Source organism: Scomber japonicus, chromosome 9 (assembly GCF_027409825.1).
Source record: "Scomber japonicus isolate fScoJap1 chromosome 9, fScoJap1.pri, whole genome shotgun sequence".
Lineage (NCBI taxonomy): Eukaryota > Metazoa > Chordata > Actinopteri > Scombriformes > Scombridae > Scomber > Scomber japonicus.
The window spans coordinates 29,042,922-29,168,174 of record NC_070586.1 but is presented as its reverse complement, the minus strand read 5'-3'; the positions used below and the strand labels follow the sequence as shown (position 1 = coordinate 29,168,174).

At 41.2% G+C, this 125,253-nt stretch overlaps 6 protein-coding genes across 8 annotated transcripts in view; 5 read left to right on the top strand and 1 right to left on the bottom strand.

Moving 5' to 3' along the window:
* Positions 1-6,668: 6,668 nt before the first annotated feature.
* On the top strand, positions 6,669-7,657 carry LOC128365267 (immediate early response gene 5-like protein). Its single transcript, XM_053325942.1, has one exon. The coding sequence runs from the start codon at positions 6,710-6,712 to the stop codon at positions 7,586-7,588; it is 879 nt and encodes a 292-aa protein (XP_053181917.1). The 5' UTR covers positions 6,669-6,709; the 3' UTR covers positions 7,589-7,657.
* Positions 7,658-8,474: 817 nt separating this feature from the next.
* Positions 8,475-14,592, top strand: zgc:154046 (Carnitine O-acetyltransferase-like). 2 transcript variants are annotated; one of them, XM_053325935.1, is made up of 14 exons: positions 8,475-8,598; positions 10,653-10,919; positions 11,140-11,258; positions 11,796-11,849; positions 11,946-12,111; positions 12,274-12,448; positions 12,604-12,782; positions 12,869-12,969; positions 13,059-13,178; positions 13,291-13,413; positions 13,503-13,638; positions 13,725-13,787; positions 13,882-14,019; positions 14,129-14,592. In XM_053325935.1, exons 1-14 carry the CDS (start codon positions 8,572-8,574, stop codon positions 14,342-14,344), a joined length of 1,884 nt encoding a protein of 627 aa, XP_053181910.1. In that variant the 5' UTR covers positions 8,475-8,571; the 3' UTR covers positions 14,345-14,592. The 2 variants fall into 2 exon arrangements, with proteins under 2 accessions (XP_053181910.1, XP_053181911.1); XM_053325936.1 differs by lacking the exon at positions 8,475-8,598 and adding an exon at positions 9,986-10,547.
* A 115-nt stretch (positions 14,593-14,707) lies between these two features.
* On the bottom strand, positions 14,708-24,754 carry adamts13 (ADAM metallopeptidase with thrombospondin type 1 motif, 13). Of its 2 annotated transcripts, none has more exons than XM_053325932.1 (29): positions 24,543-24,754; positions 24,142-24,208; positions 23,907-24,040; positions 23,496-23,579; positions 23,201-23,325; positions 22,956-23,102; positions 22,346-22,480; positions 21,649-21,799; positions 21,443-21,547; positions 21,186-21,334; positions 21,036-21,099; positions 20,575-20,701; positions 20,337-20,485; positions 20,117-20,237; positions 19,834-19,914; positions 19,563-19,744; positions 19,301-19,454; positions 19,064-19,193; positions 18,808-18,987; positions 18,448-18,646; positions 18,272-18,374; positions 18,058-18,187; positions 17,704-17,880; positions 17,415-17,619; positions 16,424-16,748; positions 16,180-16,323; positions 15,906-16,085; positions 15,182-15,357; positions 14,708-15,083 (listed from the first exon to the last, which is right to left on the bottom strand). In XM_053325932.1, exons 1-29 carry the CDS (start codon positions 24,657-24,659, stop codon positions 14,928-14,930), a joined length of 4,197 nt encoding a protein of 1,398 aa, XP_053181907.1. In that variant the 5' UTR covers positions 24,660-24,754; the 3' UTR covers positions 14,708-14,927. The 2 variants fall into 2 exon arrangements, with proteins under 2 accessions (XP_053181907.1, XP_053181908.1); XM_053325933.1 differs by having other exon boundaries at positions 24,579-24,754.
* A 10,081-nt stretch (positions 24,755-34,835) lies between these two features.
* Positions 34,836-48,653, top strand: LOC128365269 (neuronal calcium sensor 1). Its single transcript, XM_053325943.1, has 9 exons — positions 34,836-34,867; positions 35,907-36,049; positions 39,272-39,296; positions 43,269-43,407; positions 45,400-45,478; positions 45,956-46,044; positions 46,121-46,198; positions 46,790-46,897; positions 47,387-48,653. The coding sequence occupies exons 2-8, from the start codon at positions 35,986-35,988 to the stop codon at positions 46,886-46,888; spliced, it is 573 nt and encodes a 190-aa protein (XP_053181918.1). The 5' UTR covers positions 34,836-34,867; positions 35,907-35,985; the 3' UTR covers positions 46,889-46,897; positions 47,387-48,653.
* A 1,549-nt stretch (positions 48,654-50,202) lies between these two features.
* hmcn2 (hemicentin 2) lies at positions 50,203-93,357 on the top strand. Its single transcript, XM_053325931.1, has 81 exons — positions 50,203-50,461; positions 52,196-52,266; positions 52,638-52,796; positions 53,362-53,484; positions 59,027-59,198; positions 59,316-59,422; positions 59,507-59,627; positions 59,721-59,984; positions 60,082-60,226; positions 60,667-60,788; positions 61,035-61,307; positions 61,724-61,865; positions 62,143-62,270; positions 63,008-63,121; positions 63,209-63,367; positions 63,472-63,666; positions 64,655-64,750; positions 64,891-65,018; positions 65,116-65,260; positions 65,617-65,729; positions 67,232-67,391; positions 67,543-67,702; positions 70,276-70,403; positions 70,533-70,784; positions 71,386-71,469; positions 73,335-73,526; positions 73,616-73,746; positions 73,897-74,041; positions 74,304-74,430; positions 74,535-74,692; positions 75,144-75,422; positions 75,508-75,650; positions 76,347-76,497; positions 76,716-76,931; positions 77,037-77,150; positions 77,249-77,436; positions 77,522-77,618; positions 77,713-77,874; positions 78,023-78,136; positions 78,317-78,513; positions 78,915-78,996; positions 79,092-79,223; positions 79,318-79,461; positions 79,580-79,739; positions 80,299-80,423; positions 80,752-80,935; positions 81,035-81,132; positions 81,400-81,678; positions 81,779-81,969; positions 82,401-82,482; positions 82,843-82,979; positions 83,069-83,210; positions 83,307-83,451; positions 83,617-83,744; positions 83,896-84,052; positions 84,164-84,285; positions 84,378-84,542; positions 84,691-84,798; positions 84,897-85,031; positions 85,112-85,246; positions 85,521-85,790; positions 85,872-86,062; positions 86,151-86,364; positions 86,547-86,681; positions 86,777-86,967; positions 87,678-87,759; positions 88,075-88,245; positions 88,404-88,556; positions 88,778-88,915; positions 89,375-89,496; positions 89,626-89,866; positions 89,960-90,019; positions 90,116-90,235; positions 90,414-90,548; positions 90,739-90,858; positions 91,045-91,170; positions 91,825-91,953; positions 92,059-92,352; positions 92,458-92,577; positions 92,663-92,789; positions 92,907-93,357. Exons 1-81 carry the CDS (start codon positions 50,203-50,205, stop codon positions 93,283-93,285), a joined length of 12,603 nt encoding a protein of 4,200 aa, XP_053181906.1. The 3' UTR covers positions 93,286-93,357.
* Positions 93,358-123,875: 30,518 nt separating this feature from the next.
* angptl2b (angiopoietin-like 2b) overlaps positions 123,876-125,253 on the top strand; it is a 5,316-nt gene continuing 3,938 nt past the window's right edge. The window contains exon 1 of the mRNA XM_053325254.1: positions 123,876-124,791. Coding sequence (XP_053181229.1) covers positions 123,876-124,791 — 916 coding nt within the window. The remainder of the gene's footprint in view (positions 124,792-125,253) is intronic.

Here is a 125,253-nt window from a genome sequence, read left to right as displayed (position 1 = left end):
AACACAGTGTTGATTTATTTGGCTTGAGAAAGAATCTGTTGCATGTGGTTTGGAGGAGAGAATGTTTTCCTTCTTTGCTCTCAGTGTGCTCAGACACAACACATGGAAACATTTTCTGAGAGGCCATGGGTCTGTGAAGAAAGAAAAAAAAACTCCAGACTTTTTATTTCTTCTCCCTCTTTCCATAGCTTTTCGGGCTCTTTTTTCCCTTTTGTAACTGATTGAATTACATACATCTGCTTGCCATATGTAGAAATAGCTCTTTAATGAATATCTGTGATGCACTCATGGTTGTGAGGAACAATTAGTAGATACAGTATGTTAATAATTTGTTTTAACAAGTATCAACTATTGGAGCGGTGTACCAAGTGGTGGGCTCATCCCCAATTCCATGCAAGTGTAGCAGGGATATATCAATGAACATCCTATTTACAGCCTCGATTTCAGTCTGTAATAAATACACTTCCACTCACATGAGACAGCTGCGTGTCTGCTCTATTGTCTGCCATAAATATGCTGGAAGGGTTGGTTAAATATTGATAACACCAATTTTCTGCACCCCCACCCCCCCACCCCCCGCTCCTCTTCCACGTACCCCACGCACCCTCTCTCCACACACACAAACACACACACACACACACACATACCCAAACCCCTCCTTCTTTCTCTCCTTCTATCTCGCGGTTATTTCACCCTCACAGTAACCTTGCTTATGCATATTGCATATGTAAATAAAGCACCCCGCCTCTGAAGTAATTGTGTGCATCTTCTACGGAGCTGCATATCTCAGCTCTGTATTTAAGCGGACACTCTATGGAAAGACTGAATTCTCTTTGTTTAACTGAGATTCTTTTCTTTAAGGACTTGTCCACCAACTCAAAAACAAGATATTTGTTAATAAGTAAAGCAGCACAAGTGCAATTTTTACAACTCTCTTTCTAAGAGTTAGGAAGGAGCGGGTTATGGGCGGGGCTGAATCCCTTGTACAGGGTTTCTTCTAGTTAATGTTGCACTTAAAGTAATTTATTAACACAAAGGGTCTTGAATTGACTGACATAAAATACTGAGTTGAGGATGTTTAGAAACATAGTTTATGTATGAAAAAAGGTCAGATTAGAATGAGTTGGATTATCAAATTAGCATATTCTATTACAGATTGTTTTTGTTCATTTCAGCTCATATTACGTAGTTAATTAATCATTTAACAGTGAAATGTCAAACTGTTTTATTGTTTTTGTGTAAATTGATAAGATATATTTCTGATCTTAAATGAACAAATGAAAAGTATTTCTACCACTGGAGTTTTATGACTACTGCTTTATTTCAGCTTGTTCACTTTGTTGCCCTAAAATTGAAAAATACTGAAAAACTTTTGCCCACAGGAGTTTCAGTTTGTGCAGGAAATTAGGTCTGTGGTTCAGGTAAGTATAAGAACATTTCAAATTTTGTTTTGCAAAATGACACCTGCTAATATTTCAAACTATGAAATTTTAAGTTCTAATCTGTTCTAATTGTATATATTATACAGTACCAGTCGAAAGTTTGGACATACTTTCTTCTTCTTCAAGCGAATGGGAACGTGTGTCCAGACTTTTGACTGGTACTGTATGTGCTAGTGTTCTCTTCTTAAACAATATGTGTAATATCTAAAGTCTCACACTAGAGAGCTTAGTTTCTTAGTTCTCTTTCCTTTCCCCTAAAAAGAATAATGCAAAAATTCCATTGTAACTTTCAGTAGGGTTGGCTAAAAACAATGTGTTGTTCAGCCAAATTCAGATAGAGATGACTTCCATACCATGTTTGCTCATAATTAAAATCACAGCTCAAATATACCACCTAAATATACACTGAACCTACACCTACATTGAAGTTTCAGTTGTTTGTGTGTTAATTCAGTTCTGTTGAGATTGCAAGGCGGGTGGTTAGAAGATCTTTCTACATTTTGTTTCACCTTATTTAGATATATGGAACAGTGAACATATCAGAGACACCTTACAATATAACACAATCCAATATAGCAGCCTCATAAATCACTGTACATACACGAACGAACACCTCTTTCATAAAGTGTCATCAACAATGCAGAATTGTAACTTTCACAAGTTATTAAAGTACAACACTTTACAGTACAACACTGAAAGAACTATACTATACTATACTGTACTGTACTATACTGTACTGTACTGTACTGTACTGTACTAAATACCTAAGAAATTGACAAAAATGAAAATCCAAGTTGCAGTCGCAATCATAGTGTTTTAAGTCTGTAGTAATGGGATTGGAATGTAGCAACAATAATAATATTAATAATAATGATAACAGTGGTTATTTCATCTCAGTTTTAATGTGCAAACTTCAAGTTTTATACACAGCATTCTACTTGATACTTACCTTATATTAAATTATTAATTAAATGAAAATTCATAGCATCTATTTTCATCACAGATTAACCATCAGGCTACATGTATGTTGTTAAGATGAATATTAAAAATTTGATTTAACAAAGTTTCATGAATATTTAATATTCAATGAGTTAAAAGATAAAGGATAACAGTTATCTGAAAATGTAATTGTCATTTTATTGTCATTTTTGCAGTTAATAGGTTTGCACACTTTAAGGCTCGGGGAATAGTCATAGAATAGAATAGAATAGAATAGAATAGAATAAAATAGAATAGAATAGCATAGAATACAATAGAATAGAATAGAATAGAATAGAATAGCATTGAATAGCATAGAATAAAATAGAATAGAATAAAATAGAATAGCATATTAGAATAGCATAGAATAGAATAGAATAGAATAGCATTGAATAAAATAGAATAGAATAGCATAGAATAGAATAGAAAGAAGAACACTGTCCTTGGTCTCACCCATTAAAATATAAACAGGAACATGTCAGCATGATGAAAACATCACATTAACAGAACAAAGATCTCTCAATTGTACAAAATCAGTGCATTCATACCCATGGTGCACAGCCTGCACTCCCGTGTTGAGTTAACTGTAGTTGGATAACCACATTAATTGCATTAGGGATGAAAGAACCCTTGTAGATCTTTTTCTTTGCCAGGGGTATTCTAGCGTCACCCTGAGGGGAGCAACTCAAACTCCGGGTGGAGGGGATGTGTGTTGTCATTGATGATTGACAGGGTCTTCCTGTGTACAGCTGTGCTCTAAAAGTCATCTACTGGTTGTTGTTGGTGACGCAGTATGTATACATACTATGACTATACTATCTTCCCTACTGGTTTAACAATCCTAGTCAGCTTGTCTCTGTTTACTGAATAATGATGCTTATTATGTGTTGACTGTATTTATCGTCTTAACATAGAGCAATTTGCAATACAATTTAACCTTAAAATAACAATCTGGTTTCTCTTCAACTGATATTTAGTTTCAAACGGAGTGCTGTTCTTTTTCAATAGCAATAAAAGCCTGCTCAAATGAATATCCATAATATCTCCATTAATATCATATGTCTTCTTACATTTCACCAGTAAAGCTTTCACTGTCATATTCCTCAAGTTAACATGTGTGAGTGCAAGTATAGCAACATCTTCAAAACTGATGGTTCATTTGACTGTCTGTCTGACCTTTGGTTCTTTCATTCTTCTCAGACTGAAGGTTGTAGGTTGTAGTTTCTCTCCAGGGATGCTCAATAAAATCTACTCTACGGTTGTCGATGTGGTTGTTTTTGCTTTTGCTTTTTTTTTTTCAGTGTGACCTTTTTGCACATTCCCCTTACTTTTTCCCCTAGTGTTGCTCTTTAGTCTGATAGCCCTAATGTACCACTTAATTCAAAACATAATATGCAAAACTGAACAATTAGTTCAAGTTTTTTGTATAGCACCTTTCATAAACAATGTTATTAAGCATATTACAATAAAAAAACAAGGTTAGAAAGTGCAATACAATAAATACAAGTGACAAATAGCAAATAATATAAACAGTTATCCCATGTAAAAGATTTAACTTGTAACAAATACCAGCTGTTAAGAGAAAGCCATTTGATGAGTCTTAGAGATGGACTTACATCCTTTTTGCTCTAAAGTTGCTATGTAACCCCCTGAACCCCCCCCTGAATTTTTTCAAAATGTATTGTTACAAGAATTACAATTACATTTATCATTATTAGAAAAAACACTGAAAGATGTTTCAAAATATGTAGTTTTGTTCTAAATGTCACTTTCACTCTACAATACTACAGTATGTAATATACTGTAATATACACTAAACCAGGGGAATTCAATTAAAATTCACAGAGGTCCTATTTGTTAAAAATTAAAAAGTGAAGGTCTGGAAAATCATAATGTCTGTTATTTTTCAGTAACTCACTACTGATTTGAGTGGGCATGATTGTTAAAAATTGTTTTTTTCAGAATATAAAACAGGATTGCTGCTTTTAATAATGGCCACTTTCTCAGAACATATGAGAAATACGGGTCTTGAGCTGGCATCTGGAAGGATTAACATGTAGCTTTCTGTCCATTCTGGATTAAAATCCCTATTTTCATTGTCCACTTCCGATCACGCCATGTGAAAGCTCTTATCTGCCACCTGTCTGTCTCTCCTCTTTTCTCTGTGTGTATCTCACTACAAGTCTATGCACAATAATCTGTGAGTTTCCACTTTTACCGTAATATCTGGATAAGCTGTGCCTGTTAAAATGGAAATGCTTGGACAAAATGTAACAATCCTCAATATTTCATCAGTTACAGGCCCGGGTCCGGATAGGATGGAGTCTTGGTCCGGATCTGGACTGTGGCCCGCCTATTAGTGACCTCTGCACTAAACTACACTAACCATCATCAGACGTTACAACACTATAACCTCTACCCAACCTCTACACTTGGGGCTGTTTGCATTAAGGCAGTGCTAGCAATCAAGAATCTGTATTTCATTATTACTCAGATCAAGTAATTGCAATATGGGAATACTATAACAGCATGGAGCCAAGTTACCATTACATTTACTTGCCATAAACTTTTCTGTACATGTTTCTTGTCACACTTTGGATACATTTTACACCAGAAGTTCAGCATATTCCTTAATTAATATCATTGAACATACTTATACTACTACTACTTATAAAACTCAGCTAAGTAACTCAGCTCATTAGTGCTAGGCTGTACAATACTATACTACAAAGTAGTGAACCATGCCATATGTTACAATGCTATGCCATATCATTCTGTACCATAAAACATATCAATCTGCTCTTTGCCATTAAAACTAAATTCCTGAGTGTGCACACATGTCAGGCTCCAATTTACACCATTATCAGAGCATGATAACCATAATACTGGCTGTCCTCCTGATTCACCTATTTGGCAGGAAATCAAAGTCATATCCAGGTGTTCAGTATGATGTCAGCCATCTGTGTGTATACACACAAACAGATGTGCGGCACGGATGACAGATAATCTCTCTACAAAGAGCTTTTACCTCGTGACAATATTTCTATTATCAGAGGCAGTTCTAATGACATCATTGTCAGGTTCAGACAGTACATTCATAATTTACTGTCTGTGTGCGGTATGTGCATGTGAGCGTACTAAATTGGCTTTTGAGGAAATATATGTTAGTTAGTACAGTATATATTGTAGTTGTACTTAAAGTAAAGAGTAGCACATTAGAACACTCTGTAGCACAGATTGCCTTTCTTTCTCTTCCCTTCTGTGTAACGTGGGGGTTAGGGTTAGGGTTTATGCCTCTTGGAGAGAAGCACCGGCGCTGAGAAGCCTCAGACGCTGTGTGCTTCATGGAACAGCCATCCAAAGTATCTGACGAAAGTGGAAAATGTTGACATTTTCAAATGCACGAGCCAAAGTTGTCTGGTTTTCACCCCATTTACTTGTTTATTCTCCATTACTTATATTCTACTTTTCTTTTCTTTATATTCTACTTTTTTCTGTCTAGATTTACAATGTGGTGCTGACTTATTTTACTTTGGCTTTCTATCATTTACAACATGTCTTTCATTCATCACTCTGGAAAGCTGTTTGAAGTTAAATTTGAATTTACTTGTAGCTCCATTAGTAAGTTTGATATTCTTCTTCCTCTCTACTATATGCTGTTCAGTTCTGTTTCATTCTATTATATACCAGCCTACACTACATTCAGTTCTAATCTATTATAACTATTATACTCTGTTCTATTCTATTCATAACACACTGTTTTATTCTAAACCTTATTCTTCTGTTCTATTCTATTGCTTTCCATTAGATTATATTCTATTTTTCATTTCCTCCTCTCCACTACATAAATGTTCTGTTCTGATCCATTCTATTCTTCTTGACCAGTCTTCATTCTATATTCTATTGCCTTCCACTATATTCTATTCTGTTCTATTCTACATGGGCAGTAAAGTCTGGTGATTTTTGTCCGCACTGAGATTTAAAAAGCCCAGAACACATTTGGTGAAATGCAGCATGCCCGCTCCTACGTGCATTCTGAATGAGGCTAGTAGTGATATTTGCGTATAACAGAAGCACCGCCTCCCTCCCATTGGACAATGTCTATGTGAGGGCGTGGCAAGGAAAGATGAGAGTTGCAAATCCATGCCCTTACTGGGAAGACATGGAGCGCTATGGACACAGTCTACACGAATCAAGTAGGAATCTCAACTAAAGACATACATATTTCTTCAGTTAAGAAACAAACGATTTGAGAGACTGAAAGGCAAGAAAGGGTGGCCCGGTTGAGGATGGAGTGTGCATTTGACGCACAGAATCTGATCTCCATTTCTTTGAGGAAAATCCAAAGCTCCAGGACGCAGAGAGGAGGCATCAAGCTCCACAAGAACTTACTGGTAACGTACGTTCTGAGAAACGCCAGGCAGTTTTATATGAGCAAAAACTTGTCGCAAACGCAGAGGACGCATCAGTATGAGGATGTAGCTGCCGTCCGTGAAAAGCAAGAATACCTTGAATTGACTGGAAGCTTTACGGAGTTGGCCGATGACTTCTACTGCAACTTTACTGGGGTTGAGTCGGACACTTGGCACTGCGGAGCGCACCAGCCCAACGGCCAGCCTGCAGAGCTGGCGCACCAAGACGCATCTGCCTGCGCAATGGTTTCTCCAAGTGACTCTGAGCTCATGGTTTCGGCAGCCTGTTGGAATTGTGCAGACAAATCCTCCTGGGAGTTACCTATCCCAAACACACAAGCCAACCAAAAGACTGTCCTGGACTTGGACACGCATGTTGTGACTACTGTCACGAATGGATACTTCCACTCAGACTGTTGCGCGCAGCCAAAACAGCCGCAGGGCGCGCAGTGCTACACTAAAAAGCGAAAGATGGACACAAGTTATCATATTGTTGATCCAGAGTTTTATTTACCAGACTTTGGGCCAGTGCCATGTAAAAGGATGAGGACTGATGATGATTCACACTCAGACTCGGACCAATTGGACACCACAAACATCTCCAACCTGATCTCGGTGCTGGGTTCAGGTGGACTGTCTGAGTTTGTGGGTTGGCAGCAGACGGACCTTGAGCAAATATTCGCCGTTCAAACAATTTGTTTAAAACATACACTGTTAACAGGCAGCGGTTGGACCAGAGCAATCGAAGCATTTTGACTTGTATGACTGTTTTTTCTTTGTATCGTTTTATTTTATTGCTTTCAAATAAACCTCGACACGACTGCAGTTCTCTCTATGCTCTGTTATTGAAACATGTTGATGAAATGTGATTATATAGAGAAATTATGTCCACTTCACATTTGCACATTCACGTGTAGTGCCAATTGATATCATTTCTTCACACAGTATGAATTAAGTGTTATTTAGACCTTATTTTCTGGTGATTCGTTTGGGCTTCTGGAGTCTGTCTTTGGTTTGTATTTCCTTCAGAAATAAGTTGACGCTGTTTCTCTGGAAAGATGTTGGACGAGCTCCATCATGTGGCTCGTTCAGATCTGTACAGCCTCATGCACCAGATCAACACAGAATGTTATTTTGTAAAATGTATTATTTATATCAGGGCCTGCTTTCATTTATCAATAAAACTGACATAATTAAACATCACTGATGTATTGATTTTAAACTGAATCTCTCCTGGTGACTTGGGCTATATCACTATAGCCTATACTGTGAAGTGTGCAACAGTGAGTATGTAGCCTACATTTACATATAAGGTCTATAATGACCTTGTCGTATTTTTCCCCCATAGGTAAACTATAATTTTAAGATAAGAATACAATATTGTCTGGGCCTAATTTATGACTCTGCTTTAACTAAATCTAAAATACAACCTAGTTATTAATAGTTGTTATGAATCATTGGAATCCATTTGCACCTACCTAATTAAATAAATAGGATAATTATAGGAGGCAGCCTTCATATCTGCAAGGTTGTTGTGAAATAGTGGTGAAATGGTATGCATGCATGTACAGAACCAAACTCCGCTTGTTCCAACAGGAGTTCAGAGAGCTCGCAGTTGTCTTGTCTCGGTGGGTCCGAGGGGGGGCGGGCAGCTGAGAATAGACAGAGTGCTTGTCCTTGAGACATGACTGCCCGAAGCTTTCTCATTTGTAAAGACTTATGCGCGTCTATCTGACAACATGTTGAGGGTTTTTGTCAGAACCGTGGTGAGTGTGATTCTTTTTAAATTTGATTTTATAAAAAATCTCATTGTGTTTGTAAGTGCGTAATAACAGTCGCAGCAACGCCACATTTGGTTTTACGGCGTCGGGTCAGGCTGTGTCTGAAGGGGGTGGGGCGCTGCAGGACAACAACAATGTGACAATATTAAGTTAAAAAGTAACTCATGCTTTAACGCTGTTGACTGGCATCATGTTTGGCAAGTTATTTACCAGGGCGGACGGTGCATTTACGGCGTTTAGGCAGCTTCTCGTTGTGCTAGTTTGCATCGCGTTAGCTAGGTTTAGCCGATAGCATTATGTTGACGTTAGCTTAACGTCAGTCCTGCTGGCTGGGGCACCTACTTTCACTCATATGTCACAGGTGCTTTATTCTGTCATGCTAACTTTAATGGCTTTATCAGTCAAATTCCAAATGACAACATAGCATTGATTTCTGTTTTAATTAAAGCTTCTTTTCTTTTTAAAATACCAATGTATTTGGGTCGTGGAGGACCCAATTCAAAAGGACCCAGCCTACCTATGCAGTTTTAATAGATGGAAATAATTAATAATTAATAATACATGGAATGTAATTAAAGTCATGTTTGCCATGGCACCTAATTTAAAGTAGCTATCACACACTATCCAGGTGTGGTGGGGGACGGTGAGGGGGGCTCAATCTGACAATCTGTCAGTCATTTTAAATGCTCTGTTAAAAGATTAGCTATATTTTGGTTGCAATTTGTATTAAACAAATATGATTTAATTAAATAATATTTTGTTTTTTTCAAATGACATTAGTAAGATAACTAATCATTTTTGAGAGGAAATGAGTTAACATTACGATATCATGGTTATTCTTACAGTAGTTAATTACTGGCATCTCCAGGGGGGCTAGTTGGTAGTCCTTGTATATTAAATAAATGTGTTGGTAAATGGTAAATGGACTGCATTTATAGCACCTCCCCACTCTTCCAACCACTCAAATACTTTTACATTACAAGCCACATTCACCCATTCACACATATATTGATACATTGATGGCAGATGCTACCACACAAGGCACCAACCGGGAGGAGAGTAATCATTAACACACACATACACATTCAAACAATTTGGGATTCAGTATCTTGCCCACTTGACATGACGTGTGGACTGGAGGAGCCAGAGATTGAACTGCCAATCGACCAATTAGTGGATGACAAGGTCTATCTCCTGAGCCTGTAGGATGAGGGTTAATATGTTTGTAGGATGAGGCTTTCATACTATGAAACGGACCTGGAAACAGCATAGCGCTAGTAGTTTATTTCACTTTAAAGCCCCCTTTGGTTGATCACTCTGTAACAATTATATTTCTAAAGCATCCATGCAAAGTTCTCTATTGCATCCAAGCTTTCTTAACATTAATTAAACTTCAATGACCAATAGTGTGAAAGACTTACATCACGGCTTCAGAATATATGCATTTTCCTGCTGCTGTGGACTTCATAAATAATCATCTAAAATTTGATTAGACTTTCTCCAAATTTGTTTTGAAATCCATCATATCAGATTGAGTCTTTAAAATGGACAACCACACTGCAGATAGACTTCTTGTTTTCATGTCTGTTAGTTTTAGCTACCATTCCAAAGGTTCAACTGTGTCAACCTTTCTATTTATAAGCTGGCACAGGTTGCACCAGTGGACAAAAACAAATAGTACGACTGCTTCGTTTAGTTGTTTTGGTGTCAATTTCACTGACCAAGTTAATTTACTGCCTTTTGAAGTAATTCAATACTAAATCCACTCCTTACTCGATCCCATTTTTCACCATTTGCATCATTTACTCCCCAAGGCTTCTTTTGCACGCACTTAATATTTAACAACATGTTGACACCTGGATTTGTGTGTCAGCATCATTCAGCTCTGTGGTCCAGTTAATCTTCTGGTTCTACTAGTCAGATATCATTGAACTGTAAGAGTTAAGCTTCCTTTTGTTAATAATTTACGTATGTGATATTCAGTGGTAGTGCTGAATATCACATAGCCTATGTTCTTATCTGACTGACATGTTTTCCAGCTACGGCCGGGCATGGTGAAGCCATGTCGCCTGCTCAGACCAGTAACACAGATCCCAGAGAGGTCCCTTCACCAGGAGGGTTTACCTAAGCTGCCTGTGCCACCTTTGAAGCAGACATTTGAGCGCTACCTGGCCACGCTGGAGCCTATCGTCAGCGAAGAGGAGCTGGAACACACCCGGCAGCTGGTGGAGGAGTTCCTCAAGGGAGGTGTGGGGGAAAGGCTGCAGAAAAGTCTGGATCGACGGGCCCGAAAGACAGAAAACTGGGTAGATATTTGGTTTAATTTAGCTTTTATGTGGCAGGGTGGACACACTCAGTATAATGAATCAAGATCCTTCATAGTTAAATGCACCAGGGAAGTTTCATTTAAATGCCAGTGGAGGAAGTTATTAGAGTACTTCTACTGGATCTTTCAGTGTATTTGGTCGTGTATTTGTTTGCAGTGCAGATCTCTCATTACTACTGTGTGCTGCTGTGTTTATGTAGCTATCAGAATGGTGGATGCAAACAGCCTATCTAGACTGCCGAATGCCGGTGGCAGTCTACACCAGCCCCGGGGTTGTCCTGCCCCGCATGCACTTCCAAGATCGCCAAGGACAAATGAGGTGAGAAAACCAGGACCCACATCTAGAAACAGCCACTATTTACCACTAAGCTGTTCCTATGAAGGATTTGTACAGTAATAAAAAAGAATAGTCAGTACTTCTAATGTATGCTTTAAAATACCTGTATTGTTATGTTCTTCTCTCAGTGTCTACTAAACATTTATTGTTATTTAATAGGCACATTAATTAAGGTTGTCTGCAAAAGTGATTTACTTTCCGTTGAAGTACAGTATAAACAAGCTCATATGAAGCTGGAGTTTCAAGCCGACCTTTACACAGGCTTCCCTGTGCATGCTGGCTATTTAAAGCACCCTGGCTGCTCATAGCATTGCTCAGCTGTTTTTGACTACTGTGACCCATGGGATACGCAGTCAACATGGTGGCCCAATGGAGAAAGAGTGTCAGCCTGTAGACTTAGATATTGTGGGATGACATTTACTTCTTTAATGTCTGTGTACTCTCCATATGCACTCAGTAACATCAGTAAAGCAGAGAATCATCATGTTTGTCAATAACACAGCAATGTGTCTTCTGCAGGTTTGCTGCCAAACTAATTGCAGGAGTTTTGGAGTTTAAAAAAATGATTGACACGTGAGTCTGACTAAGAATAAACCAAATATCATACTCTTATAACATGAAGCTTGTGATCATCATGTTTCACAATTCATTTATAAAACTTTGTCACAGTCAGACCGTGCCCGTAGAGTATTTGAGTAAGAAGCCGCTGTGTATGGACCAGTATTACCAGATCCTGTCCTCCTGTCGTATCCCTGGACCAAAGAGAGATACTGTTGTTAATCACTCCATAGGAAAAACACCACCCAACCACATCACTGTGGTTCACAACTTCCAGGTACTCTAGATGGCACTGCTGTTCTTCTCCTTATAGTACTTCTCAATATTTCAGCTAAATATTTTAACAGAAACTCATTTTAAAATGTAATTATTGGTTCAATGGTGAGAAAAAAAACACTGGACTCATGCTAATTGATCCTGTCTGGCTCCTCCCTCCCAGTTCTTTGTCTTGGATGTGTATAACAGCGATGGCAGCCCGCTGACAGTGGATCAGATTTACATGCAGCTGGAGAAGATCTGGAACTCTTCATTGCAGACCAACAAGGAACCTATTGGCATCCTAACATCACAGCACCGTAACACGTGGGGAAAAGCCTATAACAATTTGATCAAGGGTGAGGAGAGGAGACACAAAAATGGAGCTGAGAGGTCATCTAGAAACCCTTAGTAACGAATAGATTTATTCTCACATTCAAAATAACATATCAGTATCAAAAATCATCATAAAAGCATTGATAAATAATTCATATTGCATTTTTTGTGTACTCAGATAAGACGAATAAGGAGTCTGTCCGTGCCATCCAGAAAAGCATCTTCACTGTGTGTTTGGATGCTCCAATGCCAAGAGTGTCAGATAATCTGTACCAGAGCCGTGTGGCTGCTCAGATGCTGCATGGAGGAGGGGCTCGATGGAACAGCGGCAACCGCTGGTTTGACAAGACAATACAAGCAAGTTTGAGTGAAACAACTTTACACTTAAAATAAGACTGTGGTAATGGTTGAGAATTTGCCTATAATTTATAAATCCTCCTCAGTTCATTGTCGGTGAAGACGGTACTTGTGGACTGGTGTATGAACATGCACCTGCTGAGGGACCACCCATTGTGTTTCTCATCGATTATGTTGTTAAATGCATGTAAGTTTCATTTCCACTTTAAGATGAGTGTTTTCTCCATTTTTTAAATGATCTTGAGTTGACTATGTTTTTAACATTTTTCTCAACAGGCAAAGGATTGAAATAGTCCGCTCCCCCATGATTCCCCTGGCCATGCCTCAGAAACTTCGTTTTAACATTACACCTGAGGTCAAAAGAGACATTGAGAAAGCCAAACAAAATATGAACATGTATGTCGGGTGTATTTTGTGTGTTTTTATTGTCATTATTATTATTGTTGTTGTTTTCTCTGTGTTGATTTCAGACATTTTAAGTAACTCACTCCTTTCTTTGTTTCATTAGCATGGTACATGACTTGGACGTGCATGTGCTGATGTTTTCTCATTTTGGAAAAAATGTGCCAAAGCAACACAAGCTGAGTCCAGATGCCTTTGTGCAAATGGCTTTTCAACTCGCCTACTTCAAGTAAGAAATCCCTTTTTGTAGTCCAAAATAATGATGCACATAGCCATTGAGTGCAATTTCATTCACTGTACACTGTTTTCACATCGTAGGATGTATAATGTTTGCTGCCCTACCTCTGAGAGTGCATCATTACGAATGTTCAAATATGGGCGTACAGATGCAATCCGTGCAACCACTGCAGACTCTTTAAATTTCGTCCAGGCAATGCAAGACCCAGCTAAAAAGGTACTGTTAAACCACTACAAGTTGAAAGTGAATGTAAAGAATATGACATTTAAGCTGTCTTACTGATCAGGTAATGTTACCAACAGAACACAGAGAGGCTGGAACTACTGCAGAAAGCTGTTGAGACACATAAGGAAAACACGTACAATGTGAGGACTGGTGTTCATCAACATATCAGTCAGTTTTCTTTCTTACATCATCTGATTGATTTCAGTTTTATACATGCAACTTCCCTTTTTTTAGGCCATTCATGGACAAGCCATAGACAGACACCTTCTCGGGCTGAGGATGCAGGGTATTGAAGACCTGACCTCTTTGCCTGAGATATTCATGGACACCTCTTTTGCTGTGGCTCACCATTATAATCTCTTAACCAGCCAGGTATATTTATATAGAAAAATCAACAGTCTATTATTACAAAGCAAATTATTATTTTTCATCATATTTCTATGTTTGTGTATTTGCCGTCATCTCCCGTCTCTGTGTCCAGGTTGGCTCAAAGACAGACTGTGTGATGTGCTTTGGTCCAATGGTGCCAGATGGCTATGGGGTGTGTTACAATCCCATGGATGAGCACATCAACATCGCCATCACGGCCTTTAACAGCTGTGAGGAGACTCATGCAGCCAAGTTTGCCCAAGCTGTAGAGGATGCTCTGTTGGACATGAGAGCTCTCCTGGAAGACACAGCTACAGCCAAGCAGTGATCCCACACAGCAGCTTGGTATGGTGTTTGTGTCCCTCTGGCCTGTATGGGAGCTGGAACCCGACTAGTGCCGGCGTTGTGGCAGAGTGCCATGTTGGCATAGTTGCACATGTACTGACTGTGTTAGAGATGAGGAAAAACCTGTTATGGAAAGGTTCTAAGGAATGAAATGTTTGACTGTGAATGCACTGCCTTTGAGATGAAAAACAATTCTCTTATGGAATTTCTATATTTTAATATATTGTGCTATATACATATATATATTTAAAAACACTACATGAACATGATTTGCTAATTGTATGTTTTGTTTGTTTGTTTATACCCTTGTTCATTGTGCAGTTTTCAGAATTATGTCATTCTTGACTTAAAGATTTTGAGTTCTTTAGTGTGTTTATTATTGATTTCAGGTCAACATAATAAGTACATACAGGTATGAAAACAAAGTCTCTTTTTCTACTTTTCTACTCAATAGACGGTAATGGCTTCATGATATTTATTTTATGTTACAAAACCTCAAGTATGTTTCAACTGATGAAACTTCCAAAGTTTGCATTCAAACCACCTCCAATAGTTCATATTTAATATTAAAGACGTATAAAGGTATATTCAGCTCTGAAGCTCCCTTTGGAATGCAGGTAATCTCCATGAAATTCAATCTCGGCCATATTTCCTGAGGAGTGCCATTGAAACAGCTGATGGCCTTTAAACACGTTGGTCTTCAGAACATCCATGTCCCGGATCTGAACAAGACACACAAAACAGAGATGTTGCATTAATTATAACACCCTTTTTCATTCCACAAGATTCAATATTTTGGAACAACAGCACATGTTAGCACCATAATGTATGTAGACTGGGAGTTGGTGGCATCGAACACTAATCCTATGTGTTGAGCCTGGATTCTGATCTTCACTGAAGGAGGGGCATTGATGAGGACTCGACAGGTGTGGTTTCTGTTGGACGTTGTCGGATTCTCGAAGACGCCACTGGCGGAAAACAGCTGCATGTCACAATCTGTACGGCAGAGGCATAAAGAACAGTAAATATAGAGGTAGACAGTGTTGTGGATGCCTGTACAGTCAAATGCAATCCAATGTGATAGTCAAGACATGGATACTAAGAGATATTAAGAATGTTGAATATATGCTGAGGTGTGTTTAGGCTTTAGTTTGTTGCATTTTAGAAAGTAGTAAAACACAGCACAATATGACAGACAACAAAACAGCATTTTAAGCTTCACATTATGTTTGCCATTAGTGCATTAGTACGGAACTAGTGCCACAAGAAAAAAAAATTCAGTTCAGAAGTCTAAATCAGGTCTCGAATTTTTCACGTGGCCCTGATCCCCTTCATTTTAGAGGATGCAAGAAGGCTACACAATATTACCCCCCCCCCCCACCCACTCCCTGGTTTCAAACTTAAGTCTTTATGTTGCAATATCCTCCGACATTGGGCTCAATTATCTTAATAATTGCACTCAATTTAAATAGCTCTCATTAATCACCATCCTATCTTGAGATATTAGGTGATAGATTTTGGATGTACACCATCAGATGTCTTACCCTGATGGTGACTCTTCTTCATGTTTTTTTGAGAGTTGTAGGTGAGCACAACCCCGTTCCCAGGCGTGTGCAGATGCTGACGTATGAGCAGGACATTAGTTCTGGTGGTCAACTCACTACCTGCTACCTGCTCGCACCTCCTCACAAACGCCAGACGGTCAAAAAACGCCACATACTCCTCTGTAGGGAACACATTCAGAGTTGCAGCCATTCATTTTGCCTTAGTAATCATGGCATATGAAATGTAATCCATCACATAATGGATAATGCTCACTCTTTCTGCAGTCCAAAGAGGTGGACTCTACTTTGATGTGAATGACCTCATCCAGGGGTCGACCTATGGATACTGTGCAGCGGCCAGTTACGTCTCTCAAGTCTACTGTGCCTGATTGTTCCAGGAGTAGCTTCCCACAAGCACCTGGTAAAGAACACACACACACACACTGTAAAACGACAATACTGTAGCTACTTTCAGCTCTCCATGAGATTGCAGAGTCAGACTGTTTGTAACTACTAACTGGGTTTAGGTGTTGGGGTGGCTGTTGTTGTGATCTGTGGGAATGTGATTGCCTCTGTTGGATTTAGAGGGAGATGGCCCATGTCGCTTGTGGTGGGAGACAGGAGAGGTCCCTCTTCTGTGAGTTTAGCCCTTTCTTCAGTACGTTCAGTAGGGGTAACATCTGAGATAGCAGGCAAATGTCCACAGCTGCCCATGTTACAACCCTGGATGGTGATGGCCTTGGGCAAGTGCATACAAAACAGAGGGCTGAGGGGTTCAGTAGTTGAGGGGCCCATGCAGGACACAGCTCTGGACTGGATCCCATATCCGCAGGGCACTGAGCACTGGAGAGAAGAAGTGACAGTGACAGGTGTGTGATATGTGTAAACAGACATCAGTGTAGCATGTTTTACAGTATAACAGCTAAATGTTCAATTAAGACATTATTTAAAGTCTCTGTCCACTCAAAAATGTTTTTGAGTTGTTTTAGCTTCACAGTGCAGAATATGTGAGTTTTACACTATAAGGCTGTTTTCACATTCATCTGTCAAAGGAGGAACGTTCCTCTGTACTAATCACAACTATCTGAGCCAATGATGAGCCAGTATTCATGTTACACAAATTTGATGAAGAAATTTGAAGTATCCAAGAGTCACATACACTGAAAAATGTATGTCAGGGACCATGTACAGAATACATTAATCTCAAAAAGAGAAAAGATGCTTTGTACCAGATTTAGCTACTAGCTGATTTCCATTGGCAGTCCCTTGGCAGGTAAAGGAAACAATAAAACCTAACATCCCCACTAAAAATATAAGCCAACTTCCTTTTCATACCTACGCAGACACACAAACACACACACTTTTGGTTCTCTGGTCCAGCACCTGGTCTGAAGTTTTTGTTCCAGATATGCACGTGTACCACACAACTTGCTTATATTTTCATTCCACATTTTCTACCCATTTGTCTTTTTGTGTTCTGTTGTTTTGAACTAATCTAATCAATTGTACCTGGCTCCACGGCTTCACCTCCCATCTGTAGGTGCAGACCTCTACCAGGCAAGGCACTGTGGTGGCCGGTTTGACAGCTGCATGGCAGGTTTCCTCCGGCACCACACTCTCCCTGCTGTGGCCGAACTGGACACAAGCCACAGTCCTCTGAGCTATACCCAAGTCACAAGAGACAGAGCACGATGATGTGCTCAGGACCTTCCACCTGGACAAAGGACAGCGGTGGTGACTGGTGAGATGATTTTTACCTTTGCAAAAAAACTGAAATGTGTCTTTCTGTTTATGTTACCTGGCTGGGCAGCTGTGGGTGTTACAGGACACCACTGCTGTGGGTTTGGGAAAGTCAATGCACTGTATATCCTCCACCACCTCCTCCTCCCCTTCTGTCTCTCTAGCACAGTACAGCACCCTTTTGGCAACCCCTCCTCCGCACGTTACACTGCAGACTCCTAGCTTAGAGCGCCACCTGGTTGTCAAAAATATAATTCTACCATCACTTTTCAGATGCTTATTATATTCAATAACATAACCTCTTTGTCAAAATTAATATATTGTAGACTACAGACAAATATTATATCTCCTGCATTACATTATACACACATTAAACACTGTATATGTCATATTTTGTTATGGTGTGTCTTACATGGGAGGGCAGGGGGATGTGCTGCAGGTCTCAGAATGAGGAGCAGGTTTGCTAGAAGCATCACAGTGGAAGTCAGGCACCCCAAGTCTGGACTGGTGGTCCACACAGGAAAACCACACCTGCAGGGTTCCTACACAGGCATCAGGCTTTGGGTGACCTTATCTGATGAGGACTAGCTGTTTCTGAGTGAAGGTGAGTGTATGTCTTCACTTACCATTACCACAGGTCTTTGAGCACTGGCTGATAACGGGACTCCAGACATACACAGGAGCTTGTCTAGAACGTGGCAACAAACCAGACTTCGGACCAGGCTGGTTCTGTTGAAGAAAAATAACATTTAGACATCACATTTCGAAATGAGAGTGAGATTTTAGTCTTTTTTCACTTTACCTCTCCCTTTGACTCCCATCCAATGGGACAAACGTCTACCACACAGGGCACAGAATCAGATGGTCTTATTTGATTTGAACAGAAGCTTTGATCCACTTCAACATCCTGATCGTCCTCTTGCCGAACACATGACACGATGCGTTTTGCCTCTCCTGGCCCACACACTGCTGAACACTCCCCTGGCTCTGACACACGCCATCTGTGAACAAACACAAGTGGGTTAAACATAAAAACCCAACTTTTCCCAGGTGCAAACAATGTTAGTGATGAAACTGAGGCAGCAGGACAGGAGGTTATTTGATTCTAACCCATACAGTCTTGGTGATTGAAGAACACTAATTAGTAAACTAGATTTTATACCTGGCTGGACAGAGTTGAAGATTACATTTTTCAACAGCATTTGGCGCCGAATCAGGCAGACATTCAGAATCTGGAACCTTCACAACATCAGCTCCGTGTTTTTGAACACATTTTACAGGACGCACTCTCTCTCCTCCACCACAGGAGGCACTGCAGGGTCCAAACTCGCCTGTGACCCATCTGTAAAACAGTAAACAATTGTTGTATATCCATTTGTGCAGAGGTATATGTGTATGTCAGTGCTATAGAACCTGACCTAGGGGGACAGAGTGTGAGTTGACAGCTTGTTTGAAGTGGTACGGTTGGGGGAAATCCATCACAATTATGCTCCTCCAAATGGTCATTGGTGTCTCTGTCTACACACACTTGTATATGCTTCTGTACACCTGTAAGAAAAGGTAATATAAGCAGAAACAACAGCTCTGTTAAGGAAAACAGCTTCTCTCTTTCTTGTGCTTTTCTACATGACTTGCTGTGAATAACAATTACATACCCGATCCACATGAGACAGAGCAGGGTGTTGTGAAGACAACCCATTTGCCTTTAGGTGTGATGTCTTTCATGTCGTTTGTGGTAGGCACATAGAACTGGTAGCTAATGTTTGGATTTGTTTTCTCTCCATATTCTTTTCCATATTTACGATAAACCTGGGAAGAGATGCTAGTAGATTAAACAATGTATATTAAAATTATACATGAAGTATTTTCATTATATTTTTATTGTATTATGTTTGTACAATTTCAGTCTATCCTGACCTGTATATTTATCTCCTGCTGCATCGGTCCAGGCAGCAGCAGCTCTTCCATTTCAGGCAAAAGGTCAAGGGTCAAGTGGAGGCGGTACTCTAGCCGATTATCATCCAGTGGGGATGGGTGGGTCATATTTAGTGCCATGCTTTCCATTCCAGACACAATGTACCGTTCCCCAGCCATTACAGCTGTGAAGGCGAATGGCAAAAAAATAATTCAGGGTTCTGGCCCTGTTACCTCTGTTGTCTAAACCTAAACCTGAAGTGATGCTACTCACCCATATGAGTAAACAGAGGTGCTCTGTTCACAATATGAACCTGTGTGGCATTCACTGGCAGAGTTAGAAAGGTGGTGTACTCTGAAACAGAAAGAATGGATTTATCACAGAACCAAAAGATAATGCATGTATTAGAGCTGCATTATTGCTGTCATTATTGTGATTAATCTAGTAATTGTTTAGCTTATATAATAGTTTAAAGTGTCCATATTTTTGCTTGATAAAATTGAATGAATTTTCTGCCCCTCAATGTGTACAGTAAAAAAATGCTGTTATTTGTTACCTTTGGCCTGACCACCAGTGTAGGAGTCTGAAGTCAAACTGCAGGATGATCCATCTCCACCACATACCCCACACATATCCCTCACTTTCCCGGAATGCAGCACACCATCACAGCCAAACAACTGATCAGAGACAACCGGATGTTTTAAAACGTTAAATATACAACAGTAACATTGCATCATTTCTCTGGTGTGTGTTTCATCTAGTTTAGTCATCTCTACCTGGCATTTCCCTCTGAGACAAGCAGCTGTGGAGCCAAAGGGAGGCGGGCTGTCTGACTCACAGCGAGTCCCATCCACAAACTGAGAGCCGCGACTCACTATGAAGTTTTCTCTGTCTGACTGGCACGTGTATCTGCACTGCTCATCCCCTGGTTACAACAAGACCCGATCACAGTAAAGAATGTTTTCAGGAATATAGGTATTCAGATGGAAAATGTTTTGTTTTCTGTAGGCCCACCTTGTGCAAAGCCTAAAGCAGGGATCCAGGTGTAGAAGGAGGCAGTGTTTGGTAAAAGGTAGAGAGGTTGGAGGTCTGTTTGGGAACATTGCTCTGACATGAAATCCAGCTGGGTGTTCTCACATGGCTACAAAAACACAGGTGGTAAAAACACAGATTTTTAGAAACTTTTATGGGTTGATGATAGTGTCAGAAGTCACAGGCTTGTATCCACAGCTGCAAAACACTGTTATGGCTTTCAGGGTTTTGTATTTTTCTTCACCTAAAATTGATAATGGTTCCACTTCTAAATTACTTCTTTTTCTGTCTATTGCTGGTCATCCAATTTTGAGGTTTTTTATGGTTGCGGTAGGTTGGAAAATACTAACTAAAGAAGGATTCTTGCTTCAATGAGCCACTGAGTAAATAGTATTGACCTACTGTATGGAGGCCCACTGTAAACATAACAAGGGAGAACTTACTTGCTGGTGACAAAGTTCAGCTCCAATATCTGGACCCTGACAATCATTCCCTCCAAAAGCAGGTCTGAAAAATCAGACATGACAAATATTTTAAGGTAAAACTTTAAGTACATTGTGCTGTGTTTGACTATAACAGATCACATTTTTTACCTTGGGTTGGTGCACTGGCGTGTGCGGTAAGTAACTCCCCCACCACAAGTCCGTGAGCAGGGGGAGAAATCAGACCAGCTAGACCACGAGCCATGCACCACCTCAGAGGTGAGCTTGTCTGGGGACACACAGCGCCCCTTTAAACACCACTACAAAAGAGGGGATTGCAACTTTTTGAGAAACATGCTTGAGCCTAGTAAATAATGACAATGTCAATGATTGCACCAAAATTACTCATAGATTAGAGAGGTCAATACTTGATTTGGTGCACACTCTGTCCCATCCAATAATGGAACCAGGAGGCGTTTACAGGAGCTGTCATCATCAGGGTTAATGTGACAGGACAGAACACGACACGCTGGCTGCAGACAAATGTTGACATGACTACAATTGTAATAACATGCTGTATTTTTTATGTGAAATGCCACCTGGTGGTATCAAGCTGCAATGGAAGGTGACTTACCAAGTCTGGATTGGTGAAAGAACAGGCTCTTGCAGTGCTTCCAAAAGCTATTCGACACTGGTCATCTACTCCATAGTACAAACCAGGCTTCCAGTCCTGCAGGGAGCCTTCCAGGGCTGGCAGGTCATTTACACATTCAGCTTTCCCTTCACTGGGAACACAAGAGCACATGATATCTCATTCCCAATTTCACAGATATTAAACACACAACAATGTACCTATAATATAACATACTTTAAACCTTTGAAAATGATTAATTACAGACTGCACCAATAGAAAGACAATTCTTTGATGCAAAAATACTTCATTTAACTGGTGCACCACATGTATTTCTTTGTTTCTCAAAAGCTTTGAAAAGTGTAGACAGTGTTAGAGTTTGAGAGTGACTATATTTGCCAGAGAAATGTCATCTTGAAGACACTGAGCCTTTGTGTCAACAGCAGCTCAGTGGGAAAAAAAGGAAAATATTTCAATCCAATGTGTATTTGAACATGTAATATCATTGTAAAGAATTTCAAATCAAAACCAAACATGTCATTGGACATTCTGAAAACGTAAAACAAGAATCAGTTCCATCACCCCAAACTGAAAACATTAAGATATGACTTATAGATGAAATGCCCTTTCAACAGTGCCCGATCTGCATGATGAATGAGAGACATTTTCAGGCCCAGCTGCTCGGAACAGGTTGGCCCACCTGAAGAATGTGAGCAGCTGCTGTCTGCTGCATGGCGACCACGTCAGATCCACACTGTTGTAGCCTCCATCAGAGGCCATCATGAACCCACCCCTGCTGCAGGTGTTTCCTACTCCATCATGGTTGATTCCAAAACTGGGTGAAATTATGTAAAAATAAGTGGAACATCACTTGTTATAAACATTTAAAGTTATTCAGACACCTATAAAACACTCGTAATCAAGATATTATGTGGTGTTTAGGATTATGAATGTTTCCTATTTCTTTTTTCCCTATCTTTATCTTTTTTTTAGAGTAATACTGTACTTGCTCTAATTAATGAATAAATTACGAAATAATCACTACATTTGCAGTTTAGAGAATCTGTACTCACTTGGCCATTTTAGTTAGAAGACCTGCTGTTGTCTGGTAGTTAGGGACTAGTATTGCAACTCTAAAGACTTAATATACCACTACAGTAATTATGCATGCATTACTTATTAATCTCCCCAGCAGAAGGCAAAAACTAATAAATAATGCAAATAGATAAATAAATAATGGTTATATTTTCCCATCAGATAAAGTGTGAAACAGGTGTTCCTATAAACATACTTGTTTGATTCTACCTTACCTGTGGCCAATTTCATGGGCAATAGTGATCCCCAGGTCAAACCCCGTGTCCTCCGTGATCACACAGCTCCATTCGCTGGAGCAAGCCCCACCCAACTGTGCTACTCCCCTGACCTGCTTGTTCCCGTCAGGCAAAACCAGGTCATATCTGTGTATGAAGGAAGACACATTTATTATAAAACAGTTTTTGCTCACCCATAAAATTTAAAACATCCACTTATAGTACAGCAGCTACAGGCAACAAACCTTGTAATGTACAAGAGAAGATCAGCATGTAGTGGGTCTGTATCATTTGAGGGGTTTATCCTTCTTCCCCAGTCACATACACTTCTAAGACAAGAGGTGATGTTGGTAGACATTTGGATCTCTGGCTAGAAGAGGGAACACAGGAACAGCAAATAAAACCAAATGATCATTCAATCGTCTCCTCTCTAATATAATATACACTGATATTTATCTCATCCATCTGAAGTGAAAGCTTAAATCCCATACAATAAGGTTCATATACACTGAACTTTCACTGTAACAAGGAGCTGCTGACCTCAGGCTCTGACAGGATGATCATGCGGACCAGGTGCACCCTCATGTTGGCGCCCAGTGTCATGTCTCTCAACAGCTCTGAGGCCTGGGTGGAAATTGGAATATGAGTCAGATTCATACATTTCAGGATGTTCAGGGTTTAATGAGGCTATAGTATGGTATTGCACTCTCCCGGGCTGGTTGTGTAAACATTTCAACATACATCGGATTTTCTGTCTCATTTGTGTTGATTTTTGCTTGCCTTCACTGTTTATTGATTACTCCTCACTGCAGCCTTACACTCCTGTTAATACTAAGTACCTATACTTACATTTACTATGCCAGGATGTTTTAACTTTTCATACACACTCATTGCAATCAATCCAGAAAACCATCATTGACTATTTATTGTAATGTCTGTGCTCACACTTACAATGTTGAGGTTGGTGAGGATGTATCGCTCTGTGTCCTGCTTGTGGGCCTGCTGGACATCAGGCCCCACCACCACCAGCAGTTCCAGGTGGGTGATATCAGGCAACAGAGCTGACCGACGCAGACGACCGCTATCTGTGAACAAAGGGAAGACATGTTCCAGACATGTACCTGTTTTGTAGTTAAAAATGTACAGCTGTCAACTCATTTTACAGCTCAGATACAGACAGTCATACCTAAGGCATCAGGAGAAGAACCCTGATAAGAAACTATGTCTGCTTGATGGTAGGAGTGATGGAAATGCTGTGGAACAACACAAACAATTAGGCAAGGAAAGGCAAGGCAGCTTTATTTATATAGCACATTTCATACACAATGGCAACTCAATGTGCTTTACATAAAACGAAGAAACAACTGCTTTCATTCTGTAACTAAATCTACATGGTCCAAATACTGCATGAAAATACAAACATTTTTTTAAGGCTTTTATGTTTTTTTTAGTAGTCCCATCATGTAAATCCAGTAAAACATGGTTATGAGTCTCTGCAGGTGAGTGTGTTTTCACAGGATGATAAACAGTTTAGAGCTGAAGAGTTCAATGTACTTTGCAGAAGTCCTGAGCAGTTGAATCACTAACCACAGTGCTCCTGTTCACCCGCAGCTTTCCACCTACTTCGTCCAATGGAGATCTCATTAGAGCAGCGAAGCCAGGCCTCAGCAGCAGCAGCAGACGGAGCAGAGTCATAAAAAACATGTTTCCCCTCTTCCTGTGCGTCTACCTGATCTGCTTTAGCACTAGGACAGTATGTGATCCTCCTGGCCAGCAGGACGAGGACCCAGCCGAGAGGGTATGAGTAACGTGTTTAGGTAAACAGTAGGGACAAAGTTGATGACACACAGCATTTGCTGTTTTTTCACCACTGTGGCACCAAAAGGCCAGCTCTCATTGGTCAGCTTTTTTGTGTGTACTATGACTAGTTTGTGTCATTTCTTGCCTTTCATGACTGAGCAAAGAAAACTATAAAAAAAAACCTTTTGTATTTGTAATACTTTGATGATGAGACAGAATCAGTGATTGCAGCTGCGTGCTTGAATATATAACCAAAATCTACCTTTTGGATCTCATATTTATATTTAGTCCTTTCACAGCTGCAATTAATGATGAATTAATTCTAATTTCCATAAATAATAGTGTGTGTTGTTGCCTTTTGTAGCCATTAGAGGGCAGACACGATCCTGTGGATGGTCTTACATAAAGGCACTGGAGAAACACAGTACACACATTCCACAAGAGTGTCATAAAATCACATCCCTTATGTGCACAAAGTCATTAAAACTCTTATTGTAGTGTATGTAAAGCAGGGGTTACACAGTGAAAATGATGCAGACAATAAAACAACAAATGATAAGTTCTTTTTTTTCCTGGGGGCCAATGATCCAACTCCTAGTACTGACGTTAAACATTTTCATATGATTTACTCAAGCTTTTCTAGTTTTCTGCACATTTGATGATATAAATAGACTAAAATTGGGCTCTTAAGATTGAGTCATACTTCTACAACAATGCTGGCTTGCTCTGTTAATCTAGTTTTATCGCTTAATAGGAAACATTTCCCTCCTGTTCCCAATCAACACTCAGTATGATAATAATATATCCAGCAACAGGCAGTTTTCTTTCTCTTTCTTTTAACCTTAAAATGTTGTTTCACTATACTGGGAAAAAGTGATTTCCTCTGCTCCTGTTCATTCCCTTCCTTCCTGAGGGGGTATAGTTTATCTCCATAAAGCGAGGATTCAAGCCCCATCTGCCATTAGTCTGCCAGATATCTGTCCGTTGTCAGTCTGTATTAACAGCTGGGTGTCACAGGCATTCCACCAGCATCACTGCTCCACTAAAACCTCAATGCCCTGCTGGATTTACTGAGCATAACAGACTGTGATAAGTGTTGTTGGATCCTCATAGCCATGTCTGTTCAGAGGAAGTTAGGGATTGTATATTTATAATGTCCTAAATTATATATATCGAGCCATATGGGATACTCAAGTGGGCACAACAGATGATGCCTCAGGAAAATGTTGTTTGGTTGCAAGAAGGAGGAAGTTCATTATAGAATTAAGTTCATCACAGAAAATGGATTATCCCTGTTGCTTCTCATATGCATGTGAAAATCTATCATGAATATTGTTTAAGGCATGCCAAATGGTATGTTACTTGTTACTACTTTGGATAGACATTAGTCCAACTCGATTTTTATATTGTAAAGCCCAACCTCTCAGTGTTTCATGTGTTCTCAGTTTTTTCAGATGCATTTATGTGGAGCGGCTCTGGCTTGTACATAAAATGATTCTCGTTCATCTGCTGCTCTTTGTCACTCCCTCCATCTGTCACACTGTTGTAAAAGATTCATGTGTGCAAAAATTATAAATGTTCAACTTCTTCTTTATGACATCTCATCATCTCAAGTCGTCTATCTTTGCATATTAGATAGATGATACGCATTCATGCTTGGATAATGTTTATGAAAATATTTATTTAGATTCTAAGAGGATGCTCATTTCAATAGCTGGCATGGAAATATTGCTTAGTGAGCACAGATGTGTCTTACTGAGAAACAACCAGTAAAATAATGGAATCCCTTATTGGCTTGACCCTGCTGTTTTTTAATCTTGGCAGTAATCACTTATTGTAACCAGGGGAAATCGCTTAAATCCCACACACTTTCCATGTCTGACTCACTAAAGCTTCTTGTTCAAAGTTTGGCATGTGACTATTTATAAAACTGTCACAGTGATGGATCAGATGTTGAATCAAAGTTACAGCTACGCATAAAAATATCACCACTAAATGGCCTCATAACATCAGTTTTTCAAATATATGGATGTTTCTCTAAATCGTTATGTGCTTTGTTTATGTATGAGCGACTCTCTCCTCAAGTAAGTTGTAACATAAGAAATTCTATAAACTCAAGTATATTTCCTCCTGGTGATGGAGGTTTTACTTCTTTTTTTTCCTGCTAATTAAGACAAATATTGTGTTGATGGCATACTGTCAGCCCTGAGATGATGACTTTCCAGCCTGTAATGCAATACTGATGGTGCTGAAACTCAGTGGCACAACAAAACATTACTGACATTTTCCAGGCAGTGGTTTACTTCCTGTAGTCCCCCAGCTGTTTTAGCATACGTTAGCATATCACAGTGATGCAAAGACGCTGCAGGGGCATTTAATGATGCCCCTGCACTGATGGTGATTTAATGATCACAGTGTGTGGTTTCTGATAAATGTACAAATATCTGCATGAGTAATTACACATGATCATTTTCAGGGCAAGTGTTATTATCATGTGCATTTTAAATAGGAAAGAGGTAGAAAGAGAGGTGACTGTGTCAAATGATGACGCTCCACATACTAATTCAACACTTTTTAATGTAAAAGACTTTCAGATGCAAAAAACAAATGGGAGTTAGTGGCAGCCATGAAATGTTATATTCTGGATGTCTCTGTCTCTAGAAACACTGTTTTGTGATCTATAAGAATGGGTTGACCTAAAATGTGTTGCATTTTCTCCAGTGACTTCTGTCAGTGATACAGCTGTAACCAAAAGAAAGGACTATAAACAGTGTTCTGAGGTGATTATCATTCTAAACCAACTAATATAAAAGTCAATCAATCTCAGAGAATAGCCTTAATTGATGCCTTTTTTTTCAAAACATACACAATTGTGTGTAGCGTACAGTTTATGTAGGTTACATCAGAATTTATGTAAGCTCTATTTTGGACTAAGTGGTTGGTGGTAAATTATGTCATGCAAATAACATGAGTAATCAATCCACACTGCCAGAGTTGAAGTTAACTTCTGTTTCTAAATAGAATCAAGGTTTTACTCAAGTCCCACCTGCTCTCAGATCTACAGCATTAAAAAAAAAAGATCAGAATCTCTTCCATTAATTTACCCCATTTCACCATGGCTTCTTTCTCCTCCACTCAGCCTGCACCCCCTATTATTATGAGACTGCTGGAACTGCAGTTGACTTCAATAAGGGACTGCAGGGAAGGGCACTGAATACTAAGCTGGCCAACTCACAGCCTACATTTATATCCAACCCTCTCATGGCTGGGCAGAAATCTCCTGTTGGGCTATAGATTGATGATGTGGCAGTTGTTAATGGACAAATCCTACAACTGAACATCTGTTGGCATGCTACTGAAGGGACCAGTATTTTAATAAGATGTGCATGAAGAGGTCTTACTACAAAGTCTGAACACGACCACCAGAAACAAGCATGAGTAACAAATGTGATAAATTGAGACTCGTGGGAAAATGACTCGTCCTCGCCTCCTTCGTGTAGCCTAATAAGCAATCAATACATCTGAAGATTGAAGAACATTAATCATTTGTTTCAAACCATTCAACTCCTTATACCTCCCTTCTGCTCAAGCAAGTTGTATATCTGAAATCACTTTACCACATTCCCACATTGCACTGTTTCTCAATTGACCCTGTGCTCTCCAAATCAGTAATTATAGTGGGCTATGTTTGGATGGACTGAACCTGAATTTTGCTGGTACACTCTCTCCATCCTACTCTCAAGCTTTTAGACTTATTTCCTGCGACTTACAAGAGATTCAAAAAATTCTGCACTGTTCCAAACACATAGTAAATGGATAGAGCATATACATATAACTATTATAGCACAATTCAAAGCAAAATGTTGTAATAACAGAGTAACACTCCTCAATTTTCCTCAGATTATCAGGCTACTTATCATGAAGACTCACCCTGTAGTTACCCTTCTGTGGCTCTTTTGGGAGCTTTTTTAAATTCTGTGTGCTAAATGTGTTTGAAAGGCAGGATGTAACAGAACATGCTACTGTTGCATCAAGGGTACTGTACGGTTTTTGCAGCTTGACCCTTACCAATGGCTAAAAGTCAGGATACACTATATCGGCCTCTGCTGCATCAGTTTTGACCTTTTTTTTTCCTTAATTGGTCTCACTTATAGAAAGTGCTTTGCCAAATTGTTTTGAATTGTAATATCATGCCATAAAAATAGCTGTGAACTACCCCAATCATTGAAGATAAAACATGTTAAATGGACATACCCGATGCCCTACAACAGTATAACAATTAATTACTGTAGTTTCAATATGAGGCCATTAAAAATCCATAAAAATGTTGCCATATAATGGGGATGTTTGTAAAACAACACTTCAAATGCACCATCCAATTAATTATACACAGTGGTGCAGTAATTGCCTTACTGCAAAAAAATTGAAGTATGCCCACTCATAATACAACAAACAAAGAGAAGCTGTTTATGAGCCCCTCAAGAGCGTAGGTTTGGTTTTAACTTTGGTAGGGACATTTTTTGTCAGCCAAAATAATTGTGTCTGTGCACTTTATCATAGTTTTTCTTTCACAGGCAGTCACGCACACTCACACACACACACACAGACACACACACGCACAAAGAGCCTGACTCTGCAAAATGTGTATTTTACTGAATAAGCATTTGCTGACTTGCCTGAAACCAGACTTGTATAATGTTTTTTCTCTGATTTTTACATTTTTTACTGATAGACTACTTAAGTTTAAATCTGAGACCAAAAATGATACTCACGACTCCCCGGGCTGAGCGCAGCAGTATTGGCGTTCTCCCCACGGAATGAGAGGGTCACCTCCTTGAGACTTTACTCTGACTGTTGTCTGTGCATATGCACTGCACAACAGCTGAGAGTACCTGGCCTTCTTGGACTCTCTGGGTGGGGCCTTGGAGAGGGCAAAGCCTGATGAGTCCATACTTGCTGCTGGGGGACTTCAATGCCCACGTGAACATTGATGGGGAGACCTGGAGGGGATGACTGGGAGGAATGACCTGCCCGATCTGAACCCAAGTGGTGTATTGTTATTGGACTTCTGTGCTAGCCATGGATTGTCCATAACAAACACCATGTTTGAGCATAAGGATGTCCATAAGTATACCTGGCACCAGAACACCTTAGGCCAAAGGTTGATGATCAACTTTGTAGTCGTGTCATCAGACCTGCGGCTGTATGGTTGAATCAGACGGTGGGGCAACCAGACCTGAGAAATCTAAATGAGGAGTGAGGGTGAACATCTGGTGAAGGCCCCTGTCCACGAGATCTTCAACTGCCACCTGCCAGGATTTTGATACTGTAATGCTGGGTGTATGTTAGCGTCACCTTAATTAAATCTACTTTAGGTCATGGGCTAGGTCATGGGGACAGCTTCTTCAGAGAGCAACTCCTGTAGTGGTGGCACCGCCATAACACAGACAAACTTGATACGTGACTTCACTGTGCGGTTTATCACTCTGTCCTATCTAAAGTAAACACTACAGACCAACTACATTGTAGGAAGTAGTTCCCAATGTAAAGAATATATTTATCAAATCATGAACTATTTTTCAAATCATATACAACATTCAATGCTAAAATAATATATTCTTTAAACAAAATCTCATCTTAAATTCTTCCTTCTCTTCAAATGAAATGTCCTCATTTCAAAACTTATGAAAAATAGATCTCCTTTCCAAAGTAAAAGAGAAAGTGCACCATAACTGCTATGTAAACGGAAAACAGAAACACAGTTTACTAGGCACGTGGGCAGGGGAAAACACAAATAAGCTTATATGGCATAAAATGACTGAAAATGTTGTCCCATTAAACTACACAGCTAAACACAGCAGCCTTTATAATTAGTACTGCAAGCTCATGAAAGTTGGCAACATTAATCAAATAATATTTCATTTCATTTTGTTTTGAAAAAAACAAAACAGTGTCCCAATAAATGTGCATATCAGTCCATATAAGGAACATGACAGACCATATTGGTCATTTGAGTGGGAGGGGGTATTTCACAGCAACAGTTGTTGAGGTCTGCAAACAACCAGTCCTGAACTGATGAGTTACATGTCCTAGCAGGCACTGCATGAGCAACATCCAGCCTTTGATTGTGTTGTGGCAGGACTTGAGAGACCCACCCTGACGGTCTCTTTAACAGGGGAACTGAGGGGCAGGCAAGGGCAGAAACCTGTCCAATTTCAGGTTGTCTTGGATACAAGGCAGGTGGACCAGATAGTGCTGTATACCTGGGGGGAGTGTCCATATGCTGGTTGGATCACTTGTGCTGAGGATGTATCCTTGGTGGATCAATATGGTATTAAGCAATCATAGTGAACAAGTTTTGGTCCAGCTTGAGGATGTCTCAAATCCAACAGCTTATATAGTATAGTCTCTGGTTATCTGAGGAGACAACTTTGTAAGGTGCAGTCCAGTTACGGTCAAGTTTCTTTGTCTGTGTATTTGGATTGTCTATCCACACAAGAGCTCCAGATTGATAAGGTTTGAGCCTTACATGCTTGTGGAAGTAACACTCGTGCTTGGCAATCTGCTGGCAGATAGTGATCCCATTCACCACTATTCTGATGAATGAGTTCAGCCAACTGTTCTTTTAGAGTCCTGTCAATTTTCTTTAATGGTGAGGTCCTTTTCTTTTTTATGTTCAGCCTCTGACATATTGTCTGGAAGATCTCTGATTCATAAAGTCGTCCCTGATCTGAAAACAGTTCTTCTGAAATGTTATGTTCAAGTATGTATCATTTACAAAGTAGTTGTGCAACAGTTATCGCTTTCTGATCTGACATGGGGAATGCACTGCCATACTTTGTAAAGTGGTCTTGGACTACAAGCACATGCCTATGTCCTTGTGAAGTGAGGGGCAGCTCAGTGGTATCATTATCCACAAATTGGAATGGTCTTTCTGCCTGTATGGAATGTAAGGGAGCTCTGTGTTGTGGTACAGGTTTATAAGCTTCACATATATGACACATCACAAAAACTGTCAATGTCAGACCACATGCTAGGCCAAGAGCACACAGTTAGAGCCTTCTTGAATGTGCTGATTGCTATAATGACCTGAACAGGGGTTACCATGTAAAATGTTAATTGTCTCTGTGATGGGTGTTTTGGGAATCAGTACTTGAAACACAGCTGGCTTCCCTGGTGCTGTGTGGGCTTTTTGACAGAGCAAGGCATAACACAATACAAGTTTTGAGAACTGCCACCACAATTTTCTTTGTAGCTTCCCTTTAACATGTCTGAGGTAAGGCCGTTTGTTTTGTTGCACCCAGGTGTACACTTCTGACAGAATGGGCCTTCACATATCCACTGGCTGTTTACTGGGTCCAGTGCCAGTCCATCACGTGAAATAATGTGTCCCCTATAGTTGATTGCAGATTTGCAAAACTCACATTTCTTTGGGTTCAGCTTCAACCCAGCTTGTCTGAATCGTATAAGAATGTCTGTCAGGTTTTGAAAGTGATCATCAATGTTCAGCTCCATCAGTCTCTGAAAAGTTGGTGGTTAGTTCTTCAGACCAATGGGCATCACCTTGTTTGGTCTAAAAGTTATTGTTTGACTTAATTCATTTGTCTGGCAGACACAGGAAAAAAGTGCATTCAAGGTTCACAAGTAGCACATATAATTTGTTGAACTAGGTAAATCAGGTTTAATTTTATTGCATCCAGAGCAGCAGGCAACAACTTTACCATGCTGTCCCGCACACATCAGTTAATAGTAAATAGTAGAAATAGTAATAGTAATATTTTGAGAAAAAAGAACTTTGTGGGGTTTTTTTTAACACATATGGCCCTACTACACGGTCATAGGAGTAGACCACAATGAGGAGAAAAAAATCGGTGGTGGTGGTGGTAAATACCCAGCAGAACTCAAACACACTAAAAGTTAACAGTTCACAAGCTGCTTCCACCAGTGTATAGCTGTTAGCGTCACCTTAATTAAATCTACTTCAGATCGTGGGTAGGAAAACAGCATGGGGAAAGCTTCTCCAGAGAGCAACTCCTGTACTTTCAATAGACAAGTTGCAACACCAACAACAAACTTGATATATCACTTCACTGTGCGGTGTATCACTCTGCCCAATCTAAAGTACACTACAGACAAACTACACAGTGAAGTAGTTATGTACCTAACAATATAAAGCATATATGTATCAAAACATTTACTATTATTCAAATCATGTGGGAACAACCAACATCAAAAGAATATTCTCCAAACAAATTCTTCAAAAAAATAAATCTTACATTCTTCCTTCTGTTCAAATGAAATGTCCTCATTTTAAAAGTTATGAAAAATAAATTTAATCTTACAGTACTAAAATTATGCCTGACAATCACAAACAGTTCAATTGGACAAGCTGTAGATCTTTTATCTTGTAAATAATGTTCATGACTTAATGACACATGATCTACTCATGGAAAAAGGGAGAGATTGCATTAAATAGCCTAGTAATTTTTTCCCACTAATTTTAAAGAGCATGGCACAGCATGTCTGAGCATCAACCAACGCCTGAAATTAAAAAATAATATCAAATTATCTTAGTTTTGTCCAGTTAAGTCGTTTAAATTATGTAAAGGAATATTAAATAGAAACAGCATCAGATTTTCCTCCTCGCCGACTGTACTCATCACTACTGCTGCTGCTGCTGCTGTCAACAATGCATACAGCGTGAAGTTTAAGGTTGCCAGATCTTCAGGTGGAGTATCCCCCATATGCTGCTCTTTCACTCAATTATAATAGCGCACTTTTTTCAGAAAACTGGCAACACTGTGGCCAGCTTGCTGTTAACATTAAGTGGAGTTGAAACGACTTGAGTGTTTAAAACCAGTAAAAATGTTGGGTGGGACAATCCAGCAACACCTTGATATTTGTAGACATGTTCCTATCGGCCATACCCAAATCTACGCCCCATTTTCCTTTAAAAGACTATCTTAGTCCATAACATTGGTCATACATCTTCCTCTAAACTCTCTCCCGAAAATGCAACGTGGGTGAAAAGGTGAGTTTATGCGCATTAACCCTACACAATGGTGCCCGAGATGACACGTGTAAAGGCCATTCAAGCAAAGAGTTAGCCTATGACCAACGCTGACTCGACGTCAGTGTCTCTCCAGCACTGACTGAGCATAGCGGAGCTGGTCGGAGCCAGCAGCAACGTCACTCCCTGACGGCGGCATCAGAGCAGCACGGACGGTCATACGAGCAGCAGTGAGTCGCTCCGGAACTCGGCGGAGAAGGAGGAAAACAGCGTTTGGATAGCGGCTCCCGTGCTGTGCTTTGTTTGGGCTTGACTTCCTACTTCTCCTACTCAGGTAAACCTTTCAGTGTTTCATACTTTATAAGGAAGTGCTTTTATTCATTCCCATGTGTGTTTTCGGTTTAGTTTTTAAGTCAACTAGCTAGAAGCAACAGCACGGGTGCCAAAGGTTGCGCGTACAATGACTAGCAAGCTCCCCGCACTGTAGCTGTTGTACTGTAGCCATAAACTGTGTGTTGCTATGGCATTGCCAGGCAACATCCCACCTGCTGCCGCTGCGACTGCATGCGTTTCTCTCAAAACAGCTATGACTACAAGAAACAAAGCACCTTTTTCACATGTTAATTCACCTATTTATTTGGTATGAATTTAGCGCTAAGTTGTGCTGTTTTTCTTTTCCTGGGCATGTTTCCACTTGAATGTGACGAATAATGACTTAGATTTAGCTACATTTAATTCAAGGTAATATTAGCCTCTGCACTTTGCAGCGTTTCTCTTGCTCCACTCTGCTGTGCCTGTTGGCTACTCTCAGCAGCTTTGGCACACACTGTAAAGGTCGTTGTATGATTTTATTTATTTATTTATTTTTTAGTATTTTTCCAGTCAGGGGTCTGTGGCTCTAGGTGACAACACTATCCATTTGCACTAAAACACAGAACATACTTGTCATTTCTCTTGTAATGCTGTCTGTCTGTTTATTTTCTTAGTTTCATACCCAGGACCACAAGGCTCGAGTTCTGTTCAAGATGATGATTACCAGTATGACATCCCTCAGAAGGACATCACTGGCTGTGGACAGAGAGACCAGATGTTTGCAGTGAAGGTGCCTATATTGCATACTGTATTTTCTCTGTTCTGTGGCTCAGACAGATGCTGTGGTTAGGCATCAGTGCATGCCAGCACCAGGCCCATGATACAAAGAAATTCCATTATCCCTCATCTCCTGTCTGCTGCGACAGGGAGGAGGAAATCACCATAGCATGCTGTCGTGAGTCCAGGAAGGAGGGAGAATTATGAGTCAGAATGGAAGAGAAAAGAAAACTGTCACTCTTCAAATCCGCCTATAAAGCTTGGTAGAAAACTCACATGCTTATTTTAAGAGCAAGACCAGATCTCCTTTCCGCTGTTCAGTTGGCATCTATAATTGTACAACTATGTAGGAACCTGGCTTCCTTTTGCTTTCCATAAATTATTACTGGAACCTTTTTACTTTTTCTTGAACTGTTATGTCTATCTAAATTCCAGGGATTAGAGTTAACGCTTTGAGTGAGAGCAGAGTGCATGAGGGCGCATCCAAGGCAAGCTCTGTTCATTGTATTTTAGTTTACACACCTTCTTATCTCAGCTGTCAAGAGGGAGGATTCTTTTCTACAGTAACTTACCCAGAGTAATAGAGATAGTGGTGGGAAAGGAGGGGTGGGAGGAGTGAGGAGAACAGAGAATGACTGTGAGGGAGTGAGCGTGCTTAACCCAGCCACTGAGTGACTCTTGTATCCAAGGACGAAGGTAGCAACGCATCCAAACGCCACTCTTCGCCCACGGACTGCTGTGAAGAAATGAGGCGGACATATAGGCACTCAGTGCTGTTATAGACTCAACAACCTGCCGGCCCTTCATAGCATGGCCCCTGGAGTTTGACTCGCCTGTCTAGAGTGTCAGGGCTGATGACTGAGCAGATCATGACCACAGCCAGAGCGAACGACACAAAACGACTCTTTTAGCTTGAATGGGAGCTGCTTTTTGTTTTTTTTTCTTTCTCCAAACCAAAGCAAAACAAAAGAGTGTTTCTACAGATTTCACCGTTGTCACTGCACTTAAACTGGCCTACGTTTTTTTGTTTTTTTGTTTTTTGTTTTTGGCAGAGAAGCAGACGGGAGAGGAGGTAGTAACAGGTGCTGCGTGCCAAGGTGGATTTGAGGGTGTGGAGGAGAGCTGAAGATCATGGGTAAATCAAACAGCAAGCTCAAGCCAGAGGTGGTGGAGGAATTGACAAGGAAAACCTACTGTGAGTGCCTTTAGGTCCTTTTCTTTTTGCTCGTCTGTAGAAATCTTGCAGAAACTTTTGTCAGACTGCCTGTATGCAAATTTAGGAAAAACATGGTTGAAGGTAAAAGCTATTATTATGTGCAGTATACAGTATGTGACAAGAATACGTCACATTAATTACAAATCATATTTTCCACTCACTGTGTTCCATACAGGCTGTACAACAGTCTGTCTGCTGGCACTATATCTATATATCTATATCTATATCTATATCTTTGTATCTATATATATATATACATGTATTCCACACCAGTTTCTCATTATTGACAAAAGAGCTATGACTAAATGTCAGCTGGGATTGAGATCCCTGTATTGATTTTTAATTTACATTTAAATGTTGTATAGCAAATTGTGATTGGTTAAGGTCTAGCAAAAGTTGCAATCAGCATCTTTAAATCATGCTGAAAGGGTTTATAGATATAGAGATGAGCTGAGCTTTTATCAGCTATCAAGCTTCAGGTTTTATAGACAGATATGCAATTCATGGACCCTCTGTGTATGTAAACGTGTTTATATGTATACAAAGAAAGATATCAAATAAAATACACATTAGTCTTTAAATGCCACAATTGTAGGTAGTACTCTTGCATAGAGACTGACAGAAATAATGGAATTATGGGAGGAAATGACCCAAAGTCAAAAGCTATAAAGTCTGTCGACAGCATTGCAAGTGCACGCATTCATGTTGTTCCTGTTGGCTTATCAGGACATCACAGATTGACAGCATTCAGTCTTCTCACCTTGCCGGAGCCAACTTATCAATTAATGATCTCTTGCTGAACAAAAAACATAATTTTGTGTCCCCCCGCAGTTTTCAATCAAATTTGAGCACATGGATGATTAACCAGAGCGACGTGTGCTTGAAAGACACTATATTCATCATTTAAGTGTTATTTCTGGAGCACGGCATTATTATTATTATTGTAGCAGTACAGTGTGCAGGTGTGGGTGGGAGTTGACATCCATTGGCTGCTTAATGACAGTGTTATTTGTGTGGTGGGTCTTTCCACAGCAGAACCAAGGAAGGCTGTTGTGGCAGGAAATTGCTGTGGAGGAAGATTGGGCTCCGTGCTGGGCTGGGCTGCTCGCTGCTGTCCTTTACTCATTCTCTCTCTCTCTCTCTCTCTCTCTCTCTCTCTTTCTCTCTCTCTGTCTCTCTCTTTCTCTCTCTCTCTTTCTTTCTCTCTCTCTGTCATTCTCGCTCACTCTTTCTCTCTCTCTCTCTCTCTCTCTGTCTCTCTCTCTCTTTCTTTCTCTCTCTCTGTCTTTCTCGCTCGCTCTTTCTCTCTCTCTCTCTCTCCCTCTTACCCTATCACCCTGTCTCTCTTGCTTTATCCCCTAATTGCCCTCTTTGAGCAGGGAATGGAATAGTATAATTAGGATCTTATCTGGTTAGCATCACTGAGAGGGGCACCAAGCTTTCTCTCTCAGTGTGATCATTCTCCCTCGTTCTGTTATTTTTTTTGACTGAGACACTATCATTTCTGCTCTCCTTCATCTTGTTGCCTCTCTCTCTCTCTGGTGCCCTCCCATGAGGAGCTTTGTCTGCCATTTTAGTCGATGCTTTCTTTTAGTTCTTGACAGATTGGGGACTTAGTAAATTTCTCTGCCTATGTGTCTTTTGTTTCAGTGGTAAAAGAAGTAGTGTTTTTTTTCCTTGCAGATAAAGCCCTCTGTGTTGACAACTAACAAGGCCCAGCCAGAAATAATGCTTTAGTTTAACAGAATATCTTTAGATGTCTCTCCCCTGCTTTTGTAGCAGGTTTGACAAGGCAGAGACATCTTTATAAGCAAATCATTATGTGACCTTCTACACCCAGTAAAACACTTTCCTGGCCAAAGACAGCATCAATCTGTGCAAAGCTACTCTGTGTTTTTCTTTCTTGAAGTGAAAACAGTGGAAAAGGCTGGCCTCATTCACATTTAAAAAGATCTCCAAGTCAACCCAGATAGGGTTTTCCAAATTTGTCTGCAGGTGTAGGCCTGGCCTGCGTAGCAGCCTGATGATTTTATAAGTTGTCAGAGCCATGAGGAGACTCGCAGTAATGTTGTTCAAGCTGGATGATGTGTTCTAGCAAACTCCTGAAGGGCCCACCGGGTGAATGGGCCCTGCACTCTCCTGCATGGACTTATTGCATTATTGCCCATTGTCTCTTGACTGAGTTATGTCATCATTTTTTTTATTAAATCGTAGCCATGGTAAGTTGCCTCAATTTTTGACTTCCATTGACTTTTGAGGCCAATTTAATTGTAGTGTGGCTTGGCCGGCAGTCGTGCGATTGACCCTGACATTTAGTGCTAGCCAATGGGTCACATGATGGGTTTCCCGGTGAAACGCTGAGCAGTACAAAGGCTACCGGACCTGGCCTCCTTGTTGATACTCTCTGTATGATTCTCTCCTGCAACGAGGGGGAGTTGAATAATAGTAAAGTGAATGTTTACCTTTGCGGTATGACTATGAGCTGTTCAACAGTTAAACATTACAGTAGAAGAAATTATCAATTAACTAACTAGCTGTTTATGCTGTTTGCTCCAGCTCCGACAGAGTTGGTAGTAGACGGCATCTTTCCTCAGCACCAGGAAGGAATTCTCTCATTAAAGACTCACCTGGTTAAACTAATGCTATTGATTTCCAGTCCTTGTTTTCATTAGTAATCCCAGTGGCCAAGAGGCCGAAAATTACTTTTGGATACTTGAGAGAAAGTAAAGAGACAAGGCAGAGCCATGAGGGATTGGTTGATTAGATAGTGGCAGATAATGGTGCTTGTGTGGGCATGATAACACATCCTCTTTTCTGAACTCTTCTCTTTCTTAAATTGGTGGCTGACCTTCATTTCCTCGCTCGTCCTCTCGCGGTTCCCTCAGGTTTACTCCCACTTGTCCTCTACCCACTGGCCTGGATAAATTATTATTCATCACCCCCTTTGACAATATACTAGAATCGATGATTTCTGCACTCAACTAAACACGGCTATTTTCTCTTAATTGCATGTTTACACTGTTGAACATTTTTGGTCAAGTGAGAAGATAAGAGTTAGAAAGGATTGGGCCAGGATGATTAATGATGCTACTTTTTGGCTCCTCTGTGTGTATGTGTCCAACAGTAAGCTACTTTTTTTCTAGGGCAAACCAAACTTTTTCCTCTAAGCTAATGTCACTTTTTTTTGTATTTCTCTTGCAGTTACAGAGAAAGAGGTGCAGCAGTGGTAAGTGTGTGCATTCATTTTTAATGAGAATTTTTCCATTCTTGATGTGAGGCTAGTCAAAGACAAGCAAGTTGTGTCTTTACTGGCAAAGCTCGAAAGAATCACAGGGCCTTATCTTGACCCACTTGCAAAACCCACTTTGATGTGTTTTGCCCAGGATTTGGTTTCGGAAATCCATGGATGGTGTATTTACCGTTGGTTTGATGGTTAATTTGAAGCCATCTTCCCCACACTACCCTGAAGACAGACGAGCTCTGAAAATAGAATGACTTTGAAGCCTTGCTGAGACTGAATGACTTTCAAACCTGATAACACTGATACAAACATTTCCATGATGCATTCCTCTGCAACCTTTTTGCTCTGTTTGCAAAAGGGATGTCTGATAACAGAAGAATGGCGGGGGGTAGAAGGTTGTTTCAAGTCCAGACACTTAATGAGTACACAGCCACAGAGCCTCCGCAAGGTTGCCGATTAGTAATCCTTCCTGTCGTATTCCGCACCTATTAGTCAGCATGACCCATCGTCTCGCAGAGGTCTATCTTTTGTCAGATCCCAGCCTGTACTTAGAGAGCTGTAACATGTACTTACACATATCAAAATGAAACATATTCATGATGCAGGTATGCCTTGGGCCAGGATAAGTCACATAACATAGTGAGAGTGATCATCATTGTTAAGGTGTGAATTTCGAATATTTCTTTTTTTTCTGAAGGCACTGTTTGACAGCCACGAGCACACAGATAAGAAAGAATGCATCTTCATTACAGAGATGACTCAAGTATGAGCGTAGTCATTGCTTTTGTTCGCTGCATGGTGCTGCCAGCCTATTGTTTCTTTTGGAAATGAAAAACAAAGAGAAGTATACATCGGACCACTGTAATAAAGTGATCACTCTTCCATGTTCATGTGCACTTCAGTTCTCCTGCTTCGGTTTTGCATTTCACAACCTTAATTCCGCATGCATGAAAAGAGCTTTGCCTCGGGAGCTAGTCGCTGCTCGCGTCTCCAGTTAGGGGGTTTACAGTTGGGTGGGGGGGGGTCGTTGAGAGGCAGGGGTTTGTAGGAGCCAGGGCACATTCACAGCCACGCAGTAACAGCAGCGGATATCATTGGGCATTGGCAGGTCCAAAGCCTCCGAGCTGGCCTGAGTGCAGTGGGGCGTAATCCCCACCCTACCCTACCACCCTCCCCTCCCCTCCATCGCTCCGGCTGTGCAGCCAGCTAGCTCACCATCACTCTCACTGTCTTTCACAGGAAAGTTTGCATGAGTCCTCACTTGAAGATCAGTGGCAATCAACACGACTGAGTGTGAAGGATGAGAGGGAATTTTACCAGGGGAAATGCCAGATGGCGTGTAATTAGAGCACAGGCACAGACACAGAAGAATTAGCAGGGTTAGATAAATGCCTGTGTTGTGCATTAAATTTGTTCCCCTTTTCTAATTCTCCTCCAAGGGAACATCATTAGTATGCTCGAGGCTCACCTGAAATCAATAACAAAATGCCATAGCGCAGTGATGTTCGTGCCAGCTAGGCAGGAGCAAGAGAAACATCCTTAGCAAGCCACCATGGTAGATGCCAAAAAGAAGGAGCCAGTGCCAGTAATAAATACTTTATCTTCATGCTGGTTCCCAAGCGTGGTCTTATGCACAATGTCACGTCTGCTCTGTCCCTGCAAGTACAGTGCGTGGTTGCATTGTTACAGTACTGTGTGTGTGTGTGTGTGTGTGTGTGTCTTAGCACCAGTGTCATCAAGTCAGATTTCTTGTACATGACGTGTTCTTGGCTAATGAAGGTGATTCTGATTATGGCTCTGATGATTTGCTGACACTGGGCAAACCTGACACTGGTACACTGCCTTTGCACAGTACCAGTGTACTGTATATGTGTTTTCTGCTGATGTAACTCCACTGATACTATATTAAATGCAATAGTCATCCTTAGTTGCCTACGTAGTAAAGCAACTAACCTAATCGACTGGCTAGAGGAAAAATAACATTTCAGTGACGTAATTTTGTAAGTCAAAACATAAAGTGCACATTGACTTTGACTTAAGACTTTGACTAAAGCCAAACTAAATCTAGACTTTATTAATATTTGAGAGTTTTTAAAAAATCCAATAACAATATAGCAGCTGATATTTGTTTTTTGAAATTAAAGAAAGAAATGTTTTTGACAAAGCTCCCATGAATTGCAACAAATGACACAAATCAATGATAATCTCTGCTGAACTATAATGAACATTTGGTGAAGTACAGAGTGCTTTACAGTGTGCAAGCATGTATTGTGAACATGACGCAGTTAGTTGATGGTTGAAATAACCTGTCAAAATGAATGCAGAGACCAACGGCTCAATCAGTTTCAAAAGCAGTAAGTCCAAGGACTCTCATGTGCTCTTGAAGTGTAAAAGAATGGAGAACTAGGTCAAGGGAAAAGCTATATTGCAAGCTTTTATTCAGTCAGACACAATGGTTTCTGATTAATAATGGTTCATTTCTATATTGTAATATCTGCACTGTAAACATAGACTTTGATAGCAATATATCTGTGATTAGTAGATATTGTATGTGAGTATTGTAGTATTAATTTCATTCTGGTATTTCTGTGATCAACAAAAACATATTTTATTATGAAATTATTGAATAAGACCAAAGGGTTGGCAGATAAAAGTATTGGGGATGACAGGATTTTTCCCATTGGATGACAGCAGCCTTTCATATGCTTCGTCTGAAACCTGTGGCACCAAAAGAAAGGTCTTTGTACCAGGAATCCCAGTGCAAACACACTGTATAGATAGATGCAACATTGATGTGTGCAATTTTATACTGTTGGGTATATACAGTACAAACTCGAAGCTATACAGTATGTTTCAGTACAATTGAACCTTTTTACATTGGTTGCTGGATATACTATTTCTATAGTTGCACATTAAAAATGACTTCAGGTGAAATGGGTCGGCTTTGGATTATAATGCGCATTGTGCTTTCTGCACTTTGAATACCGATTCTGCTTTATAGCAAGCTAGGCTTTCACTCCCCTGCATATCCAGATGATTCAAATGTGAGAATTACATGCTTCTGCTCTCTGCTCGCTCCTCTCTTCTTGCTGAACTTTTCCCAGCTGTTCCTCAAACAGCCTCTGTCTCTTTTGACTGTATGGAGCTGGCTTCATTATCTCCAAGGCAGATTAAAAGTAAAGACTTTAAGAGGAGCTAGGAGCCTGAATGTGCCTGTCCTGGCCTTCATTCTTCATCAGAATACTCTCTCTGGCCTTAATTACAGCCCAGCCTTATTTTGAACAGCCTTAACTGAATCACAGACGAACGTGCAGTGCTCCCTTGTGTGAACTTGCGTCATTTTTGCTGTTGATCAAGAGCAAAAGCTTTCTGCTATGCTTTTTATAACTACAGTGTTATTATTTCCCTGCTATTTCCTCCTTCTTCCACTTTTCATGTAACATTTATTTTTGTAAAGGCTAGCACTCTCTTGTTTGCTCTCTGACCTATTACAGTTTAGTTCGACTCTGAGGCTGCTGTGTTCCTTTATGGAGACATACAAGGAAACTGTCTACCTTTGAGTGACTGCACTTGAAATTGCTTATGAAATGCTTCTATATTTAGGCTAATAGAGATGTTAAGTCGCTCTCCAGATATGCCATTTCCAGGGGCGAGAGGAAACTCTCAGACTTATCTATCAGCTACGCATATTATCAAAAGAGGACTACAGTGTAATTTGATTATAGTTAACCACTCTGGGCTTGCTATTGGATTAGGTTGATCATCTTATCTGTGAATGAGACAAATAGCTTTGCACTCTACCTTTTTGATCTAGCTCAGTGTTTCAAAGTGAATCAGTAATGCCTGCTGTAGAAGTGGAGAGGGGACTCCTTATCATTGCTCCCCAGTCTTTACATTATGTCTATTTGTTAACTTTTTTAATTATTCTTCATATTTGTGCTTTTTTTCCCCTGTCAGGTACAAAGGCTTCATTAAGGATTGTCCAAGTGGGCAGCTTGATGCTGTGGGCTTTCAGAAGATATATAAGCAGTTCTTTCCTTTTGGAGATCCCACGAAGTTTGCCTCTTTTGTCTTCAATGTATTCGATGAAAATAAGGTTTGTAATAAAATGAATATACTCTGTTGTCCTATTCCAAGGCACAAAAACAATCTACCTTTGTTACTTAAAAATAATAGTTTGAGAGTGGATGGCTTTCTGGTGCCAGATAAGGGAAAGTTATATTAAAAAGGATCATGTTCATAAAGCTTTTGAAGCTAGAGCCTCCTCTGAAGTTCTGCTTCAGTCTTATTCAGTTCAAGCCAGTGTGAGAAAAACAGTTCCTTCTTTCAGCCAGTGGTTTGCACATAATAAAAGAGCAACTTGTTCTGGAAATCATATTAATTTTGTTGCTGTTATTCCAGAGCCCTTTTTATTTATTTTTTTAATCTGTGTGTATAATCAAGATATGATATGTAATAAGCATATATTATATACATTTGTGTTCTTTGTGTCCTCTACAAATTATTTCATGCATAATGTGTGTAATTATCTTTCTACATTAGTTGCAAATTTTGGAGGACTTTGAAATCATTCTCTGCCTGAAAATTGTCAGTCGGTATTTCCACAGCACAGATTATTCTGCCCTCAAAAATGCATACTTTGAAAACAAAAATTGAATCCTAACTTAATTTTAACTCTCAATTTCATGCCAGAAATCAGCTTTAAGAGTGGTTTCCTTCTCCTTTTTTTTTTCTTCCAAAAGCTGCACATTTATTTTTTTTAGAATGAACCCTCTTCTTGTATCTGCTATATGAGCACATCCTCTAAACATCTGAGAATATGAACATAAAGTGAGTTTTAACAAGGCCAAACTGTACATGCGGGACATGTCAGGACTAATTCACTTCATCGCTGTTGGACAAGATAATTCAAATAGTGTTTTGGAAGGCAAAGTGTAGATGAGCAGCTCCCGGGATGCTTATGAGCCCCTGGAGGTTTATTGACTTTGGTTGAGAGGCTTTGTGTCAAGAAGATCAGACAACCCCTCTGTCTGATGTTTATCTGTGGCCTTCATTAGCGTTAGGCACCCCATAGTTAGAGAATGCATTGATCTTAACAGTTTTTATGACTTATGTAATCAGCAATGCATGACTTCAGCTTTGTCTGGCTGTTCAGATGTCTGCTGGAGATAATGTTAGCTAACCTTTAGGCCATGAAGAGTGAAGAAGAGCGCTTGACTTTTCATCTGATAGAAGAGCTGTGACGGGACTCATAGCACTCACATTTAGGGAAGCGTTGTAGCAGAATGCCAGACAACCTGATGAGGGTATGAACTAACCAGAGGCTGATCCCTGCACCAGCAGGAACCTCATTTATATGCATTGCTTTTTGTCCACAAGCTGTTGTTTTCACTTGTCTTATGAATGTCATGTCTTGCATGCAGAGCCACAGTTTCATGTGAGTAAGTCTCATGCAGTTAGCTCGAGGCTGGAGGTCATAACTTGATGAGTTGGTCTGAATTAGCAGCATTGGAGCCACTTTGTGCTTTCACTTTCTATTTGATTATTATCCATGTTAGCAGATGTTTTAATCCACTGCACAATGCGTGGCTGCACAGTACAGTGCTCAAGGCCACAACTTTGGGAGGGTAATTGGAATTTTTTGAGCTGCTTTGGTGAGAGTCTGCATTCTAACAAATCTGAGAAGAAATAAATGAAATCAAAAAATATTTTCTGCCTTGTCACTCAGAATTATCTGCCAAACCCATTCTTGATGACGAGTCATTGGAAAAATGATTTATAGAAAATAGAGTGGTCGTATGTTTGTGTACTTTTAAACTATGAGCCGGTAGCATCCATCTTCCTAATGACCAGAGGTGACATATTTCTGCCTCAGGAGAGAGCCAGGTGCAGGGCAAAAATAGCAGCCGACTCAGAGCAAACGTCTGGCCCCTTTTTTCAGAAGAATGAAGCAAGGACATCTTGAAAGAACAGCAAGGAGTTCATGAAAGTACCACTCCACCAAGTGCAAAGTACGATGCTCATCTAGTCTCTGGGCCATTCTCTCTCTCTCCCTCTCTCTCTTTCTCTCCTTTTTGCCACTCTGCAGGATGGACGCATCGAGTTCTCGGAGTTCATCCAGGCCTTGTCAGTGACTTCTCGGGGGACTCTGGATGAGAAGCTGAGATGTGAGAACCCCACCCCTATTTTTGACATTCAAAGGACAGGATTTAGGCTTGACTGCTACTTGTTGCATATGAAAGAGGACTGGCTGGCTCCTAGAGAACAGCAAATAAAAGATTTGTAAGATACAGGAGACTCCTGTGTGCTGGGGGGTCATTACCCAACATGTTGCCAGCTTTTTTGAATACACTAGAAAAACTTTAAATTGTAGCTTTATCCATAGCTGTAAACTTTTGATAAAGTTACAAAGTTTAAATCTAGAATTACTATTTTCACTGTTTGAATTGGGAGGTCAACATTAAGAGCAGTGCCTTCCTCTGATCAGTTTTAATCAGTTCCAAAGAAATGAAACACTGCTTTGTAATCCATGTAAATATACAATTCAACATAGTCATTAGTTTTACCTTGTGGGGTCAGTAACCTTCTGATCTGAGGAAGAGCTGCAGTAAAACCCATATATTTTAACGTCTCTCTCTGTGCAGGGGCTTTTAAATTATACGACCTTGATAATGATGGATACATCACCCGCGATGAGATGCTGAACATTGTCGACGCCATATATCAAATGGTGGTAAGTTTTACCAAACATTAGACTCTTGAAGCTGAGTTGTTTGAATGGTACAACGTGTAACGATTTGATATTTTAGGGGAACACTGTGGAGCTGCCAGAAGAAGAAAACACTCCAGAGAAGCGAGTGGACCGTATTTTTGCCATGATGGACAAGGTTAGTATTTTTATATCTTAATAATACATTACGACAGTTATAATACAGCATTTGATGTTACTTTCTACAGTTTCTTGATTCACTTTTTCAGACTTGCATATAAGCTGAAATGATTTTGCCAATGAACTGAATCTGTCTTTGTTGCCACCCTTGAGGCTTTGACATGGACACTGTTAAGTTTAGAGCTGTTAGCTGTAGCCACCGCAGCGTCACTAACACTGCCCGCAGTCTATAAACATCATATATAGTCTCCTCCACCACTAGCCCTTGGTGCTAATGCCCCACTCCCTCAGCTGCAGGAATCTACTCTGCTTTACTGAAAGATGAGATGCAGCCTGCATGGGCGTGTTTGTCGGCCCACTGCTGCCAAGATCAGCCCACTGAACTAGCTGTGCAGCACAGCAGCACTTAGTGATTTGTATTGGTGGAGAGTGGCCACCATCCAAGTGCACTGAACCAAGAACAGTCCCAACAGCATTGAACAGGAGTAAAATGATTCTGCTGGAAGAGCCTCTTTTGCCCCCTGCTGGTGCCTCTGTGTGAAAGCATTAATGGGCTTCAGCTTCACTCTGTCCCACATTCTTCTTCCAGAATGCAGATGGGAAGCTGACTCTGCAGGAGTTTCAGGAGGGCTCAAAGGCAGACCCCTCTATTGTTCAAGCATTGTCACTCTATGATGGACTTGTATAGGAATGTAAGGTGAGTGAGGTATTAAAGAGCATGTACTTGCATATTGCTACACTTGCGTGATTTTCAATCCCAGGTTCAACTCAAAGATAATATTGTACAATCCTCATTTCATCTGAGCAAAGAATAAAAGAAAGGAAAGTTTTTTTTCAGCCTGTGGGCTGAAACCAAAGTAAAGAAACCACTTCCTGCTCTCAGTTTGTTCTTATGAATTATTCAAATGGCCCACTTGTTTGCTGGCAATCAAATAGTCTTGCAGTGCTGAGTGAAGAGTGAGACAGCCCTCTCCTCTCAGTGCCTACTGTAATGCACCAACCGCTGCCAATTGTTGCTGACATCCTGCTCAGCGTTTTGTCAACTGTGAAGTGTACTTGTGAATACATATTTTGATCACGCAGCAGCACTGTTTAGTGATTATCTCGCATGCTCTGAAAACACCCAGGTATCATGACGCCACTAACTGTCATCCATTCAATGGTGATCATTCTCAAAACTTCTCAGATGGATCCAAGTAAGCATCTTCCTGCGCGTAACACGCCAAATCCAGCACCATCACACCTGTAACGGGAGGAGGCCACACGGTCTCCCGTCTAACTTGCTCACCCAGAAGTGGACTGCCAACTTTTGTCGCACGACATTTGTGTCAGTAGCTGTTCGTCTACATTTCCACTAAGGATCGTGAACAAATCTATATCCTCTGATGTGATGGAGTATTCAAACATGTCGGCAAAACCCTCAGTCATTTATCTGTGCTTCTACAGCTATGTGGCACCGCGTACACCCTTGAGTGTTTGTGGACTGTGTAGCATTTCTGCAAGCGCAGTGTCGTGGTTTCCCCATGGACAGATAGAGGAACTGAATTCTCCTCAGTGTTAAGTGTGTGTGTGTGTGTTCTTCACATACTGTAAACCAAGGGATGCACGTGAACTGCTCAGAGGAACTGTGCTGCTGCTTCATCACCACATGGAGAGACTAAACCCGGACAAATCTGGAAAAATATGTTATAACGAGAACACTACAGTAACTTAAAATTACAAAGCAGTATAGTGTATATTGTATAATGTAAATATAAATGTAATTTATTTTCTGCTTTGCTGCGTTTTATGGGAATTTCCTCATAAAAATGGAATGAATTTTTATTTTTATCAAAGTTGTTGAAATGTATTACACTGTATTTTTCATTATTATTGTGAGATTGCTTTTTTTTCTCACATTTGGAGGTTTCCTTTCCTCAGAGAACAGGGTTTTTATTTAAAGAAGAGTGTTGAAGGAACGGGGACTTTTCTATGGATTATTTTACTATGTTTGCAGTCTGTGCATCCTATTGTGTTTTCACTTCCTCGTTAGCACAAGCGTCTAGTGTCTGCAGTGTTGCTCTGCCACATCCTGAATGACATGACCAAGCAACACAGCCAATTCTCCCAGCTTACATCTGAATTGAGGCTCATTATTTCTTTTGAGAGCATCGTCCTCCACCCTCAGCACACACAAAGCCCTGGTCATTGAGAGGCACAAACAGACATCAATTCTGGTTGTAAAGCTTTTGCGAGCTCTGTGGTTGCAATTGTCCACTCTGTATTTGTCCTTTGTGAGGCCAGAGCATGTGATTATACCTTTTAATCATTCTTGATTATTTTAGTTAGAGCATTAAGATGTTTTATCTGCTTCACTGATTTTAGGCCTTATGCAAATGATAATTTACAAAATGATAAATGTCATTAACCTGTTGATTAACAGTATAAGAGCACAGAATAAAACGCATTTAAGTGACTAACTTTTCTATTTCTTGTATTCTTTACCTTTGTATTTGAAATGAATACCAAATTTATGTTTGTTTGTTTGTGCTTATTTACTAGTTTTTGGATAATTTTAATGAGCTGTTTTTAATGCATAAGTGGAATGAAAATATAAAACCTCCCCAGTGATGATCAGTTCTCAAAAAAATAATCCAAGACTGCATACATCTTATTACATTATATTTAAAATATACCGTAGTATCAATCCAGTATTTCACTGAGATACTCCACTATGGAGAAACCATGCTAATTTGAGCTTTTGTGGCTTTTATGCTTTAAAAAAGACTCTTACTTGCCAACTTGACCTGTGCTGTAAAGCTTGCACTATATGGATGTGTAATGTACAATGAACTGCATAAAAATGTGTGTGATGTCAAGGTGTTGATGGGTGAATTAATGAGGCTTGGTGGATTTTGTGTGGAAGTGGCTGAGTGTGTTTGTTCTCAGGGCCTGCTCAGACCTGCTCTCTGTTTTCTTCTCATCAAGGACAGACTCAAGCAGAGGAGGTCAGAAAGGCCAGAGCTTTGCCCGGAGACTGTTATGTGTTATGTGTGTCTTTGATTGATTTATTCTTATAAATGTTTTCAAATGTAGAAACTAAGTGCAGTAAAAGATAAGTGGTTCTTGTCAGAAATATGTTGGGTTACTACAACCTTTGGAAGAAGAATTATTTACATTCCTAGGATCACGACTACCTTCCTCTGTGAGGTCTGATCTCTTTGGACTAGATTTGTCATAGCTCGACACCAAGTGCATATGAATATTGTCAAATGATAAACTACACACAGTATTTCTATTCAGATCAGCAACAAAGTAAAAGGAGACTTTTCTGTGAGGCATGTAAAGCTCTTCCTCTCATTCATATGTCAAGGGGATATTTCTCAGGGTGGGCTATGTATAACATTAGATTGGTGTCAGCTGAATATAAACGATGCCTATTTATAAAAACGAGGCTGTTGCTGAGACAATGTTCTGGGCATGTCCAAAATACAGGCTCCAGACTTGTTGGTAATGTGCGTAAAGCTGTTAAAACCGCGTCTCTAGGGGTCCATCGCGATTACGGATAACATCGAATCGAAGGGGAATGTTGGATAGGGTTAAAGTCTGGAAATCACAGTGGGGTCAAGTTACACACACTCTCACGCACAGACACACACACATACACACAAATCAGGTTGGGTCTCGGGAACCTTTTAATACCCATCTCCGCCCCCGTTTGAAGCGTCAGAGCACCAGCTCTCCAGGGGCTCTCCAACACAGAGCCAGTCCACACGTTCCTCCAAACTTTACGCACGGATGTACTGCTGTGGAAGTCTTTTACACTGGATCTTTTGATGTGTTTCAGTTGAGGAGTGTTGTTTCAGACTTCTTTCTTGCCGTTAAACAGTCCCAGACGTGTTTGAGTTGCTTTGAAATCAAAACTTTTTAAAAAAACTTTTAATTTGAAGTTTTTTTGTTGTTTTGTTTTATATGTGATTCGCATCATTCCAGCAGACAGATGCAGCACATTTGAAAACAAAAATGACCGGTGTATTATTAAAGTGCCTAGTCTTGGCGCTCTGTATCAGCGCGCACAGGCTCTTGGCAGTCCCCCGGGTTGAGGAGGATGATGGATCCGGTGACAGCGCTTCGACCCTGGCCTTTGTGTTCGATGTTACCGGCTCCATGTACGACGACCTGAAACAGGTGATTGAGGGCGCCTCACGGATCCTAGAGAAGACCCTCAGTCGTAGGACCAGACCCATCAAAAACTTTGTTCTGGTGCCGTTTCATGACCCAGGTACTGTTTGATCATACTCACTTTGTTCTTGAAACAATAAGCTACGTGATAGACACATTTTTTTGACTCTGTTAGTTTAAAATGTTGAATGTTTATGCATATAAGTGCATATAATCATAATTATGGCGTTTAACACATCACTAGAATTTCCACTGACTATGTGGCTATACCTGTGCAACACAGCATCCTACAGGCTGCTGCTTCTTTTTTTTCCTTCTTTTCTTTCTTTCTTTCTTTTTTTGCATTACAAACTCCACATGACAACGCTGTGGGTTACATTGCCCCTGATATGATAGTGTTACCTGTTGCTGTCACTTAAACTTTTTACTGAAAGGAAAGGATCACTGAAACAAGTTGCAGCACAACCTGTTATAAATGTTATAGCCCATGGCTGCTCTATAAAGAGGTTCATGAATCACCACAAGAGCTCTAACTGATCTTAGACTACTCAAGCATACAGACACACTGTACAAGCTTTCAAAGTGAGGAGGTAGTGGGACAGGTATCTGTCGCCCCCTGCATCTGCCCCTCTGTATGGGAAAGTTGGAGCTTGAAAATAAGAGTGCTCTAATGGGGGAGGGTGTTTGAGCACTGATGAGAAGCATATGCTGTCTGCTTGTGTGTAATTACCCCAATCACCCCCTCCTCTCCCTCCCCACCCTCCCTCTACTCCATCCTACCCTCCGGAAAACCCTCAAAGTCCCTAGTTTAGCCAGCCAGGGGGGATGGTGTGCTTCACTAACACCACACATTTTGTCTGTGTTTAATGTACCCTGCCCTTGGGGACCTTGTAAACTTCCAAGATTGCAAAGAAGCTGTGATGGCTGACAAAGAGGCGTGACAGGGCTGTCAGTGTTTTACAGGCACTCATGAGGAGGAGACAAGGACTTGAAAGCCTCCACTGTTGGAAAGTAGATCGAGAATGAGTTAGAAATGTCATCAGCTCGACACATGTCTGCAAGATCTGTGTCATTAGTCTTACAAAGGTGCTTCGAAATTGTATAAGACAGTCTGAATAACAAACACAGACACACACAGAAGTCACAAGTCTCCACCCTACCTGATGCAGGTCTTTTCTATAATAACTACAATGAAAAGCTTGTGTTTATGACTAGCAATGTTTTATGGCAAAAACATTGTGTTCTCTGTCTTTTGTTTAATGTTTACTGTTCCATCGATTGGCCCCAGAAGGCATCCAAGTAAATGCCAGTCCCTGACAGGCTCTTATCCATCATGCTAGGGTCTGCTGGGGCTTGAGAGTGGAGGAAGTCGCCTGGTAGAACATGCTGACTACAGCTGCAGACAATGATTGTTCTGCCATTATTCAAACTTTGGCAATATTTCAAGGATTTGTGTAAAACAAAACCTGTGCACTATAATTATGTCAGTGCATGAATCTAGCCTCTGTTGCTGTGTGGTGTGTGATTTATATTCACGTCTAACGTAGGAGCTACATGGCATCACTCTGGTCCTGACAGATTAGGCTGTTGCTTGTTAGGAATTTTGTTACTATAGATGATTTTTCTCTTCACAGGTTTCAGAACTGCTGAGAGGGGACAACTAAATCCTTTGTTCTGATTTATTTGTTTTGTTTGAAGAAATATCCAAGTCAGACCTAAGCCCTTATTTGGATGTGATTAATATTCTCCTTTGTATAGCAAACAGTAATGCTCTTGTTCACTTTAAAAGTTTCTGTTGTGGCATCTTTGATGATATACATTTCTAACCTTGCAGATATTGGCCCTGTGTCCATCACCACTGACCCCAAAAAGTTCCAGCAGGATCTGCAAGAACTGTTTGTCCAGGTAGGATATAGAACATATGACTGAATTATACTATAGAATTTAGCTATGTAACTTCTAACTGACAGCAGCCATTATGACCACAAGAGACTTTATTTGATCATTGTGACTGCTGTAACATTATGTGACAATAGTACAATTAGAGGGGAATCATAAAGTAAGACAACTGAATCAGTCAAGTCAGTTACACAGCAACATTTACTTTAAGTTTGATAACATTAGCCACCATAAGCTGTCCCAGTGTATTGAATTCATACCTATAAGGTGTATTGCGAGTTGTTCATTATAAAATGAATGAAGTTTAAAGTAAGATATTTAGAGTTGAGTTCTTCCAGCAGTATTTGATGAGGCACATGTGTTATTCTGTCTCCCAGGGTGGGGGCGACTGCCCAGAGATGAGTATAGGAGCCATAAAGAAAGCCTTGGAGGTTTCCCTGCCGGGATCCTTCATCTATGTCTTTACCGATGCCAGGGCCAAAGACTACCGCCTCAAAAGAGATGTTCTCCAGCTGGTGCAGCTCCGTCAATCACAGGTGAAGTTCCAAAACACCATGAAGGGTTAAGGGGATGTCAAGATCACAGCTAGACTGATATACTGTATCTCAATGTTGGCTTTTTACTAAATGTTAAATACCAGTATCAGCCATTGCCTATATGATCATATGCAGAAGGTTCCTCCTCTATTATAGCTACATAAAGTATAAAAACATAATGTATTATTTTTAATTTATCATTCCTTTAAAGACCTTTGAAATTTGATATTGCTATTAAATACTGTAGGTGGTACTTTTAGAAATTGCTCAGCTAAGTTTCAGTACAAGTCACAGTAAATCCACAGTGTTTTTGAGTATCTCTCATTTATCTCATCGCATGATATAACAAGAGAAATACAATGGCATGCTGTGAAAGATCTACATTCCAGTGAAGTTCCCAATGCTCAGCTGAGCTAGGGGAAAGTTTCTTCAAAGTTGCTCAGTCTCAGCTTCTACATGACAATGAGCATTAGCGTCACTTTGGAGTCAACTGAAAGGGGGTCTTTAGAAAGCAAACACTGAACACTAGTAATCCTCTTAAGTCTCCTGCCCTCTTCATTCTCAGGTGGTATTTGTGTTGACTGGGGACTGTGGGGACCGCTCACAGCCTGGCTACAGAGCCTATGAGGAGATTGCTGCCACCTCCTCTGGGCAAATCTTTCACCTGGACAAGCAGCAGGTCAATGAGGTAAGAGCATGACAGTGGTGAATTGCAATTTAAATGTGATCATTGCAGTGACTGTTACTTTCCTCAAACCCTTGTATCACATTTTTATATGAATATGAAAAAAGTTAATATCTCAAAACAAGCAGGACCAAAAAAACAACAAACCATGTTTGACCCATTGATGTAATAATAGCAATTGCATCCAGAGTAGTCAAACGATTCCAAAGCTGATATTAAACTTCCTGGTCATATGATACGGACGAGTGACTCTTTTATATCGGAAGCAGCATGTAACAGAAACCCTGTCTGAGAAGCCAAAGACAGCGGGACTCACTTCCCAGGCAGACGTAAAAGAAGCCAGAGTTTCCTCTGGAAGAGACACTGGTATCCTGCATGTCAACACAGGAGATGGCTGGGCAGCATGGAGCTGGAGCCAACAGCTCTGTGCACTGGTGGCCCACTGAACCTCTGAACTCTAATGTGTTTGTGTGTGTGTGTGTTGGTCTGTTTCTTGTCAAGTCATGCGTGCATGTAGCTAAACTTACAATGCCTGTGTGTGGGGCAGCTTGGTTCATTATCACTCAATAATCTTGCCAGCTGTTTAAGGAGTGTTTGAATGTCGTTTTTGTGTTTCACTAGTAAGGGAATAGGAGACTAAATTTACTCCAGCCCTCACACCTCAACCCCAGATGGCTTTTGCTAAACTACTTTGTAGTATCTTGACATGTCCTTAGTGTACTGTTACATGTAAACATATGCATACTCAGGACTAATTTGTCTTGGATCCACATTGAATATATGTCAGTCCTTTTTAAGACCTGTGTGATTATAGCTCTTGGGTGGCATGCTTTTACCAAATTAATGCAAATCCTTTAATCCTTAAAAACCTCAGAAGTACTACAAATCTAACCAAAATATTCCCTCTTAATAGCAGTTTAATAAAGTGCAGCCAAATCAAATATACAGTCTTTTTGTGGTTTGAGGGGGGAGGGGTGGAGGGAAAACAGACTGCTTATTTTACTCTCTAATCCCAGGATATGATCTGTCATGGCCCTCCTTCCAACACAGCTGCCCAGTGGAGTTGGCTCCAAGTCTTAACACAACAGCTCATTGTCAGCTCTATGTATCACATTCTTTACACTCTTTAAAATTTGACTGGTTACAATCAGTGAGAGGATCTGCTAACAAGAGTGTGTACAAGAGAACCCCACTAATGTACTGCCGAACTTGGATCGTGATCTGTGCTCTTCATGGCGATGATGCCATTCTTAGTCATCAGTAGCCTGGAGCACTGATCAAACATGGGGGCTGTGATGCTTTAGCTTCCAGATAATTTCTGCTGTGATGTCAGCTTTCCGGGTTTAATAGAATCATTTAATTAAGATGTAGTTTTTCTGCACTGGATTTGGCCAGTTGTTGTGTGTTTTCACTCAGCGTTCCGTGCATACACTCTACTCAAGGTCCTTTTAAGAGTCATTTTTAAAATTGTCCTGATGGTTTTCTCAGATTTTATCATTAGATTCAGTAGTGGGCTGGTAACAGTTGTTAGGCACTTAAAATAAAACCAAGGTAACATTTATCTTTAGTTGTCTTCCTGAGTGAGATAAACCATGGGTCTGTCTACGGTAAAGCTGCTTCCCTCAAATACAGGTGGACTCAGCAGGTGTGTTTGAACTCCCACTAAGAAGGAGTAAGGGGTCCATCTGGGACTGATTCGCTCTAATAACCTTGATTTGTAACAGGACATCTTCCTGCAAATGTCAGCAGTTGTGGTGTTTAAACCTGGGCAAGGACTAAGCTGACCCCTGCCCACTGGGGGGTATGGAGTCATGCTGTTTTGCTTAAACCACAGCACAGGCACATATTTCTTTTGCTGCTCAGATCCTTATAAAGGGGAGCAGGTAATGTACCTGGATAAGTGAGAGGAATACAGTATCACCCCAGGCCTTAGCTAACCCTTCTTTGGCCCATCTGTCATGCTTCTATGAATAGCAGAGGGGGGTCCTTCTTGTAACAGCCCTGTAAGCCCGTTCTACTGAGACACACCGGATGATGTTTCACAGGACTTTAGATCCTCTGCATTCCCCGTGGTTGAAACAGGGAGTGGCTGCAGAGCTCAGCATGCTCCCTGAGACCCACCGTTGCCTCGACAGCAGTCGTCCCATCTCTCAATCCACTTCCTTTTATCTGAGGTCTGAGGCCAGACTAATGCCCACTCCTCTCTTCTCTCTTGCATAAGCAATAGCCACTATGCTGGGGCAGATGTAGGTCAACTCTTAGCAGTTTCCTGCTCGGCTGGTGATGGCTGCACATGTGGCAGACATTACAGCTGTTTCCAGTTGTAAAACGGCGAGAGGAACCAGCTGCTGTCAGCACCCAGTGGACCTGATAGACAAAAAGTGGAGGCCTGATAATTAAATTATCAAAGGCTTGCCTTGTTTCAGTTTTTTCTCATTTTTGTAAATGTCTTAAAATGTGTTGCTGCTGGCTCTGTCTCTAAGCACCCATTGAAGAATAGTTCTATGCGGCACATGCTCTTCCCTCCAATGAGCTTCACTATTGGTATACCCTACGAGGATCCGCCTTGGCGGCTGAGAAAGATCTTTGCACTCGCCACACAATTGGGAGTGGCAACCATGCAGAACCCTACCCCTATAACACCACAGTGCATTCAATGCTCATCTTCCTTTTCAACTCAGCCACCTTGAGAATGGATCACTTGCAAATGTTTCACCATCCGGTGTCGCTGAAGAAATTATGTTCACTAGCAAGTCCTGCATCTAATGTGCCTCAACCTATGCTGCCAGTGGATGAATCCTGTTTCTGCTGCCTGGGTTGGTGGTGCCAGGCTTAGGCTGACTCTTGCTCTGCGCAGACATCCAAAACATGATTGACTGGCTGGAGATGGCCCAGAAAGCACCACAGCAACTGGGCTTGCTTCTCCATTCCTAGTACCAGATTAGTTGACAGGTTCAGTGCCAACGAGAGCCCTGGCCTGATAGGAGGTTTTCCTGCCTCCTATCACTAACCTGACTGTGGTGGGGTTGTTGACAATCATTTTACAATAAAGGGCATTGCCTGTTTTGCACCTTTCTTTCTTCCTTATCAGGTCTCTTTTCCCAGGACTGCCGCTGGACCAAGGAGCGGCACTGCCGCACACTGGCCACAGTGCACCACAGAGAGAAATGTTTATAGACAGGTCAGCTGTTTGATGTTTTAGAGGTTTTCACCATGCAGCAGCACTGGCCACTATCGCCTCAGTTCCCAGCATTGATAGAGCACCATATTGCCCTGTGATTCTTTCAATTTTAGGACAGTGTCATGGCTGAACTCATCGCCCTTCCACTCACTACTGTGCACTGCAATTCTGCTGCCCCCTCTGTTCAGACGGCTTACTTCAGACCTCTCTCTCCATCCCCACCGAAAGGGCAGGCTTGGAGGAAGAAATAGCCACACTGTAACCATATCTGTGCTTCAGATGGGCTTCTTCTCCCTGTATTTGTTGGTGCCAAAGAAAACAAGTGTCATGAGACTGAACAGATTGTGCACAGACTGTTTTGCACGCTGATGGTCAGATAGCTTTTGAAAAGCATCCAGCTAGATGACTGGATGACCCCCATAGACCTGACCGATGTGTACTTTGATATCCTTATTCTGTCGCACCACAGGAAGAACCTATGCTTTGCGGTGGGAAAACGGATCTACCAATACTGCCATCTCCCATTCAGATACTCTCTGGCCTCATGCATATTTTACATCTTGACCATCATTGACTGTCACATCAACCTGTTGGAGGTCAGACCAACACTACAGGTGTGACCTATCTCAACAGACAAGGGTGCATCCGATCATTGCCCTTGCACAAGATGGTGGTGTCCATCTCGACTTAGGTGGATCGCCACATTTGCTCCCTGAATTCCTGCTATTTTCCAGGACCCACAATTATGTGGGGGTGAATAGGATGTCCAGAGGGGGTTCATTCAAGGAGTCATACAATGTGGGTGACCGGTGGACAAGCTGTTTGCGAATAGAGAGAATGCTCATTGACACCCAGTGCCCTCTCAGGATCTCTCTGAGAGCAACCAACACTCCCCACACTGGGGCTGGACACCTGATTTTGCCCTCCAGCATGCTTTATGTCTTCTTGTATCCTTAATGGCATTATTCAGGGTTGTCTCAGTGCAGGACATTTGTTTGACTGCCTTCAACCTTTGTGCAGTCATGTCTCAGGGATATGACTTCGGGTTTGGTGTCTCATACTGTGCTTGGTGCACTGTCGGGGGACCTTGTCTGGAGCAGACTGAGGTGCCTTGGTAAGTATCCAGCTTGTTGCTGGGTTCCTGCAGTCTGGTGTGTGGCCCTCAGGCAGGTGGTACTCAACCATTGGACTACTGCTATTATATTGTTATGGCTGGGTTAGGACTAGCGTTGGTTCAGGCCCAGTTGGGAGTATATCTTATCCCTAATGGCCTGTTAGAGGGCTACGCATATACTCATAGAACTGGATTTACATCCAAACAACTGCTGTTTTTCAGTTTGTGTCATTATAGGCACAGCTCAGCCATAATGCTTCTCCATACAAGGTCAAAACAAATAGTAGACAGCAGTTGCTTGTTAAATATTTGGAAGATGGAAGACATTTGGTCCATTGTGGCCACTGAAATGAGACTCTGTGAAATGTCAGTGGGTTTGCTGCTTCTGTTTTCATTTTAGAGAAAACTAAAAGAAAATCGTATTCTTAGTCAATAACATGATAATGATTATACCCAAAGGGTGAAGCACCTGTCTAAACTGAAATTATATATCATCAGAAAGTTCTCTGGAGAGCCACCAAGGGATATTATAGTCTAAGTGATGACTGCTTTTCCTATTAAATATAATCAAACTGTCCACTATTATTTCAGACTTTGGGTTATCTGTGCACTGAGTGGTGGAATGACTCATTTAAGACGTGAGCCTCCTCCTCTGGCTTCTTAAGATTAAACAGTTCAACAGAAAAGTGAGTAACAGCATCTCTGTCCATTACTGATCCTGCAGATGTGTCAGATTGATACTGTGTAATGCACAATTTAAGTGTATTTCTAAAACAAAGGCACATCCCCCACATCTGCCATTGCTTTCTATTCTGAAGAATAAGCTTATGATTCATGAAAGCTGTGTTGCAGGAGCAATACTGCTGTCTGACAGACTTCCACTGTAAGAGACACTCTTCTGGGAATACATGCTTGAGAGTGCAGAAAAACTGCATGTTATCAGTTTGGCAGTTGAGCTGTTTCACTTTTCCTTTGTTTAGGCAAAATCCCTCAGAGGAATACTTTTGCGATGAAAGAATAGTCCGAAGATAAAGAGCAGCCCGCTGCTTGGGCAAGGAAAGGCGGGGGGCAGGGGTGATAGTCATAGTCATGTCCTTCCTGTCCTCGTCCTGTCTTTCTAAGTTGAGAGGGTATCTGTGAGAGTTTATGTTTGATGATTCCCAGACTCATCCACCGGCGAACGTGTCTCCCCCAGCGTAAAATATTGCTCCTTTACAGTTCATTCATGGTGTTTTTTCTGCTCCTGCTAGGTTTTAAAGTGGGTAGAAGAGACAGTTCAGGCCCTGAACGTCCACCTGCTGTCGTCCAACCATGACAGTGCACAGGAAAACCAATGGGAAGTGCCCTTTGACCCCAGCCTTCGAGAGGTCACTGTGTCACTCAGTGGACCGGCACCACAAATTGAGCTCAGCGATCCCTTCGGTAGACAACAAATTAATTATGTTTTCTTTCTTTCATACAATACTGTCAGTCCCCCCCACACATGGGACAAGATGTATTTTACATTAGAAAGTTAATTCTTCATTTTACTTGTTTTAGGTCGTGTAGTTGGTGTGGAGCAGGGTCTTAAAGAGCTGTTGAACATTCCCAACTCTGCTCGTGTTGTCAACCTGAAATTTCCCAGACCCGGAGCATGGAAACTGAAGGTATTACTCTGTTGAATAATTCATAAACATCCATTTCTCATTATTCTATGGCAGAGGGCTCATACTTTTGCTTCTTTCCTGAAGGTGAGCTGCAGTGGACGCCATACTCTGAGGGTCACAGGAGTCAGCAATCTAGACTTCCGGGCTGGCTTTTCAAGTGTACCTGTTTTGGAGTTCAACCACACCAGGGAGAGGCCAATAAAAGGTGTTGTTCATGTCTCTGTCAGTGTCTCCAATGTCATTTGACTGAGACCATAAACAGCTGAGGACTTATGATGACGTTTTCTTTGTCTTTCAGGACTTCCAACCCATGTTTTGCTGAAATGCGCAGGCCTGAAGCCTCCAGGTCAGCTGAGTCATGTGGAGCTGATGTCTGGCTCAGGGCGCTCTTTGCGCACAATTCCAGTACCTCTGCCCTCTGATCTTGGCCAACAAGGGCTCTGGAGTCTCCCAGAGTTCCGCACTCCCTCTCAGAGCTTCTTCATCAAGGTTACTGGCAAAGACGAGGAGGGCTACCGCTTCCAGAGGCTGTCCAGTGTCTCGTACACCAACATCGTTCCAGGCAAGACAACCTCTTCCTCTCTGAAGTCACTCTGCCATGTCTCTCACACCTCATCAATCTCTCTCGTGACCTGTAACCTGTTTCCTCCCTTGTGTAGATCCCCCAGCTGTGAGCATGCCTGATGTGGTGAAGGGCTTCTACATGCAGCCCACTGCAATTGGCTGCTCAGTGGAGAGTGACATTCCCTACAGGCTAAGATTTACCAGAAGTGGGATTACGCTGGGAGAGGAAAAGTTATTTCAGTGAGTCTTTCCTCTGTGTGCACTCTGTAACATTTGGCTCTCTCTCCCTTAGATGCTGCAGTTTCATGCGCACATTACCTGTTGTAAAAAATACTAATTAGGTCACTCACTGCATGTTGTGCACTCTTAGCAGTGTACACGTCTGTAAAGCATTAGTGCTGGTTGATGCTTGCATTTTATTGTCTATCAGGAAACAGGTATACAGTCAATTTTAAGAACATTACATATTCGATTGTGTCATGTTGAAAAATTAACAAAGCGTCTATTCTTTCTTGGTGTTGACTCTCTGCTTTGAATTACATTCATGAAGTGAAGCTGACTTGTGGTGAAAACTATTCCCTGTGTGTGTGTGCCAGAGAGACGAATTGAATTTGATGTAAAATATGATCATGTTACTATTGTCATGCTCAGCACACTAACCAAGCATGTCTCTGTATCAGGAATTCTGCCAAAGCATCATGGGAGATTGCCCATACTTCAGCCGAGGATGAAGGCCTGTATGAATGCATAGCACAGAGCAGCGCGGGACAGGGACGTGCCTTAACCCAACTGACTATCAGAGGTTTGTCACACACACATAAAACACACGAGCACTCATGCTTCCTCAGTCATTGTGCCTACATGTATCACAGTCATGGCAAATCTTTGAAATTAGTTCCAGATATTATTTATCTCTGATTCAGGCTAAAACATCAACTTGCTACAAAGTATGATAGCATAAACATTTTTTATTAGAAGTAAACTATTTCTGCAATGTTTGTTCACTGCTGATAACACCAGTTTTTTTGTTGCGTCTCCACTAAAACAGAACCTCCTCCAGTTCTGAAGCCAGCAGTGAATGTGACTTCCTCAGTGGGAGGTACGGCTGTCCTGGCCTGTCAGGTGGAGGGTTCCATGCGCCACAACCTTACTTGGCATCGAGCGGGTCATACCATCCGGGCCCGCGCAGGGAGGGTGAAGCTGCTGCCCGACTCTTCCCTGCAGATCAGTGGGGTACGGACTCAGGATGCTGGAGAGTACCACTGTGTGGCCACTAACGCCAATGGAGACATCAGAATCACCGTGTGGCTACTGGTCCCAGGTACAGTAGGATGAAACCCTGCAGGTCATCTGCTTAAACACTTAACACACCAAGGCCTCATGGCTCCTCTCAGACCCCCGTCATCTGGTTTTCATCAGTGGCTTAACTTCCCCGCAGTCAGATTGAGCCACTTCCTCGTCAAAAAATGTTTTTCATAGGCATCATTTTTCATGTTGGTAGAAAATTGTGGTTTTTATTGTGAGCATGGCATGGTGTTTGTGATTAATTTCAAAAATAATATATGTGAAACTCCTCACGATGGTCCGCCAGTTGTAATGTCAACTACAATGTAGCCCACGTCATTGATGTTTACTGTTGTTAAACTTGTGAAAGGGAAGTCATAAATGACATCATGCAGCAGTGACAAAACACTGAGTCATCATCAGCCGCTTGCCTGTGCTTGACTCCAACTGTAGAGGCTCCGTCTGTGGTAGTTCACCCCCAGCGCCAGGCTTTCTCCCGAGGGGATGAGATCCGCCTCGTCTGCTCAGCGTCCGGCTCCCCCCCTCCCAAACTCTTCTGGAGCCATGGAAACATGTTCCTCACTAATCGGCCGAGGTAAGGGAACTCTCAGCCCACTCAACACCTCCGGCACAGAGGACTTGGAGAGTCATTACATTCCACTTTAACTACATGCGCAATTGCCACATCTTGTTTGCATCATTTTGGAGATTTACATCTATTGATGTAAAATCTTTTTTTTTTCAGACTACAATTACTTTTTATGTCATATTCAAAAAAAAATCTGGCTCATGACACCCAAGCATAGCAGAAAGGTTTACACATGCAATAAAAAGGGACAACAAACATGAATTCTATTGATTGTGAGTTACAGGTTGAGTCTACACCAACATGGAGTTCTGAGCATTAGAGGGGCTCTCCCAGAAGATGCCGGGAACTACACATGTTTGGCAACCAATGAGGCTGGGACTGGTTCTCAGTCTGTTTCACTCATTTATGCAGGTAAATCAACATATTGCTGTAGATTTCATGATGACATATGCCTTAATTGTTCTTCTTACTAAGTCTCATTCACATTGAAAAAAAGGAAATGTAATAATTTATCTTAGCAATAATTCTAAGACTTCAAATAAGGCAACACTTTTTGTTTGTCTGCGTTGCTTCAATGTCTTTCAGTTTGAACAAATCTGTGAATAATATCCAGTGCGAGTTGTACACTAGCTTTGAGCAGAGCACAAGCGAGTGTGACCACACGCTGACCTGTCTCACACAATATGATGTTTCTTTCATTGTTCTGTGAGCGCTGACAGTTGTAGGCCTTAAGTTTCAGTCACGGCTGTCAGTTAGTGGTTGACAGAAACCTCAACACTGATGAACTGTGGCAGCCTCTTCCTGGGGCGTACTGGTATTAAACACACTTTTGTCTCTGAATGTCATTTTTAACAACATTGATCTGTCAAGGCAGTGAGAGCAATGTAAGATTCTGTAGATCATCTCTTTCTTTAAGCTCAGATGTCTGCCTGCTCCAATCATATCCATCCCTGCTCTCTTAAAACAGAATGTGTGTGAAATGTAAGCATGTTTTTTATAGACTGTATTACAGCCTATGCTGGTCAATAGTACTTTACTATTATTTCCATATATAGTAGAATTAAATACAAAAAGATAAAAAATACTATTAACTAATACTAAAAATACTAAATTGAACTCCATCTTAAACTTCCCATTTTTTCCTTCAGAGGTGCCTACAATAACAGTGGTACAGCAGATTGTGCTTGTAGCTGTTGGGGGTGATGCTACTCTGGAGTGCCAAGCCAAAGGCATTCCCTCCCCCCTTGTCCATTGGTTCAAAGGTAAGGTCAAACACAGTATGTACATGAATATAACTGTGAGGATGTCCATGGTAAAGACTAGCAGCTTTGTTTGCTTTGTGTTTGCAGGTGAGCTTGAGGTGGGCTCTGCTCCTTTTGTTGAGCAGGATGAACGCCGCGGGACTTTGCACATTCGAGGGGTGCAGGAGGTGGATGCTGGTCAGTACAGCTGTGTGGCCAGCAGCCCTGCCGGAACCTCCTCTGGCACTGTCAGCGTGGAGGTTGGAGGTGAGAGCGTCTGCATACTAAAATGTTACAAAAAGAGTATATTTCTTTTTTTCTTCCTTTTAAACAAAGGAAAATTTGGCTTTTTATCACTCTCCCCTCCACAGCTGGCCCAGTGTTCTCTGAGGCACCGGTTGACGTAACAGCTAATGTAGGGGAGAACATCACCCTCCCCTGCGTTGCCCGAGGTTATCCGCAGCCAACAGTGACCTGGCGCAAACAGGATGGCAGGCAGATTCTTACAAGGACAGAAAGCCACAGTCGAACAATCCTGCTGGAGAACGGACTCCTTCTAATCCAGAGTGAGTTATTCATAGAGCACTATCACAACACTGAGCTTTGGTCTGCACTGTTGGCTAATACAACTTCATGGTTGCCTTTCACTGACTGGCATGACTGAAATTTTCTCAGTGATTATACATAGAACAGGTGCAGCCTTTCATATCAAATTCTAAATATTTTATTAAGAGAGCTGCTACATGATATCATTACCATCACTTAGTTAGATAGCTCTCACTAAGACACTCAGTATCCATTGTCCATTCATTTCTCCTTCACTGTGTTTTCATTAGGCTGAAGGGAATTTAAGTTGTGAACTCTGGAGGCCTTCCCGCCTGCAATATGACTAATCTTGGCCACTGAAGGAGATCCTTTGTGCTCCTGAGACTAAATGTTTATAGTGTGCCTACTATTATATTGGAGAGGAACAGACATATTTGCATGGACTGCTTTTGTCACTGTTTCCATTTATGGCTGCTGTCTGACCTAATTAGCTCAATCTGTTGCAGATGGCTTTATTTTATTTTTTAACCTGCCATTGTTTTACAAAACGTGTCCATAGTGTGTCATGCACAAATTACCCCCCCCCCACCAACCCCCCCCCACCCCCGGGCTCCTTACTTTTTGCTTTAATGCTTAATGTCTTGTCATCACCTATTTAAACATCGTCCTGACTATCTAAACACAAGAACTGAATCATATGTTGATCTTCCAACATGTGATATCTAGAGAATTTACTGAGCAGGGGATGTGTGTCAGCAGGCTGGCAGCTGAGGCAAACCTATTAATCCCTTTATTTTCTATTTTTAACTCCTAATTACAGCGCAGTCAAACCAATAATACCACTTGTTATTGAGTGGAGGACTTAACTGCTATTAGCATGGACTTATTCTTTTAGACAAACTGGTTTCTTTCTCAATGTGTAGAGATGCTGCTTATCTCAGCTGTATAGAATGTGCTGTATGTCTGTAAAGTATCCTCATTGATGTTTTACTGTGTGTTTGACATCAGGTGTCTGGCTGGATGATGAAGGACTGTACATCTGTGAGGCCAAGAACCAGTTTGGAACCATCAAAACCGAAGCCAGAGTTAGTGTCACTGGACTGGGTATGCTTGTTTAGGCTCTTATATTTCTCTGCACTTTACAAAGAATGGCAGGAACTCCAAATCTGATTGTGGCCTTTAAATTATTTCATGCGTTCCTGCTGTTAGTATTTCTATCTTTACTTCTGTATATGTTTCTGCAGAGCCCCCTCTTTTGGCCCAAGGTACCCCGATCATCACCACTGGTATCGGCCAGTCCCTTAGTATTCCTTGCATGCTGTTGGATGGAATACCTTTACCAGAAAGATACTGGTCCCATAATGGAAAACCTGTAAGCTTGGCTGGTAACTAACTCTTGAATATGAATCATTTTATAGATAATTTCCACAGTTCTGTTGACAGCACTCCTTTTTCACCCCCCTGCACAGGTTCAGTTAAATGGGCGAATGTTCCTGAGGAGTGATGGTAGTTTGTACATTGACAGAACCACCTCAGAGGATGCTGGGGCATATGTCTGCACTGCGGTGAATGTAGCAGGCTCCACAAACATCACAGTCAGCCTGGAGGTCCATGGTAAGTCCCCATTCTCCAACACTGTTTCTCTCCATGTTAGAGACGCTGGCAAGTTTAGACAGTCAGACCAACAATGTGCTGACTAAGTGTGGAAAACAACAATACGTCAATGACTTGACCACCTGCTGTCATCATAGTGAGAGGGTTCAATTTACTGCATGCTTTGATGATTGGGGTCATTTTCTTCATGGGAGCATAATGACAGACAGGCCAGATTACGGTTCATCATCGGTTTGTAATGAAGAAATGTCTGAAGCGCTGATACTGCTGGCTGGCTAAGGCCAGTGATAATGCTGTGGACCCGCTTCTTCACAGCCAGTCAGACAGCTGTGTTTTGTGACCTACTTCCTTCACAGTGCCCCCTGAGATCAACGCTGGTCCTTACCACTACATAGCCAACGAGGGCGTAGCCATCACACTATCATGCGAGGCCAGCGGAGTTCCCAAGCCAACTATTGTCTGGTCCAAGGTAAAGATGTCACACACTATGATGATTTTGGCTGCATCTCACAAATCCATGTATGACTAATGGATTTGTTCTGATTCCCACAACATTGTCTACAAAAGATCACACTTGGCATCCCTTCATCTGAAAGTAAATCATCATTAAGACCTTTTAAATAATTATTGAACTTACAGCCACCATGCAACTTTTATTATTGAAACAAAAGCACAGATCAGTACACAGTGCTGTGATGGTGATGGATCAAAATTTTTCTCAAGGTGTTCACAGTGCAACTTTGAGACAAGACATTTGTTGGCAGGCTATGAATGCAATCAGCACAAGCACAATGGTGCTTGCCTGTGAGAAAGTACATATCCTTATCTATCTTATAATGTATTAAGTCATATCCTTAAGAAATATTCATAAAAAAAAAGGTTTCAAAAAGGTTCAACATAATGTGAATTTGAAGGCTCCAATCAATTACTAAATATTTAAGATGTATTCCTTATTGATTTAATTAAATGCAATTATTTTATGGATACATTAACTTTGAAATTAAACATTAAATGATCTAATAAAACGTTTCTAATCCTCAGTCTAGTTTGGCCTCATTTTTCTCTGATTTATAAGAATAGTATGAGAACACTCTAAAAACACCACGAGCGATAACAGTTTGCAATCAACATTTGATTAACCTAACCAGGAAGGATGTAACCGTGGCAACTGTACTATATTGTTGCTTGACTGTGAGAAATCACTCAGTATTTTATTGTACCCTAGGAAGCTATTTAAATCTTTTCTCACAGCACTTCCTAATACAAACTTCAGTAATCATATCTTAAGAAGAAAACATTAAAGCTTGTTGTACGAGGCCAAAGACAACATCATTTACCCACTCAGGAATCTTGTGCCATACTACACATCTGCTTAGTTTTCACTGACTGCTGGTTCAGAAATTGTGTTAAAATAACAGCAGAAATGCTATAAATAATCCAGAGGTACTCAGAGGATGACAAAATATGATCCTGTCAGGCACAATCAGACGCTTTTTCTATCAGCAGTTGTCATCCTTAATAGTCATTTATAGAGGAGTACGCCCAGTTATTTCACTTTGCCCATGAAAAAAATAAATACAGCAGAACAAACACATTACATAGTCAGCATTGCTAATTTGGGTCAACATGCTCTTGTTTCCTACATATTGTTGATGTGAGCCAAATTTTTTTCTTTGCCTTTTCCTGAACATGCTCTGAGTAGTGCTCCAGAGTCAAGTAAATTTCCTTTCTTGTCAGATAAAAGTGAATCTGTAAAAGCAATTTTATGTTCAAAGCAAGTACCCATGTAGAAGGCCGCATTCTTGTGCATGCGAATTGGGGATGGAGAGCAAGCTAAAGGGGAGCTCTGTAATTATTTCAGACATCAAAGGTTGAGCTGTAAACCTTAAACTAAGCTTCGACTCTCTACGCTCATATGCGGACAGCTTTTATCTGCGGTATATTCTCGTCTAATGCTTGCTGTTCCTCCAGGGGAGGCAGCCTCTGCCCAAGGACCGCACCTCTCTCCAGTCTGACCCTGAAGGATACCTCCACATCCCCCACCCTACCACAGAGGATACAGGCATTTACATCTGCACCGCCACCAGCTCTGTGGGCTACGCCAGTAGAGAAATCAAACTCAGTGTTAACTGTAAGGCTAATAAATGTTTGACCACAGTCACCTAAACAGAGCAGTGTTTTATGTCTATGGATGATGTTCTGAGTCAAAATGTGTTTAGAATTATTAAACATGCAACAAGAGCCTACATGATATTCTTACAACTATTTTCCATTTTCTCCAGCCCTGCCCAAGATAATGGGAGTGAGTGGTCATGACAACACAGTGAAAATGGCTGCAGAGGTGGGTACAGAGGTTGTTCTACCTTGTGAGGCCCAGGGGAGTCCCTCTCCACTCATCACATGGAGCAGAAATGGGTATCCCATCCCCCCCGTCACAGCTGGGTAAGAGGAAGTATTACCTCACTTGGGCAATGATGTAGTAAAATCAGTTAAACGTGTAACAAAAGGCAAATGTTCTCACCCTACCTTACCTCTGATTTAGCTAACGTGTGACTCAGCTTTAACAAGGAACTGGCAGCCATTCAAAGCTGCTGCTAATGTTTGGAGTTAATTTAGTGAATCCTTTTTGAAGGGCAACTCGACAGAGGCAGCAACAGCAACAATCTGCTAGAGAGCTGTGTGCGGGCTTTACTTGTCAGCTAAACTGAGGAAGAACATCTGGTACCACATGGTCCGCTTTCATGTGTGGTCACTCTGGGTGCAGACAGGCAGGCTGTCTCGGGACACAGACTGGATAGATAACAGACAGACTCTTTGGGCCAGACACCAGACCGAATTGGTTTTGGGTAGATAGAAGAAATGACAGAGGGAGTTGAAAGCTGTGGTGACTGACTCAGATACAGTATGACTTGTGTGGGGGCCAGGGAGAAGGAAAAGGTGGGGTTGGCGTGGGGGATGCCAGGAAGAGGGGAGGAAAACTAACTGACAGAGGAAGAGATACAAGCCCTGTCTGCCTGATGTTGGGATTCCCTGGGGTGCTTCAGCAGTAAAACAACATGCTGACTCTTTACTGATGAGAATAACACATCTCTGTGAACAACCCCCACATCAGCCCATGCTTCGCATATGCGGGATCTGCGGAAACAGGCAAGCGGTGTAAAGGGAGACTCATTCTCTCCAGCTACACTCTGCGGGTCAGAAGAAATGACCAGAGGGTGCCGATTGTTGAAACAACTTGAATCAGTGGGCGGTCAGATGTCTGCCATAACCGTGGTTTTAGATTATTGTAGTAAAAAGACAGATGAGGGGCAGGGTAAGACACAGAGCTGTCCTCCACTGGTTCAGTGGATTTGTGCACCTTAGACCCAATCCTGATGAGGCCAATTTGTCCCAGTTAGCCTTTGTGTCAGACTGTGTACACAGATGACTTGACACCAATGTGGTGACTGATGGATGGGCGAGAGGGGTGTTTCATGTCCTGTGTGCCTTAGCTTGTGTCAGTTGTCAGCACAGTGCTGCCGAGCTGCTGTGCTGCAGTCTGAGCACAGATTGACCAGTGCAGAAACAGTCGCTTGGTTTCAGTGTTAAATGTTGCTGCCTCTCCTAAGGCTGTTTGAGGAGGTGGGGGAACTGTATTACACCATATGTGCAGATGAAATAGAGAGCCTTTTGTGCTTCCAGCTAATTTCCACTTACATGAACATGTTATTGTTATAATTCAGTTGCTAAGCAGACACACTCAGATAAATCACAGAGGTGTGTTCACATTTGTGCACATTATACATTTATACAGCTGGATAGCTGCTGGTGCAATTCAGGTTACCACACACCCCTTTAAAGTTGCTGACCTACATTTAACTATTTTAAACCCACATTTAACTGCTGTTGTTTTTGATACAAAGCATACTTTGGAGTGGGGGTTAGTGTATGTGATCGCCTCCATCTGGACATCTTTAGGATGTTTGTCTGTGACAAACATCCTAAAAACTAATGGCTGGATTGGCAAAAACTTTGCTGTCCAGATTGTTGTTTACAAGAGAATGAAACACATCGATCACGGTGACCTGCATGACCTTTCATCTAGCACCATCATCAAGCTGACCTTTTGATTTTGATCTGTTTAAATAATACACACAGTAGTTGCTGTGCACATTACTGTTCCCAACAAGAAGAAATCCATTGATTTTTGCCAAACCTCTGATCTTTCCCACAGTGATGTCATCAGGTCAAACTTCAGCTACCCTTTAATACTGTAATTACCTTGGACAATGGTAATGGGGAGATTAGTAGACCATGGAAGAAGTCTGGACTCCATTGAGTGCTTTCTTGTTCATAGCTTTCATCCATCACAGATCCATTTATCATTGACAATTTACCATTTTTCTTCAATGCAACAAAACAATGCAGATGCAAAGACACAATCAACAGCTTTGAAATGTATTTTTGCATTTAGAACTTACTGAATAATTTAGTGAAGAAAATAAGTGAAGAAAATATCCTAATTTAAAATTAATTAACACCTTGGACAATGTACAGTATCATTAGGCCATAGTTTTTTCTCCACAATAACACAACTGTACATATTAACTAAAGATTTTACATACTACTGTACCACTTAATCAGTCAGCCTCTGGCAGAAGCTGCACTGGGAATTCACTGTCTCAATCTGTTTATCAGCTCATCCTCCTCCACCAAAAATAGTACCAGAGCCAAATTGCATCTGGAAATTTGTCCTCACTGATACACGACAATGCATAAGGTTGAGATCATAATATACATTATTGTCATAAAGTGCCCTGCCCTGTATTATAAACACTGGACAACCAATGTAAATATTCTGTGATGTTTGTGCTCTTACATATATGCATGTTCTGAAGTAAAAACAGGGCACTAGAGGAAATTATTACTTCAAAAAAGGAACACGTATTTTCCCAAAAACAGGCTGTAGATCTTCAGTGACTCAAAGTGTTGTGTTTTCTCCATCTCTTTGCCCTTGACCCCTAACCACTTCCCAGGTTCACTGTTTTGCCTTCAGGCTCACTGAAGATCACTGATGTGCGCCTGATTGATAGTAAACTATACACCTGTACTGCAGAAAACCCAGCAGGCAACGTGTCCCTAAGCTACAATTTACACATTCAAGGTAACTCTGTGGGGCTTCATTAGAAAGTCAGAAACCTTAAAACTTCCCTTTTCATAATGCTGACATGTGAATACACCACTTCTAACAGTAAACGATGTGCTAAGACATGTATTTACTTTTGGTCCTCAGCTAAACCCAGAATTCAGCCAGCACCTTCCCTCCTGAAAGCCCTGATAGGCCAAACAGTGACTCTGCCATGTGTGGTCCAGGGAGAGCCAAGCCCTGAGGTCAGCTGGTTTCACAATGGACTTCCTGTTGGGGTCAAGAACACTGTGCCCCTCAGGATCCAGCAGGTCAGTCTCGCTGACCAGGGTACCTACCGCTGTGTGGCCAGGAACAGCGCAGGACAGGAGACCTTGGAGATCAAGCTGGAAGTTCTCGGTGAATAACTGCAGCTCACTTCTTCTCTTCCGTCGCTGCTCTGTTTTTCACCTCAAGAATAAACAGAATTTAACAAAAACTTTGCAACATGTACACTATCTTTTAAATCATGATTGCATTGTAAAATCTAATTGAATAACATTGAACATTTATATACGCTGACAGTGCCCCAGTTTTACACTCTCCTCGTCTTCACTTGAGGCACAGTACAGTAGCTCTATGATACAAGCAGTCGTGTAACCCTCTATCAACTTGTATAAAAGATCTGGTTGTTTTTCCAACAGACTTCCAACGGTTGGTTAATTAGGAATGTGGGGACACATAAATCAGAGTCATTTCATGAGCATAAATCAGCATCATTTCCCCGTAACAAAAAGATGCCTGTAGTAGGTATCAGCTGATTTAAAGAATACCTGCAGGGAGTCAGAAATCTTACACCTACAGCAGATCTTAAGATGCACCAAAAAGCTTCTCCCGACTCTGCTATTGATAATATAACCTGTCTGTCTCATCCTCATTACACCTTTCATCTCATGTTCACTGTATCAACACTTTGAACCAGCAATTCACACGTTTTTAATTTTTTTTTCTATCTTCACAGAGGCCCCATCCTTTGCAGAACCTGGAGATGCCATCATGGAGAAAGTAGCGAACAGCAAGGTCGTCATCCCTTGTCCAGCTGAAGGTAAAAAAAAAAAAAGATTTGCACATGAGTCAGCCCCGGACTGACTGAAACAAACAGGGCAAGTGAAAAGTTTAGTGTTAAGATGAAACACAATTCACAGTCAGAATGAAAACTTAAAATTGATGCAGTGTTGTGTTTTATTTAGGATTATCTTTATGACATAGCAAAAGAATACTCCACTTTAAATGTAGGACAGATATGTGTATTTGTGTGCCATCAAAGGAATGTTTCACTGTCACCATAGACTTTTAGTTGTCACATTGGGAAAAAAACCCAATTCTTGCCACCATAAAAGATACAGCTTCTTTTCATCCCGGCACCCAGAGACAAGTTGTTGTCTACATATTTTAACATCTTTGTGCGAACAAGGAAGCATCCCAGAGGGATTTGGAGGACTTGCTGTTTTCTCAAAAAGACAGTGAGTCCGGGAACGTCTGCAGATGCACTGATGGATACTTACCCTCTGACAGCCCATGCAAACAGGTATTGTTTGTGTGGGGCCGTGCCATGGTAACCAACTTGGTGAGAGAAGGTGAGGACTGTGTTTAATGTGGAGCAACAGCTGGAACATCAGTCTGCCTGCTGCCTCAGTGAGCCACATCTGCTTTCCTCTGCGTCGGGGCCTGCTGGGAGAGGAATCCTAATTACAGGCTGCTGCTGGCAGATAAAGGACAGAGATGTCTGAGGTGCACCGTGAAGCACAGGAAGAGGAAGAAGAAGCTACGCTAGCCCTCAATCCATCCAAGTCATACTGGCTGACAGGCAGGGAGGGAGACTGTACCAAGCCTCAGAGGACTCACACAGAAATGCTTGATGCTCTTGACACTCCAGAGAGGCTGCCGGCAGCAGGAAACAAGGATCCCCTCATTGTTCTCGAGAGATCTATCTGATTGAGGGAGATAAAGCACTCTCTCTGCCAGAGAGATATTATTAATTCACCAACAAGCACATTGCATTTGATAGAGGTAATTATTTGAGAAACACATGGATGAGATAATCTCAGACTTCGTCAGACCCAGCAAATAAATTCAAAGTCTACTAATGAGTTCTGTTAACATATAAAACAGAACATCTGTATGCATTTCCTCCCAGCAATGAGATAATGAATTTGCTTCAGAGCTTCTTAACTATAAACATGTGTTCAGAGAAGCAACAGACGATAACATCACCTTTGGTTGTGCTACATCTGCTGTGGTTATTATTATTTTCTGGATTGGGAAAGGGTGCTGCGTTTGATGTCCCTTCCTCGTCTGCGGTGTTTCTATATGTAACACCTCTGTAAATAGCCAGAGCAGTGGCATTTGGTTCACTCCACTGTGTTGCTCTTTCATTGGTGTTCTGTCCTTGACCTGGGAGTCAACTGTGTTGGGTACAAGATACGCCCCTCCACCTTTTCTCCATTCCACCTTTCGTCTCTTGACCATTTCCGACTTTTTTCACCTAGTAATCCACAGAACACATCTGTTTCAGGCTCCTGAGTTTACGCACCAGTGCCTTTTAACTGCTTGTTGAACCACTCCTATTCTTACTGCTCAAGACTCTCACCGGTGTTTGGTAATAAATCTTGATGCTAGTGTTTTAAATCTTTCATCGTACATTAATCCCAAATACCGTATCTTACTTTTTATGTGACTCTCAAGCTTGCAGGCAGAAAGAACTCAAACCATTTTGGCAAAGTCTCCCCTGCTGCCCTGCTGTCCAACAGATACATGGAGAGCTGGCTTTTTCTAGTCTGGGACACTTGCCCATTAAGTTATCCTGTAGAGAAGCAGAGAGGTGGAAGTAACTTTTCTTCCTGTCAGACGTGATCAATAAAGCTAACTTTTAACTCACTCCAAATCCTTTTCATGTCTCTGCACCTGCAGGTTCACCTCGTCCCAAGGTGCGCTGGTTCAAAAATGGCCTGGAGATACACCCTGAACAATCAGAGTTTTCTGTGGAGAGGGATGGCGCTCTTTTAATTAGCAAAGCGTCTGCCAGTCACAGTGGGGACTTCAAGTGTGTGGCGACCAATGAGGCGGGGTCTGTGGAGAGAAAGACCAGGCTAAAAGTCAATGGTGAGATTTAATGAAATATTAACAGTTGATAAAGGTCGCTGTGAACCACTGAAAGCACAAATGTTCCTTTTCTCTGTGTGCTGCTTCAGTTCCCCCAGAGATCCAAGATGATGGCAAGTCACTGAACCTCACTGTCACCTTGAAGCAACCTCTCACTCTGGGCTGCGATGCCTTTGGGATCCCCTCCCCAATAATCACCTGGAGTAAAGATGGTCATCCTGTGAGTTTGTCTTCCCATTTACAGTACATGTAAAACTTTTTAACATATCTTGACTATACTGTATGTAGCTGTACGATGTCACCAAAGTGGATATCACTCTAATTAAAAGTTAACACTATGCAATCACTGTACTGATTTCTGTATATCTAGGTGGACAGCCCTGGGGTGTATCTGCAGAATGGGAATAGGCTGCTCAGAATCTACAGAGTCCAGCAAGAACATGCAGGGAAGTTTGCCTGCACAGCTCAAAACTCAGCTGGAGAAGCACGAAGAGAATATAACATAGTGGTGCAAGGTGAGCTTATTAACCAGTAAGCACACTTATGTTTAACATAATATCAGAGTATATACATTGATTGTTACAAAACATACTCAAGAAAGCATTTACTGACATAAAACCTAAACATAAAAACTCCTGGAGCAGCAATCTAAAGCCTTCAAACTTGCATTTTGTCAATGTCAATTACCTCATTAATAGCTTAACTATCTGAAATGAACACTTTTAATGATGTATGTGTTCACTGAATACTGTTCTTGTCATGTGTGTATTGTCACAGCTCCGCCAGTGATCACAGGAACATCCCGGATGCAGGAGTTAACCGTAGTGCTGGGCCAGGAGGTGGAGTTTCAGTGCAGAGTAAGCGGGCGACCAGCACCCAGAGTGGAATGGAGCCGCGATGGAGAGTAAGCATCACCCTAACAGTTTATTGTTATGACATTCAGCACTACACAGAGGATGCAGTCCCCTTTGTATTGATCTAATTTGTTTTTTTTTCTCCCGTGTCCAGGGTTCTGTCACGTGATGGAGACCCACATGTGGAGTTTCTGGAAGATGGCCAGGTGTTGAAAGTGAAGTCAGTACGGCTGAGGGACCAGGGGCTGTACCAGTGTCTGGCTAGTAACAATGCAGGAACTCAGATGCGGCAGTTCAGACTTACAGTGCAAGGTGTCTGCCTTTCTCCTGATTCTGTTTGACTATGATAAAGTGTAGACGTCCTAATGAAAAACCATACAGTTACAACAACTTTGGCCTGAGTTAAGCATTTGTATTTTGTGTCAATACAGAAAATCAAGACAAAGAAAAGTAACAAAGAAAAAATAAATTGCTTAGAAGTTAGTGGGTTATTGAGTTCATTTCTGTTTCAAAACTGCTGTAGTAGCAGAGTTGTTTTAGGAAAGAACTTTACTGAACATAATATTTAATTCATGTGTAGAGCTGGCCTATACAGTTTACGTATTACTTTGCTTCTATCATAATACCTGGTGGTGCAGGTGACTGCTGGAGCATGTGCAGTGATTGTCCAAAGTATCACACACTGCATTGCTGTATTTAAGGTCCTGCAATATAAATCTTACTGACTGTTACATATTAATGTGTTGTTGATTTTTTTCTCCAGCTCCCCCCACCATCAAGGGCCCCAATGAGACCTCAGAGGTGTCAGTGGTGTTGGGCTTCCCTACAGTCCTGCCTTGTGATGTTGAAGGCTCTCCCACACCCAGCATCACCTGGTTGAAGGACAACCAGCCCATCGTGTCCAGCCCCCAGCTGACATACACCCGTGGCGGGCAGGCTCTGCGATTGGGCTCAGCACAGGGAGACAGCACTGGTCTCTACACCTGTCGGGCCACTAATCCAGCAGGCACAGCTGTAAAGCAATATTCACTCAGTGTTCTGGGTAAGACACATTCGCACACTTACAAGTTTAAATGGTTTATACCAGAATTTTAAAGGTGTATCTGTGTGTGTTTTTTTTTAATCAGTTCCACCGCAGATAGAAGGTGACTCTACATCCTTGACGTTCGGTGGTCAGGAAAAGAAAGTACGGATCAATGGCAGTTTAACTCTCTCATGCCTTGCTAAAGGTTTCCCTGAGCCTAAGGTTGAATGGTTCAAAGATGGACAGGTTGGTGTTTCATCCTTACAAGCTGTGCATCTCTTAAACCACAAACATTTGATTTCTCTCAAGTGGCTTTCATGTGCATGTTCTAGCCTCTGTCAGCCTCTACTGGCAACCAGTATGAATTACAACACCCTCAATAGGACTTACATCCGCTTGCACAACCCACCTCCACTTTCCAGATTTTGAGCCATGAGTAAGCCAGTTAAATATAGCAGCTGACTAAAAGAAGCATACAGTGAAGACATGTAATGACGTAAAAACATTTAATAATACTGCTTTGTTTGTTTTTGGCTTGACCGACAACATTTTCATGTCCAGCTGAAATATTTTGCCACACCCATCATTCAGTATGTGTGTGTGTTTGTGCATGCATGTTATGCAGGGCCTCTATTAGGGAGGATTAGGGATTACATGTTTTATAACATTTGGATTAATGTTTAATTTTTTTAAATGAGCTTTGTGGTGTTTTTCTTTTTTTTCTTTTCAAAACACAATAGAGCCTGGAGGTTTTTAAAAGCTAGACATTTGAGCACATGCTAAAGGCATTATGATCATCTGACCTGTGAAACCCACATTGATATTGAATGTCCACTCATGTAGAAACATCAAAACATTAAAATATAAATGCACAAATACTACATACAATTTTTTCACCAAGAATATATCATCTGATGTTTTATTTATTTTTTTACCCTTTAGGTTCTGACTGGAAACTTCCATGCCGGCATCCAGGAAAGTGGCTACTTCCTCCACATAGAGAACGCCATGCTGTCCCATGAAGGGCAGTACACCTGTGTGGTCACCAACTCTGCAGGAGAGGACAAGAGAGACTTTCATGTCTCTATTCACGGTGTGTTCAGTTAAATATGTGCATTTATCCTCAGAATCATGGTTCAAGGAATTTTACTTTAAATGAAAACATCTAATAATCATTAGTCTTCATTTTCTGTGAGTTACCAGTGTGATACAAGTCTTCTTTCATAGTATAACCAAGATTTATATTTGAGGAATTGATGATCTTAAATTGATATAGACTGAACTGACAAAAAAACATGCTTGCCTCGCTAGTTCCTCCAATCTTCCACCGCGTGACTAACAGGGAAGCAGCCTGGGGTCTGGGACATGAGGATGATGATAACGAGGACATGGTAGAGAAGCGGGAGGTGGTTTTGGGTCATCCCATTAGCCTGTCCTGTGAGAGTAATGCCATACCCCCACCCAAGCTCAGCTGGTATAAGGATGGAAGAAAGCTCACTGCAGCTGATGGAGTGACACTACTTCCAGGTCAGCAGAAACTCTCCTTCCTGTGAGATCTCATTTAAAGCAGACATGTGACTGAGACTTAACATTCATGGGAAAATATCATGTTGTGTGGGTTTGTCCTCTCAGGTGGACAGGTGCTGCAAATTGCCCGAGTGCAGAAAAAAGATGCTGGAAAGTACACGTGTCAAGCTGTGAATGAGGCAGGAGAGGACCGTATGCATTTTGGACTGGAGGTCCTGGGTAAGCAAGCACATGTGCATATTGTAATTTTAATTAAAATGTATCTATTTGGAAATGTTACAAAGTAATTTCTGACATCTGTTGTTTCACCTCCTCAGTGCCTCCTGTGATAAAGGGGGCATCAGAGGAGTTTATGGAGGAAATAGGAGCAGTGGTCAACAACACCGTGGTCCTCCACTGTGATGTGACTGGACACCCAGCTCCAGTCATATCCTGGCTGAAAGACGGGCAGCCAGTGCATACAGATAAGGAGCACTTCATTAGTGAGGATGGGACACAACTCCAGGTGAGCCAGTGTTGACTTCTAGGCACCAATAGATCCAACTGGGACATGCTGTATTGAGGAATAACACTCCATTCCTATCATTCAGCTCCTCAGTGTCCAGGTTTCTGACATGGCGGGGTACCTGTGCGCAGCTGAAAACAAGGTTGGGACAGTTGAGAAGCTCTTCAGTCTGACAGTGCAAGGTGAGGAATAAAAGCCCAAAATTCAAAACACTTTTATGATGACTGACGATGATGTGCTCTAAATGCACAATGCAACTGTTGGTTTGTCTTCCAGTGCCTCCAAGGATAATAGGCCAGAAGGACGAGGAGGTTAGTGTGATTGAGGGCCACATGGTTTCATTGCTGTGTGATGTCCAAGCATACCCCCCTCCAGAGATCACCTGGACCAAAGACGGACAGGTCCTTCAGTTCAGCACTGGCATCCACATTTTGCCAGGTCAGACCTCAGGAAACAGAAAACTCAAATAATTATGTTTCTAAACTTTACCCAGATTGACCTGATTTAATTAGGATAATTTATTTTGTTTGAATCTAATTATAGCACAGATACTGTATCATTCTTTTATTGTTTTTTAATACTGTAGGCGGCCAGATGCTGCAGTTGCCCCGGGCGAGGTTGGAGGATGCAGGACAATACGTATGCACAGCCACCAACTCAGCTGGCCAGGACCAGAAGAGTATTCTCCTCAGTGTTTATGGTGAGAGTACACACATTGAGCCATCTGCACAATTCAGCTACATATACAGATGATCAAATCTCAGAACATTGTCTCAACAAAAAAATCAGTTTACCATAAGCCAGCTGTGCACACAGAGTTTAGGAGTGAATCATACCTATTCTGAACGAACCACAATGAGATCATTCTTATGTCCAACAGTGCTGCCCACCCTCAAGCCCCGTCTCGATGCAGAGTCAGACCTGCTGACCCCGCTGGTTGGCTCCTCTGTCACCCTGCGATGCGACGCCCATGGTATCCCTCAGCCTGAGGTCACATGGTATAAAAACGGGCTGCAACTGGTTGAAGGGAACGGACTGAAGATGGCTGGTCACCAGCTGGAGATCACAGGATTGCAGGTCAGGAAAAATGTCCTGACGTCAAACACGTTAGAGGCTGCAAACAACACATAAAAAGAGTCTTTTGATGACTCAAACTGAGTTTTTACAAGGCCAGCACTGATTTCACATTCCAGTCTTATACAGAGTGAACTTATTGAATTTCCAGAGTCCTTTGTACATTATTCACTGTACATTAGTCACTCATCTCATAAAATACACAGACTGAAAACAACTCAGGAAACTGGAGACAGTTGCATACATGTCAAGACTTTGCTTTGAGCAAGTGTTTTAATCCCATTCCAGGTTATTCCACTTGACTCTAATCATGTGCATAAGCTAGCAATGCAAGAATGAGCCAAGACCTCCTTTTCACTTACATGTCCACTCTCACCACACTGCCTCTTCTTTTTGGTTCCTAGATGGCGGATGGTGGCACTTACACCTGCAAAGTATCCAATGTGGCAGGCCAGACAGACAGGACATTCAGGCTGACAGTTTATGGTGAGGATACCCCAACAGTGATCTTAAAGTAACACTTTGTCTCCAAAAGGGAGTGGTAGGAATTTATCAAATATAATACAAATGTATTTTAATAGTTCCACCTGTCCTGGATGGGCCTCTCCAGGAGTCTCTAAACTACACCCTGGGCTCCCATGTGGCCCTGCTTTGTGAGGCCTCTGGGGTCCCTGTGCCCAGCATCACCTGGCTCAAAGATGGAACTCCTATCGGTGAGAGGAATGCAATGAAAGGGGAAATTTGAATAGTATGAACTTGTCACGTCATGTGTGACAGCTGGTGTAAGTAAACTTTTTTGTTATTCAGAGAGCAGTCTGCAGTGGCAGTGGTCCATTCGAGGGAACCGGCTTGAGCTGGGGCCTCTCACTCTGTCTCATGCTGGGACGTACACCTGTCTGGCCAAGAATGGCGAGGGGCAAACACAGAAAGACTATACACTGACAGTGCAGGGTAAATAGTTATTTGAAATTTGAGCAAAATGAAGGACACTCACCTTGGAAATGTATACTTATCATGCAGGAAAGAATGCATTTTATTTGCATTTAACAGTAATCTTTGCCCCACTCAGTATCACCTACCATCTTGGACTCTGACCAAACATCTGATGTGAGTGCACCCATGGGAGAGGAGATGACCCTAGAGTGCAGAGCAACTGGAACCCCTACACCCCACCTGAGCTGGCTGAAAGATGGAGTGACTTTAGAGGGATCAGACGCTCGTCATATAGCGTAAGTCATTCACAGTCCTTATTTACTGTCAGGGTTTAAAAGCAGAGAGAACTGTATGAAATAACAATAATAATAACATTATTACTATTATGTATATAATTCATAACTTCAGTTAGCAGCTTTTGCTTTTGCAGTTTAGTTTGTTTGACAAGCAGATCAAGAATCAATCCCTGTCATTCCTTAATGTTTTGGAAATGAAATACTAAGCATCAGCACTCTAAATTATGAGCATAAAGAGGGATCTGTGGACAGACAAATGAAGTCATTTATAGTCCCTTGTCTAATTTCATCATGGGGAACAGTAAGAGCAGCTGTTTTACAGCTGTTCAGCTGTTTATGCTGTCAATGCAACTGCATCAGCCAGTGAAAGCAGGAGACAAATGTCTGTGTGTGTGACTGTGAGAAAGACGTGGGACGGTGATGATAATGATGATGGGAAAATAATTTTGCGGTTCAGAAGTGGGGCAAACAAATAAGGGATGTCAGTTTAGATAGGAAAACTTAATGTTGAATTGTTATTATGAATGTGAAAACATGCTGTGTATTTGTAATTTTGCAGTGTGACCCCTGATGGCAGCACGCTAACCTTACTGAGGCTAAGTCCTGAGGATTCTGGGACATACACATGTTTGGCTGTCAGCCCTGCTGGCCAGGAGAGCAAGATCTACACACTCTTTGTACTGGGTCAGTTTCAACATGTAATTGTGTATCTGTGCTACTGCTCAAGTTTTCAGTCTTCAGTTTACTATCATATATGACAAAGAAAAGCTTTTTTTAAATGTTTGATTGGAAAAACGACTAAACAATTATTAGACTATGAAAATAGTTGTAAAGAAGTAAAAAAGTAAATATTTGAAAGGAAAGCAAGGGGAAAACATGCAGCACACAGTCGCCCCCAGGCTGGACTGATTTAAACTGGGAACATTGAGGTTAAATGGTCAGGTTTACAGACCTCTAGGCTACCAGAACTCTGCAGTGCTAAGGTTGAATGGTTTGATTTGCCTCCTCACAGTCCCACCATCTATCTCTGGTGAGACCACTGTCCCCAGGGAGGTCCAGGTCACGCAGGACAGTGCTGTCACTCTGGAGTGTCACGCAGCAGGAAACCCTCCGCCTCAGATTAGCTGGCTAAAGAATGGTCAAGCCCTTCTTCTCTCTCCACGTACACGCCTCCTGTCTGGCAACTCTGTGCTGAGGTCAGTTTAGAATACATACAGAAAGCTGACCATGATCATTCTTAAAGATATATATTACAGGTGAGTTGATGCTGAGTTTGCCCTTTTCTTATGATTTAGGATTTCTCCTGTGCAGCTGTCTGATTCTGGAGTGTACACATGTGTGGCTCGCAGTCGAGCTGGTCTTGCTGAGCTTAACTATGATGTCCAGGTCCAAGGTACCATCATAACACACCAACTACTGTGGTTACAGCATAAATCTAATTCCTAATACCTTAGTAAAGCCTGTTAAACAGTTTGATTTGTTGGAGTAGTTGGCTCCACTCTCATTAAATATCATAGGAAATGCACAAAAGTCAGATTATTGTAATCCCTAACATAACATGGGCCTTTGATTAAAAGAATTTTCCCTTAGCTGATATGTAGCATTTAAAAAGATTTCACAAAGATGTGTGTGTGTGTGTGTGTGTGTGTATGCTCTGTAGTGCCCCCAGGTGTGGATCATGTTGAACCAGTGGAGCCGGTTACAGTGGTCCAGGGGTCCTTGGTCACGTTAACCTGTGAGGCTCGAGGTGTACCTCCTCCGACATTGACTTGGATGAAGGATAATCAACCGCTGTCACTTCACCGCAACCTGCTGCTGGATGGACAGGAGACGCGGCTGCAGCTGCCTGACGTAACACCTTCAGATGCTGGCCTCTACAGCTGTGTGGCGAGTAACCAGGCTGGAAGCAGCACAAAAAGTTTTAATCTCACCATTCTCGGTAATCCCAAAACAATCTCTATATTTAATTCATTTGCACACTGAAGCCATAGTGTAAACTAATTGAACAATTAAGCCAAAACACTCTCTTTTTAATCCAGAGCCTCCAAAGATATCCAGCTCCAGCTTGCCAGAGGAGCAGACCATAGCAGTAAACAGCCCTCTGGAGCTGGAGTGTTCCGCTGTAGGAGTCCCACCTCCCACTCTCAGCTGGCTTAAGGATGGTCGCCCCTTGGAACGAACCGACATTGTTCAGGAGGATGGACACTTTGTCAGGATTAGCAAGATTCAGGTAAATTACAAACAATGGTGACAATAGTAATTGTGTAAAGTTGAAGCCACAGTAGATTTTATTGTTAAAGCATGCATATAGTAGCTGTAAACCCGTGCTCTGTTCAGAATAAATAATGGTGAAAACTTTTCTGTGAAGAGAAAACTAAAACCCAAGGTTGAGGCACCCCAAAAGAAGGAAATTCAAAGTATATCTTTATAAACAAAAAGGTGGATTCAATTGACTCAATTGTTTAAACCAGTCCCTGAATGACAGGGACTATTAAGTGCAAACCATTACATTTGTGTACAATTTAACCTTCTATTCATCATGAATCTAAAGTAAAAGATGCAACAAAAAATGCACAAAAGTGTTTAAACAGGATCAATCATTTCTGATACATCATTGTTATGCAAGAAGCACTCAAGCTGATTACTGTTGTCTCTTTAAAGGTTGAGGATGCAGGTCTGTACACCTGCTTGGCCAGCAGCCTAGCAGGAGAGGATGGAAAAAACCACTGGGTCCGAGTCCAAGGTGACACAAGCTGTTCTTGTACAGTATCCCCCGTCTCCTTTAACTTCTTCCTCCACTGGCATTGAGGGCCTGATGCATAAAGTTCTGTGAACATTCAGGGCTAAAAATCTGTACACTCAAAAGTAAAAACAGACTTGGGTCTGGTAATTGCATTTTCCAGCTATCATGCACGCAATATGACATAAGAGTACATATAGTGAGTTATATAGACTTTTGATGGATTCCACAGACAGGTTTATTACAGACTGTGCACCATTCTCATGCTCATTGTTTGGGTGATTACATTGTATTCATTTATTTTCACATGATAAACACTACATACTTTTTTATCACATACCCATGTGTATCTAATTATTTCAGTCCCTCCAACCCTCGTTGGCTCTGGTAATGTGAGGACACTGACAGTGCCGGTTAATGGACACCTGACCCTGGAGTGCCTGGCTGATAGTGACCCCCCTCCTGATATAGAATGGTACAAGGATGAGGTCAAAATGCAGGTACAGAGTCAGCAACATTTAAGAAAAAAAGGCATGAAAGAAAAGCCATCTCCTCGGACTGTAACACAGCTTTTCCTTCCATCCATCAGCTGGGTGGTCGTATTCAGCGACTGGCAGGGGGACAGTACCTGGAGATCCAAGAAGTCAGGCCTGAGGACAGTGGCCAGTACAGCTGCGTGGTCACCAACATGGCAGGAAGCAACAGTCTCTTTTTCACAGTGGAGATTCTCTGTAAGTCAGCTTGTCGATACAGTATGCTTATTGTTAAAAAATAGATCTACATGTTTAACCTAAATCACAACATGGATGTACTTTTTGATTCTCTAGTACCACCAGTAATAAAGGAGAGCAGCCCAGTGGTGACAGCACACGTCGGCCAGGATGCAGTTTTACCCTGTGAAGTTCAGGGTGACGTGTCTCCTACGATCATGTGGAGAAAAGACGGCTTCCCCATAAATCAAGATAACAAGAAGTAGGTCGTATATTTTTTGGTTTTCTAAAGGGCGATCCATCCTTTTCTACTTGTTCAAACACAGATGTAGCTACATAATTTCTGACCTGATTTAATGTATGGATCACAGCAAGGTTCCATGGAGTTTAACTACTCTAAATTCAGCATGATGTGTATTTCTTTCAGGTATACCATGTTAGCAGAGGGCTCCTTGCGTATACATGAAGTTCAGCTGAGCGATACTGGCCGCTACTACTGCACTGTGTCAAATCAGGCTGGCTCAGATCACAGGGGAATGGATCTTCGGGTGTTGGGTAAATATAGCAAAAGAACTTAAGCCTTAAAGAGATTTTTGTTTTTATTATCCATAATCCTTGTTATGACTTTAGCTGAATTTGCTATCCTTAAACACAGAGATGAAGGGACTGTGGTCAATTTTTCTGAATTTGTTCTGTCTTCTGTTAGTGGGTCCTTCAATCGGTCTAGGTTCATTCAATGTGACAGTGACCACAGGGATCAGAGCTGTGCTCAGTTGTGAGACTGCAGGTATACCTCCACCCAAAGTATCCTGGAAAAGAAATGGGACTCCCTTAGATATCAGCCATCAGCCTGCTGCATACAGGTAAAGACAGAGCTATATGACTGTAGCTTCCTTCAATAAACAAGAAACATGCATCACAAATCCTACAGCCGTAAGAATTTAAACCTGACACAGTCGTGCTCTACTTTCCAGGTTACTGTCCTCTGGGTCCCTGGTTCTTTTGTCCCCATCCAATGAGGATGAAGGTTACTTTGAGTGTACTGCCGTTAATGAAGTTGGAGAGGAGCGCAGGGTCATTGAGGTCAACCTGCAAGGTATTGATTTTGAGATGTGTACATTGTACAAGCAGACTGTAGAAAATGATTTCAAATAATTGAATTGATGAATTTTCTCTTTGCTCTTGTAGTCCCGCCATCTATTGAAGATGATGTCACGACAATCACAGCTGTGAAAATGTCTCCGGTGGTGTTGCCTTGTCACGTACAAGGACGCCCTCAGCCAACTGTCACCTGGACGAAAGGCGGGGCCAAACTGGGCCCCAGAGGAGGAAGTTATCGTGTCCTTCCTACTGGTAAGTATCAAAGGAACTGTCATGGTTTTGAAGACACTTTTCATATTATCACACCTCATGGTCTACTGGAATAATAATGCCACAAGGTAAGTAATATAATTCATCAAATGTGACAGTAAAATATTTATGTTTCTACTTGTCTGTGCAGGAGTATTGGAGATAACTGCTGCTGTGCCAAGTCATGCTGGCAGGTATACTTGCTCAGCCCGAAACCCAGCTGGAGTAGCTCACAAACACATCTCTCTCACTGTGCAAGGTGAGCTGCAAGTCACTGTGTTAATGTTATCTGTCAGAAAACTTCTGGTAAAATATAACAACACATAAAACAATAAATCTGTTCTTCCATGAACTTAGAGCCCCCAGAGATTAGGCCAATGGCTGAGGAAGTACAAGTGGTGTTGCATCATGGGACCGTTCTGTCCTGTGAGGTTAAAGGATTCCCGAGACCGTCCATCACATGGCAAAGAGAGGGAGTTCCCATAGCAGCAGGTAACAGTATATAAATATTGTAAAAATACAATTAAACTGCATAGATTTTGATTCTCATGTGAATGTGGCTTGTTTAAAAGGTCACAGGCTGGCTGTGCTCTCAAATGGAGCCCTGAAGTTTTCTCGTGTTACGCTGGGTGATGCCGGGACCTATCAGTGCCTGGCAAAAAATGAAGCTGGCGTGGCTGTGGGCAGAACCAAACTAATCCTTCAAGGTAATATGGACTTTTGCTCTCAGGATGTGGTTGTGGTTAGAGAAATCACAGGCTGCAGCAGATTTAATCCACTTAATACCCAACATCTTCACCCTTGATGAACACACATTTGGAGAGATTCTCCATATTGCACCAGTTGCCCAACAATTGGCTGCTTGTGTTCAAATTGTATGTGTGCTAATTGTGCTAATATTTCAACTGGTCTTCATTGATTCCTGATATCCATTTTTGACATTCTTGACAATTGATACATTTTCACCTTCTGTGTCTCCAGTTCCCCCAGTGCTGAGTGTGCCTCGTGTGGAGTACACTGCTGTGCTGGGCCAGCCGGTTAGCCTGGAGTGTGTAGCTGATGGGCAGCCCCAACCTGAAGTTAACTGGCAAAAAGAGAGGAGGCCTCTGGTTGACGGTGCTCATACACATGTCTTTGCCAATGGAACATTGGCAATTGCATCTACCCAGCGCAGTGACGCAGGCCTTTACACTTGTACTGCCAAAAATCTTGCCGGCAGAGCCAGCCACGACATGAGACTGGTTATTCAAGGTGAGTTACGGTTCTTATACAGTTTACAAAAAAACTGACTATACCATGTTTATTTAATATAATGGTGTTTTTGCCTTTCAGTCCCACCCATGATTCCTCCTGTGCAGACAGAACTATCAGTCATTCAAGGATTTCAGGCGTTGCTGTCCTGTGCTGCTCAGGGTTCACCAGAACCCAGAGTATCATGGGAGAAGGATGGTGCCATTGTGCCCAATCTTCCAGGCAAATTTACTGTCCTGCGATCAGGAGAGCTAATTATTGAGAGGGCTGAGGTGAGCCTGAGTACAATCAGCATTATGAGCCAAGATCTCTGTGCAGGATTGGGTCTAAAAATGAATTCTAATCACTTTCTTCACACAGCTGGGAGATGCCGGTGTGTTCACATGTGTGGCCACCAATGCGGCAGGCTCTGTGAGACAAGACATCAACCTGTCCATCAACATGAGGCCTGTCTTCAAGGAGTTGCCAGGTGATATCACTCTGAACAAAGGACAGAGCCTGGCCTTGTCCTGCCACGCTCAGGGAACACCTTCTCCTGTCATCTCCTGGACTGTCAACAACACTCCTTTCACAGGTATTACCCAGGGCTTCACAGCACCTCAGTGCTACCAAAATATCACAGTGCCAGTTTGACTAAATTCACATGTTTTTCAGATCATAATATAATAATATGAAATAGCAGTCAACTTTAAACCATGTTGTTCCCCATGTACCTATGTTGACTCAGTTGGGATTGATTGATCAAATATGCTCCAGGTGCCACGGTAGATGATGCCGGCAGGAGCTCTGTCATCATTGAAAACATTACTATGACTGATGCCGGGACATACGTGTGTATAGCAGAAAACAGTGTTGGCTCCATCCGAGCGCTCTCATTTGTCCGCATCAGAGGTGAGCTTCTTGCAGGGGACCATAAATTGAACTTTTTACAGATAGTGACATCAACTTGGTATTTGTCATTTTATAAATACGTGTTGTGTCTTCAGAGCCTCCAGTGTTGAAAGGCGAAGCCCGCATGTCTCAGACAGTCGTCCAGGGTGGCTCTGCTGTGCTTGACTGTCCAGTCCACGGAGACCCCAGCCCAGTCCTCCGCTGGCTCCGAAATGGGAAACCACTTCTTCGCTCCCTCCGGATGCAAACACTTCACAACGGATCCTTGGTCATTTACAGCATCACAGTAAATACAAATTTCACTTTACCCCTTTATGTCCCTTATGTTACATCAGTTACCCTCTCTCTCTAAACAAGCTTTGTTATAGTAAAGTCACTCACGTTTGAATGATTTAGATACTTTAAGCAAACTAATTACATCAACAAATGTTTCTTGTGTTGGAGAACAATGCAGCAGTATTCAACCAGATCAAGCTTCATCTGCAGTCCCCTTGGGTGGAGGAACAGTGTGTGACTGTCCTGCAGCGTCCTTCCTCCACCTAAATCAGATTGGAAGCGCTTCAGTCTGAGAGGCTAACAGCATTAGCAACAGAGGGAGGAGACGAACAGAGAGAGCTGAATGTTCCCAGACTCTGCCCTCCTTTCCTTAGCCCATAACCTTGTTATGTCTCTAACTGCTGCTGTAATTGCACAGCCTGCAGCTGAGACTTTCTCACAGACGGATGACTGCCCTTCCCACTGAGCGCTATAATGTGAAATTTCCTCTCTCTGGTTCAATAATATCTATTATGACAAAGAATTCAATGAGATAAACTCTCGGCTGCCCAGTGGAAAATGTCAGTTTCTTTCTACAATAATGTCAGCTTTCTTCTATAGGAACTATGTGTGATCTAAGACACAGTTTTGACCTGAAGGTCTGTGGCACTCTCAGAGGATAAGTGTTCCTCAGAGTGCCAATTAAGCCAACTTTTCCTCGTCTACCTGTTTGATCTTCAGGCTGCAGATGAAGGACAGTACCAGTGTGTGGCTGAAAGTGAGGCTGGAACAGCTGAGAGGACCATTACTCTCAAGGTTCAGAGTGAGTTCTGTTTTTATAATTACACACGTAATATTAAAGTTAAATTAATAACATGTTAGTATTACGCTATACCTCCCACACAGCCTGGCTTCCCTTTTTAAGAACTATTTTAAATATCAAAATTTTCTTTCCTTTGATGCAAGTTTTAATTTCTCTCTTGTGTGATTCCTCCTCTTTTCCTCCCTTAGAGAAAAGATTATCATAAGTTCACTGGGGGTTGTCTTGGTTAAAAATACAATATTTCTGCAAAGCACTAAGAACCAATACTCAGCCACAATTTGTTCTTTTGTTCCTCTTTTTATCTCTGTGACTCAGTAAATGGCGGCTACTCTAACTGGGAGGAGTGGGGCCCCTGCAGCAGCACCTGCGGACAAGGCTTCCAAGAACGGATCAGACTTTGCAACAACCCAGAACCACTCAATGGTGGGCGATTATGCAGCGGCCCCAGTATCGATTCCAGAAAATGTCAAGCCGGTCTCTGTCCAGGTAGGACCAACTTTCACATTTAATATTCTTGATATGATTTGAAAATGACATTTCCCAAAAAACACAATGCAAGCTTATTGGTATGTAAATGGACAGCATTTAATGTAAATGTATCAACTCATCATTTTCCATCTCTGTGATGTGGTTATTGGTGAAAGGTGAAACCCCTCGCAAGACTAGAGGCAGCCTGATAGGAATGGTGAATGAGAGGGAGTTTGGAGTGTCCTTCCTTGAGGCCAACATTACAGATAATATGGAAGAGGGCAGCAGCACTATGCAGGCCCGCTTGGACAACATCCCTCCCAGTGTGGGTGAGTGGTCGCACATTATATCACCCAGGCTGATGTTTTATTTGCCTGATTATTTACTACCAAGACACCAAACACTGTAAGTGATGAAGGTGAATTCAGGTAGAGTGAATTCAGTTTTTGGTTTCTTTTATGGAATACAGTTTTAATCTTGTAAATCACACACACTGTATTTCTATTGTGCTATTATAGGTCCAAAGCTTATTGATACTGTTATGTTGTAGGTCCCCTGCTCCGGGTGCTGGTGTCTGTGTTTTCTCCCATCTACTGGACCACTGTGTTGCAGAGTGGAGCAACCAAGAATGGCTACTCCTTCACTCAGGGCCAGTTCAGACAAGAGTCTCAGCTGGAGTTTGAGACTGGTAAGATCAGTTTTTACATATCAATAATTTGTGAATGTTTTTTCTTTTATGGCAATGGAGATTTTAAGAAACTGGTTAGAAGATAGGCCTGCTGCTCATCTGTTATGAGATTAAAATACTAATATTATATGAATGATAATAAAATCATGGTATATATTTTAGACATATTAGATATCATGTATCAGGTTTTTTATTGATGCATTTATACCAATGTTTATATACACTATGGTGAGTGAATGCAGAGCAAACTACACACTGATACAAACTAAAGAGACAGGGTTTAGTTTAGAGGTTTTTACCTGTGACCACTGATAGTCTCCTTTACGTTCACTTTTTGTAGTTTTCAAAACAACCAGCAGATGGTGCCACTCACAACCACTGACATTCATGAAAGCTGTAACTTCTAAACTGTGCTTTTAGATGAGTGATAATCTTACCTTTTCTATTCTCTTCTACCAGGGGAGATTCTTCGTTTGACCCACATCGCCAGAGGTGTGGATTCTGAGGGAGTTTTACTAATTGACATCGTAATTAACGGATTTGTTCCTCCTTCATTATCAACTTCTCATCTGAGCCTCCAGGTGCGTTCACTGCCGTCATCTCAGTGTGAATTTAAAAGACTTAGATCTAATCTCATTAGAGAATGTGCAGCTGATGCAATTTAGCTCTTCTTCAGTTTTCCCTGACCTGATTTGTTATGTGTCCTGAAGGAGTTTGACGAGTCATATGTGCAGACGGGCCAAGGGCAGCTGTACTCGTGGTCATCGCAGACCCACCAGAGAGGAGGAAACCCCATGGTGCTGCGCTGTAACCACACTGTTATTTACGAGGGCCAGGAGGAGCGCCAGGGCCCTGTGCTCCAGCTGCTGAAGGTCTCCGGGATGAACAGTGTCTACAACATGTTTACTCTCACTTTGGATTTCCATATCACTGCCAGCCTTCTTATACCAGGTCTCTACAAATAATAAATCAGATAAAACAGCAACATCACATGCTGGATCTGAATATTGAAAAAATATAAAAACTGAACGTTTCTGTCTGCAGATGGTAATGGAGAGACATGCCCTAAAGGTTTCATTCTTGACACGGCCTCCTACTGTGCTGGTATGCTGCTTTCCCTTACTCTGCCTCATTTATCTTTTGGTAATATATATCTTTGAGCAGGTGTTTTCTTATTGTGATTAAATGTGTTATTATTAGATGAAGACGAGTGCGCACTGCAGTCTCCCTGCTCTCACTCGTGTAACAACATCATGGGAGGATTTTCCTGTACCTGTCCCTCTGGCTTCACCATCTCTTCAGAGACCAACACATGCCAAGGTGAGACAAAAACAACACACTTGCTGGGATTTGTGTGATTAATTACCAGACAAACCTGTCCCAATAGAAGATATGAAGAAAAAGCTACTATAAACTATAAACTTGATGCGTCTTTAAGCTTCCATCAGCATCTTCCATCAGCATTTGGACTCACAACTACATTTTTAATGTCATGCAGATATTGATGAGTGTGCCCAGGGCTCCCACATGTGTCACTACAACCAGCAGTGTGTCAACACAGTGGGCACATATCGCTGCCAGGCCAAGTGTGGACCAGGATTTAAGCCCAGCATCACAGGAACCAGCTGTGAAGGCAAGTCACTATTAACCAAATGTTAAACATTTGCTTTTAAATGTTTGGTTATGTTTTTGTGTACTTTTCTTTTTCATGTTGAATCAAATTATATTTGCTAATCAATAAAGATAAATGTAATTTATTATTGTGTGTATCTTATAAACTAGATGTCCATGATAGACCAAATGTGTCAAATTGTGTGTTTCAGATGTGGATGAGTGCCACGAGTCTGCTCTCTCCCCATGTCAGCATCAGTGTCTCAACACTCTGGGCTCGTTCCGCTGTGTCTGTCACCCTGGATACCAGCTGTCAGGACACCGCTGCATTGGTCAGTCAGCTAACATAGTGGGACTTCCATACATTCTAAGAGCTTGTTAGATTTAGGGAACTGTTTGAAACTGAATGACTAAATTCCATTACGTAATAACCAATATGAAAACTTGAGAGTACTATTACAGCCAGGGGCTAACTGGCAATCAATAACAGAACTGTTGTAATGGTTGCACTTTTACAGACATCAATGAGTGCATGAGAAATGTGTGCCCAGCTCATCAGCAGTGCCGTAACACAGATGGAGGATACCAGTGTTTCGACAGCTGTCCAGCTGGCATGACCAAATCAGAGAATGGAGCCTGCGTGGGTTAGTGACTCTTATACTTTTATTTATTTAAAAGATGTTAAATGGTAGCATACACGGGTACATACTATAAATCATTACTATATTAATTTTGACACATTAGCATGATAGTTTTTGACTTGTTAGAAAACCTCAAAGACAACATCAGTGATTTTACCAACTTTTTTTTTTCCTGGCGGGTGAAGCTTATTTGTCAAGTGAGGGTATCACCAATGGTAATAAGATTGGCAGCCTCCACCAAACTCTACACTCTATTTAACATTGGCAGGTCAGACTTCACAGGAAACCTGCTGGATTGCTCAAAGCCACTAAATAGCAAAAGGTCGCTGCTTTTCCTTTACAGAGGGAGCTAAAGCTTTTTTTTTTAAAAGACTATTAATTAGAACAAAGAGAAAACCTCTGAGTGAAGAAACCAAGATCCTCTTTATTACAGGATGTTAAAAAGTTTATAGTAATGTGGTCTTAATTTTAAGAAACTCTATAGTCCCATTAACACCACTGGCATGTAATGGAGGCTTACAAACATGGTTCATTTGTTACTAGTATTTTGGTCATTATACTTTGATATCACTTTGATATCTTGATTTTTAAAAATTAAACCCATTCAAAGGAAAATTCATGAAGTTTTTGTACTTTTGTTGACTGCATATTTTCCAGATATTGATGAGTGTCAGGATGGAAGTCACATGTGTCGCTACACTCAGATCTGTCAGAACACAATCGGAGGTTATGGTTGTGTGTGTCCCAGAGGTTACAGATCCCAGGGAGTGGGCCTCCCATGTCTGGGTAAGACATCTGCTGTGTCTGTTTCATAATACACTACAACTAACGTGACTTTTACAGAGACTGCAAATTATAATGTAATATTTCAATTTTCGCTTTACCTTTCAGACATTGATGAATGCCTGCAGTTGCCAAACCCTTGTGCCTTCCAGTGCCGTAATGTGCCTGGCAGCTTCAGGTGCCTTTGTCCCCCTGGTACTGTGCTGCTTGCAGATGGGCGCTCTTGTGCAGGGTTGGAGAGAGGTCAGACCTTCACCAACGGGACCAGAGTGAGAGCAAGACTTCGCCCACAACTAGTGTCATCTCTCGGTAGACCAATCCTGTCCCGTACTCATGGAGTATCCCGCATTACCAGACAGAGCTGCCCTGTAGGGTACACCAACAGAGACGGCACATGTGTTGGTGAGTATTCTTCAACAGTAGTTTTACAGTCATTCAAAAACACGGGCCTTTATTTCAACAAGATTCGCAAGTCTCATATTTACCAAATTGTTATTCTGTGCACAGATGTGGATGAGTGTCTGCTCAGGAAGCCGTGCCAACATGAGTGTCGCAACACAATTGGCAGTTTCCAGTGCTCATGTCCCCCAGGTTACAAGCTGTTACCCAACGGCAGGAGCTGTAAAGGTGAGAGTCTCGCTAAACTGTTTCCTAACTACATCTTTGCCTCAGTTATTACAGCTAACCTTTTAATCCCTTTCTCTACCATTAGACATCGATGAATGTGTAGAACAAGGCATTCAATGTGGACACAGTCAGATGTGTTTTAACACCAGAGGAGGATACCAGTGCCTGGACACACCCTGTCCTGCATCCTACCAGAGTGGAGGAAGTCCGGGGTAAAATACAAACATTAGGCTTAAGATATTGTAGCATGCAAATATTAGCAGCTAGAAGATATTTTAATGCTGATGTGGTAGTGAAACTTTCCTTCTTTGTGTTGATCTTTTTTAAAGGACGTGCTACAGGCCTTGTTCTCTGGACTGTGCCACAGGAGGCTCTCCTCTGATCCTGCAGTACAAGCTGCTCACACTTCCCTCAGGCATACCAGCCAATCACAATGTGGTACGACTGTCAGCTTTCTCAGAGTCGGGTGTCCTGCAAGATCGTACATCCTTTACCATACTGGAGCAAGAATCAGAGGCTGGTATGGTGGGCCGTGTATTTGGCATCAGAGACGAAGCAGGCAGGGGGATCATCTTCACGCTGCGGGTTCTGAACAGACCAGGACTAGTGCGACTCAAGGTGCAGGCCACCACCATCTCACTGCAAGGCCGTATTACCTACCAGAGCATCTTTATCATCTACATCTCTATCTCATCGTACCCCTACTGAGCCGCTGTGCTGCTTTATAGATGGGTGCCTCTTCACTACAAGGCAGTTCCCCCAAAACCCATGCCTTGGACACATTAGACCCTGCAAAGAAGCTCTAACATACAAGATAAAGAGGACATGGTCAATCAGTGGATTTCATGAAGATGTGTACCCTAATCTGTGACTGAAAAAATCCAGAATGAGAAAAGACCTTATTTTTACCTTTAGTAGGTTCCTAACTTCTTTTGAAGAAGTGACTGATATATCCTGGATGAACTAATTATTTTGTTCATCTATCTGGGGAAGTGTCTAGAGTGCCTCTTTCTATTCAATATGTCATATACAGAAAATGCAGTCTGGAAAAGTGTAATTAGTTTGTCAACCAAGCACTGAAGTTATTTACTATCCGTCAGAAACTTTATTGTTTTACTCTCATTTAGTATGTGTGTGTGTGTTAGTTTCAGATGATGAATATCTAGTTCTGGGTCATTTGTATTCTCATATGAAAATGTGTTTGCAGCCCTCACTTGGAAACAGAGGCAAAATGTTTTCAAAAGTAATGAAATTGTACAATGTTTTGATAAGTAAGTGCAGGATTTTGGTTTCCCCCCTTATTTTAATTTATTTAAGCCACTTCAACACGTCACTGGTTTAAACAACATCTTCCTGTCATGTTTGTAATGAACCTGTAACAGTGGCTTGTAGCTATTTATGTTGTGAACACATAAGTGTGACAGTGTTTTATCTATCTTAAGTGTTTTTGTACTCTTTTATATTTTTTTATCATGTAAAGAAGTTTCAAGGAGCCTTTCTGAATGTACTCGAGTGTCTAAGTGGATACCATCGACTTCACTGAGGCAGTGATGCAACTGGTGCTACTGTTATGAGCAAAACAAGAATGTTTTCAGGCAGTTAAGAGACACTGATCACAGAGTTTGACTACACTTAAGAATTTGTGCCGTGAGGAGTCAGCTACAAATGCCTTTCCTGCATTCGTGACATCATACATCACGTTTAGAATAGTTGATCAAAATCAATCTTGTGCTGTCGATATACAAACCTGAGGAAGGAAGTTGCATCAGGAGTGCAGTAAAAAGTTTGCCCTGCTCTTACAGATTAAACAATTCAATCTCTGTTACTGTAAATGAGTGTCTCATACTTGTAGAAATAAACTGGACAACACTTTTGTCACTGTCTGTTATTTCCTACTGCAGCTCTAATTTGATCTTGATTATACTATACCATAGAACCCAAACTAACAATTGTCAAACAGTATTATGTGGCTGACGGTAACATTTTAACAAAGAAGTTGCCCCAACATAAATAAATATCACATTAATATTAAGATTAGTTACCAATCTGACAATTAACAGACTGTATGTAAATTCTTATTGATAACATATAATCAAGATTTTTAGATGATTATTGACTGCAACTTACTTTGACAGAAACTTCAATTTAATATTGACAAATCTTCATTCTACTTTAAAATATCTTCATCCTACTTATCTTACTAAAAGAAATGCTCATAACGGCTTATATGGCTATGAAAATGCACGACAGTAAATACAGATTATAAACTAGCATAGATTTATCATGATCAACCCATACTTCACAATAAACAATGATCCTGGTAACATGAGAAAGTGACACTAACATTTGTATCTAAAGGTAGGAAATCAATCTTAAAACATTTGATATACTTTTAGTAAATGGTAGGTTGGAATGAGAAATGGTTCTTGTTGCCACACTATTAACTTCTACTGGCAGGTCATCATTGAAGACAGGTGGGGCTTATATGAACCTCCACACCAGATCTATCTTCTCCAGTGCAAAGATGTGTACTCAGAAAAGCAAGGAACAATAAAAAAAGATGGAAAACTGATACTTGGAGGTGGAAAAATATATTACTGTTTCCAAGAACCTGAATCTTGAACTCTAAAAACCACAGAGCACACAGGTAGTAGAGGTGGGTGATATGGATAACATCTGTTGTGGATTATTTAATTGTTTATCATGTCAGTAATGCTGTGTACAATATAGTAATTATCCAGACATTTAATTGTGAAATTGTTTATAGACAAAGGCATCAGGAGGGAATACCATAATGCAGCACTGCTCACTATCCATATTCCCTACAAGGTTTACAACTAGAAATCTAAAAAGCTACCACCATATTAAAAGTATCACAAAATCCATTGAGGTTAACAAATTTGCATCATGCCACAAATATCCTATGACACAACATTACCATAAATATTAAGCCTATAAATAAGACTGAACTCTGATGTTTTTGTCCACTTTGGATACATTCAATGTGTAATAAATATGGTGGTTAGTTTAGGTAATACCACAGCTGCTCAGCAGATGGAGCATCTTTCAGACACTTCTCTAAATATTTAAACTGACTGTCAGAACTGCTGTGCTTTCAGTACTGAGTATTGTTGGTCTCTTAGCTGTCATCACTGTCAGACATTGAGCTGCTGGTTGTAATAACTAAGTAAGACTTGAGGAGGAAAAAAAACAAAAACAAATAACGCACAGTAGTTCAGTCTCGACAGGAGGGAGTTTCAACATTACCCCACTTACAAACAGACCTGTGGCTGTTGGCAGAGAAGTGACTACAGCATTGACCCATGTAAAAACCTTTGCATGAGATCAGTTTAAGTTTGACACTCGTGCCATGCATAGACAAGGCTGAAAAGTTGATGCAATCTGTCCTTTGTGATACATTTTTTTGCAGTTCATTTCCTGGATATGACTAATAGAGAAAGTTAATGTGACCTGGGGTGAGCTGAGCGTGAGTGTTGATGCTTCAGTGTTATGTGTGTGTGTGTGTGTGTGGGAGGCTGCCAGGAGTTGTTTTGCTTTTTGCTGTTTTGGTGATGTGATCATTGGTTTGGATGTTAGAAGTTATTGGAGACTGTGAATGGACTGTCAACATTGGTGAGCTGGTGTTTATGCAGCACTCGTTATGAAATGATCAAATACTGGACAGCTAACATAGTTTTGAGTTACTCTCCTAATGTGAAATTCTCCATAATGTGACCGTATCGTCGCTTTTATCGTAACAAAATTAATTTTATAACTATTTAAATCTTTTTTTTTTTCGTAATATAGACCATAAAAAGGATATCATCATGTTTTCCAGGCAAGTAACAAACCCGGGAACAATTTTCTGAAGGCCTGTTTCTAAACAAGCAGCTATTAAACTCAATCCCTTTCGACTACGGTACATGTGAAACTAATTAAAACAATCTGTGCTGCGTCTTTAATATTTCTGAACCATGGGCAATAAGTAAAGCAGCAGCACCATTAAGACTTTAACACACACAAGTAAACAAAATGAGTAGTGGTAGCATATAGCTTTAAAAACACAGCAACAACAAAAAAAGGAACAAGCATTACTTTCTGAGAAAAACAGCAGGACTGCACACCAGAGTGGAAGCTAGTCATTCATTAAGGTTTCATAAAGCTTCACAAATTCCCCGCAACATGTGCAATATACTGTAAGGCAGACTGGAGGCCTTTCCACCTTTTACTATAAAACACAAAGCATTAGTGGAAATGAATGCTTAGAGCTGAGCGATGGCTACCAGTCCCATCTCCCCTACTGCTTTACACAGTCAGGATGTCAGGAGAAATGGGGACTCGCTGTGCTCCACTCACTAATGAGCACAACACGGCTGCCTGTTAGTAGGTATAAGCAATGGAGCTCAGACCAAAACCATCATGAACAAATTAAACCTGCAAACAAAAGAATTCTGAGAATCAGAGTTTTGTCAAACATTTCACAATGTCCTAGATTCTGCCTGAGATCGAATGCTTCTTTTAGAGGCCAAATCCGTCATTGTTTGACCACAGAGTGGGCAAAACACTAAAACCTTACAGCACGGATCAATATATGTATAATTAACAATTACCTTAAATTCATACACGTAATGGGAAAGGTGTCGCTCACACCGACTAACCCACGGAGAAATATCACACCACTCTGCAGTTCCTCAGCTTTATGGAGCTATTATGGTATATTTCTGCTCATTTTTTGGCTTTATGGCTTGCAACTTTACTGTTTTGGTTCAGACTCTCATTATTCCCAAACACAGCAAGCTGCTCGTTGCATCAAAAACAAAAAAAATACTGCCTATAAACTTGTATACTACCTGCCCTGCACCAAACAGGAGAGGTACACAAAGTTAGCAACAAGCAGCTTAAGATCCAGATGTTTCCATCAGGAGCTGGTGAAAATCCAGAAGTGTGCTAAAAGGTGAAATTATGTTGGACTTTATAAAGGTGATAATGTTTTTCTGCTGGATGTATAAATAGGCAACTGTTTGCCAACACTTTCACCATGAAAAACTTTGTGAGCTGATAAAATGTCAATTTTGTGTGTTGCACCTCATTGGGCCAAAAACAACAATGAATCCAGGTTGACAAGTTTATTGTTTAATGCTGGTAAATGTATTAAACGATCACTGGGATCAGTTTAGAAGTGATACTGTAGCATGTTGTGCTTGAGTGTTTTGAATTTAGGTGGTGGATCTCTTTTAAGCATCTGCTGTCATTGAACAGCCACAGATATGCCAAGTTACAACAATACAAACATGGCACAAAGTCATAAAATCATTACATGAGGTCATTTTTTGTTGGATTACATTTCTCAGACATTTTTCTTTGACACTACATGAAGACAAAAAGAACACAAACTTTTTTTTCTTCTTTTTTCCAACTGGAACCAGTAATGAACATGAGTAATGCCCCAGCTACAGACGGTCATAACTCTGCTGTCTGTAACTAAGTGTGGGGAGATTGAGTAATCATGATGTGGTGACTAAAAGTTAATGGTGAAACTGTAGGGGAGGATGACAAGACTCAGCGAGTGAGGCCATACAAGACAGTTTTATTTCAATGCCAGATTGTTAAAAATGTCAGACAAAGACTTGTTTCTCTGGTGGAGAATCAATCATTGAAGGTAAAGTGAGCTATGAGTACTAGTCAGACTCGTCTATTCCCTTTAACAGTTCTACCTCCCCTCTGTGGGTGCTTGTGCTCGAGCTTTGCTTCCTTATTAATTTGCACAGGATGAGGCCCACCTAATGCCAAAAATGCAAATGTAATCAGGCTGCGTGCTGCAGTTGAAGATGTTGGCAACATGTTTTAAAACCATTAATAGAATTTGCAAGCGCCCACTTTGTCAACATTGTGTTCGAGTGTGGAGAGAAATTTATGAAAGCGCAGCGTATTTTCCAGATGACATATTAAGTTTCTCTCTCTCCATATGGCTGTACTGCCAATAAACGTGATAATCAACATATGCAAGTGTGTTCGTACCCAGAGCGTTACCCTATGCCCTGCTGGAAATGACTTGTGCACACATGAACAAGGATGGATGGTAATATTTACTTGTTGCCATAGCAGCAGTGAAATATGCATATATAAAAATCTTAAAAAGTAGGCCAGTGAAAGTGTGGAATAACGCAGACATGGCGCACAAACGTTAATAAGGGGTCATTTGTGTGTTAAAAAAATTAAAGATTATTTATAATGCACGTGCACTGACTTTTTACCATTGCACTTTCTGTTGCCCTATTGAATTTGCTTTGTTTAAGAGGTGTTCATAGTTTTTAGTGACGAAAAGGCTCATATTTGGGGCTGAAGTGTCAGAATGTGCATGAGCTCATGGCGATACGCACAAACACCCGTACAAACATGAAATACTGCTTAAATGAAGCGCTCCCCTCAAACTATCGCCCCTCTCAGTGGGGTCATAAAAAAGCACACTGTGTGGTATATTTCTTGACATCATTCTTTTCGGCCAGCTTGACAATATTTCCTGCACACGTAAGGGAATGGCTTGCCAAAAACATCAATGAGTTTTTGGCCAGTCTTTACCTTTTACAACCCTGTATAAGACTTAATATGACTGTCTGTAGAATGTGCAGCCAGTGATATCATCTCGGACTGTTGCTGGGAAGATCTCGTTCTGCCAACCGGGTCGTAATTATCCGTCATTATCGATAACTGCCAACAAGAAATCCAACGCTACACCAACTTGTTGCACTTTCATGTGTTCTAAACATGTTTGCCTGAATGTCGCTGTTGTGCAACTACATGCTTCTGGTGGAGATTTAATGCGAGCCAGACACTGACTTCATCACCGCAACGCTTACCACAGTAGTTCCATCCATCCTGCTTCCCAATCTGCCAGCCAAGCCCTGCTTCCTACCATTACTCCATGGGACTGCAGATGTGTGTGTGTGTGTGTGTGTGTGGGGGGGGGGGGGGGGACTAGTATCAAATCCTCACATTACGGATGGAAAGAGGTAAAAAAGACTACCACTGCTGAAAAAAAAGAGAGAGAACTCACACAGCTCTTTGGTTACATTCCATACAGTCTCAAAGCTACTGTTTTGGGTTCGGTTCTACAGTTAATATTCACATTGGCCCAGGCGTGACAGCAGATCCACTGACGCCAGATTTTCTTTTTCCTCACACTCTCACTTTTTTTTTTTCCAAGCAAAATGACTTTTCAAGCTCAAATGAATAAAATCTATATATAAAAAAAGGTTCAAGCAAGTTAAAGACATTATAATGGTAGTAGTCGTTGCAAATACTTAAGTGTAGTGAAAGACTAAAGCATGCATATTTCAGTAACTACAGTGCAAACTGAAATACACTAAAACCTGAAACTAAATTTAATGCTGCTATAATCCATACTTTGATATTTACAAGTGATCAAAATACTAGGTGTAATAAGTAAGAGGTTGTTTATAGTGACGAACCCACAGATAATTATCACTTGACTCTGCAGCACAGCTTTACATAGAAGTTGAGCTCACAGTTTTGGTTTTCTGGTCAGAAACTTTAATGCTTTAGTTTGCTTTCACCGATTTTAGTCAGCACAGTTTTAAGACGACAGCTGTTTTCACCAAAATAGCTCTAAAATCCAACTGTGAGCTACTTATCCGGCGCACAAAAGTAGGCAGTCAAAGTCAGTGAATAGCTGGTGAACATAATGAAGCATTTAGCAGCTAAGAGTCAGATATTTCCCCCGGATGTTGGTGGAGAGCAAAGCACAGAGTGAATATTCATTAAGTAGACACAAACATGACACTTAATGGCTTAAAGCAAGGAGAACATATATCCATGTTATTTTTACAGTTGGTTTCCAATGCCTCCAAGTGACCAAAAAAAAAATCAGTTGCAGCAGATTTGTAAATGAATAAGCTGATCACCTGATAACATGACGGTTGCATCAGCGGCTCTTCAGCTAATCCGTGCACATGCTAAACATTCGGCAGAGCATGCAAGTCTGCTGCCCCCTCAGGATATTTTGTACATCCTCTATTAGCGAGTCCAAAGCCTCTGTTTGCTAGAGCCGCAGTTGTTCACTAATCACTCTGCTGAGATTTATTGCCCTGGTGGACAGGTAATTGTCAATCCTGCTCTAGTGATTACTCTCAGACACAACCCATGCTGTGTAGAACTGGTAGTAAAGACGTACTTTCTCACGCTAAAGCTAGAGGCAGTAACAGCAAGGTGAGCACCTTAGGCTATCTACAAAAATACCACTGGATCAACAAGCCACATGCTACCCCACGCAGGTAAAATAAGACCATGTTATATGGCAGACAAAGTGTTCTCTGGATTGCTTTTTTGTCTCATATTCAAACTTTTTGATGGGGTTTTGTTCAAGAGATGGAATGTCTCAGAAAGGATCAGTATCTGGGTACAGGGCAGAAAACCTTTTGTAGATAATTGACAATGGGGACTTTTCCTGTTAATGCTGCTTTAAAAGGAATAGTCCACGTACTGTATGAACAGCATGGAAAAGACAGAACCCATCCTCTAAACTCAAAAAAAAAAAAAAAAAAAAAGAACCACACTAGTGTTCCCTGTTTTCAACCAGATGCCCTGCTAGCTTACGTCTGTAATCACGGAGTTGTAAAGTGACTTTTTTAAAGTTCAAGTTGTTGGTTTTAAGTGTCGTGGACAGCTGTTCTCTGATCTGCAGACGTACGACAGACTGGTGTTTCTCAATTTCAAGATTAAAATCAATGTGCAAACACCTTCAATACATCAACACCAGCAAGTCACAACTGGCTGAGTACAACACTCCAGACACTTCATTCACTGCTCTGGAATGGCGCAGAGATGGAAATATCATAGTCATAAATAACTTAGAGACACAGAGGTAAAGTGAAAGCCAAAAATGGCTTGATCCTCCCACACATTGGCTGTAGAGTGTCTGTGGTCATGACTTTGAATGACCTGTTGTGTAATGATTTGATGCCATCATCAGTAAAGTGGTATTTTTATTTATTTATTTAGAAATAAATCATAGAAGGTATAGTTCATGAAATTGTATCAAAATTTATGCTTAAGTTAAAAGGACTTCAAGGACTCATGAAGACTAACAGCTGTAGCCAGAACCGGTTATTTCCAGCTTCCGATAAGAAGACAGACACTAAACAGATCAACATATGTGTGAACGGACCACAGAGCAAATTGCAGGGTGACATCACTGGATACACTGCCTACAGTATATAACTACAAACACAGAATGACCTCACAGCATAAGAATGAGCCCTTATAGTAAAACTAAAAAGGAGTCCCATAAAGACATGTTCCACCACTTCTAAGACTTAAGTCAATGCAGTATATTTTTTAGCAGAAAATTAGGCGGAACTCAAAAGACAGCATCCCACGCTATGAGCACTGTTTGTCTTGGCAGAGTCATTGTTAAAGTTATTGTCAGTCCAACATTCACATTTTCTGCTTTGGCTCTTTTTGACAGTTTATGAGTGTCTAGGATGTATTAGATCAGAGTTTTTATTCCTGGAACTGAGAGTGCTGGTGGCTTCCAGAGAGACGTGACCTCCAGTAGTGTGACCCCAGGAAATGGGGTTGTACTGAGGGGAGGGTGGGGTGGGGGGGGGGCCTGACTGTCATCCATCACAGCTGGCAGTACTGTGGGACATGCTGTGGAGCTACAGTGTGCTCTCCCTTGCTTTCCCCTCAGCACTGACCATTTCATGCTTCTTGAAATCCAATACATACTTATATTTAGCTTGTCCCTTCTACATTTTACAACAGTGCCTGGGCCAACAAATGCCCATGACTTTAGTATGAGACATAACAATTCATTGCTGTACTGGCCGTGGTAACAAACTATAACCGCTTCGCTGTTTCTTTGTTGTCGCAAATAACCCTTGGAGACAAGTGACCACAGACATGAACTACAAAAAAGAATCATGATAAATGGAAGTCAGCTGTGGGTAATAAATCATAACACTTGGAAAATGATGTTGGGATTTTATTATTTTAAAAAGGACCAGTGAAAAGCTACTGCAAGTGCCGAGAAACTTTCATCAAGTCTATCATCTATCAAGGTCAGCCCATCAATTGTAAGCACCAGAGTATCATTTGAAAAAGGAAAAACGGTCTATTGCACAAAGTCTGTAAGCAAGCGAGCCCTTTTACGTCACTAAGTATGGCCACACACCTGAGAAGCTGAGGAGCAAGCGCTTCAGTGAATTACACCTCAATAATTGTGGAACATTTGGCGTGTACAATATGTTATCTGCAAAACTATTCACATCTGCTGGTGAATTTTGAAATTTTGATCAGAACTTGGACTGGCAGGATCTGTCCAAAGCAGAAATGACCACACATGAGCTGCAGTGTAGGTTTGGGAGATACAGTCAGTCATTTAAGGGTCTCGGCTTGGAGAAACGGTGGGGTTTGCCAGCGTGGTTGTGCAGCCCCACATCATACACAGGCTGTAGGGAAAAATTAGATACTGAAAACCTTCAGTACTGTTTTCATGTGGTCTCAGATGATTCCTTCTCACTTCAGAAAGTCAGAGAGGTAGGCATCCAACAGTGTCTCACCGCAGTTTGCGGTGAAATTTGTGAAATCTAATCTATAGATTTGTGTACGTGGACACACATTTTCCATTTTTTTCATGCCATTCAGCGTAACTTTCAAATTGGAAGTATCTTTCGTGCCTAAACCACATATTTTTCTGTCAGTTGGGACTCAGAAACTGTTACACATCATTGTTAAAAAAAATAATGATGTTTTATGATGTGACAAAACTGTGGTTAAGGTCTGGTTAGGTTTAGGCACAAAAACTACTTGGTTAGGGTTAGAGAAGGATCAAGGCTTGGCTTAAATGACACTTCCTTGAAGTTAGACAACGTCTGTTGTCATGACAAAAAAATTGGCCCATTGGAAACAGGACACTTGTGGTTGGAAACAGGAAGCAAACAGCAGTCCTCTGCAACAAAGTCCACCTTTTGCTATCTATCTATGTAGCCATCCACCAAACACACCACATCTAAACATGGACATTTGTACATTATATAGACGTCATAGATGGTGTGTGTCAGTCAAACGTGGTGTAGGCGTGAAATATACTTCCAGTTGAAATACATTAGCCTAAAAGTTGTGCTGAGAGTCCTGAAAGACTTGGAAAATTTGTGTCCATGTAAACGAATCTATAGATTAAATTAAACTAAAAAAAAAACAACTAAAAATTAAACTATTTCATGAACTGTTGTGAGACTGGGTTGAGGCATTTTGTGACTAGTACTGTGGCAGAAAATGTGACTTAAAATATAGATTCCACTTATAATATGCAGCAACTGCTGCAAGACAAGTTTTTTTCTGCTCAAAGCACTTATACTGTATTTCATATTATTTAAATTACACATCCCATAAACTATAACAGAAAAAGAACATTTGTATTTTCTTCCTTTTGTCCCCTATAAAAAAGGCAAAAATCAATAAAATGGTTGTCTGATGTTCTGAGTTACCAAATCTAAACTGCATCATGGTGACAAACAGCATATATTCCCTTGGAGGTTCTCGCAGTTAGTCAGTAAAGTACATCTACACTTGATGAATTGCATTGTAAAGGTCTTTTCTTCTTGTGTTGCTGGCTCATTTTAAAAATCACTGGATCAGAAACCTTAGACAGATTTGTGAGCACTCTGCTACAAACTTCACCTTTGCTCAAACAGCAAAAGCAGACTGTGAGAATTCTTATCAAGACACTTTTAAAGCTCCAGAGAGACACTGTTCTCCGTTTTACTCATTACTGAGAACAAAACAAAACTGTAAACTGGGCAGAATTTACGGTGAAGTAGATTGCTACACGGCCAAATTGTTATATTTCACTGAGAATCATGAACATTGGCAGACTTAGATCAGTCTGTAAAATTTGATACAGAACTGTTTTAGCCAAAGTTCGCTGCAAGTCAATCACTAAACTTGACTACCCTAATTGCTTTTCACTTTTGTAAAAAGGGCTTCCCTGAAGCTGAGACTTCTGCATTCTGTTAATATAACATGAATGCTGACACAAGCCTCCAGCTCCAATAAGTCTGACAGTGAAGAAATTCAAGCTGCTTTTCTGCATGTTTAAAGAAACGGAAAGTTTTATGTGTAAGACTCAAAACAAACAGGTCAAGTACTCTGACCTGACTTTTACTTTACTCTCTGGGACATTCCACTCAAATGACCTCATAGGGGACAGCAGGCTTGGAAAGCAATAAAAATCCGTCTCACTAGAGATGGCTTTTCCATCAGCTCTCTGGCTTCATTGTTCAGGGCCGAGATTCAAACCTGCTGCCTGGGACCCCCTATGGCAACTCCAAGGATAAGGGGAATAGGTTATAACAATTTACAATTCTTACTGTAGGTATAAACTCACACATCTTATACTGAAAACGTTATAGTCACTGTGGGCTAATTTTATAGACCTGCACAGGTAAAAGGTTAGCAACTGTGGACCACTTTGATGCACAGTGAAAGAGGGCAGATTACCAAACAGTGAGGCTGTTATATGTCAAAAGAATAGTGAGAGTGAGATGCAGGAATCATTCTGAAAAACAACTATTCCTATTAAGTATGTTTTGTGTTTTTTTACTTTTGTAGCAAAAAGTACATAAAAAAACAATATATCTAGTACTAGCCGTTGTTAACACTGAACAGACCAGTGAAAAAGTCTGTCCTTGAGAATTTTAAACATTTTTATTTAAAAATATATCAATTATCCCTGCAACCTACTGCCACGTGACAAAAACTGATACAGCGCACTGTGCATGTGAGTATTTTCTTCCTGCCAACTTTCAAACAATCAGAAAATAGAAGTTTGGATTTTTTTTTTTTGGCATGTTTGCTTATTCACAAAATACACTGACATTAACAACTGCCACTGACATGTTTACAATGCTTGGGTGTAGGTCTGGTCTCAAATGTGGGGGGAACACAGTGATGTCAGGGGTTCTTTAACCACATGGGGGGAAAAAAAAAACATAACTGCTGTTTACTGCATTTATTTACATTTACATATGTCTTCAATACTAATGCTGCCCTGCAGTATTAATGCACTCACTCTACTACTAATGTAAGATTACAATGTAAGTCAAACTTCTTTTTTTTTTTAACCAAACACATGTGGTAGAGGAAAAAGTAGTTTTTTCCACCCAGAACAGTGTTTTTCATCCGCTCTGGGTAGTGTCTGAAACGCTTCCTCGCCATGGTTTGCTTTGCTTTGGACTGGTGTGTCAGTTCACGGTGTTTTGCATGTGGAAGAAGAAAAGACACATGCAAAAAGTGAGGAAATATTCCACACAGTGAACAGACAGTCAGACGGCTTATTATTAGCGATTTCCTCTGACGCTAACTCAGCATTCTGAACATATCAAACGGCTACTGATAGGGACCATCTAAGGCCAACAGTGCTGGACAGACTGCAAAAACTACAAATGATTGTTGGCCAAATGTGGCCCAACTCACTGTCAGATTGATGTGTCGGGGCACTTACCTCAAAGGAAAAGAGGAAGATGGGTTTAAGAATGTTTAATAAATCAGGTTGCTGCGGAGAGTTGGCAATAACAGGTTATTTAAGTGCCTGGAAATACACTGACTATGGTTTGTGAAGTAGCTGTAAAACATACAGTAGATAATAATTCATTTATGTCACAATGGGGACATTTAACTAGTGTAGAGCCTCACTGCATGGTTTGACGGCACAGTTCCAACATTATATAGACATAAATAGAGAGGATGCAAACTTTAGATGGTTGATATAACACTCAGCACTGTTTACATCATCTGGGCAGACTGGACAGACAGACCAGTGTAATAATGTCTGTCTGGGGTTCTGGCCTTTTAATATGTAATGCTTAGCCTGGCCAGTGGAAATATCTGACCAAACACTGGCAAGAAAGTGAAGACTAAATATTGACTTGAAGTACATGGACTTTATGACAGACAAACATTAGGTAATTGTTGTTCTTCTCTTTCTATTTGAGGTATTTAGACAGAAAGGAAACTTAAAACAAGCATAATGTTCAGTATTTAACATAATCTTCAAGGTAACAGGGCACCGGCTATTTTCTCTGTAATTAAGTAACTTAGTATTAATAGACTGTGTTCTTCTTCTCAACAAATAGGGCTCTAATCAAGTATGGCATCTACCATAAATAGCCGTGCAAACGAGTGCTAAGGATTGATTAAGTGTCTGACTACGGCAGTGCGCAGAACAATAAAGCTTTTGAGTGAATATTTAGCAAATCACTACCTTAAGATCATCCAGGCAGGCGTACAGGAATGGGGCTCTTGGAAAAAATATCTGCCTGATTGCTCTGGAGGAATAGCTTATGTTATAAAGTTTTACTTTTCAGACAATTCAATCGACAGGCACCCTATTGTTCTAAGTGAAACTGGCCGCCAGTTTTACGAAGGGAAACCAATAAAATGTTTCATTTGATTGCTGTTGCCGGATGAATGTAACTTTTGAATAGTTTCAGCAGGCATTATATGTCACGACATAGAGTCCTCACCAATGACACATGACATTTACAACGATCTGTCAAATGGACAATAATTATGACTACATGCCCTGCCACTAGGAGGAAATTAAACACTTGACCTTCTTAAATGGGCGCTATATACATACATCTGCAGGGAGCCAGTGGCTACACTTCAGAGTTGACCCCAGTTTCACATCATGTCTTAGACCAATGAACATGCATTTGCTGGAGGCACCAACCAGGATAGCTGGAGGGAAATTAGGATAACTTTCCCTTGATTCAAGTGAAACCCAAACAATCAATTACTGCTGTAGCTTTATCCATGCATCTTCTCCGCTCAGTTCAATGATCTAACCAGGAAAATAAAATCCAGGGGTCATTTCTTTCGTAATCATGGCTGCAACCAAAGGAGTGGAAATGAAAGTGCAGCTTACATGTACAGAGAGTTTCCAAGGTCCATTTCCAAACTAAACAGACAAAGATTGCTGGTGTACAAAGTGGGAGTGCAGGACTGGTCTTCTGTTGTAGTCTGACCTTACAGTACAAAGAGCCCGCAGACACTCTGCCAAATTATGAGCTCAACTCTGGCCAGTGTGAGCATCCTGCACTGAGAGGATACTAAGTGTACACATGTGTTTGTTCAGAAGTGTGGGGCTATTAAGCCAGTCTAGTTTTCTGATGTGGTCCAGGAAATGCCTCACTGCTCCACTTAAGCCATGTTTAGGTTATGGCTGTAAACATTTTGCAGCCAGATGGTATAAGACTCTTATAAAAATCTTTCAGAAGGCATCTACTCATTAAGCATACAACTCAAAATCATATAATGTCACTGTGAACTGCAAAATCAAATAAACTAAGGATGATATCGCAATTTCTCCAGCGATAGATAATTTCTAAAAGTCACGTGATATTTACTTATCATTTCAATCTCCAGCAGACATTGATTGAATTATCTGTGAAAAATTGAAGTAATTCTGTACCTTGACAGCTAAATCCAGATGCAACACAATTTGCAACACATTATCTCATGTGCAGTGGAAAATACAATTCTCATTCAGTGGTTCCTTTGGTTTTCTCCCGTTAAATTGGGGGTCTGTCTTTGGAGTAAGGGCATGGAGCATGCTTTAATCTGGAAAATATTACTAAGGGTGGAAGAACATGGGAAACAATAACACAAGGGGGATTCCTCTTCCATCCTCTGGGCTCCGTTATTTAGAGATATGCTTTAGTCTGCAATTTTAGCTCACCACAACTACCCACTAGGCCCCAATACTCCGCTACTCTTTTTCCACCTCCCTGTAAAGTGGGGTTTTTGTCTGTGGTGACCCATGAAGTAGCATGGCTGAAGAGCAGCACAGGAAGAGCGCTACTCCCGCAGGTAACAGTTTGGGTATTCAGTACTATAATAAGTCCACTTTGCAGTCATCTCAAAGATGTATGTTTGTTCGGCTTTCAGTTTTCTGTTGATTCTACCATCCTTCTATCAGTAGAGTTGCAATAGATGACACTACGATGGATGAGCTTTTGCTGCCCAGCGTGGAAAGCGTCCCGTGTCCAGTCAAGGACTTCCTTTTCACACATGGAGAAGTAATCAAAACAACGGCAAACGGAGCAAGTAGGTCTTCCTTCAAAGCAGAATGATTCCCTTCTGTTTTTGACATCGAGACAACCAAAGCCTTCCGGCTACTGATTAACTACTGTTTTCACAGAGGAAACCATAACAAATGATTTGTAAGCTGGTGTCTAACAAAAATCACCACAGGGAAAGTTAACGGAACATCTAATCTACATTCTCTTCCTACTGAGATGGATTATGGGAAATAGCTCATAAAAAAGTGACTCTACTGACGGTGGGAAGGTGTACTACATACCAACTCAAAACTTTCTTAAATATTATTGTGGAAATTAACTTTCTTAAATGTCATTGTGGAAATGATTGAATTCCAGTTGATTTTTCCTCATATTTTGTGGATGTAGTACAGTCATGAAGCAGAACACAGGTTTAACAAGGTGATTTGTGCTGAAAATCTGTGAGGGAAGTGCTAATACTCAAGACAGTCTTGTTCTGGTAGGCCTCTAAGAAGCTACTGTACACTAAGGTGGCAGAAAAGCCCTAAAACAAAACGTTGGCTGCTTATTTGACCAAGAATGATCCAAGAAAAACAGTCTGCAGCTTCAAAGTATAGCTCTAGTGACTGTGTGGTCTGTTTCGCCCTATGTAACTATATTATCCTCATAAAAGCTCTCATATACAGGCTTCTAAAGTGAACACACAAATAATACCACAACATGAACAAATGACTCATTCCGAAATTAAATGCCTAGTTAAGATTGCATTTTGATGTCAGAAAACGCCTAGTTTTTTAGTGCCACTATTGACTTTGGTTTCTGTCTACTGTATCAGAAAAGAGCATTTGCACATGGAAAGAATAGCTAGCAGCTGAACCTGAAAATTGATTCAGGTTGCTGATTCAGCCCGAGAGGGAGACCATTCTTGAACAGGAATGTTATGGCCATTAGCTTAGTCATAGAAACAGGGATACTTAGTCATACTGTCTCATTTTAACAACTTAACCTTAACTGGTGTGTAGCCAACTGCTGGGTTTAGGATTTCGGAATCTCATCAAAGGATTTTATTGAACATTGACTATTTTACAGCAGGTTTCATCAGGGAGGGATTTTACTGCACAATGAATTACATTCAGCTGACAATGCCAGGAGTAAATCAATGATTTGACTATTATTGGAGGTCAGATTACTATATTGTAGATATGAATGACGATGAGAGTCTATAGCTGCTAGTGCCTCTGTAAAGTGGTGACTTGAGCTAAATGCTAACGTCAGCATGCTAACATACTCACAATGACAATGCTAGAAATGTGCCCTTCGTTCACTCAAATTGTGCAAACACAGCCAGTGTATCCTGGTCAGCCCTCACTAATCCAAAATCCATCGCGTGCCAGTCACTTGTTTAATAGTGTGTTTATGTGATCCCCATCAACCTGTTAAATGTGGAAATATCATATGACTATGATGTATTACCAGGTGTTTGCATTGAGGTGGTCAGCAACTACTAGTAAATAGGTCACAAGAAACTGACAAATTAAAAAGGCATAAAATCCACTGTTATTTTTAGAGGCCTGAATATGTTGTTATTCACCACACAGGCTGTTACATCATTTAAACTGTTGTACTTTTGCTGTCTTTATATTAATCTGTGATATTTTCCACTGTATAACATATTATTATTTTTTATTATTTTTATAGTATTACATTAAGTTGAGGTATCGTGGAATTTGCCAACATTTACCGCTGGGATTTAGCGTTTTGCCAGCTGTTTGAGGTCAATGATCCAGTTGTCAACTTGAAAATGTCTGATTTTACAAGTTGCCACGGCCTATCAAATGAAAATTAGTCCTGGTCTGTGTGGTTGCACGAACTCATGATGGCGGACGGTCTTATTTGGGAAGAAGACACTGGTTCAGCCTTAAAGCATTTAGCTCAGTCCCTGAGGGCTTCACATGAATAGTTTGTTAAATGCAATACAGCAATGGATTGTGTTGGTTTAAATGTAATATTGTGCTCATCTCTGTGGGTGACAAACTGAAGGGAAACTCTGAGTAATGTGTGTAAAATCACAGTCTCAACTCTGCTGAATGTCTATGGTTGATGTTGGACCACCATGCTAGACAGCACTCCACACCACCATCATCAACACATAAAATGAGAGAATATTTTTTAGAAAAATAATGTTTAATCCCTTCTGTAGATTTCCAGACATTTGCATAATCTATGCCGTTGAGCACTGAAGCTGTTCTGGAGGCTTATGTTGGCCAAACACCATAAGACATTTAGTAGTGATGATTTTTCCACCAAATACCTACAGACTAAAAAGCCAGGGACTAAAAGTAATACATTACTACTAAAAAGGTATGTTGTAATACAGAGACAATTAACTGATTGCCCCAATAAATTGAAATTCTTAGCAAAACAACCAAGATTTACTGTTCACATGCAGCAAGTTCAATATTTATGGTAGGGTCACACAAACACACATGGTTTGTTGAAACACAGAGATGGAAAAGGCCACACTTGACTGAATTTGGTCACATAAACTGGAGCGAGTACTCCCTGGGAGTTTCAGGTCAATGGCTTTCACTTGGAAACCTGCTCATTAAGTGAGATTTCTTTAAAAAAAAAAAAAAAAAAGCAAAGATGGATAAAATTGAGAACAAAAGACACAATTCATGGATCAGTTTCGATTAGTGCATTTTGCTTGTTCATTACATAAAATACTCACAGATGTCAGGAATCAGAGTTTTGATGAAGGCAAGACAAAAGATTCATCGCACCATGCTGTTCTTCTACAACCGTACTGATTGGGGTGCTTAAATTTCAAGTCAACAGTGACCTATAATATTTGATGCTAATTGGCAAAAGAGAACGACTCTATTAACAGGAGATGCTTGCAACTGCTTTTTATCTGTGGAGTATTGAATACAGGTGTGCTTGAAATAATCTTTTGTACTTAAAAAGGTGAACCACATCAAGTGCAAGAGTAACTTCACAAGATAGTAGTGATATAGCCAAATGCAATCATGGCACAAAACACATTTCAAAAATGTTAAATGGTACCTATACCGGTCCAAAACCAGTCCTCATATATAACGGGGGTATTATTTTCACACTTCTGTACTTCCTATTGGTTTCCTCACACAGGAAATTATCAAACAGAACTGCTCACACAGGCCTGAGTCTATAGAGCCCCATTAAGAACAAAGACATACTGTATTCTATGATGAGATTATTTGCACCAACATTTCTCAGTTTAGGTTTTCAGCACTTACACCATTCAAATTTTGCAGACCATTTATAATGCCTTCAAAACAACAATTCTCTAATTCTACTTAGGTCAGCTGCAGGCAGTCTAGTTCATCACTATAGTATTAGAGTGTTGGAACTGGAATTAGGCTGAAATGTGGGTTTCAGGGGCGTCCCTGCTGCCATTAGTAGTTCCATAAACAGCAGGGAAATGAGCTATGGTCTACCTTGAGCCAGGGTGCAGTGATAATCATTCCCTAGGTTGTCCTTTCCCCAGGACATCAGTCATTAAAGCTAGCAGACCTAAACCCAAATACACAGCTACAGAATGCACCTTGTTCTCCACAGTCCACAGAGGCTGACACCAGAGAGAAAGAGGCTCCAATCCCTGCACTGACACTTTACTCCATTTCACACCTGATTTGAGGATTGTTCAAAAATCATATTTTTGCCTAATTAATGTGCAAGATTTGAAAGGGCCAAGAAGATTAAATTATAAGAGTGATTCCTGCTGCTATACCATAAGCTCCTAGTTTGACATAGACATTCAAACTCTCTCTGATAAGGATGCTCTGCTGGCACTGTAAATGCATGTATTTGTATCACAGTAGTAAGCAGTACATGTTGCATTGCATGTGTAATACACAGTAGTCGCTACAGTTAAACAGTTTTGTAGGGACTCCTTTGTATTCCCACAAGCAATGGTCATTGAGCAGAAAAAGTAGGTCAAATATGCCGCTGACATAATCCACACAGAGAGTCACAAACTTCAACGAGAGCTGAGTTTTCTGAAACCTGAACTCTACTACTGACAGCCCTCCTGATGATTGAGCTATATATGTTTACCATGAAAACTCTCAAGTATTACTACTCACTCCTCATGAGTCTATGGCAGGCCATCAGACTTTCACCCCTTGAAATTCAGTCATGTGTAATACCCATATAGAAGTATTTCCTATATGAAACTGGCCTTTATTTGTTGTTCTCTCCTGCTTCCATGGATCCCAAATCACAGCACCTGTTGAGAAGCCTTTACCTAGTGAGGTTTTCCTTTGGATTCTTTCCAAATGATGTAAAGAGGGCCCTCTTGTAAAACATGTCTGGAAAACCATGAAGTAAATCTTTTGCATTCCTGACAAATAGGTATTGTATCCTTGATCTTTAAATTCCTTGCTACAATGCATGATGTCAAATGTAATATATGTAGGATACTGAGCTGATTGAAGGTTTAATGCGTGTTAATAAACAAGCTGCAAAAGGACGAACGTAGTATTTCCACAAATACAGGTTGGTCACGTAATGCATATGTGGCCAAATCTGCTTAATGCTGTTTGCAGATCCAGCACTATTAGTGATAACTTGTTGAAATCAGTTTATGATTTACATTGTGAGAATTTCAGAGGGGGCCACACAGGCTGCTCATGCTTTCAACATCAGACTAATGGAGTCTGAATGAAATCCTGTTCCTCTAAATTCTCACACGTTCCATATTTACTGGTCTCATTTGGTGGTTTCAGCAACAGTTGGGGTGAGCTTGACAAAATCCTGAGCCAGTCCCATTCTTTCCACTCAGATCATAAAACTAAAAATTTTCCTCCCAACAGAACAGTCCTTGTAGGTTTAGCACAGTGAGTCCTACACAGCAAGGCCATGGAATAATTAAACTAGCTCTTTCCATGCCACATCACAGAGGAAAATATTAACATATTGATTATTTTTTACAGTACTATGAGATTCATTATATAGCCACACAGAATAAATGCCGGCCAGTTACAGCAACAATTTACAAATGTGATTTCACATTTCGGAGGAGGCTTGTCAATCAAACATGCAAAACAAACAACACGCAACAGTAGGCCAAGGGTGGTAAGGTCAATATAGGTCACCAGAGAACCATCCATCATGGCTGGCAGACAGGGAGACATGCAGGACTTGTACATAGCTGTGTTTAAACATAGGTCACTACGGTGGCCTCACGCAGTTACGCACTAATATTCGATACCCACTGACAACCAAAACACAATTGTATTATCATGGACACACAGTGGGCTGAATAAAAGTGATTTAAAGCTTTAGTAGTATGAGAAGTTATGATAGCCAGTACATGGCAGAGAAGAACAATACTGCAGGCAAACACTGCAATGTTCAAATTTTTCAACAAATGTGCGATAGAAAAGCAGATTTGGGATACTCACAATGTGTTTTGGTGAGTAAAAGGGAATATAAGAGAAACTTTGTTACAGGAAAACTCACAGGACACCTTTAGGTCCAGCATTATGAAGAGGTAATAGTACTTAATCCATATTAGACTACACATCATGACTTGGGCTACTTTATTTTTAATTCATACCTTCATTTGTCTCTCTAACTTCAACATGATAAGGGTCAGGGATGGTAAACTGTGATTTGCTGAATATCTCTATTCATATTTCTTACTATGTACCTAATTCTGATCAGGCTTATTTAACTTAATTACTTTTATGATTTTATAATACTTCGTTATCTCTCTGGCGAATCCCGTTTGTCCTATTGAAGGTACAGTTCATTATGTTTTTCTGCTTATTCAACTTGTAATATTTAAAAATACTGTATGAACACAGTTGCAGAGTTGAATGATTTAAGATAAGAGCTTACTACATATTTTGTATCAACATAGACTGTACCGCCATGCTTTCGTGCTTTCTATCTAAGTTCTATAGATATTAATGCTTTCAAGAAGATGTTTGCTCAATATATAATAGTCTGCATGCTGAGTCTGACACACTAAACTAAGATCCTGAACATTGTAAACATTGTAAGTGCAGATCAACATGTTTACACCATCATGATGAACATGTAAACATGCTGATGTTAGTTATTAGCTTATAGCACTTCATACAGAAGGTTACATATGTCGGGTTGCCTTGAAAACTAATAAAAACTACAATGTCAGGTCATTTCCTTCCAGCTGTGAAGGAAGTATGTTGTTGCTGAACATCTGCTCATGGGAAAATGTCTGGGCTGTTTAAAGTGCTCCTGCTTTCTACAGTATACACACTATTACAATTGTTTTCTACCTGATAGTATTTCTATTTGAGTAAGTAATTGCAGTACTCTTTCAACCACAGCTGTTCTAATGAACAATATCAACATCAGAAAGAATCATAAGCTGCAGGTTACAACGCTATTGTATTAATTTGTTAATAGTTTAAACACTTATATTAACTGTTAAATGTTGCCCTGATCTATAAAAAAGCTGTGTTTGATATAAAAAGGTGCTCCAGGGTCACAGATGATCTTAACCCACTGTGTGAGCTTGTTTAAATGTACATGCAAGTTTCTGCATGAAGATGTATATTCTAGTATTACTCATATCAGTTCATATTACAAACTACGCATACATTTAAATTTAATACATTTGACATTTTACTTAATAGTTTGGTCTGGTTATCCCTGAATAGGTGACAGTAAATAGTATCAGAATAAATACCATCAATAAACAATGAGCCAGCTTTACTGGCAAACAACCAGATACCTTTCTCAACATGCTCATTCATTCACCAACTTAGAAGCCCATCTGTGAAACATTTCCAACATGGAGCCACTTTCCATGAGCTCTCCCTCGTGGTGCAAGCAGCTTTAAAATGCATTGATTGGTTACTATTTCAATATGGGAGTAACATTTTCCCCTTGACATTTTTATGATCCTATGTTCCTCCACCTGCTGAGGATTAGAGATGGAAAGAGAACTAATCACTGCACCAACACCGTGGTTTTGGATGAGACCCAATGAGTCACTCAAACACTCAACAACGTTCAAAAGCAGCTCGGCTTCCCGGTCGCTGAGTAAGAGCGCTACTCACCAGTTAGCCGCAAAGTCAGCTGCAGTTGTCATTTAAGAGAGGAAAGAGCAGAATAGTAGTATGACCAATTGAATAATACTGTATCAGCTCAGTATAACATGTGATGCATAGGAGTTAAGGTTGCTTTGATCAAAGTCTCTTTAAGAGATTAACTTGCCAAATATGTGACTGCTCCTTCAGTCTGGCTCAGTCTCGGATATTATGAAATAAATTGATCCAGTTCTTTCTGCTCCCAGATCTGCTGCCAGGAACTTTGTCTCATAAACCTGGTTGTACGTTTTCGCTGTGTCATCAGGGGAAACATTTAGACAGTTCCATTCATTTTTGGAAGAAAGGGAATCAAACGTGGAAGAAATCAGTGGCCTTCAAAAATTGGACAGCACGTGGTCTGAACAAAGAAATCATAGACGAATATGTGCAACCAATATATTCCTTCATGTAATAACCCTAAAGGCTATGTTTACTGAACTGATGAGGCTCTTCATTAGAGACATTTCATTCATTAAGACTACAGTCAGCTGTTTCCACTGTATTTTTTTGCATGGTCAGCACTTTCTAGTATAATATTTGACATTACGCCCTGAGGATTTTCCAGCAACTTCCAACAGGGAGGTTAAATGCTACAAGTAGTCTCACAACATTGTTAATAGTGCAAGGAAATTAAGTGGAAGATGTTTCATTATTGGGGAATTCCTTCATAAAACACATGAATACAAACAGTAGGAACCTGGATTTTAAGAGAAATACTATACTTGGAAATGCTTATTGGGAATTGTATATTGTACACTGACTGTGATAATCAATAGTTGCACACTGTGAGACTTACACTATTGACACGTGGACGTGCTCTGCATTTCATTTGGAAATTTGAAGTTGCCTTTTAACCGCTAAATACATGGCTAATCAGGTAATTGCTTTTCACACCTTCATCAAAGTGATAAAACTGAAATGTGGCACACAGTAAATGAATGGTGCAGTAAACAGGGACATATAACTTATTCTCATTCATGTTTTACCCGCCCCCCCCCCCCCCTTCCTCTCTGAGTTTTTATTCAGTACATCCCAACACTTTAAGCGTTTATAGTTAACACACATAAAAGTTAGTCACCATCTGTAACATATTTAATGTTTACACACCAGAGGGGAGCATCGCACATCCTGTTCATTGCGAAACCACCTCCATAGCCAAACATTTTATTAAATTTCATAAAACACAAGGCCACAATAAAACACTGACGTGACTGCTGGCACAATCTTTTGAGATATACTTAATGATAAAGTGTAGCTTGACAAGCTGCCTGATTTTTTGCCTGGCTAGCACTGTGGCTCAAGGGATGCAATCAGTGGATCTGTCAGTTGGTTGGGTCCGTAACTTCCCAACTGAAATATCTCATCAACTGGACATTCAAGGTGCCGTCTGACTTTTTCTCAAGTGCCATCATGACGTTGACTTTTCGTTTTGAGTGAAACGCCTCATCAACTGTTGGATAAATTGGTACAGACAGTCTTATTCCCCTCATGTTACATAGTAATCACTGTAGTGATCCCCTGGCTTTTGATGTAGTGCCACCATCAGGTCAAAATTTCACTTTGAGTAATACTTTGGTTTATAATGCTATTATATCGTGTCAATGTCCATGAGATGCATCATCAAGTTTCGAAGAGACTGAGACCAAATGCCTGCAAAACTAACGACTTTCGCATCTACCTCAGCTGCACTTTGTGTTTTATGCTAATGAGCGAATGTTGATAGTAAACATTATATCTGCTTTGCACTGTCAATGTGATCATATGAGTATCCTGACATTAGCATTTAACTCAAAGCACTATAGTACGTAATTACGGCCTCACAGGGCTGCTAGCATTGCTACAGACACTCCAACTCATGGTTGCCACATCTACGCACGCAAACATCTGCAGACTTACACACGGACAGCAGATGCGCACACGCTTCTGTACGTGCTATAATTGTGGGTTTACATCTGTAGACACATTCCACACTTGCGCACTGGAAAACAAGGAGGTGACCTCAAGACAGTGAGAGGAAGAGTTTCGTGTATCTGGCTGAAGAAAAAAAGCGTTGAAAAAAGTGTGTGCGACCCCTTAATGAGAATAGGGCTAAAGAAGGGGAATACATTAGTCATACAACACAAGAAACAAGTGTCTAGTTTGCTTTTCTCACGTATCAGCAGTCAGTGCGTGTACTGAATACTAAATAACCTGAGTGGAAAAAGAAAACCAAATGATAACATTATTGGCTGGGCACTGAAAACAGAACGACAACACAAAGTAACAGCCAACTGCCAAGGCAACAGTATCCAAAGCCAAGGCTTAGTTTGAGAAATTTATAGAGCATTGTCCACACTCTGAGATGACAACGTGTTTCATATCTGTTTATCTAATGCCACATGGACTCAAGTGAGTACAGAGCTGCCTTTGAAGTAATTACATATTTATCACCCCTCAAAGTGTAGTTTACGTGTGCTGCTTTACACAGACAGATCTGGCAAGAGACATCTCACCCTCAGGCTATAAACCAGGGTCAACAGTTGCTCACACAGACCTGGTCTAAGTCAAACACCTGAATCTGCTTCCTATCTGTCAGCCTCCTTCCGTCCCTTTTGGGACAAGTGTTCTTTCACGCCTAATTAGGGTCTGATCAGTGTAACATCACTGCCGTCTGCCAGCAGCAGAACCATGCAGTCCCAGCCAGAAATAGTGATGGTGGTGGTGAACCAGTGGCCAGGGGGCAGGGGGTTGGAAATTTGAGCAGTGTGTGTGTGTGTGTGTGTGTGTGTGTTGAGCCTGGTTTGTGCATGCTTGTGGATCTCTTTTGTGCCATGGGGAGGAGGGGTGGAGAAAGAAGGCTGTTGCTTTAAACAAGAATGTGTTCATTTTAAGGGAGAGGGGGAGGCCCTGAGCTCAATTTGTCTGCCTACTGAAACACTGCTAGGAGGATTTTTCATCATTTAAAAGCACCAAGGAGGGGGAGAGAGAGAGTGAGAGAGGTGCAGTTGAGAGAGACAGCCTCTTAGAGCTGTGAGGCAGAAGTGATGGATTCAGCCCACAAAAAAGTGACAGTCTACTCCTAACGGGCCACAGGCAGTACACAACCTGCCCTGGACTCTCACCACTTTATCAGGAAACTACCTCCAACATCTAACTAAAGTTACTAGTACTTTTTTTTCCAAATTGGATTTTTTGGAACAATCTCCTGAATGTTTACTGAGGAGTTTCTGACAAGTTGAGCTTCTGTCGGGCTAATGACTGAGTCTTTTAATCATAGGCTTTAAAACACCTTTACCTCTGCACTGTTGGAATGGACTAAAGGTGACAAAGAGTGCTTAACTAGACGGGCAGAGAGGAGGAAGTCAGGGTGCAGCCGTCAGACTTGGGATGACTTTCTACCTGGAGAAACTTCAATCAACTCTGCTGTAGGAGGACAAGGCAACTGAGGGAGCCTCGTCAATACTCTGCAGTTATCTCGTAAGAACCGTGCAACTTTTGACTTCACTGTATTATTTGTTAGTTTATTAACAAGGACAGAGCACATTAATACACTTTCCATACACAATTGATCAATGCAGGGTTAAGTAGTGTAATATATCACACTACTTAACTCTGCATTCATCAATTGTGCATTTTTGTAACTCGTACAAAACAAATGATGACCTTTCTTGGTCTGATAATTGATAAGTGATCTTAGAGTAAGTCAGTCAATGACATTTCTACTGTATCAGGTACCATCTGGTATCTTTCAATCTGCTGCACTTCACATCATGTCTCATCTGAAATACAGCAGACATCATACGGCATCTATTATCTGACTCACTGTTTGGTAACAAAGGGTTACTCTTACATGCTGATGACTAACCAGATGGATGACTCTGAAAGACTTGGTCAGGGGGGGTTAATTCAGCGCAGGGGGATGCTGGAGAGCGGGCTCTCAACACTAAGTGCTTCTTCACTACTGATAAAGAACACTCATCTTGTCAAAACCCAAGACCCTAAAGATGTAAAAAGGCACGTGGGCAGTGAAGAAGGAGTGTAGAAGATGATAACAACAGAAGCTTTGTGTTATACATGCTGAGATAAGATTTTTATTTTTTAATATCTTAAAAGCAACATCCACTTCTAAAAAAACGAACACGATAACCTGACTATGTCGAGCAGTCTCCAGCTTCAGGATGTTCCCCTGGGCTCAAGAGGACAGGGAAGCAGGCACTTTGAATCCTGTCTTTGTTTCTGTTGCCAGGGTAGTGTTTGGATAAGGGGGCTTTGAGGTAGAATGCTGGAACTTATCGAAACAATTCATGAGACCCCCTGCCTTCCCTGTCAGACTCAGATCATGAGTGGGGTACGGAAGAACGCACCAAGAGGCAGGAGACACAAGACAAAACCTAGAATTGAACTAAAACCTGAACTCTCCTGCTCTGTGGACAGACAAAACAATTACTGTCCTTTACCATCAAACTGAACAGGTAGTTGAGGTTAATCATGTTCTAAATGTCATGTTAAGCACTTACGGGGATAACATAGTTGAAGAAAAAATTAGGTCAATCTCAAGGTAATGCAATAATGAAGATTACCTTGAGCAAATTGAATTTGACTCTGATCTAACAGATATTGGGTATCATGCAGGAGACTCAGCCGGTTCTCAGCAGAGTTGATGCTAATTTGAAGATGCAGTACAAAGCTGTCCAGAAAAGTGTCCGCATCTTTTCGGCTACTGACAAATGAGGTGTTGTGTAGTTATGTTGTGATCTCCAATTGCAGATGATGATGATGTGATTACGAAGCATTCAAACAGAAAGTAGGACACCGCAAATGAAATGGGTCACTACTCCGTAGATGCAGCATGGCTTGTAGGTACGGCGGGGATAAGGGATGTGGTGGTCCTGCATCTAGAAGGTCTAGCTCCCTCCCGTCTGCCACTGCCATTGACTCTACATGTGTGTATGGCAGCTCACTCTAATGAGGTGACGAAGAATGTGAGGAATGCCATGCTCATGCTGAAATGAGAGGGGCTGGGGTGAGAGACATCAACCAGTCTGAGTGAGGCTGCCCACCTTCTAATTAATATGTGCTGAGCATTACCAAAAGGCTGGAGCGCAGGCACTGGTCAGAGGCACACTGACCTAACCGCAGCACCCACTGATCACACTTGATTTAACATTGAGTAAAAGAGTCGTGTAAACACAGACTTACCACCTGAAGACAGTAAAACCAAAACAAAACATTTTAGTGTGAAGCAGACTTGAAGGAATTACTCAAGGGGAGCTGCCAATCAAATTAGGATCGAGTGGTTATTCACTGCAGTTCTGTCATTCGTCTTTAGTCCCTGAGCAGTGTAGACGTATATGACACTTCTCAACACCAGTTAATCATTGCCACTATTGGCGAGTCAATAGCAGCCTGTTAAAGTGAACTGATGTTTGAACAATAATGAGCTGTGAGGGCTGTTAACAGCGAAAAAGGAGGAGGAGATCCTCTGTTGTTCCCTCTGGCAGACTGCGGATGGGTTAATAACAGGCTGTCTCTGTCGGGGCAGATGGGACTCTCTCCGGTCCCTGGGACTGATCTGAGCCCAACAAGTGTTGTTACTTGAAAACATGCATTAACTGAAAAACACTCACAGACATGCACATACCGCATACACTCACACAAACACACATTTCATCACAAGCAGCAAACATTTTCCCCTCAGCTTTGAAGTGTAGCAAAGCCTAGAGGAGGAGATTCCGGGCTAACGACGTCCAACATGGGACTCCGCCGCAGCAGCAGGGGCAAATCACACGGCATTTCTCAGAGACAGAGCTCATGTTCCAGGGGGAGAAACCGCAGGAGCCACTAGCCAAATACAGTCATCAGCACATTACAAGGGACAGGCTCTGGGCTGCTCTACTATCTTGGTATGGGCTTACTTGTAAGCTATTCCTGATTCCTCTGGGACTCTATAAAGTTGTAAAATTATTTTTAGTGAAAATTGAGAAAAAGTTCTCTTTCTCGCATTGTGGAAAGAATGTTTATGATCCCCCATTCACATCAATCAGCATTTGCAGAGGTGGCGTCATACAGCCAGGCTTTGTTAGTGGGATTAGTACTATGAAAGACCTCATACTTTACTGCGAGAAGACAGATTCATGGTAAATGAAACAGAAACTACACTTTTCTTTGAGGCTTTTTAAAAAAAGATAAACGTTACATTCTTCTTTAATGTATTAATTTTTTTTGTTGGAAAGGTAAACGATTATATCAATATCAAGACTGACTCGTTACACAAGAGAATGGCGCAATAGTTTTTTTTTTCCAGTACGAAGGTGTTTATACATTCTATTCTAGACAGATAAAACCAGTAGGGTCGAATGTACCAAGGGTCATGTTCTTGGAGAGCGCTGCATTTCTCTTCTCCATGTCTCCAACCTAATGCGCTGGCAACACGCCCAGATTAACAAGACAAAAACAGTTCTGCTCTCTTTCCAATTTTTGTTGAACACAGTTTGGTAGGTTATCTTACACACAGAGATGAGCTATACCAAATGTAGGAGGGGGGTACACGGGCAATCCCAGTCTCTTCAAACCCAAGCCAATATAGGCCTCTCCATAATGCTTTCTGATTAGACAGGCCCCTTCTGACTCTGGGGAGGTGTTACACAGGACCCCTCTGTAATCCAATATGCAGCGGCTTTCAATTAAGGTGCCCCGGGAGTTCAAGGCCTTGTTATCCTTACACAGGAGTTACATTCTCCTCACGCTCTCCTCAGTGGCATCTCCTCCACTTCTAATAACAGCACATCATCTCCAAAAACTGCCTCCACTTATTTTTCTAATAAAAATGTCTACACTTTGGATTGTAGGGCAAACAGCTAAGCATCTAATTTTCATTTACTTCTAAGGAAAGTTAAAGGCTCTGCATGAAGAGACATTTATGGAGAAAGCAAACAGACTGAGCTAAACAGGCAATATATCAGATGTTATCACAAATTCATAATTACATGGGTGATGTTATGTAATGTTCCGAATCAGATTATTAGGTGGTTAAGTGAGCCTTTAGTCAAACATTGAAAACAGAAGCGGACAAATTCAAAAAGGCTATAAAAATAAATTATGACTAATAGTCTCTCAGGTTCTAAATGTAACTTATTTCCCTCTTTTGGTAAGGGTTATTGGACAGGACTGATGCAACACGATCGATATTTAGAACAGTTCCATGAATAGCATCATCTGCTAGTGTCTCAAATTTTCCATAAGCAAAGATGTCAGGGCCTGCAGAAGCAAGCAGATAGGAGTGTTTCTGTGTATCAAGCATTAGTAGTGGCAGTCACCCAAAGAGAACACGAGCCAGGACCACAAACTAAGCTAAACACACTCCCCTAAGACCAATCTATCTGGCTAAAGAGATCAGCACATCATTAGACAAAAGAAATATTTTTCTTTAGGGCACTAAGGGGATTAGTAGCTTTAAAACATCATGTACTTCATGTACTGTGTACATTTGATAGTAGAAAATGGATTTAAACAAACTAGGATAAAGGCCAGATGTTTTTTGGTAAGTTACACATAAAAGCTACTGGGAAAACAGCAGTGCCAGCACAAAACAGCTCATGCCAGTAATGATGCAGTATCAACAGTGTACCGACCATTAGATTCTTGATTTATACACATGAATATAATGCGTTTCCTATCATGGAAAGTCACAGCAACCACTGGGGCGCACAGCAGGGCAAGTGGGCAATTTCCCTTCAGATCTAATCTTATTCAGTAGCCCATATTTTCGGAGCTTTAATGGCCTGCAGACGTGCTTAGGTTGAGATGTGTATGCTTTGGGCTTCTGTGCCTGCCTGATCATGAAAGGTAATGGAGTATAGTACTAGTGTACCCTGATGGGCAGCCTGTTTCTGGTCTCAATCAGCATAGATGTGAAGGACTCCATTGATGTCCTGTCAAAATGAGTGTGCGGCCTAATCCTGAGGGCTCACAACTATAATAATGAGCGTCAAATACGTTAAAGCATGCTCATTCAAAAGAGTGAGTGAGTGGTAACAGTCTTTTCTCTACAAAACAATCATGTTGTTCATTTTCTTCCCCATTGTCGTCAGGCTTTGGAGAGTTGGACATAGTCATGGAGCCCCGTTCAATGGTCCTGCTGGGGCTCCTTCTTGCTTATGGACTGGTCTGTGGTGTCCAGCAGACTCAAGGGAGTCCATCCGACAGCAGCCACGGCAGGGAAAGGGCCCAAGAAATTGATAGTAGCGATGGTCTAGAAAAAGAGTTTATCTATGCAAGAAGGAGCAAACGTGCTCCACCTGACCAGCCGCAGGACAAGTGCTCATACACTTTCATTGTGCCTCAACAAAGAGTGACAGGGGCTATCTGTGTCAACTCCAAGGAGCCTGAGGCCATGCTGGAGAATCGGGTCAACAAGCAGGAGTTAGAGCTGCTAAACGTGGAGCTACAGAAGCAGAAGAGGCAGATTGAGACCCTTCAGCAATTGGTAGAGGTGGATGGAGGCATTGTCAATGAGGTCAAGCTTCTGAGGAAGGAGAGCCGAAATATGAACTCCAGAGTCACCCAGCTATACATGCAGCTGCTCCATGAGATCATCAGGAAGAGAGACAATGCCCTAGAATTGGCTCAGATGGAGAACAAGATCCTGAACCAAACCTCTGAGATGCAACTGCTTACCAGTCGATACAAAGACCTAGAGCACAAATATCTGCACCTGGCCTCTCTGGCCACTAACCAATCAGCTCTTATTGTTCTGTTGGAAGAGCAGTGCCAGAGTCGTCCTCCCCCCCGTCATGTCCCTGTTCCCCAGCCCCAACCCAGACCCCAGCCCCAGCCCCAGCCCCAGCCCCGGCCTCAGCCTCCACCTCCACCATCACCACCTATCAACAGGCCTTACCAGCCACCAGTCCTTCCACGTGCTAACAACCCAATCAGCAACGAGATCCAGAGTGACCAGAAGTCTCTACCGCCTGTCCTTCCAACAATGCCTGCTGGCACACACAGCCCATCCACCACAGATAAACCCTCTGGTGAGTCTAACAAAGACCATTTCTCTCTTTCTATTTTTGATGCATTCTTTCCAAATCCTGGTCACAAACAAAGTATTGTGTGTTTGAAGTAGCTACTGTATATTTTGAACTTCTTAATCATTAATCACACGACAACACCAAGCACAAATTCTTCTTGTCATAGCAAATCTAAAAAGTCTCACACAAGTCCCAAACACTCCCAAACAGCTCTCGGTGAGCACAGAAATGCTGTTGTCTACAGCCTTTTGAGATGCATATCATCTAATTGCCATGAGCCACCACACACAAAAACACAAAGCTTATTACCAGGGTAAATACATTTGCCTAAATGGATAATTGGATCCAAGCCCAAAGGTGTCTCGAACACGTTAGTTGAGTATAAAAACTGATATGAAGCCTGTTTTTGCGGTATCAGCTCTAATGAATAGTCTATTGCCATTCCCTTTCATTAGAAGATGCCTG

What these genes read in the sequence shown, in the direction of transcription:
- hmcn2 (XM_053325931.1), top strand. Translation starts at nt 50,203, where the DNA reads ATGACCGGTGTATTATTAAAGTGCCTAGTCTTGGCGCTCTGTATCAGC. An exon ending in CTATACACTGACAGTGCAGG is followed by an intron (nt 79,462 to 79,579) that starts GTAAATAGTTAT and finishes TGCCCCACTCAG; the next exon opens with TATCACCTACCATCTTGGAC. An exon ending in AATGGATCTTCGGGTGTTGG is followed by an intron (nt 83,745 to 83,895) that starts GTAAATATAGCA and finishes GTCTTCTGTTAG; the next exon opens with TGGGTCCTTCAATCGGTCTA.
- LOC128365267 (XM_053325942.1), top strand. Translation starts at nt 6,710, where the DNA reads ATGGAGTGTGCATTTGACGCACAGAATCTGATCTCCATTTCTTTGAGG.
- zgc:154046 (XM_053325935.1), top strand. Translation starts at nt 8,572, where the DNA reads ATGTTGAGGGTTTTTGTCAGAACCGTG. An exon ending in CTGTGGTTCACAACTTCCAG is followed by an intron (nt 12,112 to 12,273) that starts GTACTCTAGATG and finishes CCTCCCTCCCAG; the next exon opens with TTCTTTGTCTTGGATGTGTA. An exon ending in ATAAGGAAAACACGTACAAT is followed by an intron (nt 13,788 to 13,881) that starts GTGAGGACTGGT and finishes CCCTTTTTTTAG; the next exon opens with GCCATTCATGGACAAGCCAT.
- adamts13 (XM_053325932.1), bottom strand. Translation starts at nt 24,659, where the DNA reads ATGTTTTTTATGACTCTGCTCCGTCTGCTGCTGCTGCTGAGGCCTGGC. An exon ending in TCCTCACCAACCTCAACATT is followed by an intron (nt 23,580 to 23,906) that starts GTAAGTGTGAGC and finishes ATTTCCACCCAG; the next exon opens with GCCTCAGAGCTGTTGAGAGA. An exon ending in ACATCCCCCTGCCCTCCCAT is followed by an intron (nt 17,881 to 18,057) that starts GTAAGACACACC and finishes TTTGACAACCAG; the next exon opens with GTGGCGCTCTAAGCTAGGAG.
- LOC128365269 (XM_053325943.1), top strand. Translation starts at nt 35,986, where the DNA reads ATGGGTAAATCAAACAGCAAGCTCAAGCCAGAGGTGGTGGAGGAATTG. An exon ending in GAGAAAGAGGTGCAGCAGTG is followed by an intron (nt 39,297 to 43,268) that starts GTAAGTGTGTGC and finishes TTCCCCTGTCAG; the next exon opens with GTACAAAGGCTTCATTAAGG. An exon ending in ACGCCATATATCAAATGGTG is followed by an intron (nt 46,045 to 46,120) that starts GTAAGTTTTACC and finishes TTGATATTTTAG; the next exon opens with GGGAACACTGTGGAGCTGCC.